The 118,678-nt window shown below is 42.5% G+C and overlaps 6 protein-coding genes across 14 annotated transcripts; 1 reads left to right on the top strand and 5 right to left on the bottom strand.

The window, feature by feature from the left end:
* Positions 1–4,419: 4,419 nt before the first annotated feature.
* On the bottom strand, positions 4,420–20,033 carry LOC124141100. Its single transcript, XM_048386389.1, has 10 exons — positions 19,972–20,033; positions 15,703–15,969; positions 14,690–14,704; positions 13,829–14,064; positions 12,150–12,333; positions 11,488–11,592; positions 9,923–10,058; positions 8,706–8,830; positions 5,891–6,152; positions 4,420–5,165 (listed from the first exon to the last, which is right to left on the bottom strand). Exons 1-10 carry the CDS (start codon positions 20,015–20,017, stop codon positions 4,907–4,909), a joined length of 1,635 nt encoding a protein of 544 aa, XP_048242346.1. The 5' UTR covers positions 20,018–20,033; the 3' UTR covers positions 4,420–4,906.
* A 5,684-nt stretch (positions 20,034–25,717) lies between these two features.
* LOC124141102 lies at positions 25,718–44,935 on the bottom strand. 2 transcript variants are annotated; one of them, XM_048386103.1, is made up of 9 exons: positions 44,802–44,935; positions 40,153–40,422; positions 39,463–39,695; positions 30,972–31,152; positions 30,280–30,384; positions 29,280–29,415; positions 28,956–29,080; positions 28,236–28,494; positions 25,718–26,247 (listed from the first exon to the last, which is right to left on the bottom strand). In XM_048386103.1, exons 1-9 carry the CDS (start codon positions 44,860–44,862, stop codon positions 25,989–25,991), a joined length of 1,629 nt encoding a protein of 542 aa, XP_048242060.1. In that variant the 5' UTR covers positions 44,863–44,935; the 3' UTR covers positions 25,718–25,988. The 2 variants fall into 2 exon arrangements, with proteins under 2 accessions (XP_048242060.1, XP_048242061.1); XM_048386104.1 differs by having other exon boundaries at positions 40,153–40,309; positions 44,802–44,884.
* Positions 44,936–50,173: 5,238 nt separating this feature from the next.
* Positions 50,174–51,878, bottom strand: LOC124135412 (peptide chain release factor 1-like). Its single transcript, XM_046500729.2, has 2 exons — positions 51,867–51,878; positions 50,174–50,969 (listed from the first exon to the last, which is right to left on the bottom strand). Exon 2 carries the CDS (start codon positions 50,939–50,941, stop codon positions 50,672–50,674), a length of 270 nt encoding a protein of 89 aa, XP_046356685.1. The 5' UTR covers positions 50,942–50,969; positions 51,867–51,878; the 3' UTR covers positions 50,174–50,671.
* A 1,904-nt stretch (positions 51,879–53,782) lies between these two features.
* On the bottom strand, positions 53,783–67,088 carry LOC124135374. 2 transcript variants are annotated; one of them, XM_046500683.2, is made up of 9 exons: positions 66,961–67,088; positions 62,734–63,003; positions 62,043–62,275; positions 60,743–60,923; positions 60,073–60,177; positions 59,180–59,315; positions 58,187–58,302; positions 57,466–57,724; positions 53,783–55,317 (listed from the first exon to the last, which is right to left on the bottom strand). In XM_046500683.2, the coding sequence occupies exons 1-9, from the start codon at positions 67,019–67,021 to the stop codon at positions 55,059–55,061; spliced, it is 1,620 nt and encodes a 539-aa protein (XP_046356639.2). In that variant the 5' UTR covers positions 67,022–67,088; the 3' UTR covers positions 53,783–55,058. The 2 variants fall into 2 exon arrangements, with proteins under 2 accessions (XP_046356639.2, XP_046356640.2); XM_046500684.2 differs by lacking the exon at positions 66,961–67,088 and adding an exon at positions 66,791–66,885.
* A 6,674-nt stretch (positions 67,089–73,762) lies between these two features.
* On the bottom strand, positions 73,763–83,699 carry LOC124135375 (peptide chain release factor 1-like, mitochondrial). Of its 6 annotated transcripts, none has more exons than XM_046500685.2 (8): positions 83,580–83,699; positions 82,333–83,212; positions 80,837–80,919; positions 79,320–79,503; positions 78,536–78,699; positions 77,137–77,254; positions 75,993–76,068; positions 73,763–75,345 (listed from the first exon to the last, which is right to left on the bottom strand). In XM_046500685.2, exons 2-8 carry the CDS (start codon positions 83,087–83,089, stop codon positions 75,048–75,050), a joined length of 1,680 nt encoding a protein of 559 aa, XP_046356641.2. In that variant the 5' UTR covers positions 83,090–83,212; positions 83,580–83,699; the 3' UTR covers positions 73,763–75,047. The 6 variants fall into 6 exon arrangements, with proteins under 6 accessions (XP_046356641.2, XP_046356643.2, XP_046356642.2 ...); XM_046500687.2 differs by having other exon boundaries at positions 82,939–83,212; XM_046500686.2 differs by having other exon boundaries at positions 82,333–83,039.
* A 190-nt stretch (positions 83,700–83,889) lies between these two features.
* On the top strand, positions 83,890–117,879 carry LOC124135376 (cleavage and polyadenylation specificity factor subunit 3-like). Of its 2 annotated transcripts, none has more exons than XM_046500691.2 (17): positions 83,890–83,976; positions 85,144–85,207; positions 86,814–86,911; positions 87,796–87,924; positions 88,215–88,299; positions 93,079–93,171; positions 94,545–94,634; positions 95,412–95,562; positions 103,216–103,391; positions 105,808–105,966; positions 107,771–107,917; positions 108,444–108,596; positions 111,954–112,062; positions 113,916–114,109; positions 115,142–115,229; positions 115,867–116,030; positions 116,990–117,879. In XM_046500691.2, the coding sequence occupies exons 1-17, from the start codon at positions 83,906–83,908 to the stop codon at positions 117,080–117,082; spliced, it is 2,064 nt and encodes a 687-aa protein (XP_046356647.1). In that variant the 5' UTR covers positions 83,890–83,905; the 3' UTR covers positions 117,083–117,879. The 2 variants fall into 2 exon arrangements, with proteins under 2 accessions (XP_046356647.1, XP_048241665.1); XM_048385708.1 differs by lacking the exon at positions 83,890–83,976 and adding an exon at positions 86,469–86,586.
* The last annotated feature ends 799 nt before the right edge of the window (positions 117,880–118,678 follow it).

Here is a 118,678-nt window from a genome sequence, read left to right as displayed (position 1 = left end):
GTAAACACAAGCGCCTAAGTGTGTTCCCAACGCGAAACCTCTCTTCAGTTGAACTAAAAGTATTTGTCACCTGTTTGTCGGGAATTCCTTTGACAGAAAATGAGTACGTTATCCCAAAAGGTCATTGGCGGTGTTTCTTCTAGGACTAGTCAATTATCTATGTGTTCATCTTTTTATTACGGGTTAAAACACATAGTCAGCAACATGGCAAGGCGACAAGCATAATGCCTTTACATGTGTACTTTTATTTAATAATAATAATAATAATAATAATATAAAAAATAAATAATGATAATAATAATAAAAATAATTGATTTGTAAAGCGCCTAATATCCATCGACAGTTGCTCACTGGCGCTGTGACAAAGTTAAAAAGTAATGTCTATGTACATATGCCAACAATCAGGAGGTCTATTGAAAAGCTGAAGTGAAGAAGTGGGTTTTGAGGAGAGACTTAAACGTTTCCTTAGAAGCAGAGTTTCTCAGATTCAAAGGCAAAGAGTTCCATAACTATTTGAAAGAAAACCGAGGTTTGTTAAAAGGCAATCAATATTCCTTCAAATGACATCGAATCATACCAGTGGTTTAATACGGGAATAACATAGCCAATCAGAGAACGCCCTATGTTACGTGGCATGCGCGTGCAGTTTCGTTTTTTGCGGCTTGTGTAATGCTCCTGCTGTGGCAAATATATCCATTCTTGTGTTTTTGTTCTGTATTGGAGTCATTCATCTCACACTGAACCACGAAGCTCTGAAATAGTTTATTTTTCTTTGCGTAAAGCTTTTCATATACATATATTGACCAGGCACGCCTCATCGACCAACCAGTATTTGTTTTTAGTATGAAGGCCAAAGGCCCATATTCAAATAACAATTTAAAATTATGGTAGTGGCAATATACATACTTTGAAACATTGATTGCAGTTTAGATTGAGAGAACTGTCATGGCTGCCCCGTCCGTTTGTAGTCCGTTTGCTGAGTCACATTTGCGTTCCATTAGTAAATATTTTATGGTCACGGTAAAGTCGTACTGACAACCGAGGTAACCACCTGGGCCCACTTGCACAAAGCGATCTTAGCGCTAAGATGATCGTAACTCTCATACTTTAACACAGGCTTACAAGAGTCTTAGCGCTAAGATCGCTTTGTGCAAGTGGGCCCAGGGTTGACAAGACCCAACCTCAGTTAACAGCGTTAATCAAGGGGAACCTTAGGGCAGCACCCAAACTAAAACGCAGAAAATGCAACCGCGGTTTTAGTTTAGGCTGCCAGGATAGGAGAAACACAACAGCCATTCCTGTAACACACAGCTATGAACTGTTAACAACACAATGTTTCATTGCTTGACAAGGCTGTAATTGTACCTTATTTCTAATTAACGCATGTAAAACGCATAAAAAGAAAATAACGCATAGAACATCAAACGAGATGCGATATAATCATCAAAGTTGCATTATTGATTCTAAATTATTTATATCAACATTCGGAAGTTAAATTTCCCTGATGCATATCAGTATACATATATGTTATCAAGTTAAACTTCTTTATTAACTCAAACCGCCGACCGGTGGTATATGAGCGACATAACAGCATACATATATACAAAAATACAATGTGATCAAATGGCAACAGTGCTTTATTTTAGTGCAGAAAGTAATATTTTTACAAATTTAGACAGTTTTTTAAGATTGTAAGTTGTCATATTTGACATCAAATGCTTAAAGGAAATAATGTTTGACCAGTTTAGATATCTATTATCAATTAATGTTTTTCTTTGCTGGTCAATACCTGGTTACTTGATTATCTCCCCAAACCCCTACATCCCATTTCCCCTACAACCCAGTTCCCCTACAATTAGTTAAAACAACACGCGGCATTTACCTGTCTGGCATTATGAACTCACCTAAAGGAGAGAATAAGGTCTGGAGTAGAGGTAGTAGAAATGAAAGGGGTAGAGCTTTAGGGGATTAGGGGACTTAAAGGAAAGTTTAAAAAAATTAAATTAATGTATGTGTAATGAAAGACGCCTGTATGATGAGAAGACAATTTTTAGAAATTACAAAAATAACAATAGGAAGAAACAATTATTACACTGAGAAACTGAGATGAGACGATTTACAGTTGAGATGAAAAATGAACATTTTGTTATAATGTATTATGAATTTTGAAAAATGAACATTTTATTATAATGTATTATGAATTTTGAAAAATGAACATTTTATTATAATGTATTATGAATTTTGAATAATATCCTAATCGTAATTAAATATTTATCTCAATCTATTCGAGTTTCTTGGGTTGTTCCATTGTATGAAATAGGTAACAGACTAGGGATTAGCAGTGCCATGGACCGTGAACTTTGATGTCTTAAGCTGTAGGGGAAATGGGATGTTGGGGTTTTGGGAGGTTACCGGTTACTTACAATGCTCATATTCATGACAGAATCAATAAATGAATAAGCTTCAATGATGACGTCGCTTGAAGGCTGCTATCCAGAGTACCACGCTCCAGGTGTTCAGTAGGTATGGGCAACTCAGGTCAACCGAAGTATGTGCATGAGTGAGTGAGTGAGTTGGGTTTAACGCCGCTTTTTTACAGTACTACAGTCATACCGCGGCTTGTCAGCTTAATGTGGGAGGAAAACCCGAAGTGATGCAGGTCTCAGACGTTTACCACTTTGGTGAAACCCTCGAGCACGGATATGTGCTGACAAAACTAGAAATATAAGCGGGGCGAACCAGGATTCGAACCCACAATCATAGGTTTCTGGCGTGCCCAAGGGACGCAACTCTGCACAGCGAATCGCGGCGCCTTAGATGACTGGGCCACCGTGTCCCCCAACCGAAGTATGACGTCAAACAGTCAACATGAGCTAACATAAGCTCACGTTCACCTGACACATCCGGGATTTTTTTTAATCGAACTCAAGCACCACGATAAGGTACGATGTTGCATGTGCCCAGGATCGCTGTGGGGATTCCGGAGTGTAGTAGCTCCTTTATGTCCTCTGTTTGTCTTCCCGTGAAGATCCGGGGTAGAATAGATCTTCAGGAACCCATGCTTGCCGTAAAAGGCGACTATGCTTGTCATAAGAGGCGACGTACGGGATCGGGTGGTCAGGCTCGCTGATTTGGTTGATGCATGCAGTGGATTTGTTACAGAAAACATTTTTCATTGTGAAAGTTAACTTGAATAAAAAATGAGAAATGTCATTTGCCCCCCTCCCCCCTGTCAAAAAAAAGTTATCTACGGCCTTGGCATGTCATCGCTTCCAATTGCATGGATCGATGTTCATGGTGTAAATCACTGGATTGTCTACAGACCGACGTCATACAGCGGGAATATTGCTGAGTGCGGCTCAAAACAACAAACCAACCAAACAACCTGTGGTTGTCCCAAGAGTAGGCTAATGAGGATCACGTGGGTACAATATGTGACCTGGCTGATTGTGCGTCATCGATACCGAGGCTGTCAACCACTCGTTTGCCTATCCCAGGTTCAATTATTTACAGGCCTCCGGGATATAGCTGGAATGGTACTGATTGCGGCGTGAAACATTATTCACTCACTATGGCTTCTCTGTTGAACGTCAATATAATTAAGAAATAAACGACTCGTGGTCGTTGTTATTTCTTATATGAGATATCAACATTTTGTACAGCCTCTTCAAGGATGATGATAAAATAATTAATGTACAAGCGTTAAAAATATTTACCCGTAATTTAATATATAATAATGACCCCCTGAATAGAATCAGACCTCGGCAATGTCGGACAAGTCCATTTTAACATTTTTTATCAAGTTGCAAGCGGAAGTTCGAATCTGAAATGTTTTATCGTGAAATAAACCACACTTCGTTCTTTATTGTTCTTTGCGATTTATAGCGTAACTATCTCATATATATAAATATAAGGCATGATTTTCGTTCGAGAGGAGTGATTTTTGTTTTGATTGTTTTTGTTTGTTTTTTGTTTTATTTGTTTGTTTGTTTTGGGGGTGGGGGTCGTTTTAAATCACATGCCATTTATCATCCTCGGTTAACCAGTGTATTATAAATCTGCTCTATTTTGAAAAATACCTATTTGCTGCCATTGCTTCGTTTTGTGCCCGATTCCAAAAGCACAGGGATACAATTAACCGTTAGAGAGAGGAAAAGATAGGGGTGGTTACATCACCTTCGAAACGTGATGTCGAATGGCTTCGGGGTATGATAGAATGGAGATATAATACACTGGATAATCAATCATAATCAATTATTAATCCCGGCTTACGAATGACATCTGTTCAGATGTGAACATATACAGAAATATGTATTACTGTCAGTGTTACTCCATGTACATATATATGTGTGTATGTGTTTCGACCCAGGGATCGCTGACAAGCTCTTAGACTGCATGCAATTCAAGAAAATATCGACATTTTTTATCACTACATTTTTTATTTGCTAAAAAAAAGAGATACACAATACTGATCGCAAACGCCAATATTCAATAATGCAAACAAATCAAGACTAAACGTACATGTAGGAGAATAAATGTAATACAATCAGGTAGGAAAGGAGTCAACTGTATGATTTTAATGAATTATGACAAGATTCTATCGTGGTCAGGTTAACAAGGTGTCATGACCGCATTGTATACGATTCGACCTTTTTTTTATTAAAAATAATAAGTCTAGCATCATAATCATAGAATCATTCCAGGAATACAAACGTTGATTGTTAATTATTTAAATAAGTTATATAGACTCACTGAAAAAACATCTATCATCTAACGGCTATGGGTATTCATTCAGGCAAGTTGTCCTTCATATTGCATGCATTCAATGCGCACGTTTGGACTATTCCGTCATTTTGTTTCAACTGAATTTAAGAATACAATGAGTATGGAAAGCGGCTGATTTATTTCAGTTGCGACTAGTGAAATAAGAAAAGGAAATAACAAGGAGATATAAACACCATGGCGTCGTCATCTGGACACCAGAGTTGAGAGGGCACGGGACTCCATATCCGGGCTGACCTGCGCACTCCGCGGCTTTTGTTGTGACGTTGTACACGCTATACAGGAGGTACTTCCGGTACGGGTCCGGCGTGTATCTCAGTAGTCGGATTCCAACAGGAGTCAGGGAATTGTCTTGGATGAAATCCAGCGTCTGGAAGTGGCATCTAGAAAACAGTTAACCAACTTTTATATACCCATACAGAGTGAACTACAGATAACGTGTTAATTGCGGACTAGCCGTCGTCATATAACTGGAAAAACTATGAGTTAAACAAGAAATAAACGTGAGACCCCGGGGCCATTTCTCCCTATCACTATTATGTTTGTTTGTGGTTAAACGTCGCACTAAGCAATATTCCAGCTTAATGATGGCGGCTATAGTCTGTCTTAAAGTCCTGGAATCATATTATTTTCCTTCTCGCCAGCCCTTCCTGTAATGATATAGCCCTAAATGAAGCAAGTCTAGATTTTACACAGGTTCTGAATCTCCTACCTCACTGGGGCTCCTTTTCAACTTCAATGTAGTTGCAGGTTTCTGTGAGATATATTTTCAGAGTCTAAGCGTTAGTGTGGACAGCTGTTTGTAAATAATCGAGTGTGGGCCAGACAAACGATTGATTGATGATATGAGCAATCAGCCTTTCACACCATTAGGGTACGATGACGCGCAATCAACCAAGTCACCCAGTCTGACAACATTTCACAAGACGATCGGAGCGCGACGATTGTCGTAAGTCTACGTTAAAATATAGGAGTTGCGCGTTACGATCGATTTGTGAATGGGGTCCCTGACCATTTATAGTCGCGACACGCATATACGTCACTTGGTACCGCTTCTGACGTGGACACCCCCGCGGTTCACTGAGAGGTAAACCTATCGGTTTATTACCTGTCAGCCATGACCGATGAACAGTCGTCTGCCGTGTAGCCAGTCACTGCAGACGCGTTCACAAATGTCGTCTGCTCAAACAAAATGACCAGATACACTGCGTCCTCAGTTGGGGCCACAGGTGTAAAGTACGGGTAAACCTCTACACCGGAAGTGACGTTTGTGCCATGGATATTGACCACGCCCCAGTGAATGGAGGCGTTGTGGTTGGTGGAGTTGATGTCGCCGGTAGCGTCTAGTAGAACCAGAGAGTACATCTTGTCTGAAATAAATAAATATTTTCCTGGTTTTATAAATTTCAAGACTTCCAATGTTATGTCTTCTGAGAAAGACTTTATTCCATCTTAAAAAACAACAACATACTTTTGTCGTGAGAGAAAAAAATGTGGTCTTTTCCTGTACTTACTTGGACGGCATAGCGCACCAAGACTGTTGTAAAAATGTTGGAGTGATGGTCTTCATTAATGGATGAAATCCTTGACTACCTATGTATAATAACGTACAGGGAGTGTAAGGACGTCAACATGTTAATGCATAGACTGGCAGAAGTATCTGTTTCTATACTAACGGGGAAAGGGTAACCGTGCTTCAATAACAATCTATTCTGAAAATAAACAATGCATCTTTTAATTCACATGAAGACATCACCTCGACTTTAAGGTCGTGATTCATAATTTGCACGGCGCACAATTTAGATGTTTGCCGGTTTGTTGGAACCTGATACTCTCATACGTGTTTTTTAAATTTGAACAGCACACAATGATTCTTTTGCTATCATGTGCTCATTATAACACTTTTGTATCTGTAAATAAAGCTCACGCAATGTCACGGTTTGCTGAAAATCAATGTCCTCGTGACGTGGGTAGGCTGCAAACAGGAATGGCGCAACACGCAGTTGCCAGACATTGTAATGTTCATCGAGACACAATATCATCTCTTTGGAGACAACATGTCAACACTAATGATGTGACACAGGCCGGCCCATAAAGACATCACGTTTAAACGTGAACCACATTCGGTTGGTGCATCTACGGAATCGATACAAAACAGCTCGGACAATTCAGAGACCAATTAATGGTCTTGCTTGGTTCAGATGAACCAGCTCCACGGGACGTGTAGGGGTCGAAAGGCGTCTACGAGAACGTTTTGCGACGCTTGAGTTACACAACTAGTCACTGTTAATAGCAATTTGAATGGCGTTCGCTACCGGGACGACATCGTTCGAGATCATGTTCTACCCTTTGTGCAAATGTAGGGACGTAACGTCACTGCAGCAGGATAGTACCCGCCCACACGTTGCACGTGTTGTAACAGATAGCGTAACATTGATTTCCTGCCATGGCAGGCTGTTTCTCCAGACCTCTCTCCCATAACACATGTCTAGGTTTAGAAGGAACGACGCTTACGACAGGACCAGAACCGTAACGCTAGCTCAGTTGCTCCAATCTTTGGCTGACATTTTTGAATAACATCCTCCACGCAGTTTTCAATCATCAGGGGCCCGTTTCATAAAGAGATCGTAGCACTAAGACGGTCGTAAGTCTTTGTTAAAGTATAGGAGTTACGGTAGTCGTAGCGCTACGATCGCTTTATGAAACGGACCCCCGGTGTCTTCAGTGCGCCGCCACTGCCTCGCCTGTGTCAAGGCAAATGGTAGTGACACATGTACACCACTTTATATGAGTGAGTGAGTTGGGTTTAACGCCGCTTTTAACATTATTCCAGTTATATCACGGCGTGACAGCTTAATGTGGGAGAAAAGCCCGAAGTGATGCAGGTCTCAGACGGTTACCACTTCGGTGAAACCCACGAGCACGGGTATGGTGCTGACAAACCTAGAAACACAATCGGGGTGAACCGGGATTCGATCCCACAATCATATGTTTCTGGCAAGTCCAAGGGACGCAACTCTGCACAGCGAATCGCGGCGCCTTTAGACGACTGGGCCACCCGTGAAAACGAAGTCTTTTGCTTCAACCGTTGAAGTGAACGCGGTGAAAATAAAGTGTGCATGTGCCCAGTTTCAATAATATATACATTGTCACCAAGTTGTTATACTTTAATTTTCTGTATATATGTGAATTCCATCTGTGGTGTCCACCGTCGTAATATTGTTGAAATAGTGCTTAAAATGGCGTAAGACCGTACTCTGTCACTGTATATCAAGACCCGTAAAGGTCCGGGTTAGGACAGGTCTTCAGGAACCCATGCTTGCATTCGTGACCAACTCGTGTTATTCCGGGACAAGCCGAATAGCGACTCGTGCCCCGCTCATGGCCATTTTCGCGACCGGGTTCCGTCTTAACGCAAACGGGCATACCTAAAACAATTGTCAACTCGTTGCGTAATGGTTCACTTACATTTCCCCATATATTATCTATATTTCAAATGCAATTTAATCCACATCAGGACGTGCGAAATTATACAATATGATTGAACACATTTAACTGCGTCTTTGGTATATTTTTAGATGCAAGACATATGTAAAATCAAAAATTATTTCTGAGGGATTCTTTGACGAAGAACTTGAAATCATGCGCGCATTCTGATTGGTTTGTCGTATTTTCGCACACAACATTCATCGATATGGGGACGAGTCTTACGGAAAGGGGCGAGCGGTGACGAATGCCCATGCTTGCTGTAAAGGGCGACTATGCTTGTCGTAAGAGGCAATTAACAGGATCGGGTGGTGTATTAAGTTTTGTATCCGACATCAAACGTTTGACCTGGTTCCCAAATGAGTGAAAGGATAGCACTCCATTTCCGTTTCATAGTCGAACCAATGTCTGGTCCCACTTTTAAGTTTCCCACTTACTTGCCAAGGTCTGCGTGGTGGTGGTGGGGTTCTCCACGGTGCGGAGCGTGACGGAGGGGGTGCGGCGGTACGTGACGGAGCCATGGATACCGTAGCTGCTGTAGTCGAGGGTTGTGTTTACAGACCTACAAAGGGCAACGTTAATCCTTCAAAAAATGCTAAGTGCTAATTGGTTTACCGGGCTACCTGTTGGGCAAGGCAACCGTTGAAATTGGCGTTAGCAAGTGCGTTTAATAATTACGCCTTGATTGAACTTTAGTCAACTGACTTTACCGCATTTCTGACAACCAAGGTTAATTAAAGTTAAACTCGAGTTCAACAGTGTCAATGATGGATAACATAGGCCAGAATCCGAAGAACAATACCGTAAATGCACCAACAAAATTCCGTCAAAGGACATTAAGACAACGCGGAATATATCACAGATTTACAATGAACATAAAGTGAATGAATGCGTTGGGTTTAACGCCGCTTCTAACAGTATCCCAGTCATATCACGGCGTGTCAGCTTAATGTGGCAGGAAAGCCCGAAGTGATGCAGGTCTCAGACGTTTACCACTTTGTTGAAACCCACGAGTATAGGTATGGTGCTGACAAACAACCTTGAAACGTAATCGGGGAGAACCGGGATTCGAACCCACGATAATTGGTTTCTGTTGTGCCCAACGGACGCAACTCTACGCAGCGAATTTCGTTTTATCCTAATCGTCCGTTTGTTTGAAGTGAGGTGAGGTGAAGTGAAATGGGGTTTAACGTCGCGTCCAAGAATATTGCATTTATATAGCGACGTGCATGCACGTTTATGTGTGTGTGTGTGGCTGCTTGTACTAGTCCGGACTGATGCCGATTTATAGTGCTAGCACACTGAGATACCGTGCCGCAGTTTAACATGAATACCCCACTCAGACACAGTATACTGACTCCGAGCCGACCAGTCCTTGATTTAGCCCCTTAATGCCGAGCGCCAGACAGGGAAACAACAAGTACCATCTTTTAACGTCTTTTGGTAAGACGCGACCGGGAATCGAACCCCGGACCTCCGCTCTCCGGGCGGACGCCCTACCATTAGACCACGGAGGCAGTCCCGTTTGTTTGAGGCAAGGCTATATTGATATATTGTATAAGTAAAAAAACTGGAGTCGACCGGGAGGTGAAAAACATGATAAAAAGACTACCCTATAGGGCACATGCAACAAAAACGACAAGAATACACCTACTGTTGGTGGTGTTTTGCGCAGCAGGAAGTATACGTTATAGCGGGGGCGGTAAAGTGAAGGTCCAGAGAGACTCTCAGGTGAAGTGGGGACGTCAGGTACGTCAGTCCACCTCGCTGGCCGATGTAATTGTCCAGCCCTGATGATTGTAAACATACATAAATATAAAGATTGTGCATTCTTATGTAAGGAATGGTAAAGTATCTTTTCACAGAACATCCCGTTATTATCTTTCATTCCTCTACCGGTAAGGTGAGGTAGTCTCGTGGTAACAGCGTCACCTATGGCTCAGGTTCGATTTCACACTTTGGTACAATACTGGAATATTGCTAAACGCGGCGTAAAACTATACTCATTCACTCTATTGTACCCGAACACAAAGTACAGGTATTACTGTCGGAATCTGAATCCATTTTGGGAACTTAACAATCTTTTATTTATCTTCTGGCGGGCGTCCAAATAGATTAATTGATGCCAAAAGAGGCCCTTCATGTGTCTGTGCTAAAATACGGCACCCGTGAAGATCCGGGGTATTAGAGGTCTTCAGCAATCCATGCTTGCCGTAAAAGGCGACTATGCTTGTCGTAAGAGGCGACGTACGGGATCGGGTGGTCAGGCTCGCTAACTTAGTTGATGCATGTCATCGTATCTCAATTGCTCGGATCGATGCTCATGATGTCAATCACTGGATTGTCTGATCCAGACTCGATTATTTACAGACCGCCGTCATATCGCTGGAATATTGCTGAGTGCGGCGTTAAACAACAAATATCTATAACCTAAAACATGGCACTGACACTACATACTCATACAGTTATTATATAAAAAAAACATTGATATTAAATTAATGTGTAAGGCTTTAATATTTGCTAAAAAAACAAAAAACTAGTATTATAATTGTGTATTTGTTTTAGTGCCGTCAACATCACTGCAACACCGTGGGCATTCCATACTAACGGGTGGTCAGGTTCGGTGATTTGGTTGGACCGTTCCTCGTGATATCAGCCATTATTTTTCCTCGGTCAGGGTCTATTATTTACAGTCTGTCATCATAAAATTGGACTATTGCTGAGTCCAGCGACAAACAACAAAACAAACACCATCCACGAATTGAGGAGATATGCCACGATGAAGACCTGTTCTACCCCGGATCTTCACGGGTCCAATCCTTTTATGTGAGTGAGCTGCAAAATAACAGTACTGGTCACATACACTGATGTCCAGCTGTGGATGGTTTCCCAAAACAATCTTAGCGCCGTCTGTATCATATCTGTTAAAGAGGGGCGAGGCCCCGGCTAAATTGCAAATATAATTCAAGCCATTTAAACCCAACTTTTTCAATTTTACAAATATACACAACCAATTTCAATTTAACGAATACCCCTAATAACACAGACACAATGTCTCATTTTTACAAATGTCACCAATGACAACCTTTGGATCCAGATTGGAAACGTGCACTGGTTAGTGAAATCAACATTGAGTCTCGCCTTTAAACTTCGGGAGTTATGACAGTGCTAAGATCCCTTTGTGAAACCGTGCTCTACCCTGATAATTAGTATACTCACACAGGCCGTAGTAGACGGGGCAGCGGTTGAGGAGGCCGTACGTCATGCTGGCCACGGTTGCATACTCGTCTGTCGTCACACGCATGATATTTACACCATAGGGCCCTGCAGTGCAAAAACAGGTCACCCTTTGTACTACCCCGAAAGATCAAGTACCCAGTATTATAAGAGCGAGTGAGTGAAAATGTAACGTCACATCGGCAGTATTTCAGCCATATCGCGATGAGAAGTTATACATTTATACTACTAAATAAAAAGCTGTCAACGATGGACAGCACAATAAGTAGGATATCATAGAAAAGAATGGAGATATACACCTGAAAATGGGTATCTATTCTCTGATTCCGGTTAAAATAAGTACCTAGGATTATCAGAACAGAATGTTGATATAATACCGCTGATGATGGTTGTCTCCTTTATGGTTCCGGTTGAAATAAGTACCCAGGATTATCAGAACAGAATGGGGATATAATACATTTGATAATGGGACCTTCTTGATTTCAGTTAAAACTTGGTATCCAGGGGCTATTTAAACGTCAATTCCTCGGGAATAAAGATTGAAGAATAAAGTTTTCCAAATTCTTCCACATTGTAGACTCGATGGGTACGTAACGCGCAAACGGCTCGCCCCACCAGTACCTGACTACACCAAGTAACATTACCTAGAAGACTGTATCGACTCATTAGTTCATCCAGGTACACGCTTCTCGAGTCGTTCTCCATCGCAGAGTGGATGTAGTCTTTGACATCATCAACTTGAAGCACCCCCTGTTGTTCAAAGACCGCCCATACATACGGACCCTCCCGAGAAAGTAGATTGTCAGGGCCTGCATACTCAACCACAGTCTGAGGGTATGAAAAACGATAATCAGTACTGGTCCCAGTTAACAAAGTGATCTTAGCGCTTAAGTGATCGCAACTCCCATACTTGAACATAGGCTTATACGACAGTCGTATCGCTTAGATCACTTATTGGAGTGAGTGAGTGAGTGAGTTGGGTTTAACGCCGCTTTTAACAGTATTCCAGTTAAATCGCTGCGTGTCAGCTTAATGTGAGAGGAAAGCTCGAAATGATGCAGGTCTGAGACGTTTACCACTTCGGTGAAACCCACGAGCACAGGTATGGTGCTAACATACCTAGAAATATAATCGGGGCGAACAGGGATTCGAACCCACAATCATAGGTTTCTGGTGTGCCCAAGGGACGCAACTCTGCACAGCGAATCGCGGCGCCTTCGACGACTGGGCCGGGTCATGGCAGGATTCCCTGATGCAAAGGTCACCAAGCTCGGTGATGAGTCAGGGTGACTACTTTTCTTGTATGACTGCCGTGGTCTAGGTAGAGCGTCCACCCAGGGAGCGGAAGGTCCGGGGTTCGATTCCCGGCCGCGTCATACCAAAAGACGTTAAAAGATGGTACTTGTTGTTACCCTGTCTGGCGCTCGGCATTAAGGGGCTAAGGATTCGTCGGCTCTGAGTCAGTATACTGTGTCAGAGTGGGGTATTCATATTAAACTGCGGCACGGTATCTCAGTGTGCTTGCACTATAAATCGGCATCAGTCCGGACTAGTACAAGCAGCCACACACACACGTGCATGCAAGTCGCTACATAAGTGCAATAATCTTGGACGCGACGTTAAACCCTATTTCACCTTACCTCACCTCACCTCACCTCTTTTCTCGTATTTGTGGTACACGCGTGATAGTCAGACTCGGTGACTTGGTTGACAAATGCCATCGTACCCCGGTGCCCTGGGTCGTTGCTCATATTATCAATCACTAGATTGTTTACAGGGCGTTGTCACATAGCCTGAATATTTCTGAGTGTCGGCGTTAAGCAACCAACAAACATATATTACAGTAGCGTTGAGAACACTAGTCAAATAACACTGACTTCAAAACATGACAACCTGTTCCTTGGTTGGTTGGTTGGTTGTTTTAACGCCGCACTCAGCAATATTCCAGCTATATGACGGCGGTCTGTAAATAATCGAATGTGGACCAGACAATCCAGTGATTGATTTGATGAGCATCGATCCACGCAATTGGGATCGATGACATGCATCAACCAAGTCAGCGAGCCTGACCACCCGATCCCGTTAGTCGCCTCTTACGACAAGCATTGTCGCCTTTTACGGCAAGCATGGATTGCTGTAGACCTATTCTACCCCGGATCTTCACGGGTCCTGTTTCTTGGAGTCACGTCTGATAAGACAGCGAATATGCATTGCTTGGTAGGTTTGCACAAAACTATAAATTGTCTGGTTATCAACACTGTCTTTAGACATTTTGGTTATAAAAAAGTGATGATGCTACATATGGTATAACAAGTGTCCTCACCTCGCCGTCGTGCACGCTGCCGCCATGGACGTTGACGTACAGCGCGTGCATAATGAACATGCTGGCGTCATACAGAATAACGGTGTATTTGATGCCATGTTCTGATGGCCATGTGACTTCCGGCTGCTCGCGCAAGTCAAAGGGTTTGTATAAGCTGGTATTCAGTGGGTCAATGGAGAATACCTGCGGCGTTGTGAGTGGGGCGGTGACCTTGACCCCACAGCCGTCATACATACCTAAAGATCAGAAATACCGGTTTAATGTCATTTCCACGTCATAAGGCAAAATTAAAAAAATAGTATGAACACCAGCATAATTATAACCCTTTTGTTCAAAGGATATTAAAACGAAAACAATGAAATACTGTCCGCCAGAAGTTAGACTCTCCCTATAGACTTCTATGACAGGCTATATTTTGATTATTATATGAATTAACTTCGTTGAGAGGCAGGGGCAGTGGGGTAGCCCAGTGGTTAAAGCCTTAGCTCGTGACGCCGAAGGCCCGGGTTCGATTCCCTACATGGGTACAATGTATGAATCCCATTTCTCGTGTCCCCCGCCGTGATATTGCTGGAACATTGCTAAACACGGCGTTAAATCATATAGAAGTTTGAGAACAAAGAAAGGATAAGATATTGGGATGAACAACTGCACATGTAATAAAGAAAATGTTCATCCATATATATCTTATCCTTATTCACAAGGTGACACCTAAAGTCACGTGACACATTGTGACGCGGTACTGCACGTGTTGCGCCTAGTGCGACGCGCAATACCACCACTCTCACAGCAGTGGTACTTAGCACACGTTGTTCCCTTTATCAGGCGTCAGTATTACACGACGATGCTACTCATACTCACGCTCCGTGCCGTCATCTGCAACAAATTAGACCAGCAAGTTAATTAGATGCACGATAAACAATAGCATGGCAGGTACTTGGACAATGCGTGACAAACCTAATGACTACATTAGTCGCCGAACACAAGATCCAGTCAAACGAGAAGGACCCCAGTCAGGTTCTCATGGTATTCTCCTAAAATAACTACAGGCCAAAATCATTACAGCCTGAAACAACGAAGTTATTGGTCCAGTGGGCAGCTAATCCCCTGTCTGTTCCCTTTATTCTGTAGTGGACTAGTCTTTTACAAGACCAAATACATAATCACTAAACTAAACAGAATGATTTCTATTTTCACAGGATAAAATGTTTAACATATCTTTTAATATTTTGCAAAATGCCTGTTATTTTGATAGTTCATTTAAAAATTATACAGAGTTAGAGCAGATATCCATTTAAATGTCCATTGAAAATCTACAAAAACAACTGGCCAAAACCTCTTATATTTTACAACGAAGGAGAAACATGTTTTATCACTGGTGTTATTATATTACTTGTATATAGGTCGTATATTATCTTTTACTACAGTCTCTCATAATTCCATAAGGAATGGCCTATGTACTTTAATCCAAATATTGCTGCTGTGCGTCAAACAGCATTCACGCATTTTCTCACGCGCCGGGTTCTCTGTGCAATTGAGGGGCATCGGTAGCCAAGACGTCTGAGGCGCCGCATTTCGCTATGCAGAGTTGCGTCCCTTGGGCGCGTCAGAAACCTATGACCGTGGGTTCGAATCCCGGTTCGCCCCAAATATGTTTCTAGATTTGTAAGCATCATACCATCAAAGTGGTAAACGCCTGAGACCTGCATAACGTGGGGCTTTCCTAAGACATTGAGCTGACACGCCCTGATACAACTTGAATACTATGTAAAGCAGCGTAAACGCCAACTCAGTCAGTCAGTCTGTACAATACTATAGGTTAGATTGCCGGAGAGAGAAATGACGTATTGGTATAAATGGCTCGTCGTACTCACCGGGCAACTGGATAGTGTAGGTGACGTTGACGATGAAGCTCATGTAGGCGGGGTCGAGAGAGTACTGTCCCGTCATCCGACTGAGAAGGGAGTCGGTGCGGTCGCTGTGGCGGTTGATGCACTCATACCGGCCGTCTTGACGCTGGGGACAGTTCGTCGTATACGACGTTCCAAACCAGAACGCTGACTGATCCAACAGAACGCTGCGCACGGCGTTCAAACACGTGACGTCATAAGATGCGCTGCACGCTGTGTCCGAGTATGTACCTGGCAGAATATATTATATCACATATTACAAAACAGGAAGTATTCAACACCATCTGTACACTCTTCAAAAAAAGAAACGCACAGGTAGTATGTAGTTCACTGAACCTGACCACACAAAACATCCGGTATAGAAATTGGATATATGTTATTGGAAAATGTTCGTGGCCTGATATTCGACAAACGGTGCGTAAAAACGCAGCCATTGTCGATTTGCAATGTCTTAAACGGCATTGTTTTCACACTTGTTCAAAAATGTTATGGAGGATAACAGTAAAACAAAATGCTCGTGCAAGTTATGGCATTCGTAACTCGTGGTAGTGGCTATAAAAAGGCAAGCATTAGCCAATAATGTGTCATTCAATTGTCAACATTTTTCAAGTTCGAAAATGCCGAGACTCAGCGCTGCCGATCAGAACAACGCCACAGGACGTATCCAAAGAGGGGAATCGCAGTCTTCTGTTGCACGCCACTTCAACGTCCACCACAGCACCATTTACCGCCTTTGGGGCCGATACACACAGTTCAATTGCACTGCAGTCCGTCCGAGAACCGGCCGACCAAGAGTTACCACCCCTGCACCCCTTCCACCTACGTCATCGCAATGCCACAGCTACGGAGACTGCAGGACGCATCCCTAGTTTCAGCGCAACCTTGAAGCCTTATGTGACATGACAATGAACAGATTTCAATGCCTTTGTACAACGACAACATGGTTACTATCGAGCTCCAAAATGTCATATTTGTATTTATGATACTGAATTAATTATATCGACTTTTACGAAAAATCTAAGTGTGCGTTTCATTTTTTGAAGAGTGTATATATGGCGCTACGGTTTGATAGGGATACTGCTCTCATTTCATTATAAACTGCCAGGCAAAATAAAGTATACACACATTGTTGATGGTGGCAGAAAATGAAACAAACAAGGAATGTTTACTAGTATTCGATGTACTTGTAAGGATATGCCAGTTATGTTTTTGACGTTATGTTTGAAGTGTTTCAGCGGCTGTCTTCAGCCTGGGGTCGTTTTGATAACGTTTGTAATTTTGGGGTCAAATCCAATTCCATCGTATACTTTGTTTTGCCCTGCAGTTTACATCGAAGTGATTCCGGGAAATCACGGTACCTGTCAACTGCTGATTGGTATATAGCGGAAGGTGCGTCTATCTTATATTATAGACATCCACTTATTTCAATCTGTGTAAAGGTATGATCTTATCATACTTTCATATCCATTATGATAAGAGCAAAACTGCCACAGCTTGACTCTCCTTCTGAATTAATCGCAGTGCTACGTTGCAACGCCATCACGTAAAATTTCTAAAGCTGCACTTACGTCAAATCTAGCAACGTATTTAAATGTGTATTGCATCTGATAAAGAATTACAGTGACTGACGTATAATCGTTATGGATCGAAGAAGAACCAGCAAACATTTTAATGTGAAACTCCGTTAGCACGGGCGGCGCCGTTCCTGGTAACACCGCCCGAATTAAAGTAGTATGGTAGAAGGGAAAACGACCTTGGTATACTTGTAGACATCCCCAGCGTTGCTGGTTTCAACAACAACGACAGCGACAGCATCGATAATGATCATGATAATTTGCATTATTCTTAGAAATCTTTTATTTTCATGGTTTCCTATACATTCATTATTCCAATAAAAGGGGTTTCAGAAGATCATCTAGATTTCCTCCTCCAATAAAGGGGGTGACAAAAGTTCATCTAGATTTCCCCCTCCAATAAAGGGGTTTCAGAAGATCATCTAGAATTCCTCCTCCACTAAAGGGGTTTCAGAAGATCATCTAGATTTCCTCCTCCAATAAAGGGGGTGACAAAAGTTCATCTAGATTTCCTCCTCCAATAAAGGGGTTTCAGAAGATCATCTAGAATACCTCCTCCAATAAAGGGGTTTCAGAAGATCATCTAGATTTCCTCCTCCAATAAAGGGTGTTTCAGAAGATCATCTAGAATTCCTCCTCCAATAAAGGGGTTTCAGAAGATCATCTAGAATTCCTCCTCCAATAAAGGGTGTTCCAGAAGATCATCTAGAATTCCTCCTCCAATAAAAGGGGTTCCAGAAGATCATCTAGAATTCCTCCTCCAATAAAGGGGGTTTTAAAAGTTCATATAGATTTCCTCCTCCAATAAAGGGGGTTTCAGAAGATCATCTAGATTTCCTCCTCCAATAAAGGGGATTGCAAAAGACCATCTAGATTTCCTCCTTCAATAATGACCCCTTTTATGGCCGCTGCACAAATGCGATAAATTTGAAACATTCTTAATAAGGTGACCAAAGTTTTACGTTGTAAATCGCAGACGACGTAATTGCTTCATGAGCCAATCAACAAGCCCCTGTCAATAATTAACAGACAGTAAACAGTCAGTCGGGGGTCGCGGGGGAATCTTTGAGTGGGTTATACACGCCTTTCATGTATATATCACTATGTAATCCACGGAATGAAGGTACGTATTTCATTAGAAGATAACGTACACCTGGAGTAGAGTACAAGTGGAATATTGACAAATTAAAGAATTGATATGTTTTGTTCATTAACTCCCATGCAAAAGAAAGAATACGCTTGAAAATTGGATTTGACCACCAAAACGAAACAAGGCTGAACGCAGTCGCCAAAATACTGAAAACCTTAGGTCTAAAACACAACTATGACACCCGTATTAAATGCAAAAAACATTTTCTATGTGTATACTTTCTTTAACCCACATTTTTTTCTTTAAAAAACCTTGATTTCACCTTTACTCAGATCATGCCAATGTCTGTTATTAAGGTTATGTTAATTATTGTCTTCAATTTCAACAGAACAAGTGATCTTTTATTTGAAAAAAATGATGTAGGTTACATGTTCATACCTAGCCTAAGTGAAATTTAGTTGCATACCAATATCCGTTTTAAGCACAGGGGTTTGTAGCTCTCCCATATTATAATACTGATAATAAAGTGCATATTTATACTGCGCCAACCGCACACTAAAGCGTGCTCAAAGTGTTACATTATTGTCCCGGTCAATGGATCAGTGTGCACTCAATTTTCATTCTCAGCTCCCTGAGGAGTATTCGATTTAAATAGTAATTTCGAGCGACATTAAGACATAATGAAGTTAGTATCATGAGTGAGTGAGTGAGTGAGTATGGTTTAGCAATATTCCAGCAACATCACGGAGGGGGACACCAGAAATTGGCTTCACACATTGTACCCATGTCGGGAATCGAACCCGGGTCTTCGGCGTGACGAGCGAACGCTTAAACCACCAGGCTGCCCGACCGCAACCGAGAGGTAAGTATAAGAAAAGCCACAAGAACAGCATTGATGTTGAACTAAATACATGACGCATATACGTAATATATTTGCAAACGTAGATGTTTATGGATGAAGTTGAACATTAAGGACGAGGTAGGATGAGGGCTAATTTGGCCCACTGGATGCCTCAAGTTATATACAGCCGCAGACAACTTTGAAAGACTGGTATGAAACTTATCAGACATGTTTAAATCGATTACATCAAGCCTTTTTTTCGTTCTTGCACTTGCAAGTTTTAGACTTTTTTATATGATACATATGTATAGCTAGAGTGAATTTTTTCAAACTTCAAAAGAACATCAAACAGTGATCAGGTCTGTGACCTAACATGATCTTTACAATATGTTTATACTGTTTTTATCTAAGTCTTTTTATGAAAATGAACTTGCTTCAAAGGCTTTCTCTTGTTCAAAGATTACCATTAGCGTTTGCTGAAGGCCTTTAAAATCAGCCTCTTGAGCACAGTTTAGCTTAACTAGCATGCATTTCGTGTTATTATAAGTCCAAAAGTTTCATTGTTGAACTGTACAAAACCTACTTCTCAATCATATGAACACATCTGAAAACTTTAACAACAAGTTTTGCTCAGTTATTAAATTATCCAGATCTTGTGGGTCTTTTCTTGCCTCGACCATAACAGAAGATATTTTTCTTGCAAAAAAAGTCAACGAATGACCACTCACCTGAAACTAGAAGAGATATGAGGGATATTTTCATCAGGGCTGCCATGTTCCTCACTCCTTCACTGCTGGGGCAGTACAACACATGCAGACAGGGTATCGACCTTATATATCCCGGGGTGCACTGGGGCGTTGTCAGGCGAGCTCTCGTGCATCCATCACCACTCGCCTCTTTCCGTAACTTGATTCGGAGCAACACGAGTCATAATGAGGCTATGTCGTGATGAAGCAATACGGGTGAATTCTCATGCGATCATGTAGGTTGCTGCCTTTGTTTTATCATTACCTAAACTGATGGTCAGTGACCCCATCTCACTGGTTGGTGTACGATATGGGATTTCATTGTATCAGTCTGTCATCGGAATATATTTCTTGTCAAATGCCTGGTTAAAATTAGAATTACCTGATGAATGAATTCCTTAGGTTATGGTTGCGACTTCATAAGTACACACTGTATATACTACGGTGGCCCATAAGGGACATGGAGTTTGTTTACTGTTATCGTAACCTTTTACAAATTAACACGATTTGCCATACAAATATGTGATAAATCATGTATAAAGTAGATATATAGTAGATTTTGTTTTTGACATGTTCGCTTCACTTTTCAGGGATTCAATATCTTCTTTATACATGATTTATCACATATTTGTATCACAAATCGTGTTAATTTGCAAAAGGTTACGATAACAGTAAGTTAAATATCAACATATTGAAAAACAGACTCCATGTCCCTTATGGGCCACCGTATTTTCGCTTTTGTTTTTGACCTTTTCATTTTAGTTTTTGACCTTTTCGTTTTTGTTTTGGACATTTCCATTTTAGTTTTTGACTTTTTCGCTTCACATTTCAGCGATTCAGTAGCTACTTTAAAAGTACATTTTCCATGTTTTCGGTTGTTTTTATGCATGATTTATCACATATTTGAATGATAAATTGTGTTTATTTGCAAAAGGTTACGATAAAAGTAAGTGAAATATCAAAATATCGAAAAACAGACTCCATGTCCCTTATTGCTCACCGTAATATACCTTTTTTTGTGTTTGATGTTAACGCCGCAATGTTCCAACTGTATGGCCACCGCCTGTTAATAATCATGTCTGAAGTAGACAATCCAGTGATCGATATTATGAACAACGATCCACGCCGCGGGGTACGATGTGCAGTCTGTTCTGAAGGCATGTCTTAGTTTTACTTATAAAACTGTTCGCCAAAACGCACCCTCTTACGACCAGCACAGGAAGCTGAATCCTCATGCTGTTCGTCTAAATCCCTTTAAATAAAGATCTGAATTTGTGTTTACATTTATTTGGATCCACTAATGCATACATTTGAAGTCGAGACCGTCTTAATAAAGTGTAAAATGTTAACGAGCTTGAATGTATACTGCTACAGAATGTACGCTTTAAATACTATTCACTAACTATGCATCGTTCCTATCTATACTGGCCGGGGTGCCGTTGTACAAAGCGATCTTAGCGTTGAGGCGATCGTAACCCCCCAAACCTTAACATAGACTTACGACTGTCATAGTGCTAAGGTTGTTTTGTACAACGGCACCCATTCGATAAACGTATTTGCATGCCACATCTTTACAGGATAAACAAATCTGTAATTAATCAAACGGCATTCTCCCAAATGTGTGTTAGTCAGTTTGCCATGTGAATTTTAGGCTTATTTAATTCTCTATTTTAACAGTAGACCCATAGATAAAGTTTGTTTTACGATTCTGCTCCCGAAAACGTCTATAACGTTATGATTAAAATAGAGGATTCATCCCGAGTGTTTTTTAATATGGGAAATATCAACCGAGTCTTAGTTAATCGGTATTTGCCGAGCCTTTGGCGAGGCAAATACCGATTAACGGGACGAGGTTGATATTGCCCATATTAAAAAACACGAGTGATGAATTCTATTTATCATTTTTACATTTTTGCTTCCCAATTAAGGAATAATTGCATTAAACATTAACATCAGCAACTTGTCGAAATCTTACGTATAGATCGTGCGTAGTGATACATGTTTTCCATAGCCGTGTAAACCAAAATAAACAACCTCTTAACTCCTTTATGACATATTCCTTCGCTCAGAAAAAAAGTTCCTCGGATTATTTTAAACAAAATACTTGAACAGACTTTTGCAGAATAATTGAAATAATGTTTCCAACATCAAAGGTATCCATGTTGTTTGTAAACACCTACTCACGTGCACCGGCGAAAAAAGTCCCACTTCCGGTTATCTAATTTGCATATCTAATTTGCATACTTATGTCATTTGGGTATGACATACATGTTTTTATTTCATAAGCTTATGTCATGGATAAATGCTTTAGTTAAATGATAAATTTTCATATCTTCTGTAGTAATCATGGATAACAGTTCATCGAATGTTTCAAATAATGTTTCACGAGAAACATGTGAATTGATAACTAGTACTTGATTGCATTAAGAAAACAGAGCACTTAAAACTGTAATACTAACATACAAAATGCGCATCTAAAGGTTACATATAAACACGACAATGCATTGTCTAACCATTATAGAAATATAATTGCATAAATCGAAATTTGAAATGTCTGGGTCAGCCCTTTTGTCTTGGAACTGTACACGAGTGGGTTTGTGAGTTTGGGTTGAACGCCGGTTTGAACAGTTTATTTTAATTATATCACGGCGTGTCAGATTTATGTGGGAGGAAACGAGAAGGTGTTTAGATGTGAACCACTTGGTGAAACACGATCAGTGGTATATTACTAAACAAGACGATTGAGAACCCAAACAGCGAAACAAATGTCCTCGCGATGTGCAGTCACGTGTCATTACGTCACCAAGGGTCAACACGCATGCCGTGTAGGACCCAAGGGGTCAAGCCTCTGTGTGTGTGTGGGGGGGGGGGGGGGGGGGGGGGGATGCCATGGCCAGGTGACAAAGGGTAATATGTGTGGGATGTGGAGATTGCGAAACATTTTAATAACCCAGACCGCATTACCATCTACAAGTAACAATGGACATTAAAACGGTGCTGTGGTAAGGTAAACATAACAACGGGGTATTCCAACAAGTGTCGTGGGGTGGGGGTGGCTGTGGGGCTGGGGGATGGGGTGGTGGTGGGGGTGGGGGTGGGGGATGGGAATAGGGGGTTGGTGTTTGATTATTAGGGAGTTGTTTGCTTTAAAGATTAACTTTTGTGCAACAATGAAATGGGATTTCGTTATCTGTACGGCGTGTGATATTCCCTGTGGAACTCCCGAACTCCCGAGTGAGGGGTCAGGCCGCCCTAAGTTTGTCATTAGGACCGACACAAACAGCGTCATACGGCTCTGTAGCTCACTAATGTTTCTGGAATATGATATTACATCAGACACAGATATTTGGTAAATAATGATACACAAACGAAATGAAACGTCAATTATACACAACAGACATCGCTGTATGGGCATCTGATCTCATGTTTACAAGGTAGCGGGGCATTGGTACATATTCAACAAAATTCTAATTTTGAAATACACAGCAAAACGGAGTGCATCATATTTCTCATACGAGTACAACATGCATACATTGCTTCTGTAACTGACGTTCAGATAAGGCGATAAAAACTGAGGAGCAAAGGAAATTATACCTCTCAGTTGACTGTATCATATGTTTAATTTTCAAGTATCCCCTCGTTATCCCGGACAACTCAGTTCTGTACACTATACCCTCGTTATCCCGGATAATTCAGTTCCGTACATTATAACCTCGTTATCCCGGACAACTCAGTTCTGTACACTATACCCTCGTTTTCCCGGACAACTCAGTTCTCTACATTATACCCTCGTTTTCCCGGACAGCTCAGTTCTGTACAATATACCCTCGTTATCCCGGACAGCTCAGCTCTGTACATTATACCCTCGTTTTCCCGGACAACTCAGTTCTCTACATTATACCCTGGTTATGCTGGACAACTGAGTTCTGTACATTATATCCTCGTTATATCCGGACAGCTCAGTTCTGTACATTATACCCTCGTTATCCCGGACAACTCAGTTATGTACAATATACCCTCGTTATCCCGGACAATTCAGTTCTGTACATTATACCCTCGATATCCCGGACAATTCAGTTCTGTACATTTTACCATCGTTATCCCGGACAACTCAGTTTTGTACATTATTCCCTCGTTATCCCGGACAACTAAGTTCTGTACAATATACCCTTGTTATCCCGGACAGCTCAGTTCTGTACGATATACCCTCGTTATCCCGGACAACTCAGTTCTGTACAATATACCCTCGTTATCCCGGAAAACTCAGTTCTGTACATTATACCCTCGCTATCCCGGACAACTCAATTCTGTACAATATACCCTCGTTATACCGGACAGCTCAGTGCTGTAAATTATACCCTCGTTTTCACGGACAGCTCAGTTCTGTACATTATACCCCTGTTATCCCAGATAACTCAGTTCTGTACAATATACCCTCGTTATCCCGACAGCTCAGTTCTGTACATTATGCCCTCGTTTCCCCGGACAACTCAGTTCTGTACAATATACCCTCGTTATCCCGACAACTCAGTTCTGTACATTATAACCTCGTTATCCCGGACAGTTCAGTTCTGTACATTATAACCTCGTTTTCCCGGACAACTCAGTTTTGTACATTATACCCTCGTTATCCCGGACAGTTCAGTTCTGTACATTATAACCTCGTTATCCCGGACAACTCAGTGCTGTACATAATAACCTCGTTATCCCGGACATAGACATAAGGAATTACAGCTGTTTTGTTAAATTTTATTACAAAAATCAATATTTGAAATACAAAATGACAAAAACAGCATCATGATCAACTGACCTTACTGAAATTAGAATAACAATGAAACAAGTAGCTCCTCTTCAAACACAGTCATGGAATACCTATTTCAAGATATATTTTGAATAAATAAATTCTAAACGTCAAAACATTTTATTTGAAGAAGTGTCTTATGAAAAAAGACGCCACTTTCTGTTTTTTAACCTTCTGTCATTTTATCCATCAACACAAAAATACTTAATAAACATAGAAATGTTATACTTGAATATAATGTTCTGGTGTACCGGAGTATGTGTGTATTAGAGTGAGTGAGTGTTTTTACGCCGCTTTTATTCCAGAAATATCTGGCCGAATGACTTCGGCGTGACGAGCGAATGATTTAATCATTGTTAGATATTCATCCATCATATAAGATTAATTGTTGAAAAGAAGAATAACTCGGGTAAGCGTCAAACAGAGACGTAATATAGATTCTGTATATGTTCTCTGGTTTAAGCAATCGAATGAGTTGTCATTCCGGAAGTTATCAGCAAGTCGAGGTGTCAAATGCGACTCTATCCGGTTTCTGAATCTTGTGCGCAGCGCTCTACACTCTGTCATCCTTGGTGATCGGTTGAATGACCCATGGTACCCGGATGTACACTGCGCGTTCTACCACAGCGCAACATGCCCCAAGGAAACAGGCCGACATGCATCATTATTTATTCCCGGTTAAAACAGTCAAACATACAATGTAAAAACTCTGTCATCCTTGGTAAACAGAAAAAAATGACACTTCCGGAAACATTTGAAAACAAGAAATTCACCCTCATCAAAGCGAGCACTGTAACCATAGGATTACATAACAGCGAAACGTTGTCTTTAGCCTGGCGGAGTGCTACGGTCGATTTGACAATATGTCCAGGCACGCTATATAGGCTTGTGATAACGTGATCATATGGATTCTGATTAACACAAAGCATCTTGTCAGTTGTTATTCGAAATGTGAAAGGGAGACTAGGATCAGGCCAATCGGAAGTCATATCAAGTTTGATACAAATCATTTCCAACCAAGGGCTAACTCAAACGTATGGTGAATTGCCATCTAGTAGGTACTAAGTACACAGAGACAAGGTGTCATGTTTTTATTCCGCACGAATTTCAACGTTTAGAAATAGGCAAGGGAGCCTGGTCCCTCCTTTAAATGCAAGCAGTCTTGTTAGTTAAAAGACGAATATAAAATCGCAGAATTTCAAAAAGCCTTTTGACAGACAACAGCCAGCAACGCCATGGCATAGATGGCGACCATGGAGGATGTCAGAGGAAGCCCAGTTCCTGTTGGGCACGGATTTCTGTAACCATCCATGGCTTCACATGCTTCTTTCTCGGATCTCATCCCGTTCTTCACTTCCTGGTATTTGCTGTAGTGGTCGGGTTCCACGTCCATCTGGCGGAGTCCACTCAGAACGAGTCTGTTGTCCGTGACATATTTATTCACATGGAACTTGCACCTAAACAGAAGAGGGTTTACTAGTGTGTTTGGAATTTTCACAACAATGCTTCTGGGTCGTAAATTCATCAACAGAAAGGCAGGTATTGAAGTTCTACATATGGAAAGAGAGCGGATATATGAGTGAGTGAGTATGGTTTTGCGCCGCTTTTAGCTATATTCAGGCAATTTCACGGCCGGGGACACCGGAAATGGGCTTCACACATTGTACCCACGTCGGGAATCGAACCCGGGTCTTCGGCGTGACGAGCGAAGGCTTTAACCACTAGGCTACCGACAGCCCCGAGTGGAGATATGAAACAGAGCGGGGATATAAAACAGAGTGGACATCTGCAACAGAGCGGAGATATGAAACAGAGTGGAGATATGAAACAGAGCGGGGATATGAAACAAAGTGGAGATATGAAACAGATCGAGGATATGAAATAGTGGAGATATGAAACAGATCGGGGATATGAAACAGTGGAGATATGAAACACTGGATATATGAAACAGCGGGGATATGAAACAAAGTGGAGATATGAAACAGATCGGGGATATAAACAGAGCGGGGATATGAAACAGTGGAGATATGAAACAGAGTGGAAATATGAAACAGAGCAGAGATATGAAATGGAACGGAGATATGAAACAGATATGTGTTTGGAATTTTACAACAAAGCTTCTGGGTCGTAAATTCATCAACAGAAAGGCAGGTATTGAAGTTCTACATAAGGAAACAGAGCGGATATATCAAACAGAGTTGGCATATGAAACAAAGTGGAGATATAAATGAGATCGGGGATATAAAACAAAGCGGAGATATCAAACAGATCGGGGATATGAAACAGAGTAGAGATATGAAACAGATCGGGGATATGAAACAAAGCGGAGATATGAAACAGATCGGGGATATGAAACAGAGAGGATACATGAAACAGATCGGGGATATGAAACAAAGCGGAGATATGAAACAGATCGGGGATATGAAACAAAGTGGAGATATGAAACAGATCGGGGTTATGAAACAGAGTGGACATATGAAACAAATTGGAGATATGAAACAGAACGGGGATATCTAACAAAGTGGAAATATGAAACAGATCGGGGATATGAAACAGAGCGGGGATATGAAACAGAGTGGAGATATTTAACAAAGTAGAGATATGAAACAGAGTGGATATATGAAACAGAACGGGGATATGAAACAGTAGAGATATGAAAATTAGTTGAGATTATGTAGCCTGAATAGACTACAGCGCTCACTTACTGTAGACACACTGTATTTATCAAATTCATTATGTAAGGGGGGTAATCGGATAGTAGTCAAAACATGATGCAAGATGACTGACTGACTGAGTATGGTTTTACGCCGCTGTTAGCAATATCCCAGCAATATCACGGCGGGGGACACCAGAAATGGGCTTCACACATTTTATCCATGTCGGGAATCGAACCCGGGTCTTCGGCGTGACGAGCGAACGCTTTAACCACTAGGCTACCCGACCGCCCCGATGCAAGATGAAAATCAGGGAAAGAATTGTAGCCATTATTGTTCATTTTTTCTTTTAAACATCCCTCTGTTGGTGAATATTTTGTAAAAATTATTTTATTGCAAATTTAATTTGTTTGAGATTTTAATATTGACATGATAATTTGTTGCCGCCGTATTGACGTCAGGTGAAGTTTTCTTGTAGGGTATTATATTCATCATGTACATGGTATTATAATGAAATGGAGACAGCTACTGTCTAGGTGTCTAACATGTCAATATGTCCGATATTTACCGGGTACGTAATTTCGTAAATATAGAATTGAATTCAAGGCTATGAACGAAAAAAATACGATCTTAAGATGAATATTAATTAATTCCTTGTAATCGAACATTACGTTCTTCATACGTTCTTCATAAAAAGGCAAACACAACTATCTCGACAATTTAAAAAAGAACGCCAAATCGGCGTTATTTTAGCCAAATAGCGACGAAATCTCCACAGTAGCGTCTCGTACCTAGTGTTCCGAGGGCATCCAGAACCGAGCAGGCCTGTGATGTTCTTCACTTGGTCGTTTCTGTTCGCTTGCTTGTACAGAAGGGCCAGATACATCCCCTTTGTTGCACTTGGCATCGGGGGCATGTATTCGACGACGACGTCACCGGAAGCGACGTCATCGGCGTTGATGTTGACAACGAGCCAATGTACGTCAGTGTTGGGGGTTGATGTATTCAACTCCTTTGTCGGGTTGACCAGCATCAAGGTGAAGAACTGACCTGTTGGGCGAGAATAGCAAATATGAAATAACTCCAGCTACATGACGGCGGTCTGTAAATAACCGAATGTGGCCAGTGATTGAAATTATGAGCAACGATCCACGCTCTCTCGGTTTGTTGACCACCCAATCCATTAAGTCGACTATTACGAACAGCAAAGGTTGGTGAGGGCCTCTTCGAACCCGGAATCCTAAATGGTGTGTTGTCTTAGAAACGTTGGATTTAAATTACCTTACTTAAATTACTTTAAGTACGAGAATCTGAACTTTACTAAGAATGTGTTATTCCAAACATAACATTTGTTACATCTGACCACTTTCTAAAATGACATTGTGTGTTTATACCTTACACTCTTTTATGAACGAAACTGAAGTATATAATCCACGTGGGATCTAGCAATAGCTGAGTGTCATTGCACCCATACACATGTTGGTTGAGAAGCCAGACAGGACATTTACTACCTTGCAGCGTAGTACTGGCCGGGGCGAAGAGGTTTCTTGCCACAAGGTGAACCATGGGCTTTGCTCTCACTTTGGCGGCCATGATCTCCCCCGTGGACTTATAATCGACATGAACGTTGGCGGCGCTGAATGAGACAATATTTATCAGTGATTTAGAAGATGATGATGACATACAACAACAACAACAACAACAACAATAATAATAATAATAATAATAATAATAATAATAATAATAAATACTTAATTTATCAATAATTTATGTCAAGGAAAACAAAAGAAACGGATTGTTACAAGTTTGTATAGTTAACTGTAAATCAATCTCACCCAGTCTTCATTTCAGAACAGCAGAAGGGGAAGGACATGTCCGGGGTCATAAAGTGCAGGTCAATAGAGATCCCGGCCTCAGCAGACGACAGGTTGAAGGTCAGACCGCCATGGCTGTCCACGTGGTCTTGGAGTCCTGGAAGAAGAAGAAAATATTTCAGAACGGAATTCTTCCTACGCTTGTTATGATATGAGGCGTGTTCAGTACCTTTCTGTAAAGGCGTGAGTGTGTGAGCTGGTTTTTACCATTCTTTTAGTGTTCCAACCATAGCCATCGTGGAATCTAAGAATGAGCTGCACTCAAGGTGTCACATATTATGACCTGTCAACTAGAAACATAATCAGGACGTTTCTGGGATTCTAACCCACGAGCATAGGTTTCTGGCAGCCATCGAGTCGCGGCACCTTAGACGACCGGCCCACCAATGCCCCTTGGGTCACAAAACCATGCATAAACCGCCGGGTAACAGAAATTATACACTTGAAAATTGGATTTGACCAACAAATTATAAACATTATCAAAACGTTTTCTGCTACCCTGGGCGGAAGCCCATTTATGTAACAGGTGCGTCTTTCTAAAAACAATAAAAGAAAAAAAAAAAAAAAAAAACATTATCAAAACGTTACCAGACTGACAAAGTTGCCCAGACACTGCAATGGTACCCGTATCAATTACTTCACCATCGAATAACCAATTCTGGTCTGTTTCACGTTTTGCCACTATCAAATATGGGTGTATACCTCCTCCCCTGCCATGAGATCGGTGCATGGGTAAATTGTAAATAATAAAGCTTGCAAATGTCAACTTTCAACTTTCATTCCAACCGCGTTAGAGAAAACCGAGGTGTCAAAACAACAGAGATATCCCCTAATTAAACTAGTGGTTAGAGTGAGTGAGTGAGTATGGTTTTACGCCGCTTTTAGCAATATTCCAGCAATATCCCGGCGGGGGACACACTAGTGGTTAGAGGTTTGCCGGCATGTGATGTAGATGGCTCACGTTTTTGGTGGTAGTAGGGACACCTGTTTGTAACACGCCTGTCTCTCATCGTCACAGCGGAGTAGTCGTCGCCATAGGAGCGCACGATGTCGAAGCTGACGGGACCTGAAAAGTAACATGAAGCTGATAAAAATAGGGGGGTTAAAGAGTTGGCAATGAAACAGACAGGGACGCAGTGGGGTGGGGGTTGGGGGTGGGGGTTGGTGGTTGCAGGGAAGCATTATTGGAGGGGGCGTGGTAGGCGGGGGGTTGCAGGGAAGCATTATTGGATTAGGGCGTGCTTGGTGTGGGGGTTGCAGGGAAGCATTTTTGATTATTGGAGGGGGGGTGGTGGTGGGGTGGTGGTGCAGGTCAGCATTATTGGAGGGGGCGTGGTGGGTGGGTGGGTGCAGGTAAGCATGAGAAGAGGATAAGGGCAGGGTATATGGTCTCTGGTTAGTGTAAGGAAAGCAATCATCCACACACGTGAATACGTTAAACAAATTGAGGGGATCTATACAATATGGATCTTCGCGGCCTTTGAGAAAGTCCTAGTTACACATTATATATCTTCTTTTATAGAGTCACTGTCTACAGTTTAGTTGATTGATTTAAACCATTTTGAAAAAAACACCTCATGTCCACGCTGTCATTTGGACTGTTTGTAGAAGACACATGTGAGTAGTGCAACGGTATTCAAACATTGAGTTTACCTTGAAGACCATATGTCTGTATGAACTCGTGCATAAACAGGGGATTCATAAACGAATTGGTTTCGTTGATGTATTGTTTCACTTCTTCGACTTGGATGTCCTTTGTTTGCTTGAAGACCACCCAGACATAGATGTTTGGCCGATTCAGGGTGTTCAGGGGACCGCTGTGGGGTTTGACAGCCTGGTTCAACAGAGATGACGATGGAGCAATTAAAGCATTTATTTACAGCATATGTAATATTAGAGTCTTCGAACAATACTCAGATCAATGCCATCGTCTGCTTCCATTCTCATACCAAAACCAGCATCTTCACAATGCTAACACAACGGCCAACGATTTTCCCCATGCTCACATCATGGACAACAGCTTTACCCGTGCTCACAACCCGACCAACGACTTTATCCATGCTCACACCACGATCAGCGACTTTATCCATGCTCAAACCACGATCAGCGACTTTACCCATGCTTACACACCACGATCAGCGACTTTACCCATGGTCACACCACGGACAACGACTCTACCCATTCTCACACCATGGACAACGACTTTACCCATGCTCACACCACGACCAACAAGTTTACCCATGCTCACACCATGGACAACGACTTTATCCATGCTCAAACCACGATCAGCGACTTTACCCATGCTTACACACCACATTCAGCGACTTTACCATTGGTCACACCACGGACAACGACTTTACCCATGCTCACACCACGACCAACAAGTTTACCCATGCTCACACCATGGACAACAGCTTTACCCATGCTCACACCACATTCAGCGACTTTACCCATGCTCACACCACGATCAGCGACTTTACCCATGCTTACACACCACATTCAGCGACTTTACCATTGGTCACACCACGGACAACGACTTTACCCATGCTCACACCACGACCAACAAGTTTACCCATGCTCACACCACGACCAACGACTTTACCCATGCTCACATCATGGACAACAGCTTTACCCGTGCTCACACCACGACCAACAAGTTTACCCATGCTCACACCATGGACAACGACTTTACCCATGCTCACACCACGACCAACAAGTTTACCCATGCTCACACCATGGACAACGACTTTACCCATGCTCTCACCACGATCAGCGACTTAATCCATGCTCTCACCACGACCAACAAGTTTATCCATGCTCTCACCACGACCAACGACTTTACCCATGCTCTCACCACGACCAACAAGTTTACCCATGCTCACACCACGACCAACAAGTTTACCCATGCTCTCCCCATGGACAACGACTTTACCCATGCTCTCACCACGGCTAACAAGTTTACCCATGCTCACACCACGACCAACAAGTTTACCCATGCTCTCCCCATGGACAACGACTTTACCCATGCTCACACCACGACCAACAAGTTTACCCATGCTCACACCACGACCAACAAGTTAACCCATGCTCACACCACGACCAACGACTTTACCCATGCTCACACCACGACCAACGACTTTACCCATGCTCTCACCACGACCAACAAGTTTACCCATGCTCACACCATGGACAACGACTTTACCCATGCTCACACCACGACCAACAAGTTTACCCATGCTCACACCACGACCAACGACTCTACCCATGCTCACACCACGACCAACGACTTTACCCATGCTCTCACCACGACCAACAAGTTTACCCATGCTCACACCATGGACAACGACTTTACCCATGCTCTCACCACGACCAACAAGTTTACCCATGCTCACACCATGGACAACGACTTTACCCATGCTCACATCATGGACAACAGCTTTACCCATGCTCACACCACGACCAACGACTTTATCCATGCTCACACCACGATCAACGACTTTATCCATGCTCAAACCACGATCAGCGACTTTACCCATGCTTACACACCACATTCAGCGACTTTACCATTGGTCACACCACGGACAACGACTTTACCCATGCTCACACCACGACCAACAAGTTTACCCATGCTCACACCACGATCAACGACTTTATCCATACTCAAACCACGATCAGCGACTTTACCCATGCTTACACACCACATTCAGCGACTTTACCATTGGTCACACCACGGACAACGACTTTACCCATGCTCACACCACGACCAACAAGTTTACCCATGCTCACACCATGGACAACGACTTTACCCATGCTCACATCATGGACAACAGCTTTACCCGTGCTCACACCACGACCAACAAGTTTACCCATGCTCACACCACGACCAACGACTCTACCCATGCTCACACCACGACCAACAAGTTTACCCATGCTCACACCATGGACAACGACTTTACCCATGCTCACATCATGGACAACGACTTTACCCATGCTCACATCATGGACAACAGCTTTACCCGTGCTCACAACCCGACCAACGACTTTATCCATGCTCACACCACGACCAACGACTTTACCCATGCTCTCACCACGACCAACAAGTTTACCCATGCTCACACCATGGACAACGACTTTACCCATGCTCTCACCACGACCAACAAGTTTACCCATGCTCACACCATGGACAACGACTTTACCCATGCTCACATCATGGACAACAGCTTTACCCGTGCTCACAACCCGACCAACGACTTTATCCATGCTCACACCACGACCAACGACTTTACCCATGCTCTCACCACGACCAACAAGTTTACCCATGCTCACACCATGGACAACGACTTTACCCATGCTCACACCACGACCAACAAGTTTACCCATGCTCACACCATGGACAACGACTTTACCCATGCTCTCACCACGACCAACAAGTTTACCCATGCTCACACCATGGACAACGACTTTACCCATGCTCACACCACGACCAACAAGTTTACCCATGCTCACACCATGGACAACGACTTTACCCATGCTCTCACCACGACCAACAAGTTTACCCATGCTCACACCACGACCAACGACTTTACCCATGCTCACACCACGACCAACAAGTTTACCCATGCTCACACCATGGACAACGACTTTACCCATGCTCACATCATGGACAACAGCTTTACCCATGCTCACACCACGACCAACGACTTTACCCATGCTCACACCACGACCAACAAGTTTACCCATGCTCACACCATGGACAACGACTTTACCCATGCTCACATCATGGACAACAGCTTTACCCGTGCTCACAACCCGACCAACGACTTAATCCATGCTCACACCACGACCAACGACTTTACCCATGCTCTCACCACGACCAACAAGTTTACCCATGCTCACACCATGGACAACGACTTTACCCATGCTCACACCACGACCAACAAGTTTACCCATGCTCACACCACGACCAACGACTCTACCCATGCTCACACCACGACCAACGACTTTACCCATGCTCTCACCACGACCAACAAGTTTACCCATGCTCACACCATGGACAACGACTTTACCCATGCTCACACCACGACCAACAAGTTTACCCATGCTCACACCACGACCAACGACTTTACCCATGCTCTCACCACGACCAACAAGTTTACCCATGCTCACACCATGGACAACGACTTTACCCATGCTCACACCACGACCAACAAGTTTACCCATGCTCACACCACGACCAACGACTTTACCCATGCTCTCACCACGACCAACAAGTTTACCCATGCTCACACCACGACCAACGACTTTACCCATGCTCACACCACGACCAACGACTTTACCCATGCTCACACCACGACCAACGACTTTACCCATGCTCTCACCACGACCAACAAGTTTACCCATGCTCACACCATGGACAACGACTTTACCCATGCTCACACCACGACCAACAAGTTTACCCATGCTCACACCACGACCAACGACTTTACCCATGCTCTCACCACGACCAACAAGTTTACCCATGCTCACACCATGGACAACGACTTTACCCATGCTCACACCACGACCAACAAGTTTACCCATGCTCACACCACGACCAACGACTTTACCCATGCTCTCACCACGACCAACAAGTTTACCCATGCTCACACCATGGACAACGACTTTACCCATGCTCTTACCACGACCAACAAGTTTACCCATGCTCACACCACGACCAACGACTTTACCCATGCTCTCACCACGACCAACAAGTTTACCCATGCTCACACCATGGACAACGACTTTACCCATGCTCTCACCACGACCAACAAGTTTACCCATGCTCACACCACGACCAACGACTTTACCCATGCTCTCACCACGACCAACAAGTTTACCCATGCTCACACCATGGACAACGACTTTATCCATGCTCACACAACGATCAGCGAATGAATCCATGCTCACACACCACGATCAGCGACATTACCCATGCTCACACCATGGACAACGACTCTACCCATGCCCACACCATGGACAACGACTTTACCCATGCTCACACCACGACCAACAAGTTTTCCGATGCTCACACCACGACCAACGACTTTACCCATGCTCTCACCACGACCAACAAGTTTACCCATGCTCACACCATGGACAACGACTTTACCCATGCTCACACCACGACCAACAAGTTTACCCATGCTCATACCACGACCAACGACTTTACCCATGCTCTCACCACGACCAACAAGTTTACCCATGCTCACACCATGGACAACGACTTTACCCATGCTCACACCACGACCAACAAGTTTACCCATGCTCACACCACGACCAACGACTTTACCCATGCTCACACCACGACCAACGACTTTACCCATGCTCTCACCACGACCAACAAGTTTACCCATGCTCACACCATGGACAACGACTTTACCCATGCTCACACCACGACCAACAAGTTTACCCATGCTCACACCACGACCAACGACTTTACCCATGCTCTCACCACGACCAACAAGTTTACCCATGCTCACACCATGGACAACGACTTTACCCATGCTCACACCACGACCAACAAGTTTACCCATGGTCACACCACGACCAACGACTTTACCCATGCTCTCACCACGACCAACAAGTTTACCCATGCTCACACCATGGACAACGACTTTACCCATGCTCTTACCACGACCAACAAGTTTACCCATGGTCACACCACGACCAACGACTTTACCCATGCTCTCACCACGACCAACAAGTTTACCCATGCTCACACCATGGACAACGACTTTACCCATGCTCTCACCACGACCAACAAGTTTACCCATGCTCACACCACGACCAACGACTTTACCCATGCTCTCACCACGACCAACAAGTTTACCCATGCTCACACCATGGACAACGACTTTATCCATGCTCACACAACGATCAGCGAATGAATCCATGCTCACACACCACGATCAGCGACATTACCCATGCTCACACCATGGACAACGACTCTACCCATGCTCACACCATGGACAACGACTTTACCCATGCTCACACACCACGACCAACAAGTTTACCCATGCTCACACCATGGACAACGACTTTACCCATGCTCACACCATGGATAACAGCTTTACCCATGCTCACACCACGATCAGCGACTTAATCCATGCTCACACCACGGGCAACGACTTAATCCATGCTCACACCACGGGCAACGACTTAATCCATGCTCACACCAGGGGCAACGACTTTACCCATGCTCACACCACGATCAGCGACTTAATCCATGCTCACACACCACGATCAGCGACATTACCCATGGTCACACCACGGGCAACGACTTAATCCATGCTCACACCATGGACAACGACTTTACCCATACTCACACCATGGAAACGACTTTACCCATGCTCACACCACGACCAACTACTTTAACCATGCTCACATAACGACCAGCGACTTTACCAATGCTCACAGCACGGACAAAGATTTTACCCATATTCACACCATGGACAGCGACTTTACCCATGCTCACCCCACGGAAAACAACATTACCCATGCTCACATCAGAGACAACGACTTTACCAATACTCACACCACGGACAACGACTTTCCCCATGCTCACGCCATGCACAACGACTTTACCCATGCTCACGCCATGGACAACGGCTCCCCCCATACTCAAGCCATGGACAACGACTTTCCCCATGCTCACGCCAGAGACAACGACTTTCCCCATGCTTACGCCAGAGACAACGACTTTACCCATGCCCACACCAGAGACAACGACTTTACCCATGCTCACACCACGGACAACGACTTTCCCCATGCTCACACCACGACCAACTACTTTACCTATGCTCACGCCATGGACAACGACTTTACCCATGCTCACACCACGGACAACGACTTTACCCATGCTCTCACCACGACCAACAAGTTTACCCATGCTCACACCATGGACAACGACTTTACCCATGCTCACACCACGACCAACAAGTTTACCCATGCTCACACCATGGACAACGACTTTACCCATGCTCACACCACGACCAACAAGTTTACCCATGCTCACACCACGACCAACGACTTTACCCATGCTCACACCACGACCAACGACTTTACCCATGCTCTCACCACGACCAACAAGTTTACCCATGCTCACACCATGGACAACGACTTTACCCATGCTCACACCACGACCAACAACTTTACCCATGCTCACACCACGACCAACGACTTTACCCATGATCTCACCACGACCAACAAGTTTACCCATGCTCACACCATGGACAACGACTTTACCCATGCTCACACCACGACCAACAAGTTTACCCATGCTCACACCACGACCAACGACTTTACCCATGCTCTCACCACGACCAACAAGTTTACCCATGCTCACACCATGGACAACGACTTTACCCATGCTCTTACCACGACCAACAAGTTTACCCATGCTCACACCACGACCAACGACTTTACCCATGCTCTCACCACGACCAACAAGTTTACCCATGCTCACACCATGGACAACCTCTTTACCCATGCTCTCACCACGACCAACAAGTTTACCCATGCTCACACCACGACCAACGACTTTACCCATGCTCTCACCACGACCAACAAGTTTACCCATGCTCACACCATGGACAACGACTTTATCCATGCTCACACAACGATCAGCGAATGAATCCATGCTCACACACCACGATCAGCGACATTACCCATGCTCACACCATGGACAACGACTCTACCCATGCTCACACAACGATCAGCGAATGAATCCATGCTCACACACCACGATCAGCGACATTACCCATGCTCACACCATGGACAACGACTCTACCAATGCTCACACCATGGACAACGACTTTACCCATGCTCACACACCACGACCAACAAGTTTACCCATGCTCACACCATGGACAACGACTTTACCCATGCTCACACCATGGATAACAGCTTTACCCATGCTCACACCACGATCAGCGACTTAATCCATGCTCACACCACGGGCAACGACTTAATCCATGCTCACACCAGGGGCAACGACTTTACCCATGCTCACACCACGATCAGCGACTTAATCCATGCTCACACACCACGATCAGCGACATTACCCATGGTCACACCACGGGCAACGACTTAATCCATGCTCACACCATGGACAACGACTTTACCCATACTCACACCATGGAAACGACTTTACCCATGCTCACACCACGACCAACTACTTTAACCATGCTCACATAACGACCAGCGACTTTACCAATGCTCACAGCACGGACAAAGATTTTACCCATGCTCACACCATGGACAGCGACTTTACCCATGCTCACCCCACGGAAAACAACATTACCCATGCTCACATCAGAGACAACGACTTTACCAATACTCACACCGCGGACAACGACTTTCCCCATGCTCACGCCATGCACAACGACTTTACCCATGCTCACGCCATGGACAACGGCTCCCCCCATACTCAAGCCATGGACAACGACTTTCCCCATGCTCATGCCAGAGACAACGACTTTCCCCATGCTTACGCCAGAGACAACGACTTTACCCATGCCCACACCAGAGACAACGACTTTACCCATGCTCACACCACGGACAACGACTTTCCCCATGCTCACACCACGACCAACTACTTTACCCATGCTCACGCCATGGACAACGACTTTACCCATGCTCACACCACGGACAACGACTTTACCCATGCTCACACCACGACCAACTACTTTACCTATGCTCACGCCATGGACAACGACTTTACCCATGCTCACACCAGAGACAACGACTTTAGCCATGCTCACACCACGACCAACTACTTTACCTATGCTCACGCCATGGACAACGACTTTACCAATGCTCACACCAGAGACAACGACTTTAGCCATGCTCACGCCATGGACAACGACTTTACCCATGCCCACACCACGGACAACGACCTTATTGTTGAGTGGGTGGGTTTAGTTTAACACAGCATTGAACAGTATTTCATGTTTTTCACAGCGTGTCATGGTACTATGGCCGTTGTATATAAATCGCTCCATGAGCTTCATCAATGAGGAAGTGAGTTTGGTTTATCACCGTCGTTGAACAGTATTTCATGTATATGACGGCGTGATCAATGAACCCCAAGTACGTATCTTCCTACCTCGCCCATGGTTATGTTTCCACCGTCGGCGTTGACGTAGATGCCGTGGATAATGTAATTGCCAGTGTCGTAGTACACTACGGTGTATTTGACGCCGGCTTCCGCTGACCACGAGACGTCCGGCATGTCCCTGTACTCAACTGACGTCCTTATTTGAGGGTTGAGAGGGTCAATTTTGAAGGAAGTGGACCTGTAAGTCTGTTTAATCTCTGCCCCGCATCCTTTGTATATGCCTAGGACGACAGAAGGGTGGGTGTGATAATGTCATGTGTCGTGAACATGATTTGACGACGATTTTAGCAACATTTTGTTTGTTTGCTTGTTTGTTGTTTAACGCCACACTCAGCAATATTTCAGCTTTTTGGCGGCGGTCTGTAAATAATCGAGTTTGGACAATCGAGTGATAGATATCTTGATAATTGATCCAAGCAATTGGGATACGATGACACGCATCAACCAAGTCAGCGAGCCTGACCACTGTATCCCAACTGAACAGATCGATGTTGATTGCCATTTTGTCAATCTCTCGATGATTTACAGACCGCCGTCATAAAGCTGAAATATTGCTGAGTGCGGTGTTGAACAATGAACAATCAATCATTACTGAATTAATGAAAATATATGTTTGAAACTCTTAAGGTGTTTGAACCCAAACTGCCAAGGTGAAGGTTGCGTCAGGTGTCTACTTACGTTCCAGCGGTCGGTAGTAGGTGATGTTCATGATGGAGGTTATCGAGTCCGTCGTGACGTTACTTCCGGTGAACATTCGGCTCATAATGGAGTCACTCATGTTTGGTCGAAGATTGGTACACTTTTGGGTAAAATCTGGACCATTTGGACACATCTCCATATAATTAGTGCCAAACCAAAACAAGGTGTTATCATTCAGGGCGGCCTTGGCAGCGGTCATACATGTCTCATTGTTGAAGTTGTTCTGGCAAAGAGTCCAGTGACAGCTCACTAGAGTAAGGGTTGAGATTGAGACATTAAATAGTATTATAGGAAAACATTATTTTATTATACGACTTGATTTCAAAATGTTTTGCATTTACTTAAAAACTAGCGCGTAGCGGATTTACGCAAAGTGCACATATCGGTTTTTGTTTCATGGTTTGTTTGTTTAACGCCGCACTCAGCAGTATTCCAGCTACATGACGGCGGTTTGTAAATTATCGAGTCTGGTCCAGACAACCCAGTGAATAACAGCATGAGCATCGATCCACGCAATTGGGATACGATGGTATGCATCATCCAAGTCAGCAATCCTGGCTACCTGATCCCGTTGGTCGCCTCTTACGACAAGCATGGGCTGCTGAGGACATATTCTAACCCGGGTCTTCACCGGTGACATATGTTATATAAGTTTATAACTCCATAAATGCAAAACACATTGAAGTCAGTTCGTGTAAATAGACTGCTTACTTAATCATGAACACACTCAAAAGGTGTAGGCAATAATACGAACTAAACAAAATCGTTCAGCGCAATAAGCAACACATTCTATTATCAACCAGTCAAGAAACAGTAGTCCGTTTGTGGGCGTGGCCCAAGTGTTTTTCGGTTTATATTTCGCAAAACAAATTGGACCGTGTACCTTATATTCTATACTACGTGACAAATTCCTGACGAGGCCGCTCTCCGAGTTTTCTTTAGAGTAGAATTTTTTTAATTTTTTTTTTATATATTTTATTTCTTCTTTATTTATTAGTTACATGGACTTGTGGGTTAGCCAATCATATGCCGAGGAATCACTTGCAGTTTATTTATATACTACATGCAGCTGTGATGTGACAATCCGATCATGCATGACATAGTGTGGTTAGTATTTTATTAATCAACAAAAATACTGAAAAGGAGATGTAAAAAAATGAAAAGGTTTACGACAGATGGACGATCGGACGACGTACGAGGGGCAAGACATAACAATAAGAACTGAAGGGGTGCTCTTCCGATCCGGAATCCCTGTGGGGGGAATACGAGAAGGGGGCTTTTCATGCTGAACACATGTAAGACGGCATGGAGACAAAAGCCTCCTCACGTGATAACCTTATACAGAGGAAAAGGGGGAACCAAATACTCTATAAAGAGGGAAGGCGGAAATCCTTTATATAATGGCTATGGGGACATGGCTTGATTTGCTCTGCTCTATTCAAATATTAAACGGATTAGGGCGAGAGAGGGGTGGAGGGGGCAAGTATAGCTAAAAGGTATGCGTGGAATTTGGTTAGGAGGATAATAAATAATAAATAACAAAAATGATTTTGGTTGTGACAGATTGGCGACGAAATACAAATATCCAAACGGCTGTATTATAAAGCATGAATGACAGCACATTCTCTTTCTGTTTAACTTCAGGATGAAACACGACTCCGACGGTTTGGCTGAGAATGTAAACACGATGGGTTTGGAAAACCCCGTGGACCAGACCAAACCCGAGAGAAGTGTTGTATCCGACTTTTAAACCTAAAACCTAAAGAAAAATCCAAAACAACATTATCAACAATTTTATATTTCCAACACTTTCGACTTTGGGCTTTCAAAACATGTAAAACTGGTTTTCCCTCTTCTACAAGAAGAAGGCCTCGTAAAACCTTTAGGATTACGTCATTGAAGGTTTATAATTACAAAGGCTAGTTAGCCGTATCCCTGTCGCGCATCCCACTTCTCTTCTAGGGTATCTGATCCCATTATTCTCCATTTTCTACTCGCCATTTGTCACGTAGCATACCTCGACCATTGCTAAATACTGACATGTTTCATGCCGGACCCAATACCCCATTATATCATTTCCTTTCCAGCGCGTGAGCACGAGCGCACCTGACCGGCCTGCATTGCACCGATTTTAACGTCCTTTTATGTCAAGAGCAACGGCGTGCGACGTGTGACAGTCATGTCAGGCTCAAGGACAAGATCTGACAAAGCATCTGTATTTGCATTATGTATTCAGCAGTACTGCGTTTGTGGGCTCGACATTTTTCGCGGCTTATCAGGATGGTGATGTTGTATCAGGCGTTTGGGGTGAATTGACCAAATAGCCGTCAAGCTTTAGGGGTTCCTTTTTTACCTTTTACCTATTAGGTTTTGCCCAATAACGACGAAAAGGGAATCTTTAGAATTGACAAAAAAAGAGAGAGTCAAAGACCCCTTTAAAAGTTGATACTTCATATATACGTAAGTTCCGAATGACTGCCTGGCTATTTGCATTTATGCTTTTGTTTTAATATTTCTCAAATTATGAATTTTAAAATAAAATGGATGAAATCATCAACCAGAACCACAAGTTACTCAATAAGTTAAAAACACAAATGAATGCAGAATGGTGACACAATACATCACAAATGACAGACCAATTAGTGTCACTGTTACCTATCAGTAATCCTGCCTTCTTCTAACTTTCTTACATACTTACTTACTTTGGAGATTTAACGTGCGCTTTCCGACTGATGCGTATTTCGCACACGGGCCCGGCCAGGCCGTTTAATGTGTTTCCGAAAGGGGCGAAAGTGGTCTGTGCAACCTAAGAGGGGGCTTTAGGGGTTGCTTATATAGAATTTGGGAATTTTGAGATTTGGAATAGATGCCGATGGGGTTGGGGAGGAGAACTAAGGGAGCTGGGTATGGTGGATGTTTGTTTGTTTATGTGATTTTGATTTGGTAGATTATTGTGTTTTTAGATGCGTTTTATTAGTTCCGTTTTGATTAAGAATACGCCTAAGGCCTTGAAGTTTTCTAGTTTATTTCGTGGGCTTAGTATTGCTTCTAGAGAGAGCCTTGTTTAGATTGAGGGTGGTTTGTAATGCGGTTCGATGTATTAGGTAGAGTGTGCAGTGGATGAGTGGGTGTTCTGGGGTTTCTAGTTGTTTGCAGTGGGGGCAGTTGCCTGTGGTGTGTCTTTTAAGTTGTTTTAGGTGGTTATTTAGGTTCGTGTGTCCTGTTTGGAGTTTTGTAATTAATCTGTCAATTTTTTTAGAGGGGCGAAGGATTTTAGGTTTGGCTAGTGGTTTTCTGAGCACTTTTTTGACTTGGCTATTTGAGTTTTGATATTGATTATGCCATTTTTTGGTTATTTTTTGTTTGTTTACACTTTTAATTTCTGATTGCACACTTTCATTAAAATCCTTCTTATATAGTTTGCATTCTAACTCACAGTAATGACACTGAGTTGAGTCAATTATCGTATTTGATAATCGGTCGCAATCCCTTCCGGTCAACTTTCCGGCCAACTCAGATTAACTAGCTTCGGAGAGAAGCTGTCTATTGTTTGGTAATCGAGGGGTCATCTCAACACGGCAACTCGCAAAAATATCTCGTCGCAGTATTGTCTTTGGTGTGGTATTCGCAATATTTTAACGGCGCAGAAATAAAGCTGTTTACAGTATATAAAAAATGTTACAGTGCTGTAGCTTAAGGGGATGCAGAAGGACGGTGTATTTTCAAGCTTCCGGAAGAAAATGATTTTCTCATAAATACAATTCAACTTTTGCTGACGAGCACACCTTTGACTGAAGGTGACTGTTTAGGGCCTTAGCAAATGTTATGATTATGTTCACACCCAAGAAGAAAATGTCACTTGATTTCTCCATCTTCGTTTATCGTTATTTGTTGCGCAATAACATGGTCAAAACATGCTCTCCAAATCGCTATTTCACACATTAAGCCACGACATAGAGGAATGTGAGAATGAAAGTTTTGAAGTTTTCTTATGGGTGGGGCTCGCATTCTTGGCTTAGTGGATAGAGCGTCTGTCAAGTGAGGTCGATGGTTCGAAAAGACGATAAAAGATGGCTATGTCTGAGTGGGCTACCCATGATACACTGCGGCAAGGTATCTCAGTGGGCGAGCACGATAACCCCCCCCCACACACACACACACACACACACACATGCACGTCGTTGTATAAGTGTAATAATCTTGAACGTGATGTTGAACTCCATTTCACCTCACCTGCTTTGAGACTTCATCTAATTGTACGTGTATACTGTAGACATTTCTCGGCGCGCATAGCTGCAAGATTGTTCATGCGGCGTGAGCCATGCCTATTCACCCGTTCACTTTCTTAGGCGACCTTTTTGCCAGCTAAACCTGCAGAACATTTACTTAACAATTTGAAAAGCCTTACTGAAAAGTTCATGCCTGTGGTTAAATACGGGAACTATCTACATAAACATGACCATATTACGCTTTTGAAAAATGGTTACATGATGCGAAAAACAATCTTACGTAACCTTGAAAACAACAATGAACTAAAACCATACAATGATATTCATGTAAATATAGTATACAGTGGAATATAAAACATACAGACTATGAGCACCTAAAAGGGTGGCGTTATGGGTTACCTTGTGACAGTGAAGCTAGACAGGAGACGAGCAAGACGATGCTGGTACACGAGGACGCCATGCTTTCTGCAACTCACCTCGGGTGGTGAAATATATAGGACACCGGCTTTACTGGTCACCATACAAAGTTTTCTCAGGGCGTTATGGGGTGAAGGGGTCGTGTCAAAATTTATATAGCCAATATATGTAGATTTACATTCCTCTGTATTCATGTAATAACTTGATAACTAATGTTGAGCGTTATCGTTGCCTTGTATCGGGTGTATCTAGAAGACTCCTTTACCGGAGCCGTATGCTTTCATAGAAACAATCCTTTTAATTCGTTTTGAAAGTGGATAGCGTATCCCTTTTACTATGGCAGTGTGTATTCGGGGTTATTTATTTGCACGAGCCGTTTTTTTAAAGTTACAGATTTAAAATATATTTTCTAAAATGATCTTTCACTCATTGAACTGATGACCACTATATAACAAGTGAGTGAGATAATGTTTTTAGACCGCAGTTAGGAATATCCGAGTTATATAAGGTCCATTTTTTTATATAACAGAGTCTGGGAAAGGCAAACAAGTGGTGTATATATTAACATGAGAATAACTGACACAGTTTTACAAATATTTTATTAAGACATATTAAGGATTGGATGTAGTGAGAAATTATGAAAAAAGGGAAAATTACAAATTAACGGACCACGTTTCAGTATCTTAAACCTGCCAAGGGTTAAATTGATAACGCGCTACGGACATAACCCAGGACATGTATCTCTTGTTGTGCCGCTCAAAATGACCCCAAGGCAAACACATGTAAGGCGTTAAAACCTTTATCTGCATTTATGGCTATGTCATTCATCCATACTTGTGAAATCACACGGACCACGTATACATCCGTGGCATACTGGTTAGCTATTCTTCTTCAAAGAAAACTGTACTTGTAATCTCCTTTATCATCAATACCTCGGGCAAACTAAATGAAATCATAATTATGCCGCGATAGCGTCACTACAGTTTACCATAATACACCTTTATCGTCATATTCATCATACAATAAGTGAGTGATTTGGGTTTAACGCTGCTTTTAACAGTATTCCAATTATATCGCGGCGTGTCAGCCTAATGTGGGAGGAAAGCCCGAAGTGATGCAGGTTTCAGACGTTTACCACTTCGGCGAAACCAACGAGCATGGGTATGGTGCTGACAAACCTAGAAACATAATCGGGGCGAACCGGGATTCTAACCCACACTCATAGGTTTCTGGCGTGGGACGCAACTCTGCACAGCGAATCGCGGCGCCTTAGACGACTGGGCCACCCGTGCCCCCTTTTTCTCTCAGGAATGAATGAATGTGCAAAATATTGGTTCAATTGTCCCTTGTTTCACGGAGCCTCGACTGTTTGAAATCTCCAACCTTCTTTACAGTGCCTCATGCTAAAATTAACCCAGCAGGCAGATCTAATTATGTAGAGATGTATATATGTAATACAAAGGGATTTATGTGTACTGTATTTTTCAACCGTTCACATTCTTGTGTTTCCTACTGTTCTGTCCATGTATAGTCCAAGTTGTAAATTAACGGTGTAAATATCTGGGAGAAAGTTCGAAGTTGGAGAACATGCACCTAATTCCAGTCCGTTTTTGTGAACAAAAACCGTTTAACAATAATCTAAACATAATCTTCACAGGCACTTGCATGACACATATACCACCAGGACTTACAACGAACTCGGTGCAATATTAAAATGAAATACACCAATCTAAGTTAATGGTGTTTTGGAAATATGACGTTTGAGACAACAACAGTCTCCGAAGCACAGTTGGCAGAATGAAGGACTACAAAGCAAGATGTTGCAGGTTCGTATCTCGCCGAGGTCGTCAAGTTGATGTGTTCATCTGACTGACTGACTGAGTATGGTTTTACGCCGCTTTTAGCAATATTCCAGCAATATCACGGCGGGGGACACCAGAAATGGGCTTCACACATTGTACCCATGTCGGGAATCGAACCCGGGTCTTCGGCGTGACGAGCGAACGCTTTAACCACTAGGCTACCCGACCGCCCCTGATGTGTTCATGATTGTGTAGTTACCATATGACTAATATTTTTCTGTCATATTGGAAACGGAAGATTACAATGAAAGTACATCTGATCACTGTGATAGACCCTTCATTTTTTTCAAGTTAACCCACATACTTTTGTATCCCCATTAAACGCAAAAAACATAGAAAACGCCCCGTTTCAAATAAATTACAATGAATTTTAAAAAAATATGTTTGATAACCTGACACCCCTCAACACCCTCAGCCACTACTTCAGCCAGTACTTATAACAGTCATTGGTTTTGTTGTTGTGTACCGCCTTACGGCCATGCGACTACAAAAACACACAGCTCCAAATTCTGCAAAATCTACAGTTGTGTGCAATTTCATCCTTGAAGTATCTAAGCTGACCTCAAGTCCCCTTTGAACTCTAACAGAACACAACATTTCAACGACATGGTACCAAGTCCATGCGTTTTGTTCTAGATCTGGACTGAGGGTTTCATCCCAAATAACACCGGATATTCACATCTCATGCAGAATAACCCTTGCCCGAAAGATGAATGGACCTAACAAACCAAAAAGGATCAAACAACTAAGCAGTTTCTTTCTTTCAGGAAGTTCCTCTTAGTCATCTTGGTATCCTGGGTTAAGGACACGAAAGAAAATCTAAACTCATCTGATTCTGCATTCCACGGTGAGCCCAGTGCGTTTGCAGATGCAATTTACTCATTTGAATGTTAATCGCTGTCTTTCCTTCTTTGGTATTTTCTTGGGAGTGACTGAGCATGCAGTTTTTAACAATATTCCATCAATATCACGACAGAGGATACCAGAAATGGTCTTCACACATTGTACCCATGTGAGGAATCTAACCCTGGTGTTCGGCGTGACGGGCGAACGCTTTAACCATTTGGTTATCCCCCCGCCCCGTATTTCTTGGATAACTTGCATGGAATAGGAAACCCACGTATACATACCTACTGTACTTCACGGCTAGCCGCGCAGCTGCCTTTGCAGCTCTATAGTTTTGACATTTGTTTGAACGGAATCCATATTGTCTTCCATACAGATTGACTTTTCCATTGTTGCTGCAGACAAAGTTCAAAGGATTTGGCATATTCTTGAGCGATATACTCAGTCAAGAAGGGTGAACAATTTAGTTTAAATACGACCTCTGAATTTAAAAAACAGTTGGCTTTTTGTTTTGATCCATCGATCTCTAAAGAAATACTGATTACAGCAATGTCGATTTACAGCCTTTGACCCCACACTCCAGAACTCTATCCCAGATGACCAATGTCAAGGCAACGAAATTATAAACCTAACTGTTGTTGTGCCCTATCCCAACGTTTAGGTAGACCTAGAGATTGGGACTCTTCAAAACTGCAAGTGTCATGATCTGTTTCATGACAAACATGACATTGGATTGTCCTACTTCTGTTCTGTGTATTTGCAAACGTTCCTTTCTTAGAACTGTCTCTCCTGGCTGTTGTCGTTGATCTGTCAGGTATGCCATATTTATATTACCTTCCACTGACGTTTCATGTTTACCTCTGAAGCTGTTGTTTGGAACTGTCTCTTGCAGAGCCCATTCCTTCATGGTCTCAACAGACTCCTGACGTTGGTGCTCAAAACACCATCTTTGAAACTGAGCTCATGGGCTCATTCATTCTCTTAACCAGTAGTGAATACACCCACTCCCTAGTTCCTCTATCTTATCCGATTGCCTTAGACTGACCACAGCCACATCAAACGTGTCCACATCACCATATCCTCATCATTCCCAACAGTATTGGCTAGAAATTATGTATTTCTACCAGTTCCAATGTTATCTGGCGTCTCTTGCCGCCACATTTCCTGTCCACTCTCTCCAATGCTACATCACTGACTTAAGGCAGCGACCTAATATAACAACTAATTGTACTGCTTCTCCAGACAGGTACTGCTTCAATTCCAGTCTTCAAATTATGCAGCATCACCAAAAAAAATTCTGGAATGGAAACACTATTCAAATGTTTCCACATCTCCTCACCTAAATTGTGCTTCCCCATGACTTGCCTGAAGTGGTGTAATACCCTTTCTATCCATATTTGATCTTTGATCAACTGCCAACATTGTACGAAGTGTGTTTGTAACCTTGGTTATTGCTTTGTTCAGTGCCACCAGTGTCTAAGCTTGCATCATTCTTTTCACCAGGGAAATTCGCATCAGAGTGAAATAACCTTGACATTCCAGACTGAATGCTCTTTGCCTCTGAAAAAGTGGTTTGTTTTTAAGAAACGCTTCCGCCTCATATAGGGCAAGTTCAATTTCATCTTTGGCAATTCCAATTTCCTTGCTGGTAATCTTAACTTTCTATAAGTCACAACCACGCCGTAAGCCCATAGTAATACAAGGTACTATGGCCCCCACAACTTACCTGATCAATTACACCTGGAATGCCCACTGGTGGCATACTCTCCGTAGAAACATAAACAAACTTTACTGGATAATTGAGAGTTATCAAATCTTCAGATTTTTTCATATTGTTCTCGAAGGATGAATAAAACACACTGGCTCAACACAGATAAATAATGCCTCCAGTTTATTTTTAACAAAACCATTATCATTAACAGTACATTTATACCGTGAAATTTCATTGACTCAACATTTTCTAATTTGATATGTAATACGATGCATTATGACATGTCATGATTATGTAAATGCATACTTTTCTAGAAAATATGCATCATTCAATAACATGTATCATATTTCATACATTGTCATCTTATTCTCAAAAATACTGTCCAACCATTTTAACACTAGAAATACATGAATAAACAGTAAAGGACATGTCCTTGAGTTGTGTCCCAAGGGCATGACCAAAGCAATCAAATGTCACAATGGATCCATATCAATCCATTATGTTACACTTCCATATTTCCTTCATATTCATCTGGAGTAAGGGACTGGTCATTTATTATTGTATAATGTTGAGCTGGGGTGTAGGGTGGGAGATTGTTATTTGGACTGTATCATATTTTGCTAATTCCCTCATCTTATGTTACAGTTTTTCATGACCTACCCCACCCACTAAATACATTAACATTTATCATGCCATCCCCCCCTCCCTCCAATTGCTATAACAAATGACCCATCCATAAATAATGTTCAAATTTATTAATTTTTATTTGAGTGAGTGAGTAAGTGAGTATGGTTTTACGCCACTTTCAGCAATATTCTAGTAATATCACAGCGGGGGACACCAGAAATAAGCTTCACACATTGTACCCATGTCGGGAATCCAACCTGGGTCTTCGGCTTTAACCACTAGGTTACCCGACCGCCCCATTTTTTATTAGAAAAAACCTGTGTCATTTTTTCATGACCACCCCTCCAATAACAGGGCACTTCCATCGGAGGTCGAATCAGAACTTTCTAATCAGCCAATAAGTGTTACGATTTCGAAATTTCTATGTACGAGGGAGCAAAACATGCAGACCAGTGTATCTGATTTCTGTATCTCCAACATGAAGTTCCGAATGCCGATAAAAAAGGCCACACCTTTATATTGCTTTCACATTTTATATACCCTGTTATATTTGAGCGCCTGACATCAACACCCAAGGGGGAGTACCACTGGAGATAACTTGTGTTCCATGTTGGTTTTCATTTGTACAAATCAAAATTACCCAAAAGGCAAAGTGAAGAAATGAAGCTGGATTGTTTTATGAAGCTGAAATCTGATTGGCTCAGACAGAGAAGTATCATATTTGAGTAAAAATCTGATATTAATAAGATTGAGAAAAACTAGAAACCATAACACACACCGTAGAACCAACAAGATTTTATCAGAATCTATGCCTTCTTTACTTTATTTGTCCTTTTTCGTTTGTTGTCAAAATCCTCCAGTATGCCATCAATAATCTCATACTTGATGCCCCACATAGGACTGACAATGACGTCATCAAGATCCTCGCCTCCATGGAGGAATACGTCAATGTTGTGACAGTTCTTCCCCAGTCTGTGGTCTGTCACTCTGTCCTGTGGGAAGTTATAGGTGCGGATCTTCTCGGACCGTCCACCGGTACCGATCTGCAGCCTCCTGGTAGCATCGGTCTCTGCCATTTGGGCTGTCAACTCCTCCTGGTATATTCTGGAACAGACATGGGTGTTTCACTTTTCTAAACAGAGTCAAACAAACCTTGCCATCTTAATACAGCTGGAATATTGCTGAAGGTGACAAAACACAACGTTGATGAGTGAGTGAGTGAGTGAGTATGGTTTTACGCCGCTTTTAGCAATATTCCAGCAATATCACGGCGGTAGACACCAGAAATGGGCTTCACACATTGTACCCATGTCGGGAATCGAACCCGGGTCTTCGGCGTGACGAGCGAACGCTTTAACCACTAGGCTACCCGACCGCCCCCAACGTTGATGAACCCCTAGAAAAAAAAGAAGAAAGATTAGTCCAGAGGACTATGTAAGTTAGTGAGTGAGTGAGTGAGTGAGTGAGTTGGGTTTAACGCCACTTTTAACAGTATTCCAGTTATATCGCGGCGTGTCAGCTTCATGTGGGAGAAAAGCCCGAAGTGATGCAGGTCCCAGAAGTTTACCACTTCGGTGAAACCCATGAGCACGGGTATGGTGCTAACAAACCTAGAAACATAATTGGGGCGAACCGGGATTCGAACCCACAATCATAGGTTTCTGGCGTGCCCAAGGGACGCTTTAGACGAATGGGCCATCCGTGCCCCCAGAGGACTATGTAAATTTAAGTCCAGAGTCTTGGATTTGTCCTGCTTGAACAAGACAAAAATGTTTACAATGCTTACATTTTTTGTCAGTTTTATGTTGTTCCAACTTGAGCGGAAGTGCATTATTGAGAACTAGTTCAGATTTGTTGCCCTTAAATGCTACTTGTCAAAATGAGAACTTTATTTGCCCTTTGTCTTTGTCTTGCGTGAATTTTGAAGGATGTTGATGTGCTTCGATATTGCTGACAAGCAGGTTAAAACCACATCCCATTTTCTGCAACACATTCACTGACCTTGACCTAATGAGCTGCACTTTTAATACTGTGAACAGTAAATATTCTGTACCAGGTAAGCTATATAAAAGAATACAGTCGTATCATAGTTTTTGTGACCGCCTCCGTGGTCTAGTGGTAGAACGTCTAACCGGAGAGTGAAAGGTCCGGGGTTCGATCCCCGGCTGCGTCATACCAAAAGACGTTAAAAGATGGTACTTGTTGTTACCCTGTCTGGCGCTCGGCATTAAAGGGCTAAAACAAGGACTTGTCGACTCGGAGTCAGTATACTGTGTCTGAGTGGGGTATTCATGTTAAACTGCGGCATGGTATCTCAGTGGGCTAGCACTACAAATCTGCATCAGTCCGGGCTAGTACAAGCAGCCACACACACACACATGTGCATGCATGTCGCTATGTAAGTGCAATAATCTTGGGTGCAACATTTAACCCAATTCCACCTCATCTCACCTCATAGTTTTTGCAGATGACATGCAGCTTCCCCAGGCAAGGGAGTTAACTGACTATATACGTCCAGTTTCCACACTTGCTGAACAAGGCTGGAATTTCTTGGCTCGATCATAATTAGGTTAGGGTTAGGTTAGGGTTAGGACCGACACAAACAGCGTCATACGGCTCTGTAGCTCACTAATGTTTCTGGAATATGATATTACATCAGACACAGATATTTGGTAAATAATGATACCCAAACAAAATGAAACGTCAATTATACACAACAGACATCGCTGTATGGGCATCTGATCTCATGTTTACAAGGTAGCGGGGCATTGGTACATATTCAACAAAATTCAAATTTTGAAATACACAGCAAAACGGAGTGCATCATATTTCTCATACGAGTACAACATGCATACATTGCTTCCATTACTGACGTTCAGATAAGGCGATAAAAACTGAGGAGCAAAGGAAATTATACCTCTCAGTTGACTGTATCATATGTTTGATTTTCAAGTATCCCCTCGTTATCCCGGACAACTCAGTTCTGTACACTATACCCTCGTTATTCAGGATAATTCAGTTCCGTTCATTATAACCTCGTTATTCCGGACAACTCAGTTCTGTACACTATACCCTCGTTATCCCGGATAATTCAGTTCCGTACATTATACCCTCGTTATCCCGGACAACTCAGTTCTGTACATTATACCCCCGTTATCCCGGATAACTCAGTTATGTACATTATACCCCCGTTATCCCGGATAACTCAGTTATGTACATTATAACCTCGTTATCCCGGACAACTCAGTTCTGTTCATTATACCCTCTTTATCCCGGACAACTCAGTTCTGTACATTATACCCTCTTTATCCCGGACAACGCAGTTCTATACATTATACCCTCGTTATCCCGGACAACTCAGTTCTGTACATTATACCCTCGTTATCCCGGACAACTCAGTTCTGTACATTATAACCTCGTTATCCCGGACAACTCAGTTCTCTACCTTATAACCTCGTTATCCCGGACAACTCAGTTCTGTACATTATACCCTCTTTATCCCGGACAACTCAGTTCTGTACATTATACCCTCGTTATCCCGGACAGCTAAGTTCTGTACATTATACCCTCGTTATCCCGGACAACTCAGTTCTGTACATTATACCCTCGTTATCCCGGACAGCTAAGTTCTGTACATTATACCCTCGTTATCCCGGACAACACAGTTCTGTACATTATACACTCGTTATCCCGGACAACTCAGTTCTGTACACTATACCCTCGTTATTCCGGACAGCTCAGTTCTGTACACTATACCCTCGTTATCCCGGACAACTCAGTTCCGTACATTATACCCTCGTTTTCCAGGACAGCTCAGAGAATTTGTCTGAGATCATATTTTGCCGACGTCCCCTTCATTTTATCTAACGTTTTTCCATGCTACTAACCCACCCCTAATAGACATAAGGAAATACGGCTGTTTTGTTCAATTTTATTACAAAAATCAACATTGGAAATATAAAATGACAAATACAGCACCATGATCAACTGACCTTACTGAAATTAGAATAACAATGAAACAAGTAGCTCCTCTTCAAACTCAGTCATGGAATACCTATTTCAAGATATATTTTGAATCAATAAATTCTAAAAGCCAAAACATTTTATTTGAAGAAATGTCTTATGAAAAAAGACGCCACTTTCTGTTTTTTAACCTTCTGTCATTTTATCCATCAAAACAAAAATACTTAATAAACATAGAAATGTGAGGTTTAGTATTAATAACGTGATACTTGAATATAATGTTCCGGTGTACCGGAGTATGTGTGTATTAGAGTGAGTGAGTGTTTTTACGCCGCTTTTAGCAATATTCCAGAAATATCTGGCCGAATGACTTCGGCGTGACGAGCGAATGATTTAATCATTGTTAGATATTCATCCATCATATAAGATTAATTGTTGAAAAGAAGAATAACTCGGGTAAGCGTCAAACAGAGACGTAATATAGATTCTGTATATGTCCTCTGGTTTAAGCAATCGAATGAGTTGTCATTCCGGAAGTTATCAGCAAGTCGAGGTGTCAAATGCGACTCTATCCGGTTTCTGAATCTTGTGCGCAGCGCTCTACACTCTGCCATCCTTGGTGATCGGTTGAATGACCCATGGTACCCGGATGTACACTGCGCGTTCTACCACAGCGCAACATGCCCCAAGGAAACAGGCCGACATGCATCATTATTTGTTCCCGGTTAAAACAGTCAAACATACAATGTAAAATCTCTGTCACCCTTGGTAAACAGAAAAAAACATTTGAAAACAAGAAATTCACCCTCTTCAAAGCGAGCACTGTAACTATAGGATTACGTAACAGCGAAACGTTGTCTTTAGCCTGGCGGAGTGCTACGGTCGATTTGACAATATGTCCAGGCACGCTATATAGGCTTGTGATAACGTGATCATATGGATTCTGATTAACACAAAGCATCTTGTCAGTTGTTATTCGAAATGTGAAAGGGAGACTAGGATCAGGCCAATCGGAAGTCATATCAAGTTTCATACAAATCATTTCCAACCAAGGGCTAACTCAAATTTATGGTAAATTGCCATCTAGTAGGTACTAAGTACACAGAGACAAGGTGTCATGTTTTTCTTCCGCACGAATTTCAACGTTTAGAAATAGGCAAGGGAGCCTGGTCCGTCCTTTAAATGCAAGCAGTCTTGTTAGTTAAAAGACGAATATAAAATCGCAGAATTTCAAAAAGCCTTTTGACAGACAACAGCCAGCAACGTCATGGCATAGATGGCGACCATGGAGGATGTCAGAGGAAGCCCAGTTCCTGTTGGGCACGGATTTCTGTAACCATCCATGGCTTCACATGCTTCTTTCTCGGATCTCATCCCGTTCTTCACTTCCTGGTATTTGCTGTAGTGGTCGGGTTTCACGTCCATCTGGCGGAGTCCACTCAGAACGAGTCTGTTGTCCATGACATATTTATTCACATGGAACTTGCACCTAAACAGAAGAGGGTTTAATACTGTGTTTGGAATTTTCACATCAAATCTTCTGGGTCGTAATTTCATCAACAGAAAGGCAGGTATTGAAGTTCTACATATGGAAAGAGAGCGGATATTTTAAACAGATCGGGGATATGAAACAGATCGGGGATATGAAACAAAGCGGGGATATGAAACAGAGCGGGGATATTAAACAGAGTGGAAATATGAAACAGAGCGGGGATATGAAACAGAGCAGAGATATGAAATGGAGCGGAGATATGAAACAGAGCAGAGATATGAAACAGATATGTGTTTGGAATTTTCACATCAAATCTTCTGGGTCGTAAATTCATCAACAGAAAGGCAGGTATTGAAGTTCTACATATGGAAAGAGAGCGGATATATGACACCGGAAATGGGCTTCACACATTGTACCCACGTCGGGAATCTAACCCGGGTCTTCGGCGTGACGAGCGAAGGCTTTAACGACTAGGCTACCCGACAGCCCCGAGTGGAGATATGAAACAGAGCGGGGATATAAAACAAAGAGGAGATATGAAACAGAACGGGGATATGAAACAGAGTGGACATCTGAAACAGAGCGGAGATATGAAACAGAGTGGAGATATGAAACAGAGTGGGGATATGAAACAAAGTGGAGATATGAAACAGATCGAGGATATGAAACAGTGGAGATATGAAACAGAGTGGAGATATGAAACAGAGCGGGGATATAAAACAAAGAGGAGATATGAAACAGAACGGGGATATGAAACAGAGTGGACATCTGAAACAGAGAGGAGATATGAAACAGAGTGGAGATATGAAACAGAGTGGGGATATGAAACAAAGTGGAGATATGAAACAGATCGAGGATATGAAACAGTGGAGATATCAAACAGAGTGGAGATATGAAACAGAGCGGGGATATGAAACCAAGTGGAGATATGAAACAGATCGGGGATATGAAACAGAGCGGGGATATGAAACAGAGCGGGGATATGAAACAGAGTGGACATATGAAACAGAGTGGGGAGGTGAAACAGAGCGGGGATATGAAACAGTGGAGATATGAAACAGAGTAGAGAGATGAAACAAAGTGGAGACATGAAACAGATCGGGATATGAAATAGAGTGGAGATATGAAACTAATTTTAGATATGAAACAGAGCGGCAATATGAAACAGAGCAGAGATATGAAACAAAGTGGGGTTATTAAACAGAACCGGGATATGAAACAGAACGGGGATATTAAAGAAACTGGAGATATGAAAAAGAGTGGAGATATGAAACAAAGTGGAGATATGAAACAGAGCGGGGATATAAAACAGAGCAGAGATATGAAACAGAGCGGAGATATGAAAGAGAGCGGGGATATGAAACAAAGTGGGGTTATTAAACAGAACCGGGATATGAAACAGAACGGGGATATTAAAGAAACTGGAGATATGAAAAAGAGTGGAGATATGAAACAAAGTGGAGATATGAAACAGAGCGGGGATATAAAACAGAGCAGAGATATGAAACAGAGCGGAGATATGAAAGAGAGCGGGGATATGAAACAGTAGAGATATGAAAATTAGTTGAGATTATGTAGCCTGATTAGGCTACAGCGCTCACTTACTGTAGACACACTGTATTTATCAAATTCATTATGTAAGGGAGGTAATCGCAAAACATGATGCAAGATGAAAATCAGGGAAACAATTGTAGCCATTATTGTTCATTTTGTTTTCAACATCCCTCTGTTGATGAATATTTTGTGAAAATTATTTTATTACAAATTTAATTTGTTTAAGATTTTAATATGGACATGATAATTTGTTGCCGCCGTATTGATGACTGGTGACGTTTTCTTGTGGGGTATTATATTCATCATGTACATGGTATTATAATGAAATGGAGACAGGTCCTTTCTAGGTGTCTAACATGTCAATATGTCCGATATTTACCGGGTATGTAATTTCGTAAATATAGAATTGAATGCAAGACTATCAACGATAAAATTCGATCTTAAGCTGAATATTTATAAATTCCTTGTAATCGAACATTACGTTCTTCATAAAAAGGCAAACACAACTATCTCGACAAATATAAAAAAGAACGTCAATTAGGCGTTATTTTAGCCAAATAGCGACGAAATCTCCACAGTAGCGTCTCGTACTTAGTGTTCCGAGGGCATCCAGAACCGAGCAGGCCTGTGATGTTCTTCACTTGGTCGTTTCTGTTCGCTTGCTTGTACAGAAGGGCCAGATACATCCCCTTTGTTGCACTTGGCATCGGGGGCATGTATTCGACGACGACGTCACCGGAAGCGACGGCATCGCCGTTGATGTTGACAACGAGCCAATGTACGTCAGTGTTATGGGTTGATATATTCAACTCCTTTGTCGGGTTTACCAGCATCAAGGTGAAGAACTGACCTGTTGGGCGAGAATAGCAAATATGAAATCAACTCCAGCTACATGACGGCGGTCTGTAAATAACCGAATGTGGCCAGTGATTGAAATTATGAGCAACGATCCACGCTCTCTCGGTTTGTTGACCACCCAATCCTTTAAGTCGACTATTACGAACAGCAAAGGTTGGTGAGGGCCTCTTCGAACCCGGAATCCTAAATGGCGTGCTGTCTTAGAAACGTTGGATTTAAATTACCTTACTTAAATTACTTTAAGTACGAGAATCTGAACTTTATTAAGAAAGTGTTATCCCAAACATACCATTTGTTACATCTGACCACTTTCTAAAATGACATTGTGTGTTTATACCTTACACTCTTTTATAAATGAAACTGAAGTATATAATCCACGTGGGATCTAGCAATAGCTGAGTGTCATTGCACCCATACACATGTTGGTTGAGAAGCCAGACAGGACATTTACTACCTTGCAGGGCAGTGGCGGAGAGGTTTCTTGCCACAAGGTGAACCATGGGCTTTGCTCTCACTTTGGCGGCCATGATCTCCCCCGTGGACTTATAATCGACATGAACGTTGGCGGCGCTGAATGAGACAATATTTATAAGTGATTAAGAAGATGATGATGACATATAAATAAATAATGAATATATAACAACATCATCATCATCATCATCATCATAATTATAATAATAATATTAATAATAATAATATTATTATCATTATTAATAATAATAATAATTATTATAATAATTATAATAATTTACTTTATCAGTGATTAAAAAGATGATGATGACACATAAATAAATACTGAATATATAATTAATAATAATAATAATAATAATCATCATCATCATCATCATCATCATGATAATATCAACAACAATGATTGTCACAATAAAATGATATCAACAACAATGATTATCCCAATAATACATTTAATCAGCAACTTATCTCTGTGTGCTGTTTATTCTGAAAATCATATGGTCTTTTACATTAATTAACTTCTTCTTATATTAAATCAGTGTGAGGGTTATGATGATAATGGTGAGTTCGGTTCAACGTTGCTGTGAACAGTGTCAGTGTATTCCAGTGTCAACGGCGTGTCGGTTTAATGTGGGAGGAAAACCCGAAGTGATGCAGGTTTCAGACGTTTACCACGAGCTTGATATGGTGCTGTCAAATCTAGGAACATTATCGGGGCGCACCGGGAATCGTACCAACAATGACAGGTTTCTTGCGTGCCTAATGATGATTATGATGATGATGATGATGATGATGATTAACAAGCCTCTCTTCAATAATACCAATCGCAGTGAGGGAGTGAGTGGATTTGGCCATACGTCACTTTTAGCATAATGTTAGAAACTAAGAATCAGCTTCACATATTCTACACGTGTCAAGGAAAACAAAAGAAACGGATTGTTACAAGTTTGTATGGTGAACTGTAAATCAATCTCACCCAGTCTTCATTTTAGAACAGCAGAAGGGGAAAGACATGTCCGGGGTCATAAAGTGCAGGTCAATAGAGATCCCGGCCTCAGCAGACGACAGGTTGAAGGTCAGACCGCCATAGCTGACCACGAGGTCTTGGAGCCCTGGAATAAGAAAATATTTCAGAACGGAATTCTTCCTACGCTTGTTATGATATGAGGCGTGCTAAGTACCTTTCTGTAAAGGCGTGAGTGTGTGAGTTGGGTTTTACCATTCTTTTAGCAGTGTTCCAACCATAGCCTTCGTGGAATCTAAGAATGAGCTGCACTCAAGGTGTCACATATCATGACCTGTCAACTAGATGTGTGAGATCTTAGATGTTTACAGCTTATGTGAAACCAGTGAGCGCGGTTATGGTGCTAGCAAACCCAGAAACATAATCAGGACGTTTCTGGGATTCTAACCCACGAACATAGGTTTCTGGCAGCCATCGAATCGCGGCACCTTAGACGACCGGCCCACCAATGCCCCTTGGGTCACAAAACCATGCATAAACTGCCGGGCAACAGACATTATACACTTGAAAATTGGATTTGACCAACAAATCATAAACATTATCAAAACGTTACCAGACTGACAAAGTTGCCCAGACGCTGCAATGATACCCTATCAATTACTTCAACATCGAATAACCAATTCTGGTCTGTTTCACGTTTTGCCACTATCAAACATGGGTGTATACCTCCTCCCCTGCCATGAGATCGGTGCATGGGTAAATTGTAAATGATAAAGCTTGCAAATGTCAACTTTCAACTTTCATTCCAACCGCGTTATAGAAAACAGAGGTGTCAAAACAACAGAGATATCCCCTAATTAAACTAGTGGTTAGAGGTTTGCCGGCATGTGATGTAGATGGCTCACGTTTTTGGTGGAAGTAGGGGCACCTGTTTGTATCCCCCATGTCTCTCATCGTCACAGCGGCGTAGTCGTCGCCATAGGCGCGCACGATGTCGAAGCTGACGGGACCTAAAAAGTAACATGAAGCTGGTAAAAATAGGGGGTTTAGAGAGTTGGCAATGAAACAGACAGGGAAGCAGTGGGGTGGGGGTTGGTGGGGTGGGGGTTGGGGTTGGGGGTTGGGGGTTGCAGGGAAGCATTATTGGAGGGGGCGTGGTAGGTGGGGGGTTGCATGGAAGCATTATTGGAGGGGGCGTGGTAGGTGGGGGGTTGCAGGGAAGCATTATTGGATTAGGGCGTGATAGGTGGGGGGTTGCATGGAAGCATTATTGATTGGTAAGCATGAGAAGAGGATAAGGGCAGGGTATGAGGTCTCTGGGTAGTGTAAGGAAAGCAATCATCCACACACGTGAATACGTTAAATAAATTGAGGGGATCTATACAGTATGGATCTTCGCGGCCTTTGAGAAAGTCCTAGTTACACATTATATATCTTCTTTTATAGAGTCACTGTCTACAGTTTAGTTGATTGAGTTAAACCATTTGGAAAAAAACCTCATGTCCACGTTGTCATTTGGACTGTTGGTACAAGACACATGTGAGTAGTGCAACGGTATTCAAACATTGAGTTTACCTTGAAGACCATATGTCTGTATGAACTCGTGCATAAACAGGGGCTTCATAAGCGAACTGGTTGTATTGATGTATTGTTTCACTTCTTCGACTTGGATGTCCTTTGTTTGCTTGAAGACCACCCAGATATAGATGTTTAGCCGATTCAGGGTGTTCAGGGGACCGCTGTGGGGTTTGACAGCCTGGTTCAACAGAGATGACGAAGGGGCAATTAAAGCATTTATTTACAGCATATGTAATATTAGAGTCTTCGAACAATACTCAGATCAAGGCCATCGTCTGCATCCATTCTCATACCAAAACCAGCATCTTCACAATGCTAACACCACGGCCAACGACTTTACCCATGCCCACAGCACGGCCAACGATTTTCCCCATGCTCACATCATGGACAACAGCTTTACCCGTGCTCACACCACGACCAGCGACTTTATCCATGCTAAACCACGATCAGCGACTTTACCCATGTTCACACCACGACCAACGACTTTATCCATGCTCACACCACGATCAGCGACTTTACCCATGGTCACACACCACGATCAACGACTTTACCCATGCTCACACACCACGATCAGCGACTTTACCAATGCTCACACCACGACCAACGACTTTACCCATGCTCACACCACGATCAGCGACTTTACCCATGCTCACACCACGACCAACTACTTTAACCATGCTCACACCACGATCAGCGACTTTACCAATGCTCACACCATGGAAAACAACTTTACCCATGCTCACACCATGGACAACGACTTTCCCCATGCTCACGCCATGGACTACGACTTTACCCATGCTCCCGCCATGGACAACGACTCTACCCATGCTCAAGCAATGGACAGCGACTTTCCCCATGCTCACACCATGGAAAACAACTTTACCTATGCTCACGCCAGAGACAACGACTTTACCCATGCTCACACCACGGACAACGACTTTCTCCATGCTCACACCATGGAAAACGACTTTACCAATGCTCACGCCAGAGACAACGACTTTCCCCATGCTCACACCACGGACAACGACTTTAGCCATGCTCACACCACGGACAACGACTTTCCCTATGCCCACACCACGGACAACGACTTTATTGTTGAGTGGGTGGGTTTAGTTTAACACAACATTGAACAGTATTTCATGTTTATCACAGCGTGTCATGGTACTATGGCCGTTGTATATAAATCGCTCCATGAGCTTCATCAATAAGGAAGTGAGTTTGGTTTATCACCGTCGTTGAACAGTATTTCATGTATATGACGGCGTGATCAATGAACCCAAAGTACGTATCTTCCTACCTCGCCCATGGTTATGTTTCCACCGTCGGCGTTGACGTAGATGCCGTGGACAATGAAAAAGCCTGGGTCGTAGTACACTACGGTGTATTTGACGCCGGCCTCCGCTGACCACGAGACGTCCGGCATGTCCCTGTAATCAACTGACGTCCTGTAGTGAGGGTTGAGAGGGTCAATTTTGAAGGAAGTGGACCTGGAAGTCTGTTTAATCTCTGCCCCGCATCCTGTGTATATGCCTAGGACGACAGAAGGGTGGGTGTGATAATGACATGTGTCGTGAACATGATTTGACGACGACTTTAGCAACATTTTGTTTGTTTGCTTGTTTGTTGTTTTACGCCACACTCAGCAATATTTCAGCTTTTTGACGGCGGTCTGTAAATAATCGAGTTTGGACAATCCAGTGATAGATATCTTGAGAATTGATCCAAGCAATTGGGATACGATGACATGCATCAACCAAGTCAGCGAGCCTGACCACTGTATCCCAACTGAACAGATCGATGTTGATGGCCATTTTGTCAATCTCTCGATTATTTACAGACCGCCGTCATAAAGCTGAAATGTTGCTGAGTGCGGTGTTAAACAAAAAACAATCAAACATTACTGAATTTATTAAAAAAATATGTTTTAAACTCTTGAGGTATTAGAACCCAAATTGCCAAGGTGAAGGTTGCGTCAGGTGTCTACTTACGTTCCAGCGGTCGGGGGTAGGTGATGTTCATGATGGAGGTTATCGAGTCCGTCGTGACGTTACTTCCGGTGAACATTCGGCTCATAATGGAGTCATTCATGTTTGGTCGAAGATTGATACACTTTTGGGTAGAATCTGGACCATTTGGACACATCTCCTTATATTTAGTGCCAAACCAAAACAAGGTGTTATTATTCAGGGCGGCCTTGACAGTGGTCATACATGTCTCATTGTTGAAGTTGTTCTGGCAAACAGTCCAGTGACAGCTCACTAGAGTAAGGGTTGAGATTGAGAAATTAAATACTATTATAGGAAAACAATATTTTATTATACGACTTGATTTCAAAATGTTTTGCATTCACTCAAAAACTAGCGCGTAGCGGATTTACGCAAAGTGCACATATCGGTTTTTGTTTCATGGTTTGTTTGTTTAACGCCGCACTCAGCAGTATTCCAGCTACATGACGGCGGTTTGTAAATTATTGAGTCTGGTCCAGACAACCCAGTGAATAACAGCATGAGCATCAATCCACGCAATTGGGATACGATGGTATGCATCATCCAAGTCAGCAATCCTGGCTACCTGATCCCGTTGGTCGCCTCTTACGACAAGCATGGGTTGCTGAGGACATATTCTAACCCGGGTCTTCACCGGTGACATATGTTATATAAGTTTATAACTCCATAAATGCAAAACACATTGAAGTCAGTTCGTGTTAATAGACTGCTTACTTAATCATGAACACACTCAAAAGGTGAAGGCAATAATACGAACTAAACAAAATCGTTCAGCGCAATATGCAACACATTTGATTATCAACCAGTCAAGAAACAGTAGTCCGTTTGTGGGCGTGGCCCAAGTGTTTTTCGGTTTATGTTTCTCAAAACAAATTCTATACTACGTAACAAATTCCTGACGAGGCCGCTCTGCGAGTTTTTATTTGAGGAGAATATTAATTACATGGACCTGTGGGTTTAGCCAATCGAATGCCGAGGAATCACTTGCAGTTTATTTATATACTACATGCAGCTGTGATGTGACAATCCATTCATGCATGGCATAGTGTGGTTAGTACTTTATTAATCATAAAAATACTGAAAAGGAAATGTAAAAAATGAAAAGGTTTACGACAGATGGACGATCGGACGACGTACGAGGGGCAAGACATAACAATAATGCTGAAGGGGTGCTCTTCCGATCCGGAATCCCTGTGGGTGGAATACGAGAAGGGGCAAGACATAACAATAAGAACTGAAGGGGTGCTCTTCCGATCCGGAATCCCTGTGGGGGGAATACGAGAAGGGGGCTTTTCATGCTGAACACATGTAAGACGGCATGGAGACAAAAGCCTCATCACGTGATAACATTATACAGAGGAAAAGGGGGAACCAAATACTCTATAAAGAGGGAAGGCGGAAATCCTTTATATAATGGCTATGGGGACATGGCTTGATTTGCTCTGCTCTATTCAAATATTAAAAGGATTAGGGCGAGAGAGGGGTGGAGGGGGCAAGTATAGCTAAAAGGTATGCGTGGAATTTGGTTAGGAGGATAATGCATAATTCATAACAAAAATGATTTTGATTGTGTCAGATTGGCGACGAAATACAAAAATCCAAAAGGCTGTATTATAAAGCATGAATGACAGCACATTCTCTTTCTGTTTAACTTCAGGATGAAACACGACTCCGACGGTTTGGCTGAGAATGTAAACACGATGGGTTTGGAAAACCCCGTGGACCAGACCAAACCCGAGAGAAGTGTTGTATCCGACTTTTAAACCTAAAACCTAAAGAAAAATCCAAAACAACATTTTCAACAGTTTTATATTTCCAACATAGGTGAGCCTTGAGAATGGACGTACTATATGTACTGCTGGCGAATATGCACCTCAAGAAGAGATTTATCAGTGCCTCAAAATGTATACGAAGTTCGACCCAACTGAAATACAAGTAACATTTATTGCTGGATTTTCCATCCTTCCTCATCCGGGTCTTCAGCAACCAATGCTTGCCGTAAAAGGCGACTATGCTTGTCGTAAGAAGTGACTAATAGGATCGGGTTGTCAGACTCGCTGACTTTGATTATGCATTTAATCGTATCCCAATTGCGTGATTACTGAGCGCGGCGTTAAACAACAAAGAAACAAAATATCCTTCCTCACATGACCTTGAGCTAGCATTGTAGTGGGAGCTGTTCCGTAGCCAAAACAAATCTGACGAGCGACTTTCAAAACATGTAAAACCGGTTTTCTCTCTTCTTCGAGAAGAAGGCCTTGTTAAACCTTTAAGATTACGTCACTTAAGGTTTATAATTACAAAGGCTAGTATCCCTGTCGCGCATCCCACTTCTCTTCTAGGGTATCTGATCCCACTATTCTCCATTTTCTACTCGCCATTTGTCACGTAGCATACCTCGACCATTGCTAAATACTGACATGTTTCATGCCGGACCCAATACCCCACTATATCATTTCCTTTCCAGCGCGTGAGCACGAGCGTACCTGACCGGCCTGCATTGCACCGATTTTAACGTCCTTTTATGTCAAGAGCCACGGCGTGCGACGTGTGACAGTCATGTCAGGCTCAAGGACAAGATCTGACAAAGCATCTGTATTTGCATTATGTATTCAGCAGTACTGCGTTTGTGGGCTCGACATTTTTCGCGGCTTATCAGGATGGTGATGTTGTATCAGGCGTTAGGGGTGAACTGACCAAATAGCCGTCAAGCTTTAGGGGTGCCTTTTTTACTTTTAACTATTAGGTTTTGCCCAATAACGACGAAAAGGGAATCTTTAGAATTGACAAAAAAGAGAGTCAAAGACCCCTTTAAAAGTTGATACTTCATATATACGTAAGTTCCAAATGACTGCCCGGCTATTTGCATTTATGCTTTTGTTTTGATGTTTCTCAAATTATGAAGTATAAAATAAAATGGAATATATATATAAAATGTTACAGTGCTGTAGCTAAAGGGGATGCAGAAGGACGGTGTATTTTCAAGCTTCCGGAAGAAAATGAACTTCTCATAAATACAATTCAACTTTTGCTGACGAGCACACCTTTGACTGAAGGTGACTGTTTAGGGCCTTAGCAAATGTTATGATTATGTTCACACCCAAGAAGAAAATGTCACTTGATTTCTCCATCGTCGTTTATCGTTATTTGTTGCGCAATAACATGGTCAAAACATGCTCTCCAAATCGCTATTTCACACATTAAGCCACAACATAGAGGAATGTGAGAATGAAAGTTTTGAAGTATTCTTATGGGTGGGGCTCGCATTCTTGGCCTAGTGGGTAGAGCGTCTGTCAAGTGAGGTCGATGGTTGGAAAAGAAAAGACGATAAAAGATGGCTATGTCTGAGTGAGCTACCCATGATACACTGCGGAGTGAGTGAGTTGGGTTTAACGCCGCTTTTAACAGTATTCCAGTCATATCGCGGCGTGTCAGCTTAATGTGGGAGGAAAGCCCGAAGTGATGCAGGTCTCAGACGTTTACCACTTCGGTGAAACCCACGAGCACGGGTATGGTGCTGACAAACCTATAAACATAATCGGGGCGAACCGGGATTCGAACCCACAGTCATAGGTTTCTGGCGTGCCAAGGGACGCAACTCTGCACAGCGAATCGCGGCGCCTTAGATGACTGGGCCACCCGTGCCCCCCACCTACTTTGAGACTTCATGTAATTGTACGTGTTTACTATAGACATTTCTCGGCGCGCATAGCTGCAAGATTGTTCATGCAGCGTTGAGCCATACCTATTCATTCGTTCACTTTCTTAGACGACATTTGTCAGCTAAACCTGCAAAACATTTACTTAACAATTTGAAAATCCTTACTGAAAAGTTCATGCTTGTGGTTAAATACGGGAACTATCTACATAAACATGACCATATTACGCTTTTGAAAAATTTACGCGAAAAACAATCTTACGTAACCTTGAAAACAACAATGAACCAAAACCATTAAATGATATCCATGTAAAAATAGTATACAGTGGAATATATAACATACATACTATGAGCACCTAAAAGGGTGACGTTATGGGTTACCTTGTGACAGTGAAGCTAGACAGGAAAAATTTACGCGAAAAACAATCTTACGTAACCTTGAAAACAACAATGAACCAAAACCATTAAATGATATTCATGTAAAAATAGTATACAGTGGAATATATAACATACAGACTATGAGCACCTAAAAGGGTGGCGTTATGGGTTACCTTGTGACAGTGAAGCTAGACAGGAGACGAGCAAGACGATGCTGGTACACGAGGACGCCATGCTTTCTGCAACTCACCTCGGGTGGAGAAATATATATGACAATCGCTTCACTGGTCACCATACAAAGTTTTCTAAGGATGTTTGGGGGGTGAAGGGGTCGTGTCAAAATTTATATAGCCAATATATGTAGATTTACATCCCCTGTATTCATGTAATAACTTGATAACTAATGTTGAGCGTTATCGTTGCCTTGTATCGGGTGTATCTGGAAGACTTATTTTCTGGAGCCGTATGCTTTCATAGAAACAATCCTTTTAATTCGTATTGAAAGTGGATAGCGTATCCCTTTTACTATGGCAGTGTGTATTCGGGGTTATTTATTTGCACGAGCCGGTTTTTTTAAATTACAGATTTAAAATATATTTTCTAAAACGATCTTTCATTCATTGAACTGATGACCACTAAATAACAAGTGTGTGAGATAATATTTTTAGACCGCAGTTAGGAATATTCGAGTTATATAAGGTCCATTTCTTTTATATATCAGAGTCTTGGAAAGGCAAACAAGTGGTGTATATATTAACATGAGAATAACTGACACAGTTTTAGTCCATGGGCCAGAGAAAATTTGACTACCAAACAGAGGGACAAATAACCAATATGATTTTCAGCTAGCTTGATGTCTCAACTGTATGATTTCATGTGATGGACATTTCAGATGCCCAGCTAAATACGATTTTGGCGTCCATTTTCCAAGATGGTGGCCATTTTTTCCCTTTTTCTACAGATTTCAGAAATAAGCTTATAACACAGAATGTATTTATTTCAGACAACTTTTATTTACTAATATTGTTTCAGCACTACATTGAACACATTTTGTTATGCTTTTTGTATATCATTGAGTTATAATTGTTGTGTTAATGTTGAAATTATAAAAAGAAATTACCCTTTTTTTAAATCACATGTACTGACATGTTGTCTTTTCAATGCAGCGTTGTTGAGTAATAATTCACACCTTATGATAGCTAAAAATTGCCTAATGTATTTAATGTATTATATAAAATACCTTTTTGAAGTTAAAACACGATAGTGCATAAACATAAGCAGCCATATTTCAATATAGTGCACTTTTTCACAGATATTTTATAAATTAAGAAAGTCGTACATATTGCCACCAAAATTTGTTTTTATATTTCCTAACCAAATTTCCAAGAATCTAAAGTGTATAAAGTTAAAATGTACACATTGTGATATTACATTTATATGTGTCAACATCAAAAGTACACATACAAAAGAAATTCCACGTGCTCTTCTGCAATTAAATGGATCTCAAAGAAACATAGATCCATGTCCGGTACTAACTTAACGTTATATTTTCAAATAAAAAATAACATTTGCAGACAAATATAACTTGTTCATAATTCAAAAGTCACCACTGTCCTACTTCACAAATCTTCTACTCTTAAAAATCAGCATCTAGTAATATCTACTCACCAAACAGGAGACTGTTTGCTTGAGTTTCATGCCGTTCACATTAGCATTGTAACGCAATTTAGCATAAAATGGCCAGTACTTGTAACAGTTTCAAGAAAATATCTATAAATAATAGACATTTCAACAATGAGGATGTCTTTTTCCGTCCCAAGACCTGCAATGTGATACACATCAAACTGTCAAATTCAGTCATCATGATCACTTGGAGTGTTCTACATCTTGATGTATCTCTTCATCATCGTCATCCATGTTGGAGCAGTGTGACAACGTGCAGGCAGAGGTATATTTAAGACCATTAAATATGCATGTGCACTCACGTTGTCGACAAGAGATCTGGTAAGTCTGGTGAATTCTCAAGACTCCTCCTCCAAACTGCTGAGTGGTAATTGGCACGGAGGGTGTGCTGGAAATGCGCATCTTCACATGGTGGGAGCTGTCCAGATTCATCATCCCCGGAGGACTGGATGATCTTAAACACTTCAGGAGAAAGATGCCACTCAGTACCAAGATCTCCCAACCTTTGTGAAAGTTTCATCTCTTAGAGCCCTCAGCTTGCCATGACCAGCCAATGCACACAGAGAGTCACATCCAGTCCATGCATATAGCCCCACTAATGCTGTGCAAGCTTTACTTCTTAAAGCTTCAATAAGTTTTGTTATGTCCACAAGCCTCAAACGAGCTTTTGTACCTCGTCTGATAATGATTCTGCTGTTGATCTTTGTGCTGAGAGCAAGACAGATAACAAGCACATTTGTGTCATCTGTGACAAGGACCAGGTCTTGATATTCTTCTGAGGCATGCTTAGCATGCACCTGTAAACAAGTATCAGCGTGTTCATGGCCTGACTCCAGATGTGTTACACTTTGCCATCCCTCACTAGATGACTGAATGCACATATTTCCATGTGTATCAAACATTGTTTTGTTACCGAGATTTTCAAGTCGTCTTAGTTCTTTCCAACTCTGTGCCAGAAATCTAGGTTGTTCTTACTCTCGGTATATGCGGTTCATGTAGTTGTCTCAATGCAGCTGCTCTTTGTTCAGCAGGGAGATAGTAGCGTGACCTGGTCCCTGGCTTGAGACTGAACCCTTGTGTTCCACCAGCAGTTTTGGTTGTCTTTGTTTACAGTTTCTTCTGTGGTCTGATCAACTGCAATTCTGCCAAAGGGATTCGTTTTCCTCAGTTGAACAGAGAAACCCTTGTTGCGAAAGTGCTCATACATCCATGGACATGTCTCCTTTAACTGAGTTATCTGAGCAAAGTACATAGGAAGAAACCACACATAGTTGGTTTTGTTCATTGCAAAGCACCAAGGTATGACATTTCTGATGCAAGCAAGATGAAGATGCCAGTCTCCTTCTCCATCAGCACGAAGAAGGCCAAGCAGAATATCCACCATGTCAATGTAAGTCATCCAAAAGGCTGAGGGTTGACCTCTTTCATGGTGCAAGACATTTAGGTAACAGTTGAACATTTCTGAAATGTCCTTGTACGATTCATACCTCAATCCATCATCACGTGATTTATGACAAATGGTCTGATGGAGCTCACCTATTTGGATCTTCGCATCACTCAGCTTTGCTAGGCTTTCAGGATGATGGATCTCAAGCCATTCCACAAATCCATTTCATGCTAGCCTCAGAGGGCTTCATATACCAACTTGTGCAATAGGACTGCTCGATTATACTGTTTTCCCTCCAGTACCTTACTGATAGACCCTTCAGCAATGACTCGGGATTCTACTGCAAGATCACGAAGTCCTGTATCACCAAACCTGTTTCCAATTGCTAACATGAAATTGCAAATAGTGTTAAAGTTTCCAAACATCAATACATTGCCTTTAAACTTGTCAGGGGTTTTCCAAACGATATCTGTAGCTTTTGAATACAGTGCCTGATAGAAATCAACAGCAATATTCTTAAGCTGTAGAGATGATTGTACAGCAAGAGATTGATGCAGAATTTCTTGCACAGTTTCTGTTGCTGGAGCATTAATTGTGGGCAAGTAACCAACTGTATCAGCGAATACCTCCATGTCATCTCTTGTCAGCATGTTATATCTTGTCCAAGAACTTAATGTCTGATTTGTTGGATCTGGCAAGAATCCAGAGTAAGTTTTGCTGGTGTTTACCTGCTTTTGCGACTCCAATTACAAATTAACGGACCACGTTTCAGTATCTTAAACCTGCCAAGGGTTAAATTGATAACGCGCTACGGACATAACCCAGGACATGTATCTCTTGTTGTGCCGCTCAAAATGACCCCAAGGCAAACACATGTAAGGCGTTAAAACCTTTATCTGCATTTATGGCTATGTCATTCATCCATACTTGTGAAATCACACGGACCACGTATACATCCGTGGCATACTGGTTAGCTATTCTTCTTCAAAGAAAACTGTACTTGTAAGCTCCTTTATCATCAATGCCTCAGGCAAACTAAATGAAATCATAATTATGCCGCGATAGCGTCACTACAGTTTACCATAATACACCTTTATCGTCATTTTCATCGTACAATAAGTGAGTGATTTGGGTTTAACGCTGCTTTTAACAGTATTCCAGTTATATCGCGGCGTGTCAACTTAATGTGGGAGGAAAGCCCGAAGTGATGCAGGTTTCAGACATTTACCACTTCGGCGAAACCAACGAGCATGGGTATGGTGCTGACAAACCTAGAAACATAATCGGGGCGAACCGGGATTCGAACCCACAATCATAGGTTTCTGGCGCGCCCAAGGAACGCAACTCTGCACCGCGAATTGCGGCGCCTTAGACGACTGGGCCACCCGTGCCCCCTCATAAAATATGATTATCGATAGTAGCTAGTAAAGGTATAAATATGGACAACAGTCAGTCACACACTGTGACTGGCTAAGAAACTCACTGTTTATTCACTCAAAGTCACGTTTGCTATCTTATACTAGTACTATGTGAGTGTTAATGTTATGTTAGTTAGTTAGTTTGAAGTTTAACGCCGCACTCAGCAATACTCCAGCCATATGACAGCGGTCTGTAAATATTCGAGTCTGAACCAGACAATCCAGTGATTGACATCATGACCATGCTCTACGCAACTGGGACCACATGCATTAACCAAGACGAGCCTGACCACCCGATCCCGTCAGTCGTCTCTCACAAGCATAGTCGCCTTTAACGGCAAGCATAGGTTGTTCAAGACCTGTTCTCTAGGATCTTCACTGGTCTGTTAGTGTTAACTATATGCCATTACATTTGGCAATACCTGCAGGTTTGGAGGTAATTGGAACATTGAGATATTCTCGTGTATTTTTGATGTGAATAGTTTGTCAATCTTTTATTATGTTGTTTACACTTGTATTGTGACTAACATAGTATGTATCTTGTGTCCACGTGCAAACTTGACTTTTATCGTCAGTTAACGCCCTTGCCCTGAGAAGAGGTGAGGTGAAATGGGGTTTAACGTCGCGTCCAAGATTATTGCACTTATATAGCGACGTGCATGTACGTGTGTGTGTTTGTGTGGCTGCTTGTACTAGTCCGGACTGGTGCCGATTTATAGTGCGAGCTCACTGAGATACCATGCCGCAGTTTAACATGAAAAACCCACCCAGACACAGTATACTGACTCCGAGACGACCAGTCCGTGTTTTAGCTCCTTAATGCCGAGCGCCAGACAGGGTAACAACAAGTACCACCTTTTAACGTCTTTTGGTATGACGCGGTAGGGATCGAACCCCGGCCCTTCCGCTCTCCGGGCGGACGCTCTACCACTAGACCACGGAGGCGGTCTGCCCTGAGGAGGGTGAATATCCAGTCGGGTTGAGTGCGCCAGTTGTATATATGAGCACTATTCAATCATATATGTAAAGTGTTGTATGTTGTATAATAAGGATCCTGCTAGGTATAATTCAATATGTATCAACCATTGCCAATTCTTCTACATCAGGGGCGGTCGGGTAGCCTAGTGGTTAAAGAGTTCGCTCGTCACGCCGAAGACCCGGGTTCGATTCCCGACATGGGTACAATGTGTGAAGCCCATTTCTGGTGTCCCCCGCCGTGATATTGCTGGAATATTGCTAAAAGCGGCGTAAAACCATACTCACTCACCTTCTACATCACGTCTTCGTACAGATGTGTACACTCACTGTAAACATGTGTTTAGAATGTCAACACATATAAGAAATGTTTAGGTTTGGGTTTAAATCCTAAACAAAAGACGCATTTGGTGTGTTATATCTAAACACGTTCAGGGTCTAAACACATGCAATGAACTATCGTCTTACATACTAAACATCACCTAAACACAACATCCCCATAACCTAAACATGTTACCATACTATTGAATCGAACTAGAGGCCGATATTTTCATTAGTTGTGTTGGGAAACTATTTGAAAGAATTGCTTTTAAACACTTGTATAATTACGTTTATAGGAACAACGTTTCGTATAAGAATCCGTCCGGCTTCCAAGCCGGTGTGGCAGGATCAAATCCCTCTCCTTAAATTTCAGCCTTGTGTTATTCTGTCCTAGGATAAATCACACCAGAGTAACCTGATCCACGGACACAGTCACGAGTGAAATTACCACTCCTCTCTCAGTATCAAAAGACTCCTTCAGGATACAATCCCTTTGTATCAAATAACTCACCACTGATGGTATGCAAAATACGCATTCCATTTGGCAATGCGTTGATGCATGATGGGTATTAATTGTTTTTGCCATTGCTTTATGTTACTCTTAGATGCAAGATGCTTTCATCAAATTGTAGATGTACAATAAACCGCTTACAAATCAAACCATAACATGGCAGGACTACAAGAAAATTGACGAAAATTGACGAACATTAGTATTGAATGAGATATAAGAAGATTCAAATTAGAAACGAGGGATGTTGTTATGAATAATCAACAGGTAATAGGTAGATACTAAATATTGGAATTGAATGAATTTCCTGAAACAAGAAATAATGAGAAAAAGAAATAAAAATGAAACGTCTAGGCATTAGTTAGAATCATGGAATTTATCAGGAACAATTCTTTGGTGAATTAGTTGTTAATGAATTTATTAAAGTTTACTAGAGTCAGATCTCTACTCCAGTTTTAATCTAATTATTTAATTATGTTACCTGTGTATATAGGGTTTGTTTCATCAGCTTGGGTCAATACCATGGCGGGTTTAAGGCTAGTGGAATATGTAACATCGCAGCAAGGCACACAATAGGTTATTTTCTAAGGTTACATGTACAACAAGAGAACCACTCGACAGACGTGTCAACACTGTAAACAAAGAATATTCAGAGACATCCAGTTTAATTCAGTGCTACTTCCAGTGCTAATAAAGAATGTTTATATATTTGTAACATATATATGTCTTTGTGTGCATATACTTCACATAAATAAACTACAAGTTCACTTTTCTACAGTATCTTATGTACAGTAAACTACGTTTATAACGAACACGCTTTTAACAGTATTCCAGTTATATCATGTCAGCTTAATGTGGGAGGAAAGCCCGAAGTGATGCAGGTCTCAGACGTTTACCACTTCGGTGAAACCCACAAGCACGGGTATGGTGCTGACAAACCTAGAAACACACTGATAAATTGATAACACAGATAATGCCTCCAGTTTATTTTTAACAAAACCATTATCATTTACAGTACATTTATACCGTGAAATTTCATTGACTCAACATTTTCTAATTTGATATGTAATACGATGCATTATGACATGTCATGATTATGTAAATGCATACTTTTCTAGAAAATATGCATCATTCAATAACATGTATCATATTTCATACATTGTCATCTTATTCCCTCATCTTATGTTACAGTTTTTCATGACCTACCCCACCCACTAAATACATTAACATTTATCATGCCATCCCCCCCTCCCTCCAATTGCTATAACAAATGACCCATCCATAAATAATGTTCAAATTTATTAATTTTTATTTGAGTGAGTGAGTAAGTGAGTATGGTTTTACGCCACTTTCAGCAATATTCTAGTAATATCACAGCGGGGGACACCAGAAATAAGCTTCACACATTGTACCCATGTCGGGAATCCAACCTGGGTCTTCGGCTTTAACCACTAGGTTACCCGACCGCCCCATTTTTTATTAGAAAAAACCTGCGTCATTTTTTCATGACCACCCCTCCAATAACAGGGCACTTCCATCGGAGGTCGAATCAGAACTTTCTAATCAGCCAATAAGTGTTACGATTTCGAAATTTCTATGTACGAGGGAGCAAAACATGCAGACTAGTGTATCTGATTTCTGTATCTCGAACATGAAGTTCCGAAAACCGATAAAAAAGGCCACACCTTTATATTGCTTTCACATTTTATATACCCTGTTATATTTGAGCGCCTGACATCAACACCCAAGGGGGAGTACCACTGGAGACAACTTGTGTTCTCATTTGTACAAATCAAAATTACTGAAATGGCAGGGTGAAGAAATGAAGCTGGATTGTTTTATGAAGCTGAAATCTGATTGGCTCAGACAGAGAGGTATCATATTTGAGTAAAGATCATATATTAATAAGATTGAGAATAACTAAAAACCATTACACACCATAACACACCAACAAGACTTTATCAGAATCTACGTCTTCTTTACTTTATGTGTCTTTTTTCGTTTGTTGTCAAAATCCTCCAGTATGCCATCAACAATCTCATACTTGATGCCCCACATAAGACTGACAATGACGTCATCAAGATCCTCGCCTCCGTGGAGGAAGACGTCGATGTTGTGACAGTTCTTCCCCAGTCTGTGGTCTGTCACTCTGTCCTGTGGGAAGTTATAGGTGCGGATCTTCTCGGACCGTCCACCGGTACCGATCTGCAGCCTCCTGGTAGCATCAGTCTCTGCCATTTGGGCTGTCAACTCCTCCTGGTATATTCTGGAACAGACATGGGTGTTTCACTTTTCTAAACAGAGTCAAACAAACCTTGCCACCTTCATACAGCTGGAATATTGCTGAAGGTGACAAAACACAATGTTGATGAACCCCTAGAAAAAAAAGAAGATTAGTCCAGTTATATCGCGGCGTGTCAGCTTCATGTGGGAAGAAAAGCCCGAAGTGATGCAGGTCCCAGAAGTTTACCATGCTGACGAACCTAGAAACATAATTGGGGCGAACCGGGATTCGAACCCACAATCATTGGTTTCTGGCGTGCCCAAGGGATGCAACTCTACACAGCAAATCGTGGGGCTTTAGACCACAGGGCCACCCGTGCCCCCAGAGGACTATGTAAACTTAAGTCCAGAGTCTTGGACTTGTCCTGCTTTAACAAGACAAAAATGCTTACAATGCTTACATTTTTTGTCAGTTTTATGTTGTAGCGACTTGTAGCGAAAGTGCATTATTAAGAACTAGTTCAGATTTGTTGCCCTTAAATGCTACTTGTCAAAATGAGAACTTTATTTACCCTAAGCACAATTGAGTCGTCTTTGTCTAGCGTGAATTTTGAAGGCTGTTGATGTGCTTCGATTTTGCTGACAAGCAGGTTAAAACCACATCCCATTTTCTGCAACACATTCACTGACCTTGACCTAATGAGCTGCAATGCAATCTCTCGGTTTCGAATCTGCGACCTCTCAGACTGACATTCAGCGACGGTTTCTGAAGGAACAAGGACATTCCTGGAAGAGGCTTGATGCTGGTGTTGGGTATTTGCAGTATCTTCGTTTAACAGAAGCACACAGAGTTGCAGGTGCAGTTGAGACAATATACAATTTACTCAAGGAACAAGAATGGTAACTGATACTTCAAAAGTTCATCACATTTTTCGCCAAAATCTATATATACATTGATACATTGCTACCTATAAAATGTATACTCCCCAAAGGTCTGAGAAAAAAACAGTTTGGATTGGACTATGCATAGACTCGTTAGTCCAGCCAAATTATAACTCCATTATTCCAGCCTAATTTGGCAAGGGTGGAACGAAGACTTTTAAAGTCAGTTAACTCCCTTGCCTTGGGAAGATGGGTGACATTATAAACAAAGTTAAGTTGTTGCAGGTTACACTTCATGGCATGACATCAATGAACACAGGGCCCACTTGCACAAAACGATCTTAGCGCTAAGACCATTGTAAGCCTATGTTAAAGTATGGGAGTTAAGATCATCTTAGCACTAAGATCGCTTTGTGTAAGTGGGCCCAGGAACTGTAAGTAGCTGTGTAGGTATTGCAGGGTGGCATGTTAGCCTTGTGGTTGAAGTGTTTGCTCATCACATTAAGGGACAGGGTTTGATTCCCCACATGTGCAAAAAGTGTGAAGCCTATTTCTGGTGTCCCCCACAATGATATTGCTTGAATATTGCTAAAATTGGTATTGTCAAATGACAATACTTGACAAAAGGTACTGCACTGAAATAATGACACTGCATTTAACAACTCATCAATAATTTTACAGTTGAATATGTGAGTGAGTCGGGTTTAACCCCGTTTGAACAGTATCCTAGTTACATCACAGCTCAATGTGGGAGGAACCTGAAGTGAAGCAGGTCTCAGATGCTTACCACTTTTGTGAAAATCATGAGCACAGTTACGGTGCTGACAAACCTAGAAACATAATCAAGGCGAATAGGGACGGGAACCCACAATCATAGGTTTCTGGCGTGCCCAAGGGATGTAACTCTGAGCAGCAAATTGCGGTGCCTTAAATGCCTGGGGCCACCACTTACTGGTGGGAGTGTGAGTGATGCGGACAGCGCTGTCAGTGTTGTTGACATGCTGGCCTCCGCTCCCACTGGCACGGAACGTCTCCACTTGAAGGTCCTTCGCATGGATCACAACATCAATCTGGACCAGAAATAAACAGCTTCTAAGTTTAAGCTCTATTTTTCAGACATTACATAGAAGTAGAAACATATATGTACCTCAATATTGCGTCTCTCTAATCTCATACTTGTGAATTGCCTAGCACAGGTGAACTGTTCAGAGCACAGGTGAACTGCACAGAGCACAGGTGAACTGAACAGAGCACAGGTGAACCGCACAGAGCACAGGTGAACTGTTCAGAGCACAGGTGAACTGTTCAGAGCACAGCTGAACTGTTCAGAGCACAGCTGAACTGCACAGAGCACAGCTGAACTGCACAGAGCACAGCTGAACTGCACAGAGCACAGCTAAACTGTACAGAGCACAGCTGAACTGCACAGAGCACAGGTTACCAGTCTTTTAAGTAGGAAATGAGAGAAGATCGCGGAGAGAAGTTGGATGGGTGACCACGTTCAGCAGCTTCAGTCCTGAGAGTTTCTCAGGCTTCAGGCCTGCCATATACTGAAGCACATATTACATTTGGTGTCTCCTTAGGCGAGTTACTTTGTAAGGATAAGATATATGGATGAACAACTTCTTTATTACAATTAGGAGCGACGATTCAGTGTAGGTTCTAACACCGTTATCAAGCATATGATGTACAGAGTATGGTTGACTAGACTATGTACAGGATAGGAGGCAGTGTTTATACAGAAGAGTAGATATCAGATGTTGTTACACTGCTGGAGTGGAGGAGCCTGTTATGTACACCGAAGGGTAAAACATATTAGCCAGTGAAGCCTGTAATATAAACAGAAGGGTGAAGCTAGTAATATAAACAACAAAAGGATTAGGACTGATTGGGGCCTTTCATGAGTTGATGGTACGCCGGTGGTATGCAGTAGCCTTGTTACTTTGTTCGAAATATGCCTCTGTTCACCCAGCAGTAAAAATGGGTACCCTGTAGGATGAGAAGGTAATGTGACTGCCCCCCTTCTAGCATCTGACAAGTCAGCTTGGGTTGTATACTCCCCGGGGAGCTGAGAATGAAGATCAAGTGCACACTGATCCGTTGACTGGGGTAAAAAAGTTAGCGCTTTGAGCATGCACAAGTGCATGAGGCTAGCACTATAAAAGTACTCACATTTTTATTATTATTATTATTATAAATAACCATGACTGACTAACTTTGATAGGAACTTAATACAGACTGAATTCTTAATCATCAGCCAGGATGCAGGAATATAAATATATCGAAAGATGCTAGAGTTTGTAAATATGAGGGAGTTGCACTCTACAAATCATGAGTAGATTCCCTAATACCTCATCAGGTTGTGGCAATATGGCGACTGTCATGGTACTGGTGTGGACTCGGCCAGACTTCTCGGTCCGCGGGACTCTCTGCACCCGATGCACACCGCCCTCAAACTTGAGGTACTTGAATACGTCTGTCCCCTCAATGGCCGCGGATGCTCGTCTCAAACCCCCTGAAAACAACACGTGAAAGGAAAAACAATGTTGGGAGTTTCAACTAAATCAAGAAATAAAAGTTTCCATAATCATAAAAAAATATCTGCTTTATGTCCATTGTACAATTCTGACTGAGTCATATTTGGAAATGTCCTCTGCATGTCTAACATGAGTGAGTGAGTATGGTTTTACGCCGCTTTTAACAATATTCCAGCAATATCACGGCGGGGGACACCAGAAATGGACTTCAACCATTGTACCCATGTCCGGAAATGAACCTGGGGCTTCAGCGTGACAAGCAAACGCAAAACCACTAGGCTACCCGACTGCCCCTGTCTAACATGAAAACCTTTTGAAACAATTACTAAGGTCATACAGGTCGTAACCTGATCTAACAACCTTCGAGCAAGAGACGTATGATGCTCTTTCAAATGTTTGCAGCCGAACAAGCTCTTACTATTGTACCTCAAAAGCCGTGAGATGTAGACACCAAATACTGGAAAGCACTATTAAGATTTTCTTTCTGCTCAAATTTTTTATCACAAAACCCTTTTGATAATATGTGAAGAAAAAGTATTATTACCCTGAAGAAGAATATATATAGACATGAGAATGGCTGATCATGCTGAAGTCCTACCTATTTCACTGCGTTCATAGTCAATTATTTGGAAGAACCAGCCCTTGTATTGTGCATAGTTCTCGTACATGCTGAACACCTGGCCTGTGAACAACATGGCTTCCTGACCCCCGACACCGGCCGACACCTCAAGAATGATGTCATTCTTGTCCACCTTAGACTCCCCAGCCAACATCAACACAAGCTGCAACAGGAAGGGAGATAACTCCATGAATACCTATAGTGAGTGAGTGAGTATATCAATATCACGGCGGGGAAAACCAGAAATGGGCTTCACACATTGTACCCATGTCGGGAAGCGAACCCGGGTCTTCGGCGTGACAAGCGAATGCTTTAACCACTAGGCTACCCGACCGCCCCGAATACCTATAGGGGGAGTGTTTGGGGTAGTGGTTGGTCCAGCTTGATAGTCAGCACTGCCACTACTGTAAGCACAGCTCCAATAGCTGAGAATATACGTAAAATATGCTTGGTTGGTTTCTTGTTTAACACCGCACTCAGCAATATTCCAGCTACATGACGGCAGTCTGTAAATAATCGAGTCTCGACCAGACAATCCAGTGATTCATATCATGAGCATCGACCCACGCAATTGGGATCGATGACATGTATCAACCAAGTCAGCCAGCCTGACCAGCCTGACCAACCAATCCTGTCTTACGACAAGCATACTCGCCTTTAACGGCAAGCATGGGTTGCTGAAGACCTAGTCTACCCCGGATCTTCATGGGTCACGTAAAATATGCAAAGGTCATCATCATTACCCATTAATTTTGAGTTTCTCGCATACAAATATGTATAAAATATTTCCACTGACTGCAAATTTTAAAATGCAATGTTAAAAAACATCTGAAATTAACACACACAAAAAATAAAGACAAATACAATTTTTTCTACAAATTAAGGTTCTTCTCGATTGGCCGGTCACTTTGTTTGGAGTCGTCCTGTATATATCCCTGAACATGACAAAATGATTATCACAATGGGTAGAATGGGTCATTGGCATGGTTGTAATGCCTTCCCTTGTCACATGTTCAGGTGAGGTGAAATTGGGTTAACGTCGCGTCCAAGATTATTGCACTTATATAGCGACATGCACATTTTGTGTGTGTGTGTGTGTGTGTGTGTGTGTGTGTGTGTGTGTGTGTGTGTGTGAGTTTGTGTGTGTGTGTGTCTGCTTGTACTAGTCTGCACTAGTGTGTGTGTGTGTGTGTGTGTGTGGGCTTGTACTAGTCCGCACTGATACCGATTTATAGTGCTAGCCCACTGAGATACCATGCCGCAGTTTAACATGAATACCCCACTCAGACACAGTATACTGACTCCGAGCCGACTAGTCCTTGTTTTAGCCCCTTAATGCTGAGCGCCAGACAGAGTACAACAAGTACCATCTTCTACGTCTTTCAGTATGACCGCCGCGGACGGACGCTCTACCACAGAGATGGTCCTGTTGTAGTATATGCCACCGATACAAACTCATTACAATTCACAAACAGCAGTTGTCATGGTTACCATACCCCACTCTCCTTATCCTTAATATCTTCAAGCAGTTCCTGCTTCTCTCTTGTTGCCATGGTAACCATCTCAGCATCATCAGACCCTGAGGAAATGAAAAGATAGAGGAATGTGAAAGTGATCGTGTGTTCCTCCAAATGGTTATTAACGAAACATTTAGACTCCTCAATCAGTCATAACCTGAAAAATTGCAAAGATTAAGGATGGATGAATTTGAAATAACGTGAATAGACTTGTGATACCACCAGCACATTGTTTCAATTTATATTTAGCCATATCAAACTATTTTATTTACTGTTTTACCCAAGGGACTGGTAATGTATTTTGTAGGGGGAGAGATTGGTCTTAGGACTGTATTATATTTTGCTGACCCCATTGTATGTATCATTTTTTCATGTCCCAATATCCACCCTAATTACATGCAACATTCTTCATGACTCCTCCCCCGCACCCTCACCATAATAAATTATCAGTCCCTAAATTATCATAATGATTTTCAAATATATAGCTTGTATCTTTGAAAAAATAGTAGAGTCATTATTTCATGGGTGGTCAGGCTCGCTGACTTTGTTGAAGCATGTCATCGATCCGCATTGCGTAGATCGATGCTCATGACATCAATCACTGGATTGTCTGGTCCAGACCCCATTATTTACAGACCGCCGTCATATAGCTGGAATATTGCTGAGTGAACCGTAAAACAACAAACAAACCAACCAACCATGACCTGTCCCATGTCCAGTCTCACAAGGCATAAAATAATCCAAAACTAGAGACTCACCCTCCATGCCCACATTGAGCACCATCCCTTTCATTGGTGAGTGAGTGAGTGAGTTGGGTTTAAAGTCGCTTTTAAACAGTATTACAGTTATATCGCGGCATGTCAGCTTAATGTGGGAAGAAAGCCCAAAGTGATGCAGGTCTCAGACGTTTACCACTTCAGTGAAACCAACGAGCACGGGTATGGTGCTGACAAACCTAGAAACATAAGCCCCCCTCCTTTCATTAACCTCACTTCAGTTATACAAAGTATAGTGTTGGAGAAAAGTCCATGTGAAGCAGGTCATAGACATTTACCATTTGGGTGAAACCCATGAACATGGGCATAGTGGTTCTGACAAATGATCAAAATGAGAGCAAATCTGGGATTCAAACTCATGACTTGTCTGTCTCCCAGACCACAGAGAATAAATAGAAAAATGAATCCAACTCAAGTCTAGAATGATTTGGTAAGTGTAAATTGCCTCAGCTTTGAAATTAAGCTTTTGATTATTTTTTTTCATTTGTAGATATATATTTTTAAGTATGATAACTCATTCCTGGGACTGAGTGTCTCTCTAACTCACAAACAATAGATCCTGATATGACCATGGCATTCAACTGCACAACAAATTGTGGCACTATGGACCACTTGGTCATCGGTGCCGACCATAGACTTTAAGTTTCATATATTAATTTTAAATGCAATGTCGTCAGGTCCATTGCCCTACCTCTGTACCTGATAACAAGCTATCCAGTTCCGTCACCTCGGAATATTTCTGTTGAATGTCCCTGAAGACTGACACCACAGGAGACAACTTCTGCAGACGTAGATTCATGTCCTTGGCAGATTGGACATTTTGGCCGGCAAGATCAGACGCTAAATTGTCATACTCAGTATCTAAGCTTGCAAGATAGTCATGGTAAAGTTGATTACAGTTAATGTTGAATCGGTCACTTTTAGAAGCATATTTCCTCTTGTGGTTTACAGCTCTCCATGTGTTGTCATCACTTACATCTACAACACACTTGAGCCTACTCGACCATTGTACACCTCGAGTAACAGAGTGGTATTTCCTTGTAAGAATTTGATCTATGTAGTTTAGTTCAAACAACTGCAAATCTTTCTCCTTGTTATAATATGCAAGCCTGTAAGTCTCCATAGATAGTACATGTTTCACTTGACATATAGCCCGATATTGACAAAATGATATACTGCCATAAACAGAGTATTGTCTATTTTGAAAAAATTGCTTGGGAAAAAAAGATTTCTGATCTGAACAACTTTTCATTGGACTTTGACAGGACAGTTGTCTTTGATGTGACAATAATGTGAAATACAGACGCTTTATACAGGTTGCGTTACACTTGTTCAATGTGGCGGCCATTTTCAGATTTATAGATTCATCGGATGGATTTGGATGTGCTTCAGTTCTTGGTGGAGATCTGAAATATAACATTGAGCTCAGTGGAGAGTGTTCTGTTGAGTTATACATACTAGGACGAAACTATCTGGGTCAGAATTTGTCTTCATCAACCCATGCTTTTCGTAAGAGCAGACTAATTGGCTTGGGTGGTGGGGCTCGCTGATTTGGTTGATGGATGTCAACGTATCCCAACTGCATAGAAACAAGCAAGCCAACATTTTAGTCCTACGAAGTGTCATTTTCACAAACAATGTAAATATAACAATTTTGAAAAATACACATCTACTGAATGCAACTTTTTGAGAGAAAAAAAGTAATTGGACTTAAAATTATTTAATGAGGCATGCATGTGGCCACTGTATATAGCATTTAGGTCAAACTACTAAAAGACCCATTCACAAATTAATTGGCATTTTGGTGACTGTCAAAAATTTAGTCTTTGCTTTTAAACAGAAAAGAAGTCTGGATCAATGAAACCTTGCATATGTGAAAAACATGTTTGCATGATGATAACAACCGTCCATTTCCGTCTTGTATTGACAACCTATTAATTCATTACCCAAAATAAACATGTCAGCTTCTCGAATTTGCTGTCAAAAGATTCATTTCAGAAACATGACATAACACCATAACACATGCCTCCAATAACGGGGGCAGCCATTTTATGTGCTTAAAATCCGGGCATATTTATTTACGTCTCAATTTTCGAGCAACTACGCACCAAGTAATACAATATGGACACTTAAGTGAATGCCTTAGTCGACTGTTTGTTCAAACATTACATTTGACATTTTCCCTAGGTTTAAAATAATGAATTATTTAGAAAGTGACATAATATGTTCCTGGTTAACTAAGTATCCGAATGATTTCCGTATCCGGTTAGAAATGGCGTCAAAACGAAAATCCGAGAGTCAAGTACCGGCTGAAGAGAGCGAACAACTCATTATTAGACCTCTGTTAGTTCATAACTTTATGTCAATGTCTTATGATTCGTCTTATTTGAAGAGAGAACAAAATCATACACACGCTGGGTCTTGATTCATAGATCTCACGTCACCAGCTGATCATGCGTCTTTGTGAGCAAACACAAACAGCATGGGCATGGTTGAGTTCTTGCACCGCTCTGTTTAAAAGATGTTCACACACACACACACACACACACGACACACGACACACACACACGACACACACACACACACACACACACACACAAACCCCTAAAATGTGATAGCTATTGAAAGACCAAAATTGAACGAGATCAGAAAGATCAATTGCAACTTTTCAAATATGGGATAAATGAGGGTGCTGTCTTTTAAAAGTAGAAACTTAATAGGATGGGATGTGTAGCATGCTACATTCACAATGGAACTTAAATTGACATCTATTCATTGTCCAAATGAGACTTGGCAGTGTCTTTGGGACATTGTCACTGCTACTTTGCCATTAGGTTAGGTCTGTAACTGACAAACTTTTCAATCTAACAGAAAATGCACCGCTCTGTTTAAAAGATGTTCACACACAGACACACACACACACGACACACGACACACGACACACACACACACACACACACACACACACACACACACACACCCCTCAAAAGTGATAGCTATTGAAAGACCAAAATTGAACGAGATCAGAAAGATCAATTGCAACTTTTCAAATATGGGATAAATGAGGGTGCTGTCTTTCAAAAGTAGAAACTTAATAGGGTGGGATGTGTAGCATGCTACATTCACAATGGAACTTAAATTGACATCTATTCATTGTCCAAATGAGACTTGGCAGTGTCTTTGGGACATTGTCACTGCTACTTTGCCATTAGGTTAGGTCTGTAACTGACAAACTTTTCAATCTAACAGAAAATGTTATGGCCAGAAAAAAAGGTCATGATACAAGAGACTACACTGGCATGGGAATAAAGAGCAACAAAGGAACCAAACCCAAACATACCAAACGTGAGCCAGATTAACTAACAGTGGTTTGAGAACACCTGTGCATGTGTTCAGAAAGTATATATTTTTCATTCCATATTTTAACCCTAAGGAGAGCCTATACTTGTCTGTTCATGTATTTTTATATTGATAAAGTGCAATACCTGAAATTCTCAATTTCTTTTTCAGAGGAGCCGGTCAAGAGGTTGGGCGATCATGTCACATCATGGAGTTCAAAGGAAAAACTATAATGGTAAATAGAAAATCATCTTCTATATTCAGATACCTTTATACTAGTGATGTGATGATACTTTTACTTCTCGTCCAAGTGTCGATCACAGTGGCACACTAAGTAAAATATCTATACATACCTTAAATGTTTGCTGTTACACCAAACACTAATTTTAGAAGTGAATATTAGTAGTGAAATATTTTCATCCATTGTGCCTTACTTGACACTGCCAACTGCAGATCATCAGTGTGCCAGGTATTTGGCCATCCTGTCTATGAAAAAGTTGGCTTACACACCACAGATAAGCGCTCATGCAAGTATTGTGATGCATGTCGGATTGTGAGCAACGTATCATGATACGTCCAGAGCTCCAGATAAGCTGCGAATCTGCGTAAAATACGCATCAGAAATGCAGAAATATGCAGTAAAATAAAATCCAAGCATATCAAATACGCAACGAACATTACAGATACGCTACATAAATAAAACTTGTGCGTATCATCAACATATTGTGAAGTAACCCTGCGTATTCGATTAGCAAATCAGCAACTTATTTTGAAATTATAAACGGGCATTCCGTCAACCTTGCCAAACTCCACGATGACAGTTACATCATGATCATTTGCCATCACACTTTCTTGTGGAAGTATCGTGGTATTTTTGAGTCCTATAAAGCTCTCAAACCCACACGACACCAGTTTGCAGGGACTAGATGAGTAGTGTTTTTAAATATTCAACTTAAATACCCACATGTGTAAAAACTAGTGGGTAACAGAAATTTGAATACACAGATAGAATTACTGATACCCAATGATTTTAAAATGCATGGGTAAAATATCCACAACACCAAAAGCTTATCTGGAGCTCTGTAGGTATCGGATCCCACTGTTGGTGTATAGTCCCAGCCCTACTTTATACACAAGTGCCTCGTTCCAAGATGCTGTTTTAGCTGTACAACTGTTGTAACTATCATCTCCTAACATGGTTGTGACAGTTATTTCCAAAACACTGTATCAACAATACACACGCCAAAGTTGGTGATGAACATACTAACATGAATTAAGATCATACTATTACTATACAAAGATATAGTTTGATATCATCTTCCATGGGGGATTCAATGATAAAATTGTTTCCCAGTAACCTTTTCTTGTTGTAACATGTGACTGGAAGTAAAATGGATTGGGTGGTCAGACTTGGTGATTTGGTTGATTGTGTATCATATTACCTTAACAGCGTGTGGTATTGCTCATATATCAATCACAAATTGATTATTTACCAGGTTTACAGGCTGCTGTGATGTAGCACTACTGAGTGGGGAAAATCAGCAACTAAGCAAACAAACAAAAGAGCTGATCATTGTCTGGTGTGAATGCGAACTGATGATATACAAGATACAGGTTGTTTTTTTTGTAAACATGAACCAGAAAATCCAAGTTTAATTGTCCATATGTTTTTCATTTGTTTATGTATGAATTTTCTGCCATAGTGTCTTATGTCAATGATGTTTAACTTGTCATGGATGTTTGTTTATATCTGCTCTATCTCTTGGCTCGCGAAGACTGTTTGATCAGTTCACGATGTTAGCATGAGACAAGGAAGTACTGAAGTCGTGGTTTTGTTTCAGCTGGACTGTGGGATCCACCCAGGCATGAATGGCTATGCTTCACTGCCGTTTCTTGACATGGTGGATGTGGAAGAAATAGACCTGCTCCTTATCAGTCAGTAAGTGTTAAGGCAATCTCATTAAAATCAGATCTTAGTTCTTGCTATCGCTAAACAAAGATCTGAGGACATCCCATTACGGGTCACGTCAGAACGACCTTTCATCCAACCAATTAGAGCGTCGCTTACCAGATTATGAAAGTGACACTCGGAATGTGTTTTCTAATCATGCAACCACGAAATATTTAACACGGGGTATTCCGAATGACAGTTACGGGTTTTATGATTATATCCATTACAATCTAGGCCATCTATAAGCCATTCCAGAATGTTCTTCTTATCAGTTTTAATTTTTTTAATCGAGAATACGTCAAAATATGTTTCAACATGTTCAAAGCGTAGACGCCAATTTGAAAATAGTGTCGTAAAGCTCGAGAATGCTGCCTTCTTATTGGCTAATGTCGATTTCTTGTCAGTCATTTCATTGGTCGGTCAAAGTTCGCGAAAGGTCGTTCTGATGTGACCTGTCATGGGATGTCCTCAGATCTTTGTTTAGCGGTAGCGAGAACTAATATCTGATTTTAATGAGATTGGTGTTAAGGTTTCATCCAATTTGTCCAGGCTAATCTTTCCGCCCCTCACCGAGTAACAATCTTAACGTTAAGGTCAAATGTTTATTTAAACTTGGTTTATGAACGCGATTACTCCCGAAAATTGAAATATGAAAAAAGGAAAGGCAGAGTATTTAATATTATGATGACCAAAATAAGTAACATGATGTGAAAAGACAACTTCATTTACTGTTGCTATAAATGAATTAAATGGCATCCCGCCTGCTGACATCTGTGCGCTAAAAGCATTTGGAATTTGGAATTTGGAATTTGGGATCACGTAACAAACAAGAAACGAGATGTCATTGACGTCACATGATGTTGTTTTTTTAGTTTCCACTTGGACCACTGTGGAGCCTTGCCATACTTCCTGGAGAAAACAGGGTTCAAAGGTCGGTGCTTCATGACGCATGCCTCAAAAGCCATATACCGATGGCTGCTGTCAGATTACGTGAAAGTCAGGTATGTCGATTTGTAAGGTAAATGAATAATAAGAATTATCTGAGATTATTGGAATAAGACAAATGTCATGAGACATGAGTCCATCAATAACTTGTTTCTGATACAGTAGGGAACTCTTCCTTTGTCTTTGATATAAAATTGATTGGTATCTAGTCTTAAATTTGAAACAAGGTAGTTGTTTCACAGCTGTTGAATCAAGTGTGAAACAGAAAGTTTTATGGCATGGCGTTATGGTGTGAAAAATGCAAGTCTTTTATTTCCTTCTAATGGTGAATTTTGCAAACCATCAGCAACATTGCCACAGAGGCGCAGCTGTACTCCGAAAAAGACATTGAAAACTCCATGGACAAGATTGAAACTGTCAACTTCCATCAGGTACAGTATGTCTCTGTTGTGACATCAGAGTAGTGTAGTTGGACAGTCACAAATGAAATGTAAAGTCCTTGACATGTGACTGTTACTTTCAAGGTTCAGGGCACGTTATCTTAGGAGCTGCAAAGTGGTAAACTTCGGGCTTTTATCCCACATCAAGCTAATACGCAATGATAACTCACTCACTCCTTTTCAACAATTTATTGTATGGTCGGCTGTCATTAAATATTATAGTGAGCCAAATAGTGATCCTCTAAAAAAATCACTTCTATCTCACACTATGCATTTCTTCCTTCTTCTTTTGACCTTATGTAAAAACGTGCTTCAACAAAGTTTCCAGCTTCTATAAACAAATCACCCAAAGACATCCCAGCACCATCATAGTCACCAGCCAAATAAATGGGTCACACACTGTTATCCTGTGCATAGCGACCTACATGACCTGATCACATGATTACCCCTTCCCCATTATTCTTTCTCTCATGGCCACACTGTGGAGACGTGTACCGAGAGTTCAGAGTATTTTGTTTAGTATTTTTGCTTGACATCCCTCCAACATCGTAAGGAATTTACGTAAATATTTGAGGGAAGATGAGTACGGATAAGAAACATCGCAAACTACCTTTTCTACTGCATATCCCCACAGCTTATGCTGTGGCTGTTGTGGCCATTGAAATACTAACAAGCTTTGTTCGCTGTGTGCCGGGAAATTGACCGGCACTCGCAATCTTATGACTTGGAAAGTGGGCTGTCTCCCGCTAAGAAATCTAATTAGTCAACCAAGCCTGCTGTCCCCACCTCTTTTACGAAGATAAAAAAACACCTCCGAATCCACCTTGCCTCCTCTATTGGTGGCTGATGACAGAGTTTCTGATAGTTTTCTTATAGACCACGCCCCACCTATGCTGGTTCAACAGTCCATTCCTGATGTGTTAGGGTGCGCCCCTCAGTCGGAACATCCTGCTACATAGGAAGTTCACAAGGTTCTCTCTTCCATCGATTCATCAAAGCCAGTTTCGAATACACCTCCAGTCGACTCTCCTAGCACTCCTTGATCGTCTTCTGCTCCATCACATGATGTTTCGGCTGGTGATGATCACTCCTCTTTGTCTAATGATACTAGCGCTCCTTGATCGACAGTGACGAATAAGGCTTCACCTGGGACTGGCCAAACGTGTTCATCCACTTCTAAAGATAGACGGAGCAAAGATCAGTGTCGCCACCCCCTCCACTACCGCAACCAGGCGTTGCGCAGTGTGCCGCAAATTTCTATCGTCCCGGGATCCCCACGATCATTGCCCACGGTGCAGGGTTCCTTGCGGGGACACCCGGTGCGCCCTGTGCGATGGTCTGGGGCCTGAGGCGTTCCAGTGCTACAGGCTCTACATGCAGTCTGTCTCCACCCCTGTGGTGGCCGGCTCGTCTGGTCGGGGTCCTCTTGCGGGTACCACTTCCACGTCTGCAGCAGATCCCCTGGCGGCTCTTTGGCTGATCGGGGACTCCGTTACCGCGTAGCTTTCGCAACTCGTTGACTCCAATCTGGCGGCCTTATCCCAGGATAGGCCGCTGGCTGTTCCGTCCCCGGCCTCTTCGGACGGGGGTTCGAATGCGGGGTCTTTCAGTGCGACGGGGGCTCCCGTGGTCACCGGTCCTTCCCCTGAACGGTTGGCTCCGCTGTCGGTTAAGGACCGCGTGGCCATGGTTTATGACCTCTATGAGGACATGCCCAAGCCCCTGCCGGTACCGCGGGGAATCCACGGCTCCATGGGTTCTGCCTAGGGCTACGAGGTGTCGTCCGACAAGGCTTTCCCGCTTCAACCTTGTTGCGCGGTATTAAGCCTTCCCTGGAGAAAGCCTTTGCGGTGGCCTCCAGTCGGGGACTCCCGTTGCCTCCGCCGTCATGGAGAAAGGGTTCATTCCCGGTGCATGACCTTGCCTTCCCCGAGGCCGGTCCCACCGCGGAGGCCCACGTTGAGCGTTTTGGTGTTCGTGCCCCACCGGCTGCTACGGTGCCACAGGCTACCTTGCAGCAGTTGGACACCCTCGCTAGGCGCTCCATGCTCGCTATGTCGCACGCGGATACCTACTTGGCAGCAGTGGCCAGTCTTGACGAAGGTTCTCCCACGGACTGAGACCAGCGCATTTACAACTGTTTAATCGGTTTAAATGCTTCGCTTGAGTACGTCGCCGGGGCTTCGTCCTTTCTTTCCGGCACGTGCCACTTCCTCAGACGGCAAGCGTACCTTGCCGCCTCGGCTTCGGAAGCTGCTTACCAGGAGGTCCTCCTTTCGCAGCCTTGGTCTGCACGGATCCTGTTTAATAACAAGATCCCTGGCGTTCTGAAAGAACAACAGGCTGCTGTGTCCGCCGAGGCCTCTCGGCACATGCTGGATCTTGTTGGGTCCTTGCATCAACGCCTGGGTGCCTGGGTGCCGCCCAGAGGGCGCCGGTAAGGGCAATCTGCCGCCATTTCGTGGGAAGAAGGGACACTGGGGGAGGCCCAAACCGTCTAAGGACGGCAAGGGCTCCTCCAGGTGACTCTCACTGGAGGGGTTTGTATGGCGACAGCGTCAACTTCGGTTGGCCCGTAGGCGAACCCGAGTCACTCGGCCCTGGACAGTTGCGCCTGCTGCAGCCTGTCAGGCCTCCCTTTCCTTCCCCGGTAGGAGCCAGACTCCAGACTTACTGGGAGAATTGGGAACAAGTGTTCGACGACCCCTGGGTTGCGAGTTGCGAGTTATGTCTTCGTTCTGTCATCAATCTGGCATACCGGTCACGGGGGGTACCGGTTGCGGGGTCAAACCCGCACGAGATCTGTGCGCTAGCACCAACATTTGCCCTACACTCTAATATCTCTGTTCATCTCTGTTGTTACTGGCGTTCTGACTCGGTATTTGCCAATCATTACCACAGAAAGGTTTCTGATGAAGACGTGGAGGGTGTGCACTGTCTTGGGCCGCTGATCGCGGCGCAAGCGTTCATCTAAGGGGTGTGCCTAGCGCAGTTCCGAACTCCTCAGGCTTCAGACCTTTGCATGGTGGTCAATCTGGGTCGACTCCAATGTTCCAACCGCCGTGGGTAATAGGAGTGGGGGTCCCGCAAACCAGCGCTCTCACACCACAGGTGAGGCGGCTTTTTGTGTGTTTTGTCCTTATTTGTATTTTTGACAATTATTTATTTAATTGTCCGTCATGTGTTCCAACCTTGTAATGCATGCTTACAAATACTGGAATTAGGTCACGCGCCTATCGCATACGTTAATTAGGCTTGCTTTGGGATATACGGTCCGGATGAAATTAATTTCCCTCTTCCCGACTGTTTAACCTGATCTATGATTCAGCTCACACGGGTACTGTGTTCGCATCCGCTGCGGCGATGAAATACCTATCCAGTGAGGCCGTTTGGATTCACAAATCGTTTGGCAAAGACGATTGAGCCTTACGGTATGCGCTTGACAGTGCTTTGGTATTCCTATAGGGTAATGCCAAGCTGGGAGCATGTGCATCGAGTGCTTCTGCCTTGTTTACTTCCGCTGGTCGGAAAAGGAACAATGAGCAGTCAGGTTTGGGTTGTAGCGCTCCCCACCGCCTACTGTGGTAATCAGCCTCGGTATAACAGTGGTAACGTATTACTTAATGTAATTTGTAGAATTTTCCTATTCGGAATATTCTATAAGTAATACATTACCACTTGTCTGATGCCTGCCCAACCGTCCCCCGAGTACTTGCTCTCGCAAGAGACAAGAGTGAAGGGTGTCACATGGTCACATCCCGTTAGTCGCCTCTTACGACAAGCATAGTCACCTTATACGGCAAGCATGGGTTGCTGAAGACCTTTTCTACCCCGGATCTTCACGGGCCGGCAGCTCAGGTGGCTACGCACGTGCTGCATGAGGTAATTGAATCTCTGTGGTAGATTTTGCTATAAGAGCAGTTGTGGGAGACAACAGCCTCGGTATAACAGTGGTAACGTATTACTTATAGAATATTCCGAATAGGAAAATTCTACAAGTTTCCATATAAGATCGAAAGAAGAAGGAAGAAATGCATAGTGTGAGATAGGATAAGTATATTTATATACAACTTAATGTAAAATTCTTTAAGTGATGCTGTGATCAGTTGTAAGTGTTCATAAAAAAAACAGTGTAACCAGTTTGTAGCGAGAAAAAAAATTGATTGATAACCTATTCTCAAGACTAGAACCTGCCAAAATGCATGTTATGTGTACTATGGGGAGCATGCCTTCATTTCCCTTAGGAACACTAGTGGCCAAGCAATCTAAGGCGCCTAAATTCACTGTGCACAGTTGCATCCCTTGGGCACGCCAGAAATCAATGATCGTGTTCAAATCCGTGTTTGCCCTGATTGTGTTTCTAGGTTTGTCAGCACCATACCCGTGCTCCTGGTTTCACCGAAGTGGTAAACGTCTGAGACCTGCATCACCTCAGGCTTTCCTCCAACGTTAAGCTGGCAGCAGCGTTTAACCCAACACACCCACCCATCCACCCACTCAAATAATTATCATTATGTTGTTAAAAGTTTAGGGGCAGTCAGGTAGCCTAGTGGTTAAAGCATTCGCTCGTCACGCCGAAGACCCGGGTTTGATTCCTGACATGGGTACAATGTGTGAAGCCAATTTCTGGTGTCCCCCGCCGTGATATTGCTGGAATATTGCTAAAAGCGGCGTAAAACCATACTCACTCACTCACTCACTGTTAAAAGTTTAAGCTGTAAATTTTATCATCTGATTTAGTATTGAGTTCCAAGTTTTGTTTCTTTTCAGGAAACAGAAGTGAATGGAGTGAAGTTCTGGTGCTACACAGCTGGACATGTGTTGGGGGCGTCCATGTTTATGATTGAGATTGCTGGGGTCAAGGTCAGTCCAAGCTAAATCTGTCATTGGAAAAATGCTATGCCCATGGTTAGTACTTCATGGCTATGTATACATCATGTTCTTCTGTTGCCAGGAGGGGGCACGGGTGGCCCAGTCGTCTAAGGCGCCGTGATTCGCTGTGTAGAGTTGCGTCCCTTGGGCATGCCAGGAACCTATGATTGAGGGTTCGAATCCCGGTTCGCCCCGATTATGTTTCTAGGTTTGTCAGCACCATACCCGTGCTCGTGGAAATGTATACAGCTGATATATGGTGTAGATGGGACACATGTCTGTGTTTGGTGAAGTAATGAAATGAGGTCGTGTATAACTCATGAAAGTCAAATGACTCTGTACAAGACGTTTGTGCAAAACCTCTTTGGTGAGCATGTTGTCTCCCCCAGTGAAGATCCAGGTTAGAACTGGTCTTCAGCAATTTGGACTCTTTGACAAACAAACAAACAATCAGCATGGTCTGAGCACTTTCTTTTTTTCTTCATTTGTTGATAAAAAATAACTATACTGCAAACATACAAAGCATATTCGACATAATAAGCGCCCAGGGCGCTATCAAAGTAAGAAATAGGGGGCTCTTATTAGAATATTATTTTGGTGAAAAACAACAGAGTTGAAAGATCGTACATTTCGTGGTTGATTGAAATGTTTATATTCGACAGATATATTTTTTCCATAATTTAATTTCCCATAGGTAAGAATGCATATAACATACGTATTATACACGAATAAATAAGTCCTGTGTACATTGATCAATGGGAAGGGGTGCTAATTGGGATTGTTCACTAGCCAATATATTAGAAAATATCGCTGTGGGCGCTTATTAGAGCGGGGCGCTTATTACGTCGAATACGGTAAATGGATAGATGATCAGGCTTGGTGATTTGACATCGTCCTTCCTAGGCTGTTGCTAGTACTACTGGGAATTTCAATATTTGACCTTGGTACAACATATGCAGCCTGCGTCGAGACCACCCTTAGGGATTCCAGGCATGAGTATATGTCACAGCAACTCATGCTTGTCGAAATACACGACAAGATGAATCGGGTGGTCAGCTTGCTGACTTTGTTGATGCTTTTCATCGTGTCCCAATTGTGTAGATTGTAGATCATAATATCAATCGCTTGATTGGCCAGACTCAATTGTTAACAAGCTGCCGTCACATATGTAGCTGGAACATTACTGAGTGAGGTATTATTCAGCAAACAGATAAACACACTCTCCAGTATGGCTGCCCAAACTGACCCATACTGATAGACGTTCTGTTGACATGTTTGGTGTAATGTGTCATTAAAACTTGGTAACCGCCAAGTTGGTATTGCTGTTGCAGTGGTGTTGCTGACTGTCAAGTTGTTGTTGACAGGTGCTGTACACTGGAGACTATTCACGACAGGAAGACAGACATTTAATGGCAGCTGAGATCCCCAATGTGCGACCAGATATTGTCATCATCGTGAGTGAACTTCTGATACCCGCTCATCTCGATCTGTAGTCATCTCATATTTATCCTTCACATTTATCCTTCAAAGGTGTTTCTGTGAGTGTGTGTGTGGTTTTGTTGTTTTGTTTGGTTTTATTTGAGCTGTATTGGAATGAGAAATTCCACAACTCTGATATTGGCAAAGTTAAAGCAGTATCTCATATGACTTCTTAGTCACAACTCACTGATGCCAGTTTCTATGGCTGAAGTGTGAGTTATCTCCCCTTAGCTGTGCAACATGTTCCTTCCAAATTTGTGACTTCTTCGTTACACTCCCTGTGTGACTGGCAGTGGCTTTGGCTTTGGTTTCTAGGTTACCTCCCTTACCCTTTCCCTAATGTTGATGTTTGATTGGTTGTTAATGAAAATCAAGGGCGGATAATTTGCAGTCGTGAGAACCATGGGAATGGATCCAAGGATTAGTGTAGGAAATGCTAGCCCTTGAGGTAATGATGATACCAGCTTCACCCTCACATTTTTACTGTAATAATCACCTGAAATAGAAATCCATATTAAGAAATAAATAGAACAATTTATCTGGGGAAAGAGTATTCAGCATCGTGACAGTCATCACTGGTTTGTAAGCATAATCTAAATGGTCAGTTGGTTGCAAGTTCAACTCCATGTATAGTTGTAGGCTGCCTAGCACTGTAGCGAGCTGTGACTGTTGGCTGTGGTAGTATAGAGAGCTCTACGAATGAGCTGTCACTGTGAGGAGCTTTAGCTGTACAACTTTCCCCTATATTCTAGGAGTCGACCTACGGCACACACATCCATGAGAAGCGGGAGGATAGAGAGTTGAGATTTACCAGTCTTGTCCACGACATTGTCAATCGAGGAGGTCGCTGTCTTGTGCCTGTCTTTGCCCTTGGCCGAGCTCAGGAACTGCTGCTCATTTTAGGTGAGAGATTTGCAATTCTGGCAGTTTTGTTTCTTTGTTGTTTAACACTGCACTCCGAAATATTCCAGCTATATGACGGAGTCTATTTTGAATATTTATTCCCACTTTTTGTTTTGATGAGAATCAGCATAAATGAATCTTTTTCCAGTTTCTATGATTTGACAGTTCTGAAAGTGGAAAAGATGAATGGAACATGATGAAGAAATCATATTTATGAAGTTAGGGACTGGTTGGGTGGTGGGGGGGAGATGGGTCTTCGGACTATCGGACTATCATATTTTGTCCCCCCCCCCATTTAATGTACAAAAAATTCATGTGGCCCCTACTTATAACATATTACATTAAGTAATACGTTACCACTGTTATACCGAGGCTGTTGTCTCCGACAACTGCTCTTATAACGAAATTTAACACAGACATGTCAATTACCTCATGCAGCACGTGCGTAGCCACCTGAGCTGCCATGTGACACCCTTCACTCTTGTCTCTTCGCTTGCCTCAGCAAGACGTTCTAAGACTGCTCAGAAGCGTTCGTGTTTCTTCATCCTTTGGTAATATTTATTACTGTTTATTAGCATATAAACTGTATCTATCGAGGGTGTTTGCTTTAACTACGCTCGGAAATATTTTTCCCGCCAAAAGGAAATTTTTTCCCCGCCCTTTTCTCTATATACTTACGGGGTGTTTCGTCTGCACGTTGCGTCTTACGTTCCCCTGTTATAGTATGTTTTTGTTTTTTTACATCACCTATTTCTCTCACGCTAAAATATGTGTATGTTCTATATTCGCATTACTCGTTTATTTTCTTGTGAAAGTGTTCATTGTGAATATTTGTGGAGCTTGTGTTGTAACCATGTTTTGTTCTTTGTTTATAGCTTAAACAATGTCTGACATGGACACTTCGCCGTGCTCCACCCCCTCCACTCCCGCAACCAGGCGTTGCGCAGTGTGCCGCAAATTTCTATCGTCCCGGGATCCCCACAATCATTGCCTGCGGTGCAGGGTTCCTTGCGGGGACACCCGGTGCGCCCTGTGTGACGGTCTGCGGCCTGAGGCGTTCGAGCGCTACAGGCTCTACGTGCAGTCTGTCTCCACTCCTGTGGTGGTCGTCTCGTCCGGTCGGGGCTCCCTTGCGGGTACCCCTTCCACGTCTGCAGCGGATCCCCTGGTGGCCCTTGGGCTGACCGGGGACTCTGTTACCGCATTGCTTTCGTAACTCGTTGACTCCAAGCTGGCAACCTTATCCCAGGATAGGCCCCTGGCTGTTCCGTCCCCGTCCTCGGTTCATTCCCGGTGCATGACCTTGCCTTCCCTGAGGCCGGTCCCACTGCCGAGGCCCACGTCGAGCGTTTGGATGTTCGTGCCCAACTGGCTGCTACGGTGCCACAGGCTACCTTGCAGCAGTTGGACACCCTCGCTAGGCACTCCATGTCGCACGGGGATACCTACTTGGCAGCAGTGGCCAGTCTGGTCGAAGGTTCTCCAACGGACCGAGACCAGCGCATTTACAACCATGACAACTGTTTAATCGGTTTAAATGCTTCGTTTGAGTACGTGGCCGGGTCTTCGGCTTTTCTTTCCGGCACGTGCCACTTCCTCAGACGGCAAGCGTACCTTGCCAACTCGGGGTTGGACGCTGCTAACCAGGTCCTCCTTTTGCAGCCTTGGTCTGCACGGACCCTGTTTAACAAGATCCCTGGCGCTCTGAAAGAACAACAGGCTGCTGTGTCTGCCGAGGCCTCTCGGCACACGCTGGATCTTGTTGGGTCCTTGCATCGACGCCTGGGTGCCAGGATGCTGCGGCCGGTAAGTCCAAGGGGTCGGGTCCTTCTTCCCCCGGGAAGAAGCCCCGCCCCGAGGGTGCCGGTAAGGGCAATCTGCCGCCCTTTCGCGGGAAGAAGGGACACTGGGGGAAGCCCAAACCGTCTAAGGACGGCAAGGGCTCCTCCAGGTGACTCTCACTGAAGGGGTTCGTATGCCAACAGAGTCAACTTCGGTTGGCCCGTAGGTGAACCCAAGTCACTCGGCCCTGGACAGTTGCACCTGCTGCAGCCTGTCAGGCCTCCCTTTCCTTCCCCGGTAGGAGCCAGACTTCAGACTTACTGGGAGAATTGGGAACAAGTGTTCGACGACCCCTGGGTGGTCAACACGATCCGGCATGGCTATCAGCTAGATCTCAAGGCCGATCCGCCGCTCACTGTCGCCCCGTTTGAAGGTTTCTATTCGAAAGCCGATTTTCCCATCCTCGCCGATGCGGCAGGTTGGTGGAGAAAAGGGCGGTACTGGAGTTAGCCCTACCAGAAATAACACCGGAGTTTTACTCCAGGATATTTCTCGTTCCCAAGAAGGACAGAGCCAAACTCAGAATGATTCATAACCTGATATCGTTCAACGAGTTGTACCTACACAAACCGCCCAAGTTCAGAATGTTGACCTTGGCAGACCTGAAAGCACTGATCATGCCCGCCGACTGGCTCGCATTGATTGCCTGAAGGATGCTTATCTGCATGTTCCGATTCATTCGGACCATCACAAGTATCTCAGGTTCGTCCAGGGGTCCGGAAAATTTAAAATCCCAATCGGACATTTGCATTTAGGCCACGCCCCCTTCAAATAGCGTATTTTAGTACGACTTTTCACACACATTACAAGTTTACGTATTCATAATATGATGAATTATGAATTGTTTCAATTTAAATTGTTTAATTCACCGGACAATTAATAACAAATAATATCATTTTAGATTTACATGGAAAACATATGTTTGTTTCTGTTATAATAACGATCTGTTAACGTAGTGAACGGTCTAGTTAATATTCATGAGTTATATTCATGAGTCTGCTCAAGTGTACGCGTTGTAACATTTGGATCGAGACTATTATCCCATATTTGGTTATCACGTGACCTCACAAGAAATGGTTTTTTTAAACTAAAGATTTTTTTAAAAACAAGACAGATAATTTAATCACAAATACTAAAATATCGTTGATAGCAATAGTTATTTGAATACTTTTTTCATCTGTACTTATTTATTGACCATAAAAAAATTGGATATCGATCGTCCGAGAAAGCAAAATAGCGGTCAATCAAGATTCAATATACGACTAGCTACTGAAAACAATAAAATCTGCAAATGCTCATTGTATGTCAACCAAGTGAAAGTCTTTAGCCACGACTTACAAAATGATCGTCCAGACTTTGAGGGTTTGGCAGATCCGCTCGACTGATCTGCATCGGTCGACTGGCTGTCATCACGCTTTCGCTTCTTGTCTGAGGTTACGTATCGTAGCATTGTGAGGATAATGAGGTACATCGATGATGCAAGGTATTAATGTACAGTTGTAAACACCTTTCACTCAAATTAACAAGATGTTCTCAGTAATTAATCCTCGATTAATCAGTGTCAACTCAGTTTATTGCCTATTACAGTGATTGACCGATTGGACTATCATGTAGGTACGATGTATTTACAGCAATCAAAACAAACAAAGCTTGTCAGTGTAGTTAATCTTCTTTGTGTTGCAACTGCAGACAGAAACTGCTCAGTCCTAACTGTTGATCATGTCCGGTCAAAATTTAAGAATGTCCGGACAATACTTTTTAAAATGTCCGGTAAGCAATATTTTAAAACGGACATTTGAGATTCCCAATCGGACATGTCCGGCGCATATGACGGTTTCCGGACCCCTGGGTTCGTCTCTCAAGGCCGGCACTACGAATGGGTAGCACTCCCATTCGGCCTATCGTCCGCTCCCTGGCTGTTCACCCGGTTAACCACCCCCATTGTGGGGCTCCTGCACAAGAGGGGTATCAGGTACTTCACGTACCTGGATGACTCGCTAGTGGCCAATCGAGTGACGGACACCCTGTCACTCCAACTCGATTTCGGACTTCGGCTCTTGGAGCAATTGGGGTGGATTGTCAATCTCCCCAAGAGCGAGTTAACCCCCTCGCAGAACTTGAAGTTCATCGAAGGTCGGTTCGACATGGTGACCCATCATCGCCTCTTTGTCCCCCCCAGATCGGTGGCACAAGATTCAAGCGATGATTGCCAAAGTCTTAGCGGTGCAACAGACTGTTCTCTTTTGGGAACAGCTGTTAGGGCTACTTGTATCAGCCCAAGACTGCACCGAACGGGGTCGTCTCCAACTCCGCCCCCTGCAACGGTTTTTCATCCAGTTGTTAGCACAGGGGGAGAACAGTGCGTCCGTCGCCCTCCCAGATCGGCTCCGACGCATCTGGAGTGGTGGATGGTCCCATACAACGTCTTATCAGGAGTCTCTATGCGACCCTTCAAGGCCACATTGAACCTGTATACAGACGCCTCTCTAGTGGGCTGGGGCTCCCATCTAAAGGGGGAGGTGAGCTCGGGGCTGTGGTGCGTAGACGAACTAGGTCTTCACATCAGTTGCCAAGAGTTCAAGGCAGTGATCAACGCAGTCAATCACTGGAAGTCGGCGCCTGACTCATGCTGTCGACTGACAACACGACGGTAGCGTCTTAAGTGAACAAACTGGGGGTAACCCACAGTCACTCACTACTCGATCTCACGTTCGAGTTTTACGCTCTGGTGGACTGTATCCCATGCCAGGTCGCGCCCGTCACATCCCCGGTGTGCGGAACGTACTGGCAGACGCTCTGTCGAGGCCTCGGGATCCGAGCCCCACGGAGTGGATACTCGTAGTGTTTCAGTGGCTGTGCGAACGTCTGGGACGTCCGATGGTAGACCTGTTCGCAACACGGTTCAACAATCAACTCCCGTTGTTTGTATCACCAGTCCCGCACCCGAGGGCCATCGATCATGATGCACTCGCGTTAGACTGGACGGGCATGGACGCTTATGCTTACCCGCCGACGGCGTTAATAACACTCATTCTAAGCCGGCTCCGTGGAGTCCGCTGTCAAATGTTACTGATTGCGCCCATGTGGCCCAACAGATCATGGTCCCCCCGACTTGCTGGCCCAGGCCACACAGTCGCCACTTCATGCCTGTGAGACCGGATCTGCTGATCCACCCTCACACCCATAAACTTCATCCCCCACGCGTGCAGTTCAATCTGCACGCGTGGATGTTGTCACTGAGCGACTGAGGAGGAAAGGTTTCTCGTCGGGCGTCTCTGGCATACGTTAGTATGCATCGTGATTCTACCCAGAAGGTGTATAATGCACGCTGGGCTATTTTCACGAAGTGGTGTAGACAACCTCACATTCATTCGCCAGATAAGGTATCTGTGCAGGACGTTGCTCGGTTCATGTCTCACTTATGAGAGACCCGGAAACTCTCTGGGGGTTCCATTGCCAACTATGTCTCGTCCGTTGCTACGGTACGGGACGTTGCTATGGGTACCAGTCTCTCAAAAAAGCCGGTGATTGGGGTATTATCAAGGGTTTCAAGCAGCAAGATCTTAAAAAGGGCCGCCTTTGGGTATCGGCCTGGGATCTCTCCTTAGTGTTGCAATCACGAAGGGCGACGAAGGAGCGGTCCGCCTAGGCCTGCTCATGGGCTTCGTCGCTAAGAATCAGAAATTTGGCCAAACTGAGAGAATATTCACTGTAAGATCACTCAAGGAAATCTTACATCCTGCTGATACCGAGGACAGTTCACTGTGTCCGGTAAGGGCCCTTAAGTATTATTTTAAGGCCTCGAATGAATGTAGACAAGGGTGCGACCGTCTGTTCATATCGTGTAACCCTAATCGGACTGGTGACATAACTCGCAACTCAATTGCATTATGGCTTCGTTCTGTCATCAATCTGGCGTACCGGTCACAGGGGTTACTGGTTGCGGGGTCAAACCCGCTCGAGATCCGTGCACTAGCACCAACATTAGCCCTACACTCTAATATCTCTGTTCACAGAATATTGATGGGTTGTTACTGGTGTTCTGACTCGGTATTTGCCAATCATTACCTCAGAAAGGTTTCTGATGAAGACGTGGAGGGTGTGCACCGTCTTAGGCCGCTGATCGTGGCGCAAGCGGTCATCTAAGGGATGTGCCTAGCGCAGGCTTCAGACCTTTGCACGGTGGTCAATCTGGGTCGACTCTAATGTTCCCACCCTCTCAACAATAAATGGCACTGCCCTAAATAATGTTCAAATTTTAAATTTTTTGTTGAAAAACAAGAAATGTGTCATTTTTTCATGACTGGTTTGGAATTACTGTTCACAGCAGTGTTGAACCGAACTCACTTGCCTTTGAGCACATTGCATGACTGTGGGAATGTCTCTAGGACCTGCCACCCTGTTGGGATTCCGGGTTAGAATGGACCTGTGAAGAATAGGTCTTCAGAAACACATGCTTGCCGTAAAAGGCGACTATGCTTGTTATAAGAGGCGACTAACGGGATCGGGTGGTCAGGCTCGCTGACTTGGTTAAAGCAAGTCATTGATCCCAATTGCGTGGGTTCGCTTGTCACGCCGAAGACCCGGGTTCGATTCCCGACATGGGTACATTGTGTGAAGCCCATTTCTGGTGTCCCCCGCCGTGATATTGCTGGAATATTGGTAAAAGCGACATAAAACCATACTCACTCACTCACCAATTGCGTGGATCAGTGCTCATGATATCAATCACTGGATTGTCTGGCCTAGACTCAATTATTTACAGACCGCCGTCATATAGCTGGAATATTGCTGAGTGCGGCAACCAAACCAAACAACAGGGTTAGAATGGTCCCCAGCAACCAGTGCTGGTCGTACAAGGTGACTTATTTGTCATCATACCCTCAACGTACCCTCGATTGCTGCAATATCAATCACTGGTTTGACTGGTCCAGACTTGATTATTTACACTCCGCTGTCCTAGAGCTTGAATATTGCTGAGTGCAGCATTAAACAATAGACTAGGAGGTCCCTGGCTGTCTGTGTGTGTTGTTGTTCCCCAAAGGCATGGACTGTTGACCATGCTTTCAACCACTGGATTTATCTAGCTCTCCTCAGAGGCCACAAGTCTGCAGCAAATGTCTGTAAGAATTTTTAACTTGAAATTACAAATATCCCGATTCATGTTACACATTCATAACGAATGTTATGGCTTTGTAGAGGTGACTTAAGCAAAATACTGATTTAGTTTCCCAAATTGCCTGCCAAAAGACTGACCGTATTCGACGTAATAAGCGCCCACGGCGATATTTGCTAATATATTGGCTAGTGAACAGTCTCAATTAGCAACCCTTCCAATTGATTAATGTACACAAGACTTATTTATTTGTGTATAATACGCACTTGTATGTTATATGCACCCTAAATTATGGTCAAAATCCTGGAAAAATATGTCTGTCGTATATAAACATTTCAGGCTGTCAGCATAAACCACGAAATCTTTCCACTCAAAATAATATTCTAATATGAGCCTCCTATTTCTAATTTTGAGAAGCCCTGAGCGCTTATTACGTCGAAAACGGTAGTTTGAATTCCTACATAAATCCCTGTGTGTACTAAGCCCAAGTTCACTGTAGAAATGTTGACAAACATAAGACTCCTAGCTCATTCAGTGTTTTCAGGGGCCCTGTTGTCTGGGGGCTTGCTGCCATAGCATTTGAATCTAGAGACCCGCTAAATTTTGAACTATTAGCATACAGCAAATGACAAAAAAAACTTAATTTTCATGCTTATTTTCACAACTGGGTTTTAAAGAACTAAAATATTGTTCAGATGAATACTGGAGTCAACATCCTGAGCTTCACGACATCCCCATCTACTACGCATCATCGCTGGCCAAGAAGTGTATGAGTGTGTACCAGACGTACATCAACGCCATGAATGACAAGATCAGACGTCAGATCACCATCAGCAACCCCTTCATCTTCAAACACATCATCAACCTCAAGGTGCGACTATAACGGGTATTCAGTGTCCACAATGACTGCTAAAGATGGACAGTACTTGGAGGGTAACCAGCAGGAAGACCAACTCCCATATGTTACCAGGAATTGTGTTTGGCTTTCTTACCAGAATCAAGTTGTTTTGTCTTGCATGGATACAGGGTTTTTTAAGGAAGGGTGCAAGTTAGGATCCCATATAAACATACAGGTCATATATGAATGCAGATTGGGAAGCAATAGTGGTCAGAGCTACTGATAAGCTGTGTATTTGCTTAACCCCCCCCCCCCCCACCCCCCAAATATTTAATACTCAATTACTTTCTCAATTACTTTCAATGAACCTGCATACAGAAACGCATGCATTAAATGAAATTAAAAACAGCCTAGTAAAAATGCAGTGAAGCTTTTTCAGCATGCGTACAATGGCGCTTATGTCCGAAGCACAATTACAAGCTAATTTACTTTCCGAGTTAAGCCTACAGTTTGAACCGTTATGTACATCTTAAACATTTTTTTAAATTTTTTTTGAATCTCAAAATGTTTATTCATTTTGAAAAAAACCCAATAGCATGATGAATAGATGAGTGAAAAAATATTGGTTACTCAATAAATAATGTAATAACCAAATTAAAATAGAAACCTTTAAGTAAAAAGTCAATTGCTAAAAATGTTGTCTGGAGCTCCGCGTGGCTCGTAGTCACGTTTTTATGAAAAGTATTTCACAAAATGATTTAGGTATAGTGTTGGACCATGTTTAAACTATGTATCACCGGCCACCTACTTTCAAATGTATAGATGATTAGTGCACCCCTCTGTCTGGAGGTGTCTGACTGGGCTGTAATTGGTGGAAATTGGTATAGCTCAGGGCTTGAAATGGGCCTTGATTTTTAGAGTTTGTCTTGAAAAGACCTTAAATCGGCATTGTCTTGAAATGCCTTGAAAGTAAACATGACTTAAAAGTTCTTGAACCCCATCTCAATTTTTTTAGAATGTTTATATGTGAAATGCAAAAGTGTTTTTTAATGCCTGCAAAGGTATGCAATAATGCTGCATGATAAAGAGTAATATGAACTCCGTATATGATACCTCGTTTGCATGATGATTGCTTGAATTATAAAAACAGTTCATTATATACCTGGACTTACCTTTGTATTTTATTTTATTAATTTTATTCAAAATTTCATTCAATATTGTTTATTTTCATTTCGGCAAAATTGTATGTGAAGTGATCGGAAGATCGCACAACTCACCGTTATTTACAGGAACCACAGTCATATTACCGCTAATGATGCCTTGAAACGAACTTTAGTGGATAGAGAATGCATATATATATATCATAAATTCCATTCTTTTACTCGCTGAAAGTTGTAGTTTGACTATTATTTGTCAACATAAAGTTTTCACTATCGCGAGCGCGGAAGCATTGGAGGTGATTGGTCAAATTATTCCATACAATTAAAATATCCGGCAATAGCGATCAGCTGTACCAAAGTGCTATGCTAATGGTTATTAATTTATTTCAAATATATATAGTAAAATACTACTAAAATAACATGATACTGGAATAAATTATTCCGTATGACATAACAGTTTCAGATTCAATTCTTTCGATTATTGTATCAAAATTCTTTAAAGTTATATTATTGGGCAATTATTAAGCAAATCACCGGTAGTTTCCAAGAAACGTGTGTACAGCTGATTGCTACTTCCGGCTTAGTTTATGAGACAACACTCACGGCAATCTCAGATCTCTGCATATAAAACAATGCCTATCAGAACAGGAAATACAATTTAAACGGTAAATGATCATGTCTAGTGGTTTTTTTTATCTCAACTTTTAAATTTGTATTGACCAAGTTCAATTGTTATGATCTGTTCCTTTCCCTAATCGTTGAAGGGAATTGATGTAATTTTTTTCTGCAGAATACAAACAGGTTTTATTGCAGATGTAGGGATTGTGTATGCGCTGGTGATGTGCTTCATTCTGATTCGCTTTATAGACGGGGTATGTAAATTAGCATTGATTTTTAAGGCTTGTACAGGGGGGTCGTCTTATGTGTGGGGTCGCTTTATAGACGGCGATATACAGTACGAATGTTGCGAAAAGCCTTGAATTTGTTGGACAAATCTTTACCAAACCTTTAGCAGGATCAACCTACCATTTGTGGTAGTGGAGGAGATGTCATTTGACTAATCCTGTCTCCTCCCCTTGAGAGGAGCTAAGTTAGAAGGAGGCAGTAATGTTCAGATGACCTGATGTGATGGGTTCTTCAAGTCGTGAATAATGGATGACCTTATATTGTCAATAATGAGGTAGTATCTGAAATTCACTTTGAAATATCAGGAAATCTTACCCATGGTCATTTAATCCAAATGTGTAATACAAAGAATCTCAAGCATCATCAACTGTATTCTGTTTCAGAGCATGGAGCAGTTTGAGGACATTGGTCCATCAGTGGTGCTAGCCAGTCCTGGCATGATGCAGAGTGGGTTGTCAAGGGAACTGTTTGAGAGCTGGTGTACCGATAAGCGGAATGGCTGTATAATTGCTGGCTACTGTGTGGAGGGGACGCTAGCAAAGGTCAGTTATGTTTGTTTGTGGTTTAATGCCGCACTCAGCAAATATTCCCGCTATATGATGGCGGTCTGTAAATAATCAAGTCTGGACCAGACAATCCAGTGATTGATATCATGAGCATTGATCCAAGCAATTGGGATATGATGCCTTGTAATCAACCAGGTCTGACCACCCAATTCATTTAGCTGCCTCTTACAACAAGCATGGGTTGCTGTGCACCTATATTCTTACCCAGAATCTCCCAGGTAAGGTAAGTTATGAAACTATTAATCATGGACTACTGGTGTTCTCCATATTTCATGGACCTTTGTGACAGAAATGCTGTTATCTTATTTATTGGTTATTGGTCCAGCTCTCTGTAGGTCTCGTATTCTGAACAACAGTTACAGCCCGCCCGAACTTAGATCTGATTTTAATGAGATTGATAATTTTAGGGAGATAATGTTTACAAAATGGCATTCACATTATGATAAGGAAAAATAATATGTCCACCATGTGGACGCTCATAGCACTACACTATTATTACCTCGGTCAATATATCAGTGTACACTGGATTTTCATTCTCAGCTCCCTGGGGAGTATACAACCCAATACTATTTCAAGAAGCCATTTCTTGATGAATCCTACTGGAATTGGTTATAGTTAAACAATGGCTCAGATAAATTGGAAATCCAGTCAGGTCATTGTAACAACACTTATCTGTTCATTTTAGAGTTGTGTGAGCTAGTTCAAGAAATGATGTCTCAATTTTTCACAAGGCACAAATCACAAAGTGTAAGCCTTCAATGAAAAAGGGCAGCAAACTTGAGCTGAGTTCCCTCTAGGAAGACATTTTTAGATTTGATGGGGCAGTGGGGTAGTCTAGTGGTTAAAGCATTGGTTGAAGAGCCGGGTTCAATTCCCCACATGGATACGATGTGTGAAGCCCTTTTCTGGTGTCCCCTGCCATGATATTTGATGGATTATTGCTAAAAGCGACTTTAAAGCATACTCACTCATACACCCTACATTTGATCTTTATTAATATTGCTAAAGGAATAGTTTTAAGAGGATTAATCTCATTAAAATCAGATCTTAGTTCTTGCTAAGGCTAAACAAAGATCTGAGGACATCCCGTTACGGGTATGTCCGACCTTGCACGAACTTTGACCGACCAATGGAATGACCAGTCAGAAGGCAACTTTTTCGTGCTTTACTGCACTAATTTCAAATGGGCGACTACGCGTCGAAACATATTTTGACAAATTCTCGATTAAAAATTTGAAACCTGAACAAAAACAATATTCTGGAATGGCTAATAGATGGTCTAGATTGTAAGGATTCAGTCGTTAAACCCGTAACAATCGCTCGGAATACCCCATGTCAAAGTTTTCGAGGTTGCATGATTGGAAATCACATTCCGACTGTCACTTTAATAATCTGGTAAGCGACGCTCTGATTGGTCGGATGAAAGTTTGTTCTGACATGACCCCTAATGGATTTCTTCAGATCTTTGTTTAGCGGTAGCGAGAACTAAGGTCTGATTTTAATGAGATTTTATGGGGATTTTCATAGAGATAATTTCTGTATTTGAGACTCACCTTGACATTGTTTATGTTCAAAAAGTTAAATATCAGGTATGTCTATGTGCAAATATGCCTTGATAGTTCTAGCTTGTGTGTGTGTGGCTCAGTGGTTGAAAACTATGCCTTGCACTCAGATAAAATCATGGAGATTTTGGAAAAGAACTTTCTTATAAATATGGCCTGTTGATTCTATGAATATTATGATTGAAAGCCCACCTTATAGTTTGTTAACAATGTTTCAGCACATCCTGTCTGAGCCGGATGAGATTGTGACAATGACAGGGCAGAAGCTGCCGCTAAAGTGTTCTGTAGATTATATCTCCTTCTCCGCCCACGCAGACTACCAGCAGACCAGCGAGTTCCTCCGTGCTCTCAAACCTCCTCATGTTGTAAGTGTTGCTCAACCTGTCGCGAGTCCTGGTATGAATGAGCATTTGTGTATTCCCTAATGTATTAAAATCTGCAAGTTGCTATGTTGACTTTCCTTGCCTTGTATAGAGTGAGCTCATTATTAGTGTCATGGGTGCAAAGTGTGAAGCCAGTGTTTCAAATACCCACCTGCCGGACAGTCCAAGACAGTCTATTTTGCTGAAGGACAGTCAGTTTTTGAAAGGTTAAAGTTACTAAGTTGACAATCCACCAGTTAATGGTTATTTTCTGAGAACTAACATTTAACAGTACCATTCCTATGTTTATCCTTTAAAAAAAATGGATTGGCAACATTTCATCTCGTCTGGTAACTTTGCAAAGTTGCCCATCTGATTGTCTGACTGAAATTTTGGCTTATTTTATAGACTTGTGAATCCCATTCTTGGTATCACCCAGTGCCATAATCCTGGCATATTGCAAAAAGTGGTGTAAAGTCATGCACCCTTACTGATACTATGTTGATGAAATTTGAATGCTACTCTCCAGGTTCTGGTGCATGGTGAAGCTAATGAAATGAGTCGTCTGAAGGCTGCACTACAACGGGAGTACGAAGACAGCACAGACTACAAGATGGAGGTCCACAACCCTCGCAACACCGTTGCTGTGGAGCTACACTTCCGCGGAGAAAAGTTGGCAAAGGTAAGACCTCAAACTGCACAGTATGTCATAATTACTGCAGCCACATGGGGATTTTTGGTTAGAGTAGATTCCCACCAACCTATGCAGGTAGTAAGAGGTGACTTAATAGATCGGTGTTCTTGAAGTTCTGGGTGTTTTCACATAGGTATCCCAGCACTGATTATCAGGGCTGGAAATAGCACTAGCCCCCTCGCCCGGACCAGTTTTGTTCATGTTAAGATATCCTAAGAGCTAGAAGAATTTCGAACATTTTGGATTTTGGAATATGTTATCACTATTCGGGCTAGTAGACATGCTGGGTTAATTCCTATTCCTGATTATGTTGGTTTGTTTCTTAACACCATACACAGCAATATTCCAGCTATGTGACAGAGTCTTTTAATAACCAGATCATTTGTTTTCAATACAGTAATACACTGTTGAAAGCAGTGCTAAATTCAGTCACTCATTGCTTTACATGTAAACATGGTAATGGTTTCGATCAATGATCACACACTGACCTGCTTGTGCCCAGCTTATAATGAGTTGCTGACTGAATAAATTGAGAGGTTGCTCAAAACCTATGCACTTTCAGTGAAAGCAATGTAACATTAATCACGTTTTGTGCTGGTGCTATGTAGACTTACCATTTGGTAATGTGACTTGCAGCATTTTCCCCATTGTGTACATGGATTTTCAAGACTGAACACACTTTATGTAATGTACCTAACTTAATGTATATTAAGTTTATTTTACATATGATAGGATATAGTTTTAACGGTAAAATCATTCATTTGCTCGTCTTTCGCACACAAATATTGATTCAGTAAATCACGTATTGTCTGTAGGTAGTCTCAGTGAAGGCAGGTATAATGTTATTGTGTAGTGTACATTCCATAAGTGAAGGCAGGTGTATTGTTGTCATGTATTTTGCAGGTTGTTAGCAGTGAAGGCAGGTGTAGTGTTGTCATGTGTTATGCAGGTTGTTGGCAGTGAAGGCAGGTGTAGTGTTGTCATGTCTTTTGCAGGTTGTTGGCAGTGTTGGCAGGTGTAGTGTTGTCATGTATTTTGCAAGTTGTTGGCAGTGAAGACAGGTGTAGTGTTGTCATGTGTTATGCAGGTTGTTGGCAGTGTTGGCAGGTGTAGTGTTGTCATGTATTTTGCAAGTTGTTGGCAGAGAAGACCGGTGTAGTATTGTCATGTATTGTGAAAAGTTGCTGGCAGTGAAGGCAGGTGTAGTGTTGTCATGTCTTTTGCAGGTTGTTGGCAGTGAAGGCAGGTGTAATGTTGTCATGTGTTATGCAGGTTGTTGGCAGTGAAGGCAGGTGTAATGTTGTCATGTCTTTTGCAGGTTGTTGGCAGTGTTGGCAGGTGTAGTGTTGTCATGTATTTTGCAAGTTGTTGGCAGTGAAGACAGGTGTAGTGTTGTCATGTGTTATGCAGGTTGTTGGCAGTGTTGGCAGGTGTAGTATTGTCATGTCTTTTGCAGGTTGTTGGCAGAGAAGACCGGTGTAGTATTGTCATGTATTGTGAAAAGTTGCTGGCAGTGAAGGCAGGTGTAGTGTTGTCATGTATTTTGCAGGTTGATGGCAGTGAAGGCAGGTGTAATGTTGTCATGTCTTTTGCAGGTTGTTTGCAGTGAAGGCAGGTGTAATGTTGTCATGTATTTTGCAGGTTGTTAGCAGTGAAGGCAGGTGTAATGTTGTCATGTCTTTTGCAGGTTGTTGGCAGTGAAGGCAGGTGTAGTGTTGTCATGTCTTTTGCAGGTTGTTGGCAGTGAAGGCAGGTGAAGTGTTGTCATGTCTTTTGCAGGTTGCTGGCAGTGAAGGCAGGTGTAGTGTTGTCATGTATTTTGCAGGTTGATGGCAGTGAAGGCAGGTGTAATGTTGTCATGTATTTTGCAGGTTGTTGGCAGTGAAGGCAGGTGTAGTGTTGTCATGTATTTTGCAGGTTGTTGGCAGTGAAGGCGGGTGTAGTGTTGTCATGTATTTTGCAGGTTGTTGGCAGTGAAGGCAGGTGTAGTGTTGTCATGTCTTTTGCAGGTTGCTGGCAGTGAAGGCAGGTGTAGTGTTGTCATGTATTGTGCAGGTTGTTGGCAGTGAAGGCAGGTGTAGTGTTGTCATGTATTTTGCAGGTTGTTGGCAGTGAAGGCAGGTGTAGTGTTGTCATGTATTTTGCAGGTTGATGGCAGTGAAGGCAGGTGTAGTGTTGTCATGTCTTTTGCAGGTTGTTGGCAGAGAAGACCGGTGTAGTATTGTCATGTATTGTGAAAAGTTGCTGGCAGTGAAGGCAGGTGTAGTGTTGTCATGTCTTTTGCAGGTTGTTGGCAGTGAAGGCAGGTGTAATGTTGTCATGTGTTATGCAGGTTGTTGGCAGTGAAGGCAGGTGTAATGTTGTCATGTCTTTTGCAGGTTGTTGGCAGTGTTGGCAGGTGTAGTGTTGTCATGTATTTTGCAAGTTGTTGGCAGTGAAGACAGGTGTAGTGTTGTCATGTGTTATGCAGGTTGTTGGCAGTGTTGGCAGGTGTAGTATTGTCATGTCTTTTGCAGGTTGTTGGCAGAGAAGACCGGTGTAGTATTGTCATGTATTGTGAAAAGTTGCTGGCAGTGAAGGCAGGTGTAGTGTTGTCATGTATTTTGCAGGTTGATGGCAGTGAAGGCAGGTGTAATGTTGTCGTGTCTTTTGCAGGTTGTTTGCAGTGAAGGCAGGTGTAATGTTGTCATGTATTTTGCAGGTTGTTAGCAGTGAAGGCAGGTGTAATGTTGTCATGTCTTTTGCAGGTTGTTGGCAGTGAAGGCAGGTGTAGTGTTGTCATGTCTTTTGCAGGTTGTTGGCAGTGAAGGCAGGTGTAGTGTTGTCATGTCTTTTGCAGGTTGTTGGCAGTGAAGGCAGGTGAAGTGTTGTCATGTCTTTTGCAGGTTGCTGGCAGTGAAGGCAGGTGTAGTGTTGTCATGTATTTTGCAGGTTGATGGCAGTGAAGGCAGGTGTAATGTTGTCATGTCTTTTGCAGGTTGTTGGCAGTGAAGGCAGGTGTAGTGTTGTCATGTATTTTGCAGGTTGTTGGCAGTGAAGGCGGGTGTAGTGTTGTCATGTATTTTGCAGGTTGTTGGCAGTGAAGGCAGGTGTAGTGTTGTCATGTCTTTTGCAGGTTGCTGGCAGTGAAGGCAGGTGTAGTGTTGTCATGTATTGTGCAGGTTGTTGGCAGTGAAGGCAGGTGTAGTGTTGTCATGTATTTTGCAGGTTGTTGGCAGTGAAGGCAGGTGTAGTGTTGTCATGTATTTTGCAGGTTGATGGCAGTGAAGGCAGGTGTAGTGTTGTCATGTCTTTTGCAGGTTGTTGGCAGTGAAGGCAGGTGTAGTGTTGTCATGTATTTTGCAGGTTGTTGGCAGTCTGGCAGCAGAGAAAGCCAAACAAGGAACAAAGGTGTCCGGGATCCTGGTGAAGAGGAACTTCAACTACCACATCGTAGCACCAGGAGATCTGCCAAGTAAGTTAAACTGTCAGGCTTCGAGTGCTAGCCAAATACCTGGTTTGTCCAGTGGCAAGGTAATCGGCCTGGCCTGTGGACATGATGGACTGGTAATAAGAACAGTGCAGGTCACTTGAAAAACATGTATGTATACTTAAACATGTGCTGTATAGCCTGGTTAGATATACACATGATCAACACTTGATTCAAAATACAGTTGCATAAAATAATGACAAACCCTGATCTGAACCCACTTAAATGCCTTTGTGATTACCCTGGCTGTTAAGTGAGAGCTAGAGATCCTCCCATTCAAAACCTGAAAGAACGGACCCACGCACTGCATCAAGAATGGCAGAGGATCCCAATGTTGAAAATCCGATGTCTGATCAGCAGCATGAAACGCCTCATGAGTGTCATCCGCGAGAGGGGTGGATACTCCAGATAGTGATTCCAGAGTCCCTGCTGATTCCTGGTTTGACATTAATCCACTGCAAACTGTGACAGTCCGATACGTGGTATGCGCTGGGTACTGATACTTTACAGTGTTGTTGAAATGAACATTTAAAGAACTCTCAATATAACGCACAATTCTGATTTTGATTATCAATCAGATCGTCTTGACTGGGCGCCGCCATTTTGTTTGAAGCAAATGTGGAGAGGCATAGAAGGGACATAACTCGTAATAGCCACAGGTGGCGCTACGACCGAGCCCATGATTCCTGTCTATTTCGGCAAGGGTGGAAACTGGACTTTTAAAGTCAGTTAACTCTCTAGCCATAGGGAAGATGATCTGTTGGGACTTCGGTCAACGTCAATAGAAGCCACCATCCAATGCAGCCATTTGTTTAAATGGTGTCCCGATCCTTTACCTGCTCACCTGTCTTGCGCACATGATGTCTCAGTAGTTGATTGAAGACCTGTGTGAAAAACAGGTCTTCATAATAGAAGCCACCATCCGGTTCGGCCATTTGTATAAATGGTGTCCCGATCCTCTACGCCGATCGGTTCCTCTTCCCGTTCTTACCCTCTACAATCTCTACGTGAGCTTGAAAGGTTTGATGAAGCAATAAAAGAGATGCCAAACGTCCTTCGGATCGTATGTGTGAGGTCTGGCCGGGGATGGGGTGTTTGTAACGGAACACCTTCTCCTGTCCAGGGTGAGGTTGAAGTCGTGACCGAGTAGGTTTCACCTGGCTCAAGGTTATGCAGTCGTATCTTGGAACGGCATCCTGTATGAAACCATGGAACACATTATTCCCCGAGTCATGCCGTATCTCTCTTGGTAGCACAAAGAGGGTTTTTGAAGGAACCCTTACACGAGTTTATCACTAATCATTGTAAAATCCTTTGAATTTTCCTGATTAGTTCCAGCTTCCTCGTGTACGTCTCACGGTTGAGGTCCTTACAGGCTAGGGTATCTGCGCCCCACCATCCAACCGTGGGCTAAATGCATAGTGTGAGATAGAATAAGTTTAAAAATTCGTAAATTTTCTAATAAATTGTATATTTATATACTTACCCTATTTTTACACACTAACGCCCACCCAACCTTCCCTGCTTCACAGTTACACCAGCCTTTATGCTCTAGATTGAGAATGAGGGTGCTGGATATGTCAGGCTATCCGTTCGCAGGGGTCGTCTTGCACAGGATTGCAGTGGTGCATGACCCATGATCACAGTGGTGACTTGGTGATGTATGGGATGTGTTGGGCGATGATTGGTATTTTTTTAAGCTGGAAACTTTGTTCTAGGATGTTTCCACACCAGGATCGAAGAATAAGAAGAAATGCATAGTGTGAGATAGGGTAAGTATATAAATATACAATTTATTAGAAAATTTACATTTCTTAATGAGTGATGTTGTTTTGTAGATTACACCGATCTAGCCATGAGCACAGTGACCCAGAGATTGAGTATAGCCTACACAGGAACACTGCCTCTACTTCGGTACTACCTGTCTCAGCTCGCCGGGGACGTGGAAGCCATCAAAGTCAACGACAAACAGGCTCTCAAGGTGTTCAAGACAATCACGGTTGTGTTTGAACCAAGAATGGTTGTCATAGAGGTAGGTACTGGGATAGTCATAGTTGTGTTCGTACCTAGGACACAAGCTCTGTGGTCTTGTGGATTGAGCGTCTGCCCGGACAGCAGGTTGGTGGTTTGACATACCAAAAGTCCTTAAAAGATGGAATTAGAGGCTAAAACAAGGAAGTGTTGGCCGGAGTCAGTATACTGTGCCTGAGCTGGGTATCCAGGTTAGACAACAGCATTATTCCAGGCTAATAAGAGTAGCCATATGCACGTTTCTTTATAAGTCCTGTGATCTTGAATGCGACGTTAAGCCCCATTTCACCTCACATCAAACCCAGGATGTTTTTCATAACGGTAAGTGGTCAAGACTGTCATAGATGTGTTGTCATTGAGAATAGAGTGTTTGAGACAATCACGGTCATAATCGCGCACAGGGTGGTTGCCTTTGAGGTAGTAAGACAATCAGTCGTGTTTTTGTCATGAAGACAGGTTGTCAAGACAATCGAAACCATATTAGGCCATAAGAGTTGTCATGGAAGACAGTGTTCAAGATGACCAGACATGTTTGAAACCAGGATGATCTTCCCGGGGCAAGGGAGTTAACTGACTGTAAAAGTCCAGGTTCCACCCTTGCCGAACTAGGCTGGAACTCCTGGGCTCAATCGTAGCGCCACCAGTGGTTATAAGGAGTTATATCCCTTCTATGTCCCTCCTATTGACCAAACAGATACCACCTCTCATATCACTTGCATTTGTTTCATGCAAAATGGCGGCACCCTGTGAAGACAATCTGATTAACAGTAGTTTTGTGTTAAACTTTAAAGTTTGCATGTATAGAAAACATATTCCGCTAACAATGTAACATAACAATATGAATATTTCCTTTTTTTTATTACAACATGTTTGAATCGTTATGTATCGTATAGTTGTCCAATTTTCGATCACGAATGTTGATACTACCTAATTTTGTTAATCAGACATAATCATATGCAACCAACAATGTCGGACTAACGGGACTAAACTGTACTATGAATGATGTTTTCTTAATGACAATGTTTTGTTGCAGTGGATCGCTAACCCTGTGACAGATATGTATGCGGACTCCGTTGTCACAGTCATCCTCAGAGCAGAGAAAGATCCCATGCCTCAGAAAAGTATGTATACCAGTCTCTGACTTAAACTTGTAACCTGAAGCTCTGAGGGCCATGAATTGTACATAAGATTAGTTGTGACTGTCTACTTATAATGTATCTTATCTAGTAAGACCTGAACAATTTTCGGGGCAGACTGAAATTATGTCCCTCAGATGCACTGTTGAATGTGTAGATTGGAAGTATTAGGCTAGAAATATCATCATGGTTTAAAGTCATGGCAGCATCAGAAAATTTTCATGATTTTATCTACTGAACAGTCTTCTATATCATCACTTAATGTGCAATAAGCATAGGACATTTAGAAAACAATCAGTCACTATCCTAGAAAGTTAACCTTTCTGAAATGCTGGTACATGTGGCAGATTTTCTTCTTTAGAATGTAATAATACACTCTTACAATGGTCACCAGTAGTGCTATAAACTTGTCCTGAGTCAACCTGCACAAAGTGATCTAAGCGCTACAACGGTTGTAGCTCACATACTATATCATGGACTTAGTGCCAAGATTTGTTTGAGGACTCCGATGTTGTTTTTGTCCACCTGACACAGGCACTGTCCGGTCTCTAAACATAAAGGTATTGTATCACAGTAGATCTGATTTGAATGAAACTAAGGGATGAAGCTTGTGTTGTCCCAGATGTCCCAGCAGTGATGGTGGTGGACCGCAGCCACTTCCAGGAGTGTGTGATCGACATGATGAAGGAGATGTTTGGACAGGACAGCACAGGGAAGCTGATCAAAAACAACAATCTTACAGTCACAGTGGATGAAACGGTAGCAGTGATCAACCTAGAGACTCAGGTATGTATGTTTACCTCTGCCCACAGCCTTGTTAGTTACAATTGGTCCGACAAGGCGACAAAATGGACCAGGTGGTCAAGATCGATGACTTGGTTGATGTGTCAACATACTACGACAGCATGGATCATTGGTCATGATCTCAACCCCTGGATTGTTTGGCCCATGGTCGATTATGTACAAGCTGTTGCTATAAAGCTGGAATATTGCTCATTGCAGCATTAAACAAGACAAAAACACTCTCATGAGTGGCCTAGTTGTCGGGGGCATGGCTATTTGTTGTGCAGAGTTGAATCCCTTAAGGCATGACAGAATCCTATGATCCTCCCTTTAATATTATTATTCTTAGATCAGAGGCTGATATTTGGATATAAATAATCACCATTTGTCGGTACAAGAATCTCCAAATTGGAATCACAAAGGATTTGGGCCTTATATTGATCTCGCATCCTTTGAAACCGACTCTCATTGTCTGCTAACTGAAACCTTATGTTGTATAGCAATTGGCTGTAGATCAGTAAATGGTTGCCCTAATTACATAGGATACTGTGTGACAACATACAGATCATATCCCCTGCAAATTAGCACCAAACTGTCGTTCCCCATTCTCACAGACCCATAGGGGTTGTCCTTGTTAGAATAGGTCCCCAGCAACCTATGCTCTTCATAAGTGGCAACTGACAGGTGGTCAGGCCGTAACTTGTTTGATAGGATGTCATAGAAACTCAACCTTGTGGAGTATTGTTCTTAATATCAATCACTGTAGATTTGATTTAGTTATTGACAGACTCTTAAATAGTATCGTTATGTATGTTTGTGTGTGAGAACTGAGAAGGAGGTTCTTGGCTAGGACTGTCACAGGAGGTCAAGACATCCCAATTCCCTGTTGAAAATTGCTACCTTGAGCCACGTTACGAACTCATAGCTTTTCTTATGAACATTATGATTTGTTATTTTTGCAGGAGGTTCAGTGTGGAGACGAGGCACTCCAACATGTGATACAGAACTCAGTCACAAGACTGTACCAAGCAATTACACCTCTCAAGGTTGGATGAAAAACAGTTGGGACATGGACAGAATATCTGAACATGTTCAGTTTCTTACAAGGCAAAACCAAAAGACTCAGCATTCACTGCCCTCATTCTCATTTTGTGATTTGGGAGGTTTCATTCTGTGTTGATGTTGACAATAGTATGACAGGCAAGTTACATGGATTCTTGACACAAAAGTCAAAGGACCAAGTTGAAATGTGCAAATGGGCATGTATACCACTGCTGATGGACTTTCAGTGTGAGTTGCAATTTGGAAAAAATGTTAAAACATCTTAACACATCATGATCCCTCAGTACTGAGGAGTATGACCGGCAGTTCTTTAACTTCTACCTTTAAGGCTAAAAAATTAATAGTCTTGGTTCTCAGGCACCGGCCACATCATCATAAAGTCTACCATGGTCTACCACACGTTCTGTTTTTATTTCCATTTTCCAAAGAAATAAAAAAATCTTTAAGTATTCCGTGTCTCGAACACATTACCCTGGCTGTTTAATGCTACAATACTTAAGAACAACATGATTTCCCCAAATTTATTGTAAACAAAATTTGGTTACATACAGCTTGAACAGCTGAAGAAGTTGAAGAGGCTGCGAAACTTGTGGCTACAGGAGTTAGTCAAGAATAGCGATAAGAAAAATAGAATACGAATTAGACGAATCGTGCAGTCTCTGATTATTGTACTATATTTTGCGTGACAAATTCATCTCTATTGTCCAGTGTATTATGTCTCCATTCTGTTGTTATACTATCATCATGAGTAGATAGCAAATTGTTTGTAAATAAATTGAAGGAATTATAACATAATGGTTGTCATTAAATTGGCATGAATGGTTGATCGAGGAGGCAATCTGTATGTGTAGGAGAACCCATGTCTCCAAGGGATTACTAGAGATTGTAAACCCTTACATGAGGGACGTTCCCGAATGTGAGGGTTTTCAATCTCTAGTAATTTCGAGAAGACATGGTTTGTCCAACTTATAAACTGACTCATCGCATAGACAACGTTTTTAATGAAATAACTGTAGTAAAAACTCTCAAATGTATAACCTGTATCGGAGATGAAATATCGCAACGGTGCGAAATCTGCATGTGCGTCTCGTAGGCTGAGACTATTACACGTTTTGCTTTGACTGACGCTCATTCATTGTACAGCCTGTTGCTGGCATACGGATCTTGAAAAGGACATTCTAAAAAGCAGTGCTGCTTATCAACACCTCTGTAGCCTTTTGGTACACTCACTGGGCTACAGATATGAAGGTTGCGAGTTCGATCCTCGGGAATATAAAGAAAACATTTGTCATTGGATTTTACATTTCATTACATGTTACAATCTGAACGGAAGTTATAATGATTGTAAGCCCTCCTGCGACAGCCAGTGCTCTAACCCACCCAGCCACCAAGGCTTCCACAAAAATGAAAGTCCGTCAACTGGTAGTCTAGATCACATACTTTGTGTACCCCTCTGACAAGTGTAAATTGGCATGGTTCCCATGGCCGAAAACTATAAGTACACAATGCCATTTAGAAAGTGGTCAAATGTTACAAATGTTTTATTTGAGATTACACTTGCATATTTTTATCGACTGTGTCACGGCGCT

This window comes from Haliotis rufescens, unplaced genomic scaffold (assembly GCF_023055435.1).
Source record: "Haliotis rufescens isolate VD_foot unplaced genomic scaffold, xgHalRufe1.0.p SCAF_6, whole genome shotgun sequence".
Taxonomy (NCBI): Eukaryota; Metazoa; Mollusca; class Gastropoda; order Lepetellida; family Haliotidae; genus Haliotis; species Haliotis rufescens.
This window is presented reverse-complemented; position numbering and strand designations above follow the sequence as displayed.

What these genes read in the sequence shown, in the direction of transcription:
- LOC124141100 (XM_048386389.1), bottom strand. Translation starts at nt 20,017, where the DNA reads ATGGCAGCCCTGATGAAAATATCCCTCATATCTCTTCTAGTTTCAG. An exon ending in GAGTCGATACAGTCTTCTAG is followed by an intron (nt 11,593 to 12,149) that starts GTAATGTTACTT and finishes TTTGCACTGCAG; the next exon opens with GGCCCTATGGTGTAAATATC. An exon ending in TCATCGGTCATGGCTGACAG is followed by an intron (nt 5,166 to 5,890) that starts GTAATAAACCGA and finishes ACTGTTTTCTAG; the next exon opens with ATGCCACTTCCAGACGCTGG.
- LOC124141102 (XM_048386103.1), bottom strand. Translation starts at nt 44,862, where the DNA reads ATGGCGTCCTCGTGTACCAGCATCGTCTTGCTCGTCTCCTGTCTAGCT. An exon ending in TCTAGCTTCACTGTCACAAG is followed by an intron (nt 40,423 to 44,801) that starts GTAACCCATAAC and finishes CCCTTACTCTAG; the next exon opens with TGAGCTGTCACTGGACTCTT. An exon ending in GGCCAGTACTACGCTGCAAG is followed by an intron (nt 28,495 to 28,955) that starts GTAGTAAATGTC and finishes CTCGCCCAACAG; the next exon opens with GTCAGTTCTTCACCTTGATG.
- LOC124135412 (XM_046500729.2), bottom strand. Translation starts at nt 50,941, where the DNA reads ATGGCAGAGACCGATGCTACCAGGAGGCTGCAGATCGGTACCGGTGGA.
- LOC124135374 (XM_046500683.2), bottom strand. Translation starts at nt 67,021, where the DNA reads ATGGCGTCCTCGTGTACCAGCATCGTCTTGCTCGTCTCCTGTCTAGCT. An exon ending in CTCCGCCACTGCCCTGCAAG is followed by an intron (nt 57,725 to 58,186) that starts GTAGTAAATGTC and finishes CTCGCCCAACAG; the next exon opens with GTCAGTTCTTCACCTTGATG. An exon ending in GGATGCCCTCGGAACACTAA is followed by an intron (nt 55,318 to 57,465) that starts GTACGAGACGCT and finishes TCTTCTGTTTAG; the next exon opens with GTGCAAGTTCCATGTGAATA.
- LOC124135375 (XM_046500685.2), bottom strand. Translation starts at nt 83,089, where the DNA reads ATGTATAACTCAACAGAACACTCTCCACTGAGCTCAATGTTATATTTC. An exon ending in CTATGAACGCAGTGAAATAG is followed by an intron (nt 78,700 to 79,319) that starts GTAGGACTTCAG and finishes TGTTGTTTTCAG; the next exon opens with GGGGTTTGAGACGAGCATCC. An exon ending in TATTGCCACAACCTGATGAG is followed by an intron (nt 77,255 to 78,535) that starts GTATTAGGGAAT and finishes TTTCTGGTCCAG; the next exon opens with ATTGATGTTGTGATCCATGC.
- LOC124135376 (XM_046500691.2), top strand. Translation starts at nt 83,906, where the DNA reads ATGGCGTCAAAACGAAAATCCGAGAGTCAAGTACCGGCTGAAGAGAGC. An exon ending in CAACTCATTATTAGACCTCT is followed by an intron (nt 83,977 to 85,143) that starts GTTAGTTCATAA and finishes TTTCTTTTTCAG; the next exon opens with AGGAGCCGGTCAAGAGGTTG. An exon ending in GACCTGCTCCTTATCAGTCA is followed by an intron (nt 86,912 to 87,795) that starts GTAAGTGTTAAG and finishes TTGTTTTTTTAG; the next exon opens with TTTCCACTTGGACCACTGTG.